We start from the raw sequence: 144,179 nt of genomic DNA on the forward strand, positions 1-144,179 counted from the left end.
TATTTAGGAAAGGAGAGTTGTAGGTATTCAGGCCCCAGGCTCCTGAAGGCCTTGTGGACAATGCAGAGGATTGTGCACTTGATCCCAGCAGCCACTGGGTGCCAGTGTAGAGATTTCAGCCCTGGAGAGATAAGATCCCTGAGGTTGAGGCCAAGGACAAGTCTTGCAGTCCTGTTCTGGATGAGTTGTAGAGGGCAGAGAGTAGAAGCAGGAAGATTTAGAAAGAAACTGTTGCAGTAGTCCAGCCTAGAGAGAACCAGAGCTCTGGGGACAGTGAGCTTCTGGGGGAAGGAGAGGAAAAGAAGAATACGTCTGAGGAGGTGTAGCTGGTAGTGTGACTTCTTAGAGACGTGAGAGATGTGAGGAGAGAAGGAGAGTATGGAGTCGAAGATGACCCCGAGGTTTTTAGCCTCACAGGTGGGAGCAAGAAGAGAGCCAAGAGAGGCTGGCCAGAGAGTGACAGGAAAGGAGGGAGTGGGTGAGCCAATGAGGAGAATCTCAGTCTTACTGACATTAAGGTTGAGATCATTGGTCGCACACCACTCCTGGATAGCAGACAGACAGTCAGAGATGAGGGAATGAGATGTGGTGTCTAAAGGGAGCCTGAAAATCAGCTGAGTGTCATCCGCATAGCACTGAAAGTTGAGGCAGAGAGCAGCAATGTGGGGGGCAAGAAGTGCCAAGCAAACGCAATGCTAGGGGGGGTTAAGGGGCTATAGCCACAGGTCTTTTGGTTGTAGCCCCGGGTAGAATATTGGGGTCTACATCCAAAAGGCTAGTTATCCCTGAGTCCCAACAGTCCCGACATTATTGTAGCCCCAGATCTTTTCCAGACCTAGCAACACCCCTGGTGCCAGGTATTGATTGAACAGCTAGGGAGAGAGGTTAGACCCATGAGGAACACCACAGGTTGAGATAGAGATAGAGGAGAGGAAGGACTCAAGTTGGACCTTGGAGGGTCGATCGAAGAGGAAAGAACTCAGCCAAGCCAGGACCTGATCGGTGATAGCCAGGTTATCACTGAGATGGTTGAGCAGGATGGCATGGTTGGCTGTGTCAGAGACAAAAGATAGATAAAGTAAGATGAGGACACAGGGGGTTTTGGAATCAAGGTTGGAGAGCAGATCTTCACGGATGTTCAGGAGAGCAGTTCCTGTGCTTCTGGCAGCTCTTAAGCCAGACCGATGGTCATGGCGACAACCAACAGATTCCATGTGCAGATTAAGCTGGGAGATGGCCAGCTTTTCCATGAGTTTGTCCAGGAAAGGAGTGATGGAGATTGGGTGATAGTTAACCGGGCAGGACGGGTTGGCAGAGGATTTCTTAAGAAGAGGGTGCACAAGAGAGTGCTTTAGGGGGGATGGGAAGACTCCAGTGGTGAAGGAGTGTTTGCAGAAGTCAGACAGAGCAGGAGCCAGGGTGTCAATGTGCTCCTTGATGGTTTTGGAGGAACAGGGGTGAACCTGTTTTGATGAGATTTTCATAGATCAGACTGGTCTAGAAACCTTGTCTGGGGAAAACAGGGGAAAGGTAGAGAAGGAGGGGGAAGTGGTGGCCAAAGAAGGGCCAGAGGAAGAGCAGGGAGTAGAGGAGGGAGGGTAGAGGAAGAGAAAGAGGACAGGATGTCCTGAGTTTTAGAGATTAAATGAGAAGCCAGAGCCATGCAGAGGACATGTGAAGGGACAGGGGAGATAGAGGCTGCAGCAGGATTTGCCAGTTCCTTGCAGATTTGAAAGAGTTCGGCCGAGTTGTTAGATGCTTGGATTTGAGCTCTCTTCTTGTTGCCGACAGAGAGCCGGTATTGCCTTTGGAGCAGGCGGCAGGCCAGTTTGTTAGAGGATGTACCAGAAGCACACCAATTCCTCTCAGCCACCCTGAACCTGTGTTTTGAGGGCCAAAGCACTTGGCTTTGGGCTTCAAGCGGATCCTAATGTCAGGGGCAAGAACCTCGAGAGTATAATATATAGCAGAGTGGAGCATGGAAAGGGCTGTGTCAGGGTGTGAGTCAGCCAAAGGGTCGGGGGGGAGAAAGTGGCGGCTAAAGCCTCAACTGACCAACACTTCATGGGTCAGATAACCGCGAAGTTGGTTGGCAGTGCTGGAGGTGGCTTGGCCTGAGGGATAGAGCGGTTGAGCTGGGAGGAAAGGAGAAAGTGATCACTCCAGGAGAGAGGAGTGGTGAGAGGGATAGATAGGGGAAGGTCTGAAGAGATCAGAACATCCAGAGTGTGCACTGCATAGTGAGTCAGGACAGAGGGCAGAAGTGAGAGTGAGAGAGAGTCGCAGAAGTCATGAAAGAGTCCAGAGGCAGGACAGGAAGCATCCAGGTGGATGTTAAAGTCTCAGAGAAGGAGGAGTTCAGTGGTAGAGACCAAGAGGGAAGAGGAGAGGGCCGCCCACTCAGAGAGGAAGTAGGAGATCTGAGCAGGTGGCCGATAGATGGTAGCCACAGTAAGGAAATGGCCAGGAGAGAGAGAGAGCCTGCAGATGAGGCATTCGAAAGAGGAGTAGGTCTGTGTAAGAATGACAGAGGCAGGGATCCACTCGGGGAAGATCAGGGTTACAACCTCTCTGGAGCAGTTTGATCTGAGCACATAGAGGATCTTGTAGCCATCAGGGAGGAGAGTGCCAAAACTCGTGACAGAGCTGGCCATGAACCATGCCTCAGTGAGACCAAGGACATCAATGTCAAGTTCTTCCAGGAGATGGCAGATGTCAGAGGAGTGTTTGACAGCAGAGCGAGAGTTGAGAGTGGCAATATGGAGAAGGTTGCTGTCCTTGAAAGACTTCCGGGGAGGGGTACATATCAGAGGTACGCCATGCAGAGGTGTAGAAGAAGCCTGATGGGGGCAGAAGAGGAAGGAGGAGAGGGCAAGGTAGCCAAGGGGAAGACAATAGGGGGAGGCAAGGAAGCTGTGGGGGAAGAGAGGCGACAGCAGGAAAAGAAAGGATGTTGATGAGGCGCGGGAAGCGTCTATCAAAGAGGAGAAGGTTGACCTGAGGGCCTTGGACCAAGACGGTACCATTCAGGTAAACATTATTGATGACCTTAGAGGAGTGGAAGGGGGCCAGGAGAGCCCCCCACTGGGTGCTACCATTACTGGGAGAAGAAGAGAAAGGAGAAAACATAGAGACCATATGAAGAGTCCATTGGTCTGACGAGGGAACGACAAAAAGGATGTCGATGAGGCTTTGCCTGGAGGAGGAGCTGGTATAGGTGTCATCAATAGGGAGGCATAGGATGGAGACCAGGATGTCCTTTTCAAATGTCTTCCTACCAGATTTAGTGAGAAGAGCAGGATAGTCGATAGAGAAGCAGTTAGAAAAGATAGGAGAAACAGAGAGCACCACAGAGTAGATAGGGAGCGGAGAGAAGAGGAAGGGGGGTGGGAGAACACTAGGGAAGGACACAGGGTGAGGCGCAAGCAGATGAGACAATAATAGACAATTGGACAAGGCGACATGAGCTCAAATAATGGTAGAAAAGTTTGCTAGATGAATGCTTAGCTAAGAAGGCAAAGCCACAGAACCGCACTACTTTCACAAAGCAATTTTAAATACGTTCACATTTAACAACCAGTTCAAACACACCTACGTTTCAGAATCCTGTATAGTGGGGAAAACGTCCTAGGTTTCACAGCACAATTTTAAATACATTCACAATGCAATGTTAAATGCTTTCTCAATGCAATTATACATTCCTGAGAAAACACAACTAAGTATGAGAGTATTCTTATGTGTAAGGGTATTCTGGTTGAACTGAGGTCTCTATTCCTAACCCGGGCCACTCCTACCTTCCTTAGTAGCTGCTGGTTGCCTGCTGACACCGGCAGACACTATCAGGAGCCGCCACAGGAGTGCTGACACTGCCCAAATGATGTACATTTGGGCAGTGTCAGCACAGGTAATCAGATCCGAAGTATCCTTTTGGGCAGTGTCAGCACAAAAACGTAGACCATGGTGTCATTTTGAACAGTGTCAACACAGGAAGGCAGGTCAATGGTGTCCTTTTTCCTTTTGGGGAGTGTCAGAGTGGCGGGTCCAGGGAGTTGCCTGGGGTGGCACGTGCTCCCCCTGGAATCTGATTAGTCACCCCGCTGCCACCCCATTATCCTAAACTGTGATCATTATGTGTGTGTGCTCGTACTTTATGCCACCCCGAGATAAGTCAGTGACTCACTTGAGCCACCCCAGTCAAAAGAGTCTGGACACACCACTGGCATCAGCGCAGGTAGGCAAATGCATGGTGTTATTTTTAACAGTGCCAGCCAGGAAGCTAGTTTCACTGTGTCCTTTTGGGCAGCACCAGCAGAAGTATTTTGGCGTGGGAGCCTCATTGCCTGCTTTCAAAAGATACCACTTCTGGTAAAGTCCTGATACACTTATTTTACTTTACTATTTAGTGGGCTCACAGGCTCAAACACACATTGCCAAAGCCAATAGCATTGTTTTTTCTATTGTTTTGGGCATAACCCCATTGGGTAGTTTAAGTATAATACCGCTATGATTGCACAGTAAATATGGGCCATTGAAGACCCCTGTTTTTCAGCATGGTAAGGACCTCCACATAGGCAGTACGAGTTTGCCCCACCACCACGCTGTTTGGTTAGCCTCCAACAGGCAGCACAGGTACGCCTGATATCTGATTGGGGTGTGGTATGACTATTTCATAGCTATGCGTTCTGGTGAGGAGACATGTAATAACTGCACTGCAGCTATGCCCACCATCAGCCAATATAGGTTGGACCCCCGTCAAGTCAAGTTTCAAGTTTATTTGGATTCCTCCATTAACAATAAATACAAGAAATCAGTTCACATTTACACAATTATATAACAGTTTCCAATCAAGTACAATTTTAAATCATTAATCAAATCCAAATAAATCAAGATCAACACATTCAATAAAATGTAATTTTAAAAATCATGGTGTAAAACTTAATTCCACACACGGATTTGTTTAAAATGTTCTCACCTTTCACGCCTGGTCTAAATATTTGATTAGGACAGAAAGAAACTGTGGGTCAGAACAATTAAAAATTAGAGCCATCGCTTCCTTACAAGTTAGGATGTTGAGCACTAAAATGTGAGGTTTTAACCACTTTACCCTCTCCATCGTATAGGTTGGACAAATCAGAATAAATCGTCCCACATCTTCATCCAAACACATATCACATTGACATTTTGGCGAAGCTTTTAACCAATTAGTTCTTTTGGCCAGCGGTAACAAATTTAGCCTGGTCATAATTAATAATCTTCTCCCATCCGGAGAGTTAAGACCGTGAAATGGGCAGAGGCAAAGAGGCTCCCCTTAAACTCTGCATAAATTGAGAGCGAAGGCTGGGATTGCAGCTTTTTTGTATCTTCGGCCAACGCTCTACCTCTAAACCAGATTTTAATTTCACAGTTCACTCGATCTGGATTGTCCTGCCCTTTTTGGCTAAAAACTGGTCCCAAAGCCTACTTCCTATTTTATACCAAACCAGCTTGTATAACGCCGGGGCCACCCTCCATCACTGCAAATCCCAGCTGAACATTTGGATTTTTTATGTCACCAATTTTTATTTAGTGAAGTAAGCCAGATGTCTAGCTTGTGCCCTGGACATGATGCTCTGTATCCCCAGTTCTATTCTCATTGCACTGCTCGGCCAACCCAGTACTATCCTCAGAATTCAGTGCCAAAAGTGCAACTGGATTACCTCCAGAGGCTTACAGGAACTGTGACCCCAGATCTCACTAGCATACAACATCTGAGTTGCCACCTTACAATTGAAGACCTCTATGGACTTATCAAGCCCACAGGCTCTGTAATAATAATAAAAAAACCTTTGTAATCATGGAAGGCTGGTCTTAGCCCTATCTGCCTGGAATTTGTGTTCCTTCCAGATACCATTCTTTGAAAATTGTTAGGCCCAGACAAATGTCTGAGTCTGAGTCCACTACTTCGATAGGGTCCCCTTTTTTTCCAATTTTCCAATTTAAAGATTGCTTATTTTTTACAAAAATCACAATCTTGGTTTTTATCTCTATTTAACTTTAATTTGTGTGCTTGTAGAAAATCCACAGCGTAGTTAAGCCCTTGTTTCATATCTGCAGGAGTAAGCGCCAGGGTGACAATATCCTCTGCACAGAGTAGGGCACTGTATTCCTTTTTAGCCAGCCTCCGAGTGCACACCCTATCATTATGTCTTGCAAGGTCAAAATCTGTCATAAAAGTATATAGAGGAGTAGCGCAAGCGGGCAACCCTCTTGTACCCCCCATTGGTCTAAGTAATATCACCTACTCCTCCATATCTCACCGCCGTCCTAGTCTCGTCGTAACATAATAAATTGGACGGGATCCCCAATGATATGATATTACACCCAACAACCAAGGAAACCAAGTAAACAACAAGAATATCTGGTGGCCCACAGAACTGGGAATGCAACCCACACCATCCAAAGTTGTCAAAAGCCTTGGAATCCTAACGGACAACAAGTTAACTCTTGAACCACAATACATACAATAATTACGAAATGCTTCTTCCATACACGATCAAAGAATTTGACTGTCTAGGATAGACTACGCCAACAGAGTATAGCTCAGAATGCCGGACTACTTACTGAGGAAACTGCAAAGAATCCAGAATGCAGCTGCCAGGGGGGACCACATCACACCAGCGCTAAGGATACTACATTGGCTCAGAGTCAAAAAACAAATCACCTTCAAAACAATGTGCATAAAACACATAGCAATCCACAGCCAAGGAGCGCAATTCATAACAAAGAACATCACCATCTACAAGCCAACTGGAACACTACGATCTTATGAGGACACCCATTTAGAACCTAAAATATACATGAGGAAAGAACTTGGTGGATCAGCATTCTCTTGCATAGTCATAAAACTATGGAACTCTCTCCCCAGAGAAATACAAACTATTGGTTGGCAACCGTGGGGAAACAGCTGATGCAGCAATGTAGTCTCGCTGAACAAGCTAAGCCCTTGCAAGCACTGCAGGCCATATGTTAACCTCCCTCTCTGCATCTATTGAATTGGGCTGGTTTTCCACATCCCTGATTCTGCTTCTTGGGGGAACTGAAAAAAAAGTAAGAGAAAAAAGAAAATCCATCTGTGCCCTGATTGTGAGGCTGCGCTGCCTTGTGTGTTCTTGTGTCCATTTTATGATCTTGCTAGCCTGGTCTACCTAACATGGTATGCCTTTCCATAATTGCTGTTGCTCAGGTCAGTCACCAGAGTGCCTCGTCTGAATTCTGTTGCCCAGCACTGATTGGCCAGCAGCTTGTGTGTGGGCCAATCACCTCACCTGCAGGGGAACGCAAGTCCCCATTCAAGGCCCACTCAAGGCCCAAAACGAGGACCCTTCTGACAGGACTCTGTCTGGGGACAGCTTGCACCCCCTCATTTGGAGCATTCAGGATGCTGCTCCCACACTCCTCAGTTAAATCTGGACTACCAAAACTTCTTTCAACTCCATAACAATGGGTTAGTTCCCTCCAAATGGACATATTCCTACCCCCTTTGACTTCTCCCCCCTTCTCTCCATCTCACCTTACCCCCCCCCACTTACAGCCCGTGTTCTTACTGTGTACCCACCCACTGTTCCAAATTGAATTTAGTTGTGTATCCACTGACTGTTCCTATTTGAATTTAGATGTGTAGCCACCCACTGTTCCAATTTGAAGTTAGCTGTGTATCTACCCACTGTTACCATTTGAATGTTGTTGTGTATCCACCCACTGTGCCAATTTGAATTATGTTCTGTATCCATCCACTGTGCCAATTTGAATTATGTTCTTATCCACCTACTGTTCCAATTTGAATTTAGCTGTGTTTGGTCCAGTGACTGCATTGTGCTACTCTGCCACGTTGGTTCTATCTCAACCCTCACCCTCTGCTTCTCCCCCCCCGTTCTCTCTACACAATCAAGGGAGCACTCTGTTTCTATCTTCTCCAACTATTTCTCCATTGACTATCCTTCTCTTCTCACTACGTCTAGCAGGAAGAAGTTTGAAATGGATATCTTGGTCTCTAACCCTGGACACCCTATCGCTGACACTTATACACTTATACTAGCGCTTCCTCCAGAAAGACCCTCACCAACATCCTCTTTGTCATTCCTTCACCAGATCTATGGACTCATCATATGGTCTCTGTGCTCTCTCCTCTTCCCCCATTAATGGTGGCACACGCTGGGAGGCCCTCCTGGCCCTGTTCGACTCCTCTAAGGTCATCATTAATGTATATCTGAATGACACCGTCTTGGTCAAGGGGCCTCAGGCCAAACTCCTTTGATCGACGCTTCCCACGCCTCAGCAATTCCCTTTCATCTCCTGGTATCCCCTCTCTCCTTTCCTCTACTCCCTTGCCCCCCCTTCTGCTTTCCCCTTGGCTACCTTTCCCTCTGCTTCTTCCTCTCCTGACCCCCCTTGGGCTCTATCTACACCTTCCTTTACACTTCCACAGGGCGCACCTCTGATCTGTATCCCTCCCCGAAAGTCCTTCAAACACAGCAGGCTTCACCATATTGCCACTCTCAACTCTCGCTCAGCCATCAAACACTCCTCTGATATATGTCGCCTCGTGGAAGATCTTGACCTCAATGTCCTCTGACTCACCGAGACATGGTTCACTGCCAGCTCTGTCACGAGTTTTGACACTCTCCTCCATGACAGCTACAAGATAATCTCTGCACCCAGATCCCTGAATGCCTTGTCTGCAGGCTTTCTCTCTCTCCTGGCCACTTTTCTCCTGTCACTACCATCTATAAGCCACCTGGTCAGATCAACTCCTTCCTATCTGAGTGGGTGGACCTCTCCTCCTCCCTCCTGGCCTCAACCACTCAACTTCTCCTTCTTGATGACTTCAATATCCATCTTGATGCTCCCTGTTCCTCCTCTGTACTCTTTCATGACCTCTGTGATTCTCTCTCTCTTTCCATTCTCCCCTCTTGCCCTCCTCACTCAGCATGGCAAATGCTTGATGCTCTGATCTCCTCTGACCCCCCCCTCTCCATCCCTCTGACCACTCCACTCTCCTGGAGTGATCACTCCCTCCTTTCCTCCCATCTCTCCCCCTCTACCCCGCAGTTCAAGCCAATTCCAACTCTGCCACCTACCTTCTCAGTCATCTGACCCATTAAAAAAGGGTGTCAGTTGAGGCTTTTGCTGCCATTTTCTCTCCTCCTCCTCCTCTGGCTGACTCGCATCCTGACACAACCCTTCCCATGCTCTACTCTTCCATCTCTGATACTCTGGATGTTCTTGCCCCTGTCATGGGGATCTGCCTGAAGCCCAAAGCCAAATGCAACTCCTGGTATGACTCTGACCTAACTACCCTTAAAGGCGAGTGTAGGGTGGCTCAGAGGAAATGGCAGGCTTCTAGTATATTCTCTGACTAGACTGGACAGCCACCTGCTCCAAAGGCATTACCGGGTCATTGCCCAAACTAAAAAGAGAGCCCACATCCAAGCCTGTGTCTCTGTGGCCTCTAACGGGGACGTCTGATGGGGAAGGGTGGTTTCAGATCTCAAGTGTACCCATCCTGATAGAGGGCCGAAAGGTGGAAATAGGGGAGGAAGATATGACCCACTTAATTGGACCACAGAGGGTGTTAAACTTGTCACACATAAATGAATGGGGCTGGGCGCAGAAACCAGGCAGCCAACTGGCTGACCATGGGGAACAGGGAACACACTTCTCGTGTAGAAACTCGTGGAGATGGTAACTGCTACACTTAGGGTCTCATTACGACCCTGGCGCTGCCGTAATGAAGGGTGCCGGTACGGTACCGGCACCCTTCATTATGGGAGCACCTATTATGAGGTTCTCTTTGCGGGACTCGGAGCAGATGTCTGGTAAAACCAGACGTCCTTTCCGGGCCCCACGAGAGGAACAGGGAGCTAATAATGGGCCGTTATTTGCCTGCCCGTTATTCGCTCTCTCCCAATTCCCATTGAGCCCTATGGGGGCTCAAATGGGAATGAGGAATCGTTCCTTCAAGGTGGAATTACCGGGTCCTCCAATGTTGGAATGACCCAGTTATTCCTCATTGAAGGAACCCAGTATTGGAGCCCGGTATGGAGGCAGCCATGGTGCTAATAGCACCATGGCTGCCTCCATACTCGCAATGAGGCCCTTAGACTCTGAGAGATTGACTGGGAAGTGATATGGATCACATTTAGTCAGAACAGCGGGGTAGGAAATGAACTGGCACTAACAAACCATACTAAAAACTCACCCTTCTGCATACATCTCTCAAACTCTGAACTAAAGACAACCCTACCTCTACAGCACCACAAACCATGCGTACTTCTCAACACCACAACATTGAAACAAACCACAAATAATTTCACCCAACACCACATTGCGGCCACCAACCAAAAAAATCCCACCTACACTCAGTGACCGGTGTATCTGAACTGAAGCTGACAACAGCATATCAGAGCTCTCTTGCGCGTTTTCCCGCTCAGCCCCACTAGCCACCTTCTAACTTCCTTGCATTACTGATGCCCCAGAGCCCTACGAGACCACGCAGGTAGCTACAGTGCACAATAAAATAACCTTTAAGATAAAATAACATAATTCCATCTCTCACACTTAAAAATAACACCCACATTTTCCAAGCACAATCCTGATCCTCTGTCACACTATATATTTCGTACACAGGGAATAACCCAAGGGAAGGAGTATAATCCATGAAACACACAATGTACAGTACACCATAATATGTAACAGAGGACCTATTCAAACAATGATAGCTGTGTTTGTGGAATCTAGTGTGCATACTGGAGCCAATATTCCGGTGAAGGCGGGGCATAGGATCAAGTTGTACAACGAGCATGGGTTGTCTACTCAAAGGCACAATGATATGACTGTAACACATTCGATTCCATGGTGGTATCAGACAGTCTAACCAATGGCACAAGATCGAATCCGCAACAAGCAAAGTGGATTCTGGTACGAGGGGCATGTCCCGGGAAACAAGTCACATTTCCACATAGTGGAAATCCTCCAGGGTATCATAAGGTCGGCCAAAGCAAAAAAGAAAAACCAGTATCCTCACAATTCCCAATCCACAGTCAGAGTCTGGTGCATAAGAGCAAATAAGAGCATATCTCTGTTATTCAACATACCCTTGTAAATGCTTTTTTTTCAACTCTTAGGGCCTCATTACACGTTGTGCGGTAAAAACCCCAAAATACTGGCATGTCACTATCAACGTGTCCGCCCTCGCAAGAGGGCGCTAATAGCTTACCATTACGAGTACGCGGACACGAGCGTAGCGCCATGCCGTTAAACCCCCTACCGCCATCACGGTAAAGACCCAAAAAAGTCACTTACCGCCCTCGAGGAAAGTGCAGATTGCACCTCCGCCCTCCTGCTGCATGCAAATAACGGTCACCGCAATTAGCGGTGATCGTTAAATTGCGGAACTGGAAATAGCGTCATCACACAGGAATGGGAAAGAGCATGGCAGCCATCTTCAAAAACACAATCCATTGCCATCCTCTGCCCCCTGGACCTGTTTGGAGTCGTTAGCTTTTGAAAATCATCCGGGACACCTTCAAGATGCCCAAGGCATTCAAAAAAAGCACTGACAGGCAGCGCAAAGAAAAATTTACAGCAGAGGAGTTGAACATGCTGACCCAGACCCTGGCTGAGAATGCTGAGGTTGTTTTTGCAAATGACATGCGGCGGCTGACACTACTTAAGAAAAAAGCCATCTGGGAAGAAGTTGCAGTGAAAGTCAGTGCAGTGGGCACCAGCACCCGCACTGTGCGTGAGTGCAGGAAAAGGTTGGACGACCTCAGACTGCGGGTGAGGGGCATCCTTGCTGAAAACCACCGAATCGCCAGTGCAGGTGGAGCTGGTTCACCCATCAGACTTAAAGAATGGGAGGAGACCTGTGGAAACCTAATCGCTGTGGAATCCATTGAGGAGTAGGCACCATGGAGCTAGGCGTGGGTACCACTTCAGATGGAGGTGAGTGTACACATGACAGGATGCTATGTGAATGTACTGTTCCCCCCATATGTGAGCACAGAATCTTCTCATGCATGGACACACATCCACACATGCATCCATCCCTCACCATGTCAGTGTCAGATCCAAACACACACACATGCACACATCACCAGAGACAAGTTCCAAACACAACCATGCATGGATGAGGCACTGAACTGGCACATCACCTGCATCCACAACTACTAAGACCCAATGGCCACAACTGCATCATTGATGTATTTTGCATTAAGTATATTGAAACGCAACCAATGCCATCCCCCTTCTTGTCCCTGACAGGCTCACATACAGATGGTGAGGATGCCGCAAATGCATCCCAGGCAGCAGCTACGAGTAAGAGGCCAAGGGCACAGGACTCAGAGAACACCCCCACAACATCAAGGGGCAAAGGGGGAAGGTCACACCTGATGAGAGTGAAACATCATAGGAGTGGCACTGCCAGGGCAGAAGTAGCTGCACCACAAACTGCAGCCCCACCACCGCAGGTGAACCCACAGCCACCAATACCAGCCACTGAGGGCCCACCATCAGCTGCGGCAAGCTCCACTGGAGAGGCAGCCACCACTGCCCCTCTATCTGATCCTGAGGAGACTATAGTTGGCCCAATGGGGATGCACACCCCAACCCCCCCTAGAGCCCCAGAGCCAGCACCATTCCAGACACGTGGGTCTGATGTTACTGTTGAGGACAACTTTCCAGCCATAATGTCCCCCATGGTGGCTTCACCTGCTGCAATGGGTGCATCTGAGGGAATGGCATCCAGCACACCATCACCCAGCACTGCCCTCCATCTACCCACCATCCTGCAGCGTCAACAGGAACTGACTGTGCTGGTTGGCCAGCATGTTGAGGAGGCTGCCCATCTCAGGGAGGATATTGTGAAGACAGCAAGGCACTCCACTGAGAGGATGGACGCCTGTACTGACAGGCTGTGTGACGAGATATCCAGGCTCAGGGAGGTCCTTACTCGCATAGCCGACACAATGGACCGCCACTTGTCACAACCAGGACAGTCTGCCCCATCGTCATCTGACGGCTCAACACAGACAATCCCCTTCCGCCGCTCAACACGCACCACCAGGCGTACGTCTGGCCATCCTCCAAATGCTGCTACAGACAATGGCCAATAGGGGGTTAATGGCGATTCCTCTGCGTGCATGGGCCAACGCAAACATGGCAGACACATGAGGAACTGTTGTGGGGGGTGGGGGGAAGGGTGTCATGGGTCTGTTGTGGGGGGTGGGGGGAAGGGTGTTATGGGTCTGTTGTGGGGGGTGGGAGAAGGGTGTTATGGGTCTGTTGTGGGGGGTGGGGGGAAGGGTGTTATGGGTCTGTTGTGGGGGGTGGGGGAAAGGGTGTTATGGGTCTGTTGTGGGGGTGGGGGAAGGGTGTTATGGGTCTGTTGTGGGGGGTGGGGGGAAGGGTGGTGGGATGTTTGGGGACATGCACTTTTTCATCTTTCCGTTACTTAAAACACTAGTGTCTAATCAAAACACAGGCTTGGACATCTTCATTGTGTTTGTATACTTTATTGGAAGTAGTGTTCATTGCGTACTTCTAAACATACACCAGTGCATCACTACCCATGTCCATGTGACAGTACCAAAACATTTCCCTCAGAATATTTGGTTGATCAGATGCTGTCTCAGAGCACGTCCCTCCTGGCCATCCCCTCTTGCATGTCCTGCATCCCCTTTGCCTCTGTCCTCATCAGCTTCATCATCCTCATCAGGTGCTTCTATTTCAACATCAGGGGGCAGTGGCACATTCAGTCTGATACACATATAGTGCAGCATGACACACGCCATGGTGATCTTGGCCACTTTCTCATGGCCATACAGGAGAGCGCCACCAGACCTGCTAATGCACCTAAACCGTGATTTCAAAAGGCCAAAAGTCTGTTCGATCACGATGCGGGTTCGGGTATGCGCACGATTGTATTCCTCTTCGTGCCTGTTCTGTGGGTTCCGTACAGGTGTGAGGAGCCAGGTCTTCAGGGGATAGCCCGCATCACCTGTATGGGAGAATGAATGGGGTCCTGTTACTGTTCACCTGCAGAGCAGCCTGTTCATATCACACAAATTGACATTGCATAGTGATTCTAGTACACAGTCAATGGCATACATGCATATGGTCCGTGTGACAGCAATGTGCAAGGGTGAGCTCGACCCTGCAAGTAGACATGCCCCATTACTGTCCACAACAGTAATTGACATGTCCTGGGTGAGGCGAGGTTTTAGGTGTCCCTGGGCCCAGGCAGATTTTATTCCTCACTGTTGTTGTACTGCCATTCCAACATACATATTGCCATGCAGTGAGGCACCACTTCAGTGGTGGTAAAGGTGCGTGGTGAAATGAAATGTGTATGGCTAGGGCTGATCCTTTTGCATGCATCATACGGCACATTGCATTATTTATGTTGTGCTGGACTGATTCCGGACGACTATCTTCATGGCACGTATGGAATCTGGCCATTTTGTGGCGTACAATGTTGTGCAATGTGTATGTGAATGGATGTTTGATGCTACTAGACCTGGAATTTCGGGTGCGTAGTGTAGCTCATACTTGCATGTCGGTTCATCTGTAGTATGTTGCGGCCTTCCCAGATGGACATTGGCGTACATCTTTATGTGCATTTCCCAGACAGATGACAAGCTTCACCCAGTTGGAGTATGTATCTCTCCCCCCCCAATCACACCCAGTTGGAGTATGTATCTCTCCCCCCACCCAATCACACCCAGTTGGAGTATGTATGTCTCCCCCCCCAATCACACCCAGTTGGAGTATGTATCTCTCCCCCCCAATCACACCCAGTTGGAGTATGTATCTCTCCCCCCAATCACACCCAGTTGGATTATGTATGCCCCTCCACCCCCCAATCACCATGTGCTTGCCCTGCTACTCACCAAGTAGCCACAAACGTTGTGCGGTTTGTCGCTCCATGTAGCGGCCGATAGTTGAGTTCCGCAGGACCATGAGGTCATGGGTTGATCCGGGAAATCGGGCACAGCAATGTGTGATTATCTTGTTGGCGTCACATACCATTTGGACATTGATGGAGTGGAATTGCTTCCTGTTTCGGTAGACCACTTCATTGCGATGTGGGACCACCAATTCCACATGTGTACAGTCGATGACCCCGACGTAACTTGGGATGCCTGCCAGTGAATAGAATCCTACTTTGGTGTTTGCAATCTCCTGAGCAGTCCGTGGCATGGATATGTGTTCAGGTGCATGCTTCAGGAGGGCATCAAGTACCTGATTCAGCGTGCGTGAGGATACTGGTTGGGAGGTGCCATGCATCTGGGCCACTCTATGGTGGTAGGTGCCTGTGGCCAGGAAGTGGAGCACAGTCATCACCTTGAGTAGAGGGGGGATGGCAGTTCTGATGTCTATGAGGCTCACAATGTTCTTGTGTATCATGTCCACGATGCTGGTGATGGTATCCCGGTCCAGACGGTACAGAGTGTGTATCTGCACAGGGGTTAGGTTAAATGGACTGGCTCTGATCCTGGGGATTGGTGGGTGCCTCTGTGGTATGATTAGGTGCTGTGGTGATGCTTGCTGTGCCTGTCTTGCCCTCCTCCTCCTCCCCCTGCGTCTTCTTTGTGCTGCCTGTTGTTGTTGCAGCTGCGCTGCAATCATGTCCTCCAGCCCATGTAATGCTGCTAGTATTGGAACCATCTTGGTGTTGGAAGGGGTGTGTGAAGGGGTGTGGTGTGCTCCTTTGGAGCTGCCACAGTCTCCATTGCCTCCACCTGTGCTGATTGTGTCCACCTGTGGCAGGTGGGAACACTACTCAGTTCTCTTAACGTGTGGTTCACGATGCCGGTATTTGCGCAATGGCGGTAAGGGGCTTGGGGGGCTTTGCCATGCCGCTATTGGCGTGTCCGCTCAACTTGTGATGCTGTACTAATAGCGGCATGGCGTAATTTACGGGATGGTGGGTCGTGCGCACGCGGACTGCCCGCTATTAGTGGCACCATACTTAGCGGTGCCGCTAATAGCGGTGTGTCGATTCGTGATTCGCATGGGGATTTAACATTACCGGTAACGTTAAATCCCTACTGCCTACCGTGTAATGAGGCCCTTAGTCTGTTCTTTTGCCCAAGTTCATGCCTTGCCCTTCTTCCAACATCACTAAGGAAAATCTGGGAAATATGGTATGTGTGTGTCCCTTTCATTTAGCTTGGGGTGAACCCTCTCATTTTGGTGTCACTCAGGTAGCGATGAGAACCAACATAAATTTCATATTGTTGTTTCTCAGGTTGGAGGGAGAACCCACAGATATCTTATGCTGGCAGCTCTCTGCAAGTAGGAAAAACCCCCAACATTCACAAGTCTGTGCCCGGACAACCCCACAAATGTTCCTGTTGGTGGCTCTTATGTAGTGGGGAGAATATGTAAGATATGAATTTTGGCGACTGTACTGTAGAAATCAGAACCAAGAAGAGTCTCCCTTTGGCAGATCTTGGCTAACTGATGTGCCAAAACAAGTTTTTATTTGGTTATCTCAGTCTCGTTCAAAGGTGACTGTGGTTTTAAAATAGGATTAACAAGATTTAAGAACATGACCTAAAACCAGAAAAATAGTAGCAGAAAAAGTTAAATACATCTTGTCATTAGACCTAACGATTTCCCAAACACATGCCCAATAATTAACCCTGCTTCACTTTTCAGTGAGCGCCTTGAAGCAAACACATTTTATACTAATAGCTGGTGTCTTGGTGTTTTGTCAACACCTTAGTCAATGCATTGCTTATTCATTTTAATGAATGTGAAATGTAAAAAAATTGATAACGCTATGCTTTTCAATCAGTCAGACACAATATCCCCAGTCGCATTAGAGAGACAATTGCACTGTACACTTGTAGAGGATGAGCTTAGGGCTTAAATGGCAACTCTCACAAGTTGTGTTAGCTTGATGGATCACTTACAGAACCAGTAATAGATCATTACTCCTGGCTGTGTGAGAAATCTGTGAAGTAGGTGTTACTGAATGAGAAGTGTATCCAATCAGCCCTCCATCTTGAGCCTATCACTATCTTCAGTAGTGTTCATTGGTGTTCACAGATGATGAGACAGATGGTGTGGCTTCCTGAACAATGCATATTCTGATGACAATGAGGGCTAAGTTACTGACATCCTTGTTGATGTGCTGTCCTTCATCGTGGCTGAATCTGTATCAACTCTCACAGGGTTTGAGAATCATCAAGTATATGCCAAACTGGACCTGTCAAAAAGGACCAAAACCTGAGTTACTAGTACACCTACTAGTGTGGTCCTGGGAAAATTACAGGCGGTTCAAGAAAAAGAATTGCAGGTAAAAAAAAATGTGGTCAGCCTGGATAGCGGTGAATTACCAATCCACTGCCACCCGAGAAGGACACGGTTTATTTTGAGCCCTTGATCATGCATGTCAGTTCATTAACCAAACTGCATGTAATTCTCTCGGGGTTTTGTTCCTGTTTGACATCACCTGTTGACATGTCAAATAAACATGTCAGCCCTGATGATGAACACTATCCAAAATGAATTGGCTACACCTGTCTGTTTTCTTCGCTTTGTATGCATATCTGTATTAAACCATTGAATCATCATTACTGTGAATGTGTTCATATCATCCAGCCTTTATAGGGAGCTTACTAAAAGAAAGACTCAGTAATATTTGATGTATACAAATGTGTACGCATCACTTTGACCTAATAGGTGAGCATTCAACACTCAGGGAGACTCCCTGAGTATTACATTGTGAGTACTTAGATGTATGGAAACACTTGTGTATAGGCGCCTTACATATGCCCAATAAATAACAAAACAGATGTACCTGGACCAGAGACGTTTTCTCTGCATACTTTCACACTAAATTGTTTTATTAATACTAATTTTGCCATAAGAACAGTGGTGGTGCCCACCCTAGTATTCTTGTGATGCTCAATTACAAATCCTCGATGCACACGCTCTCCTGCGACCAAAGTATTTTCTACAACATTAGCTTCTATAGCATCTATCAATTTATTATATGGCACATTTACTTGCAATGACGGAATGCAATCTGCTGTCTGCCTCCAACCAACTCTGTTCTTCTCCTCACTAGTCTCTGACAAGCAATTACAAGGTAGTCTCTGTTCTTCTCACTAGTCTCTGACAAGCAATTACAAGGTAGACTCTGTTCTTCTCACTAGTCTCTGACAAGCAATTACAAGGTAGCCTCTTTTCTTCTCACTAGTCTCTGACAAGCAATTACAAGGTAGTCTCTGTTCTTCTCGTCACTAGTTTCTGATAAGCAATTACAAAGTAGTCTCTGTTCTTCTCCTCACTAGTCTCTGACAAGCAATTACAAGGTACACTCTGTTCTTCTCACTAGTCTCTGACAAGCAATTACAAGGTAGCCTTTTTTCTTCTCACTAGTCTCTGACAAGCAATTACAAGGTAGTCTCTGTTCTTCTCGTCACTAGTTTCTGATAAGCAATTACAAAGTAGTCTCTGTTCTTCTCCTCACTAGTCTCTGACAAGCAATTACAAGGTAGTCTCTGTTCTTCTCACTAGTCTCTGACAAGCAATTACAAGGTAGCCTCATTTCTTCTCACTAGTCTCTGACAAGCAATTCCAAGGTAGTCTCTGTTCTTCACCTCACTAGTTTCTGATAAGCAATTACAAAGTAGTCTCTGTTCTTCTCCTCACTAGTCTCTGACAAGCAATTACAAGGTAGTCTCTGTTCTTCTCCTCACTAGTCTCTGACAAGCAATTACAAGGTAGTCTAAGTTCTTCTCCTCACTAGTCTCTGACAAGCAATTACAAGGTAGTCTGAAAGTGATGCAGTATACTACCATCTCCTTCAACTTAATTCTACTTTAATTTGCCCCCTCTTCCACGTTTCATTCCAACCTTAATTTTCGAACTCTCCATCAGCCAATTCCCATTCCCTCAATGGTTCTGCATCCTCCTGTCAAAGCCTCTTCCCACACAAGAATGATTCTTAAATCGAGCCATGTATGTCCTATGTATTCAATGCATGTGGGAACTGTCTGAAATGTCCTTTGCAAATAATGTTCAGAGTTCAGTAAAAAGAAATGCAGGGGATATAGCCAATATCTTGGTGATTTGGAATGTGCCCATATATGTTCACTCATGCTTTGAAGGTGTACCTCCAAAGTCACGTGCGTGATACAGTAAGCATTCTTGTAAATATGCTGTTCTACGGCAGTGGGCTGACAGGAGGAGACACGCCACAGCTGTGTGCTTTCATAGCATTGCCAACTATGACAGCCGCCAAAGTTTCAAATGCAGATGAGCGCTAGGGGGCACTGGTTTAGGTATTTTTAAATGAAACATGTATAAACAATTGTGAATAGGATTAAATATCTATATGAGGCCAAGACCATCCATGAAGTTGAAAAAGCAACCATAATGTCTGCGAAACAATATCTGAATTAGACAATCATTTTTTAAGTACATTATGATTTTCTTGAATTATTCTACACAGTTAGATTTGTTAACACAAATAGGAAAGACCCCCATTTTATGCTTCTTGGAAACACTAATATTTTCTGTAACCAAATGTATTAATAAACTTGACCAAAACTTGCATTTATATGGTAGAAAATGCGCTTGAAAACTCTTGCCACTTTTACAGTAAAGCAGCGCTATTGTCTTTAACGATACCTCGGCTGCACCTTTAGATTTGTCAGCTTGAGCCCGTGCTTTCATTCCCATTCTACACGAACTACAGGCGTAGCTGGCCGTGCCTGCCGGCTGCAAAAAAGACAAAATGTGTTCAAATCTCGCAGCAATCAATACTTTTACTGGAAGGGAGATCATTACAGTAGATAATCTATTTAAAGGCTTGGATCAACTACTCTGCCGTTGGATGGCGGACACATTATTTTTCTTCATTGGAGATACTCATTCTCTGTCTGGCAATAAAGATAAATCAGAAGTCAATGCTTCTTTATAATGCTTTGTCTTTAATCAAGGTTCCCCGAGTTGCATTCCTATTAGCTCTAATCTCGGAAAGTCAGGGAAGAAAATACATTGCAAAGCATACTGCTTGCCAGGGGGTTTTGGGACGTGTATTCCATGAATATGGGCATGGTGACTACATGACAATGATTGCTTTACATTAACTTAAACACAGTTCACCTGCGCGACGTTCAGTACAATCCTTTTTGTATTCTTCATCCCCAGTAAACAATGTGGAGTATTTCTGTAGCTTTGCCTAAGTATACATCTCATACAGTATGGTGAATTGAACAGCAACTATGGTGTGTGGCCTTGAATTTACCCGACTAAAATACCTATTCATTCATCAGATGGTATGTCCATAAGGCTGCTGCATCCTAAACAAGCATTGCCAAAGCCAATAGGTTGTGTCTTTCATCTGTTCAGTCTGGCTCAAATGCAATAATGTCGTCATATGCTCTGTATAGTCACCATATGCCAATGTCTTGTGGGTGCATGAGATGTCCATGCTCAGTGCCTAGTTAGTTATTTTAGATGAGGTACAGACTTGCAGGTAAAGCCATCATATGACAAGTTCAGACTAAAAGGCCCCAATGATGCCACCATTTGAAAGGTGTAACCCTGCATAGCCAGCTTTGCCAGCGTATGCCAAGTCACCCTTGTTAACTCGTAATGACATACTCTGGAAACTTCATCTGTAGTTGAAATGTTTATTGTATAACAGGTTCAAATCCCAGGGGAAACGGCCCCCAGCATGGACCACACAACTCTGCCTCTCTTCCTTCCCCAACACCCGCACCCTCGAGCTTGGAACGATTTCTGAATGATAGCAGTGGGATTCCATGGTAGCTAGCATGCATGATGCAAGGTGTATGATGACAAACACATGAAAGATGGTTGTCCAAGTATAACACTTAGCCCCTCCTAACACTTCCTTTCCTTTTCCAAAAAAATAAAAAATAATAATAAAAAAAAAAAAATATATATATATATATATATATATATATATATATATATATATATATATATAACAATGTGAGCTGAACACGAAACTATGAATGAATGAAGAATAAAAAAAATAAAAAATAATAATAAAAAAAAAAAAAAAAAAAAAAATATATATATATATATATATATATATATATATATATATATATATATATAACAATGTGAGCTGAACACGAAACTATGAATGATTGAAGACCTGTGGAACAGATCTTCTGGAATACCATTAAATCAAACCGCACGGATATCCTTTGTGCACCTTGGTGGGAAGTTTAATCTTAATCCCGTCACCTTCCTCATTTTTGAAATCTCTGCAGGCATTCTTTTGATCATAAAGCTCTTTAGACCTGACTCCAGATTCAAATATTATCCCTCTCACACTTTACAAATCCACTCCTACTAATTTAGATCTACTTATCCAACCAGGACATATGTGTGAGTTAGGCTTTCTTCCCCTCAGTAGCTCGAAAGGGGACACGCCTGTGACACTATGGGGAGCCAATCTATATTGAAATGTTCTTTCCATCACTGTTCTTATCCAGTCACCTCCAGTAGCGACAGCAATCCTAATTGCATCCATGAGAGTCCGGTTGAAGCGCTCTACACACCCATTGGTCTGGGCGTGGTATAGGGATGTGTTCACTTGTTCTATCCCATGACTACTCAGAAATTCTCTAAATTCCCTGGACACCAATTGGGAGCCATTATCAGACACACATTTTCTGGGAAATCCTTCTCTCCAAAACAATTGTTCCATAAATGTTATGATACTGCTGCTAGAAATATCTTTTAATACAAAGACTTCAGGCCACTTTGACAGTAGGTCCATACCAACTAATACATAACTGTCTCTTCCACCTCTAATATTAAACAGACCCAACAAATCCAGAGCAATCTCATCCCACGGTACTCTAGGTGAACTCCTCACAGTCATGGGCACTATCTGTACTTTGAGTCCTTTATTTCCTTCAATACAATCACTGCAATCATTTACCTGTTCTTCAGTGTCTTTGTGAACGCTAGGCCACCGAAACTCTGACCTAACCAAACCCTTGGTTCTGGCTAGCCCCAGGTGTCCAACATGAGCTAAATCTATTATTATGTTTCTCATCTTGAAAGGTACTACCATTTGATGTCCCCTATGTAAGTGCCCATTCTCAATCCATAGTTCTTCCTTAATTTTGGCAAATCCACCTAGGTCTCCATTATAACTCCTTATCTTACCATCCATCACTACAGTCAATAGTTTCTGGTACATGCCATCCTCAGAACAAGCAGTGTCCCAATCATCTTTCTTAAGCATTTCATGGACCTGAAATATCTCAACATCCTTCTCGCAACCCAAATGAAAATCTCAAATCGAGTTTTCTCTCTGCTCTGATCTGGACAAAGCATTGGCAACTACATTGGTCTCACCACTGACATGAAGCATCATATACTCTAGACCTTGCAATGAAGTCACCCATTTCATGATGCACCTGGATACTCCTTCCAAACCACCTTTGGTGAATATCCCAATCAAAGGCTTATGGTCAGTACAAATCGTGAACTCTCTGCCCCACAGAAACCTCTTAAATGTTTCCACTCCCCAGACATATGCTAACGCTTCCTTTTCTACTACTGAGTATCTGTTCTCAGGTCCCTTGAGAGACCTAGATGCAAACGCAATTGTGTGCAGATCAAATTGATCCTCCTGCATTAAGACCGCACCAATACCATAGTCACTGGCATTTACAAAAAGCAATGTGCGTTTATCTTCTTCAAAAGTTCTCAAAATGGGAGCATTGACAATGGAGTCCTTGATCTTTTCAATTTCTTTCTTACACATATCATTCCACTTAAAAACAACTCCTTTATGGGTCAGCATCCTCATGTTTCTTGACATATCTGCCAGACCTCTGATAAACTTGCCATAAAATTCAACTAGGCCAAGAAAGGACAACACATCCCTCTTCGATTTGGGTGCTTCCATCCTACTTATGGCTTCTATGGCTTCTTCTTTGGGTTTGACCCCCTCCCCTGTGATTTCATGGCCAAGATACACTACTTTGTCAGATTTGAATGTGCATTTCTCCAAGGCCACTGTGAGCCCTGCTTCTTTAAGTATGTCCAGAACTCTCTTTAGCTGCTTATCATGTTCTAGTTCATCCTTCCCACACACAAGTACATCGTCCTGGTAACACATAACACCTCTCTCACTTCCAAGCAATCTGTACATTATACTTTGAAAGACACTTGCTGCAGAAACTAACCCAAACGGCATCCGCACACATCTGAAGAGACCAATTGTGGTAATGAATGCTGTAAGATCCCTAGTGTCAGGATGCAACTCTACCTGATGGTAGACAGATTTTAAGTCAAGAATGGAAAAGACCTTGGAATCAGACACACCCACCAAAAGGTCATCTATCCTTGGTAAGGGAAACCTATCAGCTACCACCACACTATTTAAATGTCTGAGGTCGATACATAACCTCAAAGACCCATTACTTTTTTTAACTACTACTATGAGGCTAACCCACTCTGAAGAATTTTACCTTTTGTGGTACTCAGCCTCGATATTTCCTTGCTTTTACAAGACGTAACACATAATGTTGCAAGCCTGGATACAAGATGAAGATGGGAAAAGCATGATTATATATACTAACTTGCAAATTGTGTTCAAATGATCTATAACAGACATTACTCAAAGGAGAGCTCTGCAACTCTTTCTTTCTCCTTTGCTTTCATTTCTGTGGATGTGACCAATGAATATGACAGCTGTGTCAACACTCACGTACTATGTATAACTATTGTTTTAAGGGGATATTGTTTGTAAAGATTTTATGATGCTTTACTTTTATTAATTCATTGTTTCACATTGATATTTGTACGTTTGAACATGTGTTAATTCCATTTGGGAAAGGTTTAACCTAATAAAAGCACAATACAATAAAAACATTTTTTTTAAATGCACTCCATGTTATAAATATCCCATGCAAACCCAACTTGTAGTTAGGTGGTATTTTAAAGTTAGGAGGAATTTCAAATGCCACTTATCTTTACAGTTAGCACCACAACTGCCATTAGGCATATTCCCTTGAGAAGGCAGAATTCAGTCTGGGATCTGAAATCCATGCGAACATAGCATGTGTACAAATGGGCCAAAAAGCTTCCAGTGGGTAATGAACGCCATGCTAAGGATGGCTAGGGTGAAACAGACATGTATGTTGCATATAAGACTGAAAAGACCTTTTATGGGTGCATTGCATTTCTTGTAAATGCAGAATGACTTTGCCATTTCTTGTAAATGCACACGCCAGCCAGGGAACTCCTTCCCCTACACTGAATTTGGAATTTGGCACACAATAAAAAGCTTTTCATTTTTAGTATACTACGGATTCTTTTTGAGTAGGCATCCAACCCGCCTCACACCCAACCTCCACCAGCACCCCGTGTCACAATGGACTAGGAACCAGGCCAGTTTGTTTTAATAAGATATTTTATTCATTTATTATTCAATGTAAATGAGGATCATTTTTTTTTAGCATACAGTTTCCTTTTGAAACCTTTCAGCTTTTTTACTCAAAGTGTGTACAAAACGTTTTGAATAAAGAGAAAACAATGCAAAGAGAAGAGAAAAGAAGAGCAAAAACACAATAAAACAAAACAAGAAAAAGAAAATGTAACAACCCTTTGCATATAAATCATAACAGTTCCTCAACCAAACCAGACATTAGGGACTAATCCTTCAGAATTTAGGGACTATGGGCCTCATTACATGGGCGGCGATGGACCAAGGTGCTATTGGCACGTTGGTCCATGCCGGCAAAATACCGGCACCGCCTTGGTGGAAAGGGGAATTACCGCCCTATTCCAAGGTTGGTGGGGCGGTAATTCCCCCTTCCCCCATTGCCCTTCCCCATTCCCATTTTTGCCCCATAGGGCATAATGGGAATGGGGAAGGTGCTAATTACGGCACCGCAAATTGCGGTACCGTAATTAGCTCCCTGGTCCCTTTGCGGGTTGGTTTTTAATGCCTGCAAAAAGCAGGCGTTAAATTCTCCAACCCGCAAAGGGACCTCGTAGTAAGGCGATAAGGGTTAACGGTCACCGCTACCATTAACAGTGACTGTTAACCCTTACCGCCGTCCGTGTAATGAGGCCCTATGTCAATTTTGTCGATTTTGTCAAAGATTATCGCAACAAATTCCAATAAAGTGAATGTTACAGAAATCCTAATCCCTAGCATCAACTGTGTCCAAAGATTTTTTTTCTGTTAGAGTGTGGTTGTCAAAGAAACATTTTCCCAACACGTTGGATATTCCATCCCCAACTCCCCAGCAGTTCATAATTAGGTGGTACAGGGATTCCAACAAGTTATTACAGAGTCTACAATGATAGTCTCTGTGTTCTTTAGGTTTCCTGGCCTCCAGCACTTCTCTTGTCGGTAGAAGGTTCAGTCGTAGCCTGAGAAATTGAGTGTGTGCTTTATTTGATGGACACTTCATCAAGTATTGAAGGATTTGTCCTCGGCTTCTGACTTCCCTGCAGTGCTTCCCATACAGTTTGTAATCAGTGACTGCCTCCATAGTTTCAATCCAGTCTTGGTCGTAAAGAGCTTATTTTACATTTTCAGGATTGTCTTTTAATGTTTTGTCGCTCCGGCCAATACTGTTTAGAATTCCTGTGCATTTGCTACTCCATTCTTCCAGTGCGTGTTCACTTTTTGCTTGGAGAGCCTGATTTAATAGCTTGAACCCTCCTTCAGATGATGATATAAGGCACTTTATGTATAGAGACAGGAATTTCCAAAGAGTTAGAGAATATAGAGATGTTAAACCAAGTTCTTTCCTAATGATCATCACAGGCATCGAGTTTGGTAAGAATAGAACTTATCTCCAAAAGGTGCCCTCAATTAATGACCACATTTTCCAGGGCAATGATAACCAGCCTTTGACCCATATGTTAATATGGGACATACTTTCATCCTGTAAAAAGTGAGTACTGAGATGAGAGAAAGTTTACAATAGTATTTTTTTATTATCTTTGCTTGTACAGCTAAGCATTTCGTCTTCCTTTTTAGCTCCTCCTCCCGATGTGCGTCGACTAAACTGTCATTTATTGAAATGCCCAAATAGATCATTTGAGTTATCAAGGGTATTTTTGTTCCTTCAATACACCAACTATGGCCTTTTAACTTCCCCCCAGATTTCCTCCAGAGAACCAAGACACAGAACTTAAGTAGATTTATCTTCAAACCATTTGCTAAGTATGCTGTTAGTGCGGCGAGTTGGCGCTGATGTCCAATCAGAGTCTCGTCCATAATTATCACATCATCACTGTATAGCAATCTGTTGACTGCTATTCTGGCTATACTTGGAGGAAAACACCTGAAAACTTTGAATGCCTTTTCCATGTCTTCGGTATACAGGTTAAAGGCCGCTGGTGCTAAGCAGCAACCTTTTTTTAAACCAATTGTAGTGGTAATTGCTTCAGTAAGGTCTCCAGCATTGATTAATTTTATTCTCACTGAAGAGGATGTATGAAGGCTTTTTATGGCTTCCATTATGTCTTGTGGACACCCCCAGTCGCTTAATTTAGACCACTGGTTTTAGTCGTTAACAGAGTCAAACACCTGTGATAAATCCACAGAAAACAAATATATTTTCTTAATGTTCTTTAGTGAAAATTTTACTTTCAACAAATTTATCAAGAACAGATTCAACAAGGTACCAGTGCCCTTCTCAAAGCCAGATTGCCAGGGATCACAATGGTTTGTTGCCTTGCTCCAAGCAGTCAGGCGCTTCAGAATAAGGGCTGCATATATTTTCCCCATTACGTCCTAAAGGGCGATAGGTCTGTTGTTCCCAGGTAGAGACCAATCACCCTTTTTTAAGATTGGGACTATAATAGAGGTAGTTCATGAAGCTGGTATTTTCCTCCTGAGTTTTATTTGGGTAAACAAGTCAAACATAAAGGATGCCCATTCAGCCGGATTCCTCTTCAAGATTGTATTGGTTAGACCATTGGATCCTGTGGCTCTCAAATTGCTGCAGTGTTTGATCAGATCCAGAATATTTTCACTGTTTCAAAGGCCCAAGGACTCAGTGCAGGTCTTGTTTATCTGTGTGAGACTCTATCAGTTTGCAAAAGAGATTGCTGAAGTGAATTTTCCATTCTTTCCTCTCTGATTGTCCCTCCCAGGTCTAACTGGGGTCCTTCCTATCATCTGTCTTCCTCTCTACCTGTGGTGTTCCCCAGGGGTCTAACCTCTCGGCCTGGCTTTTCAACCAATTTCTGGAAACTCTCGCCCACTGCATTGCCACTTTTTGCTCAAATTTCCAGTGCAACGCTGACGACACTTAACTCATTTTCAGGCTGCCCTCGGCCACCTCATCTCCCTCTCTCATCTCTGATTGCTTAAATGCCATTCAAGATTGATGTGCCACCAATGATCTCTGTCTGAATGCTAGCAAGACAGAGATCCTCCTCATCGGCACACCTTCACCTTCCTTTCGCCTCACTCTCAGGCTGGCCTCTCTTGGCCCTCCTCCTACCCCCACCTGCGAGGCTAAGAACCTCGGGGTCATCTTTGACACCACACTTTCCTTCTCCACCCACATCTCTGAGGTCTCAAAAAAGTCAAACTTCCTACTGCATCTCCTTAGAGGTACTCTTCCTTTCCTTTCCTTCCTCCAGAAGCTCACTGTCTCCCAAGCTCTGATTCTCTCTAGGTTGGATTATTGTAACAGACTCTTTCTAAATCTACCTGCCTCTACTCTCTGCCCCCAGCAACTAATCCAGAACAGGACTGCAAGACTTGTCCTTGGCCTCAAGACCTGGGATCATATCTCTCCAGCTCTGAAATCCCTTCATTGGCTCCCTGTGGATGCAAGGATTAAATTCAAAACCCTCTGCATTGTCCACAAGGCTTTTTGGGCCTGGGTCAAAAATACCTTCAGCTATCCCTCACAAATACCCCACGCCCCCTCTCGAGCTCTTCACTCTTCCACCTCTAACTCCCTCAGGGTCCATCGTTTTTCAAAGAAACGAGCTGGTGGTAGATCTCTGTCTTCGGCTGGGGCCTCCCTCTGGAACAGCCTCCCTGCCACTCAAAAACTTGTGGAGAACCATCTCCGGTTCCAGAAGCACCTCAAGACCTTTCTCTTTGTTTCTGCCTTCGCTCCCCCTCTCCCATGCTAATCTGATCTCTCTTGGCATTTTGCACCTGGCCACCCTCTGTCACCTGGGCCCAGGTAGCTGCTCACCCTGTCACCCTCCTGCACTGTCTCCTGGCCATCAGATTTACTTAGTCTGCTGCCGTAAACACAGCACTTGCCAATTGCTGGCTGTGCTACCACTGTTTATTGGCTCTATTATCTATTTATTTGTATTTATTATTATTTATCTGTTCTCATCTGGTCTGCACTTTCCACTCTCCCCCTTCCATGCACTTTTCCTGTTTCCCTTTCCAATGCACTTGCGCATTCTCAATGTCACTGGGCCTAGTAAGATCGTTGTTGTGGTCTCCCCTGTTCCCCTCCCTTGCCTTGTCGCGCTTTGAAACACTTGTGTATGAGTGCAATGCAAATAAAATATCATATCATATCATTCTCCTGCAGGAACTGGATTTGTTAGCAGAGGTTGTTGAGAAGCCTCCATTGAATTGAAGATTCTCCACATTTCGCTATAATTTTTGGTAGCGATTAGGTGTACCATGTATTCAGCATCCTTCTGAGTCATAGTATACTTGTGAAGTCTTAACCAGTTTGTATAGTCGTGTTTAGCTTTTTTAAGGGCGCCTATGGTTTCTGAAGAAGGATTTTTTTACTATGGGCTATTTTCAGTCTATTCAGCATCCGGTTACCTTTAGATACTGCCATACGAAATTCATGTTAGTGGTGAAAGATCTTCCTCTTGCCTGTGTAACTATTCTCCGTATATAAACACAGCTGATTTGGGTATTCCAGGTCCATTTTCATTGGAGACATATCGAGATCCTTTGTCAAGGCAGTTATGTTTCCTCTCGATAGTCTCAACCTATTTCTGTCTGGGTGTACAGCGAGGTTTCCAGAGTTTGGTTGTTGGACATTATGATAAGGTCCTGTGATGCGTACTTGTAAAATGTTGTGATCACTCATTATTGTGGTTGTTACTACTAGATCCCTTATGTGCGGTCTACGGTTATCAGAGGCAAAGATGTAGTCCGAAATCTGACCTTCATTGGCCCTCTTGCAAGTCATGCTTGGTGGTGAATCAACCATCATAAGGCCGTTTAATCTCTATATTTCTTAGGCTTAGAGCCTTTCTCCACTTCAGTCCACGAAGGACTGCTTCATCTGGATTTGGGGATGGATTTTCTATCAGGGTCAAATCGGGACTGAAGCAATGAATGTTTAGATCCCCACATATGATTATCTTTAAGTCTTTTATTGCAACTCTGGCATCCTCAATCTTGTTCAGAACTTGATTGATAACGTTTTTGGTCAGCTCAGATTTAGAGTTCCAATAGAGATTGCAAATTAGCCAACCTCCTGTATTGTTATCATGTGAAATTTTCATCACGAGCAAGACAATCTGGATTAAAGGCGATGTGTTTTTCACCCAGGTTACCTCAAAGCAGCTGTGGAGGTTTATAGTCAGAGCAACCCTGCCATAGGTCAACCCTTCTGTCCTTTAATGGCCGGGTTCAAGTAGGAAGCAAAGCCTATGAGAATAGGAGTACCTCTTAACCAAGTTTCCTAAAAGCAGGCTATATCAACCATCTCATAAGGAAATTCCCCTTCGCCAAAAAGGTGTTTAAAACCTCTATTATTTCAGCAACCCAGATTGAAACCATTCAGACTATCTCCCCCCCACTCCTTTGGCATTAGGAGTTAGATGCTAGGGCTCCTGCTAACCACTCCCACCCTCCTTCTTTATTCTCTGCATATTTGTTTTGGTACCGAGACCTGTATTACTTCAGATGTGAGTTGTCCATGACTATCCTAAGGTTCCTTTGCAATGTTGGATGGTTGTTGTTTTGTTTGGGCCCACCGTAGTTAATCTCTGATGATCGTAGCTCCGAGGACTACAGGATCTTCTCCTTAATGCCTTGGGGCCTTTCGCGAAGGGTCTTCCAAGATCCTCTATTAACTCCATTTCTTCAAATGTATGTGGATGTATTACTTTTAGTGAGAACCCCATCCTATCAGTTGTAAAGTTTCTCTAACCAGTAACTGTTGTGTTCTTTTGAGCAAAGATGGATAACAGACTTATCTTTCCTTCGTGCCTCTGGAAAGGCAACCAAGTCGAGATCCTTGGAATGTATCAAACTAAACACAGGAACACTGTGGAAAAGTCTCAAAATATTTGCTCTATTGAGGATTAAATCATCCTTCATGTGCAATATTCTCTCCAATTCCACCTTTATTTTGGAGGCCTTACATATTGTTTACTTCTCATGGCCCAGGGGCATAATGGAAAGAACTCATGCCTTTTTTGATGTCGTATAATGGGCTACCTTTATTGCCCCAAGAGGTTTGTTTATTTAGGTGTCACCTTTTCGGTTCTAGTGTCTTAAAGGGGGTTTCCTGGCTTTTAGACCAAGCATCCCCCTTATTTACTAGTTTTAGGTTCCCCTGTGCACCCGTGAAGAGACCTTTGCCCTTTTCAAAATGCATGTAGGGAGCTGGTCCTGATTGGTTACTAGCGTAGTTGTTAACTTTGGACCTCCATCGATCAGGGGAGGGTACTTGTTCTCTTTTTTTTTCATTGTCCGTTACATCAAGTAACTGTGCCATCACACAATGGGCCTCATTACGAGTATGGAGGTAGCCATGTTGCTATTAGCGCCATGGCTGCCTCCATATCTGGCTCCAATACCGGGTTCCTTCAATAGGGAATAACCGGGTCATTCCAACATTGGAGGATACAGTAATTCCTCCTTGAAGGAAACATTCTACATTCCCATTCGAGCCCCCATAGGGCTCAATGGGAATGGGGAGGGAGCTAATAATGGGAACATTAATAACAGCCGTTATTAGCTCCCTGTTCCCTTCGTGGAACCTGGAAATGACGTCTGGTTTTACCAGATGTCTGTTCCGGGTCCTGCAAAGGGAACCTCATAATGGTGCTCCCGTAATGAAGGGTGCCGGTCCCATACCAGCACCCTTCATTACAGGACCGCCAGGGTCGTAATGAGGCCCATGACTTGATCACAATACAACTAGACATTCTACCAGCGTGTCCCTTATAGGAAAGTCCTCTTCCCAGTCTTGCAAGTGGATTGAATGGTTCATCAGTTCATCAAAACCTATAGATGTATACTTTGATTACGGTGCTCCTTATCCTAAAGTTGGGATCTGGTCCAAAGTATTGCTTGAGGGTCTACAGTGATCTACCTCGTCCTGTATACTAATTATAGAGTTGTTCACTGAATCCTCTGGGGAACTCTCCCTACAAGATTCCAGCTGGTCAGTTCTTCTTGTTAAGTGTATATGAACTGGCCTAGTTTTAGGTGATCTTGTAGTTTGTCCCTTAGGGTGTCCAGCTGAGGTTGATCCCTTCCTTAGGAGGGGACCTGTAACAGTAACTTTCTCCAAAAGCAGCAGATCAATTTTATTCTGGTTCTCCAGTTAAACATTTCTGGTTGTCCCTCCTGCTTCAGTTTGTTTTGAATGGTGGTCATTAATTGCCAGGTCTTCTTCCGTTACTACTTGAATAAGAATGTCATTGATGTCCTGGGCATACAGTGCGGAGGACCTGCGTTTTATTATCATTGATGCCCTCCGTTTTACTTTTTCTTTTATGATAGGCTCCAGAATGCTCTTCAAGAAATGTGTAGTATGCTCAAGGTTTTTAAACCCTTCGACAAACATCATTTTTGAGTGTAACATTGCCAGAAGAGTGCTTTGATCCTTCAATTGGTCAGCTACATTTTTGTACATTTTCATGAACAGAACAATTGTCAAGGAGAAGGCCGCAATCATGTTTGCATCTATAGGTGGAGATATCATAGTTTTTTCCTCCATTTCAGCTGCAAGTCCAATAACATGTCTTCATCGCCAACGTTTAGTTGCTATGAACAGCATTCTCAAAGGACTTAAGTTTAGCATCCTAGGCGTTGGTACTTCAGCACCCTTTATCCTTCCATGTTTTGCGGATATTTCTCCTCTATGTGGTTGTTTCTTCAGTGTTGCACTCTGTATTCCGTTTAAGGCATGAGCTTTTGGCGCGGAGTGTAGTCTACCCACTTCTATGATTTGCTTGGGGTCTATTACTTGCTCACCCTCTGTAGATTGTTCAGGTTGTCGTCCCGCCTCCCGCCATGATCCTAGATCAAGATTCCACGTAGGTTATTTGTGAGGCAATTCACCGTCTTGATTTCCATTTACTGATGTTTCATTGATGTGAGCAGAATTGTCTTTGTCCTGAAGAGATAGGTCATTTATTGGAAGAGTCAGGTGATTTTTTGCAGTACGCGATGTTCCTTGCGATGGTGTAACTGCTTTTGTTCGAGCATAGAAGAAGCATTGCTTCGCCTGCAAGTTAACTGGAGTCAGGTCCATAGGTTTCCAGGCCCAAAGACATGGTTGCTGGACTGCTTCTTAGTTCTATTTATGCAGGAAGCCCCAAACGTGTATCTTTTCAGAAACACTGTCTTAGGCCCCCTTCCTCCCTTATCAGGCAGACTTAGTCAATTGTCTGAGGGCAAAAATAGCGAGTCTGCATTTGTTTTTGTGACTAGCTCTATCATACATGTCTATGACTCGTTAAGAGGATCCAATACTTCAGGAAAGTTACTGTTTACATTTGGTAAAACCGCTATCTGCAATTCTTGGTCAGCCTACTCACCTGAGTTTCCCAAGATATTACATAAAGAACTTGTCTTGCCAGTGATTTCCACAATAACAGCCTAAGGGGCATGAAGGCCACCCGCCCTTCGTTGATGGTACAGAAGGTTCTGTGGCTGTCTCGGGGATCCCGCTAATAACAGTCTTAGTAATGTTGCTTCCAGTTGGCTATGCTAGAGGAAAGGACCTTGCACGTTTGAACGCAGAGTCAGTCAAGACACACTGTAATGCTGTAGAACAGAGAAACAGCTGCTTCTGACCAACCACCATTTGATTATATGAGGATAATCAAAATGCAACTGCCACCAAAATCGTGGCAACAAAAATGCAATGTCCTATCTAGAGTGACAAGTTGAAATTGTCTGTTACACTCGCTTTTGTTTTAATGACAAAGCAGAAAAATAACAATTCCACACAAAGTGATAGCACCTACAGTTAAGCACTCACCCCTGCAACACTAATCCCCAAACATCAATTGAACCTTGTTTCTTTGAATGTAAGGCAGTGGCAAGGAGTTGGAATATACAGGGAAAATGGGTTTTGGGGCGAAGCCCACCACCACAATATGGGATGCCAGCAAAAGGAAGAATGGGTTTTTATTATTTCTCACAACTGCGAGGGACAGAATAGAAGAAGATTTGTACTGCTTACACTTAGGAGACAGGCACAGTTTTAGAGTATACTAATCAGCACACAAGGGAAACTAGAAATAAAGTAGGGAAATCAGTTTTTAGGAGAAAGCAAATGCAACAGGAAAATACAGTGGCAAATGGAAATTTGTTTACACTGAGGCTTACAATTACAGGTAGGTTCTGGGAAAGTGGTTTAGCTCAAAGAACTAAAATCGGGTTTGGTTCAGGCTGACAGATGCAGAGAGGAAAGACACCGCCAAATTTTCTTAGCAGGGCATAATTGAAACAAAGGGACACATTTGTTTCCAGATCACAAGGGGATTGATTCTTTTTGGCAACACATTAATGACTATAACAATTAACAAACACACTGGAAAAAAGATTGTTGGTTTCAAACTCCACCAATCCCGATCCTGTGAAAGTCAATTGATTTACTTTCAAAAATACCAAGGACTTACACAGAAAAGTTAGGGTTTTTTCCAATGGGGATATGCTAGCTTACACAGGAAAGCAAGCTATTCTTCTATGGGAGATGACTGAACTACACTGGCAATTGGAGTTTTCAATGGGGAAATATTGGATGCACTGCTACAAAAATTAAGGGCTTATGCAATTTAGGGCTGGGGTGATGGCTACTTACATAACAAGCCTTTGTTTAAGGATCAGAGAAGCCAGCTGCATCTCAGGACCCCCTCTACAGATAGGGCAGCCTTCTCTTCATCCTCCTTTCTTTGTCTTGCCCGGTTGTTATGTGTTGAGTCCTAGTACAGTCCCCCTTATATATATCAGAAATGACATCCCTAATTTTACAATCTAGAGGAAGTGCTTTGCAATAATCCTGCCACTAGGATTGGACAGCTACCATCTCTCTCTCCACCCACAGTCAGGATTGATTTAGGGGTTGGGAGCACCAGCTGTCTTTTTACATTTGTCACTTTACTTTGTTCTCTTTTGAACGTTTTGGCAAAAAACTATTTATGTATCGCAGCGTCATAATTGTACTAGCAACTGCCATACAAAACATATTCGGTTTTAGCGGATCATGGGGAATTATATAAACCAACCACCAAATCCATATGATGTAACATGGCCATTTGTCACATTTATTTTGTTTTAATACAATGTACAGCAGTTATGAATATGTAAGTTATCAAGCATATTCCTAATTTCATTTTCCACCTTTTCACACCCTCACACATTTGCAACATGTTCAGATCAGCCAGAAACCTAGTCTAACTGGCAATTACAGTTTCCAGAGTCACAGGTAGAAATTACATTAAAATGGCATAAAAATGAAATTAATCCTCAGTATGATTGCTGGGCAAAATGCCTAAAATGAAATAGTCATTTAAATTAATGATGAGTGTTTCTATCAGCAAATGGGATGGCTGCTTCATCCCACACAGTCATCTGTTCCCCTGGGTCAGCCTGTGACCAGAGAGTTGTATGAGTCTCTTTGAAGTTAGGGGTTGATCTTTGGAGTGGGTACAACAAGGACTCACACCTTTTAGTCATGCTTCAGCCCAGGATGGCCTTCTCTTGAAATCCCTGCTTTCCCGCCAGCAAGTCTGTAGAATTGTGAATGTTGACACCTTCAGGAGCATCACATTTTATTGTGGGGTTATTATATAGGAGGTGTGACAACCAGCTGGAGTGGGGCTTTTCATTGTGAAGTTTTGCACCCAGACAGAACAGGTTAGTGTCTCTTCAAATGCCATTGGAGTTTTTTAGGTGAATCATAATATACATTGCTTTGGTCTACCCACACACCCTGTTCTGCTTTCCTGACATTTTTCTGTGAGCAGTGACATCTTTTTCCATTGCAGCTTTTTAAAGCTGTTTTTATTTGCCAACACATGTGCAGGCTGTTTTTGCTTCCAATGTTTAAACATCCTGTTTTCCATGTCACAGGATTCCTTGATTCCTCCTTCATTTGTAAATTAAACTGCTGCTTGTGCATTGATAATGATAAGTAGGCCACTTTACCCATGGTTCTTTAATTTTTCATGAACAACAAAAGAAAAAGCCAGTCTGTTTTTGTTACAGTGTTTAAATTCCTGACATTCACATGACAGGGAAAGCAAAAGCCAGGCCATTTTTGGTTGCAGTGTTTACATGGCTGCTATTTAAGTAAAGGGGACTTCTGTTTGGGGCCATTAAATGCACCCCACATGCCTCCCTCTTCTTCCATGACTCTTTGTTGGAGAAGAACAGGGCAGAGTGGGCTTTCCTTCACAGTAATGTTCCTTCATCAGGGAGTGGGCACTCCAGTATACCCTTGCGTCTCTGGGTAGGGGGGTATTGCCTGGCACCTCCTTTTCTCTTTGAGTTGGATGGTTTGGCACAACACTCACTTTCTTCTTTCCCTTCCAGTTCCATGGGGTCCTCATCAGGTTCTGCTCTCAACTTCAGGCTGGAATTTAAGGAGGCGAGTTCTCTAAAAGAAGATTTTAAAAAAAATGTTTCAGTACTTTGTACACACATTTTTCCTGGAAGATTTACAAGAATATTACTCCCTGTTTTATATATATATATATATATATATATATATATATATATATATATATATATATATATATATATATATATTCCAATGTTGAAAGATAGCAAAAGACGAAATTCAGCCGAGCAGCACTCCACACACAAATGTTCCAATAAATCACGTGTAAGCAACGACAAACACTACTACTCCGGTTGCACATTATAAAAACAACCTTTATTTTCGTTTGTAGCAATTAAAAGTTAAAGTTCTCCCAGTGAGAGTCCTTTGCCAGACGGCAGCCTGACGTGTTTTGCCACAACCTAGTGGCTTGTTCACAGTAACCCATCACGCACACAAAGTTTATTTTTATAAAAAAACACCATTGTGAAAGAGGTGACTTGCAAAGTTGACATAGTGGTCAGTGGCCATCTTGGCTTGGGCTATCAAGACTGATAACGAATCTCATAATGTTAAGTGCAAACAAACCTTACTGATGTGTATTGTGTAAATCAAACATAGCACTTAAATAGTTATAGTTGATAAAACGATTCTTATTATTTAAATGGTGTCATCTGTGGACTGAATAATGGAATGTCACAATGACAGTGTTATAAAAACCAAAGTACCAAAGTGCATGTTGTAATGGCGCCAGTAATGTGGACAAAATATAAAATAGCACATTTCTGTATTTTAAACTGCCATAACCGTTGGTAATGATGGCTTAGTGCATTAGAGTCTTGGAAACATATTTTGCAAACCAATAGCAATTGTAGCATAAAGGCATTACCGTTACAATCGATGTAATAATATAATTAAAATTAACTTCGCATTAGTCAGATAGTATTGTGATAATGAAAAGTGCATAGTGCTTCCTATAATAGAATTCAATTCACATTTAAAAAACAATACTGTCAGGATCTAAAGTGCATAGTGCATGATTGTTGCATTCTGTAAACAGTATTCACATGATCACAATTACATAATTCATTTCTAAAGATGCAAATGTAAACATGCAGAGCCACATACGCAAAGTCGGCCTGCAATAAGAAAGGGCGATAAGGCATTCCTATGGTTACTATATGCAACATTGAATGAAAGGAATAAATGTAAAAGAGAAATGCACTCAAAAAGTGCCATGTGCATAAATAGGGCAAAATATAAAAGATTGTCCAGGTGCTCTAAAATCAGGATGATACTGTTTTAAATATATAAATATATACAAGATGTATAATAAATACCACTACTTGAGTAACGTGCTAGTAATGAGATTTTCGTAAGTGCCATTGGCCATATGTATATATTATATTGCAAAAAAAGGTTACATAGGTCATATTGCAAGTCACCATAGAAAAGTAAGAAATAAAAGTGATGATCGAAATAGAAAAGTATAAAATAAACTTAGCACAAGTATATATGGTACAAAAACTTTGTTAAAGGGACGTTATGGTTCAGTTGTGCTACTACAAATCTGTGAAATTCAGTAAAAAACTTTGTTAAAGGGACGTTATGGTTACAAGTAAAATCAGTAGGTTTTTAATAGCGCAACTTAACAATAACCTCCCTTTATCAAAGTTTTTTTTTTACTGAATACACATATTCATAATGTGAATTTGATAGATGTTTACTAGGATTCCCTTACTTTATATACATGTAACATAGAATATACTTAACCCCCTGATAGTGATTTGATGTCCGCGGACTGTGAGTATGTCCGCAGACAGGCGCCAACAACATCAACACTACCCAAAAACTCAGTGGGTATCTTAAATTGTTCTATCAAGCAATATAAACACGGAACAAGTTCAAAAAGCAGCACATAACACATTATATGTAATAATAAATAAGAAGTGGAACCTATATATGTAACACATCAACCGTCCATTTAAATAGCATATGTACTAAAATGGAATATACCAAAACAAAAAAGATATGCCTTCAACATAATTACCTCACAGAAACTGCACAGCAACAAGCAACAGCAGACTTACACAACAATAACAACAAAACCTACCAGAAACTAGTAAGTAAATTTCATTTTTCTTATATATTTCTAAACTTTCTGTATTAGGTACAGTAAATGTCTGTTTTTACACAGAAATGTCCAGTACTTTTGAATGGCTTGAAGACAATTTAACATGTGAAGAAATGACTGAAGACCGTGAAACTAATGGTAGACACATCTCGATATAAGCAAATTAATAATCATTACTTTATGTGTACTTACATATATATCTTTTTTTTAACAGACCATACAAACATTGAAAATAATATAGCAAAAGAGACGTTAGGAAATATTCTGCAGCTCATGGAACAAAAAATGGGTATGCTTATGGAAAATTTCAATCTTTTAAAACATTTTGTGGAGGACCACATAAAAGAAAAAAATAAATATTGTCCCACATGCACCTGCTCCCCCTCTCTATGTCCCAGTCAACTATCCCCAAACCCTCAGTACCTAGACAAACGTTATGATGAGACTTCCATCCCTTCATCCCCTCCCATCCATCCCCTCCAAACCCCTAATTTGTGTCAGCATCTGCTTCCCCCTCTCTTTCATAAATTTGATTCTGTACATAATAAAAAACATATTATGTGTGTTTTAATTTAGTCCTTTGTATCTGATTTTATTTTTAAAGGCAGTTAGGGTGTATGCGGACAGTGTGGGTGTCTGTTATGTACACAATTAACCAAAATGGGGGTGTCCTAAGGACACTATCCCTGTCTGTACTGTCTGCAAGCAAATGGAATTATTCTTAGACCACACTTGGTGTCCGGAATGTCTGCAATTAACCAAAATGGGGGTGTCCTAAGGGCACTATACCTGTCCATACTGTCCGCAGCAAAACAGAACTGTTCTTAGAATACACTCGGTGCCCAGAATGTCCGCAATTAACCAAAATGGAGGTGTCCTAAGGACACTATACCTGTCCGTACTATCCGCAAGCAAACCGGAACTGTTCTTAGAACACACTTGGTGTCCAGAATGCCCCCAATTAAGCAAAATGGAGGTGTCCTAAGGACACTATACCTGTCCGGACTGTCCGTAGAACATCTACGCACATGCGCACCACACCCATAGGTCCTACTAACATTGCGCCTGTCCGTAACTGTCCGTCTCATGTGTGTCACACTTTTAATTATTTTGAGGACCTGAACACTGTCCATAGAACACCCGCGGGCATGCGCATGACCGTTCCTGCGCATTAGGTGTCCTGCGGACACCCTTCCCATTCGTGGACGTGTTCATGACGTCATCATGTGACCGCACCCATGCTGAGCGTATGTCCTGATTTGTGGCACACATTTTTGAAAATTCAAAGTATTTTACAGTACAGATTCACCATTGCACTTGTCCCAGACAATGTCCCTGCCGTTCTACATAATTTTGCAACTTTTTGAGCCTTTTTTGGGATTTCGATCTGTCTGCGGACAGCGCGGCTGTCTGTGTACTGCGCTCCTGCACCCCTCTAAAAGGCCACACTCCAGAGCTCATCTTCATTCTGTCTTTCTACTATTGAAGATTGAACTGCTTTTTCTGGCTTTGCTGCTCTTGCTGCGAAAGCTACATCAAACCTGATGGCATCCATGTTTGCTGCTGTTCCAGCTGGTGCTACTTCTGCCTCAGCACCACCCCCACCCCCTCCACCACCACCACCTCTCCAAGGGCCTGCAGAGGGGAACAGGTGTGAAGATGTAGAGGAGGAGGATGAAGAGGATGAGGTAGTGGAAGTCTATACTAGTAGCACTCGCCATGAGCCTTGGCTGTGGCGGATGTTTACCACTCTTGGTGGAGTGCCAAAAGCACATGCCAACAAGGTCACCTCGTGGGAGGACTGGTTCATACAGCTTTGGTACGACATCAATGAAGCGACACCTAAAGTCATTCCATGGTGGGGCTATTCGCAAGGTTGTACCTTGTGAGAAACGTAGTAGCTTGAGTTCCTCTACAACATCCTCTGTTTCTTCTCCTGTCACCACAAGAGACACTCCTGTGGGACAGTGCATCCCTCCAGCTGCCTCACAGGCCATTCATGATGCTGTTGACCCTTACATTTCGAGGGTCACAATATTGTGTATGTACTGTGACGCAGTACTCTGCAAGGGGGAGAATCTTCGGAGTGCTTTCAAGACTGCAGTCAAGGAGCAATGAAGGTCTGCTACCTACCTAAATAAGGCCCACCCTACATCTTTCTCTCTCCACTTGCCCTTTCTTATCCGCATGGTTGGTTACCCTTCCTTACCCTCCTTTCCCCTCCTTTCCTTGTGTGTCGTGTGTAAAAAACCCAAAAAAATATAAAACAACAAAACCCCCCCAAAAAAGGCTCTATTCAGAGCCGCCTTCCATAGTTTAAAAATAGAAGTGGCAAATAAATAGTGCAGGGCCTTGTGCATTTTCTTTAAGTCTGCGGACAGTCCGCAGACATTTAATTTTACGGGTGCTGCCCTATCATAACCATTGCACTTTTCTATGGGAGGAAGTGGTGGCTCTGAGAAGAGCCTTTTGGTGGTGTTTTTTTGTGTTTGAAAAACTTCAAATGGTCACCACCTACTGCAAAATAGATTGCTGTAATTTCAAAAAGGTCGCAATGCATTTTGTACATCTCTCAGAAAAATCTGATTGCCAGCATATCTAAGATGGACTCCATCTCATCGGAAAATGTATGTGCTACGAAACATAATATTTTCATTGTGAAAAGAGAACATGCCAACATCTTTTTAAAAGGCACAAACAGCTTAAATTGACATTGCACCGCACTTTCTTCATTTGTGGACCAAATGAAAAAGAACGCAGCCACATTAGTCTCTGTGCAATACGAGAAAAAATTACTTGGGAATTTGGAAACATGTCCGTGACCTTCCCAAGTCCTTCTTTCATTGCAAATTGCTAAGAAATTCCAGACACATGTCCTAAACTGTTCCCTCCATAATGAATTATAATTATGACTGGATGATGCTGTGTCTCCAAAGTAGCACAGAGAGGTACCAAGTCCAGCCACTTCATTCCACGCACTCCATGCCAGTGCGCTTCCACATGAGGGAACCCAAGATCTGCAGCTACTCCACAGTGTTCTGCATGCACCTCCAACCAATGTATCCATGAGTCTCCCAAAATCCAGATAATCCATTTTCTAAAACACACAGCCAAAGCTATCTGTTCTTCTCTCAGGAAGAGGACTTTCTGACAAACTCTCTCCTTACACAACACACCCAGTAAACGTTATTGACCAATCCCTTGCTCTACTATTTCTCATTTGCATACCCTTCCACCTCATAATTCTCATATGTAATATGTGGTGTCCGCGGACTACCGCCAGGTCCACGGACATATCAAAAATCTGAGCGTGATGAATTTAAATTTAAATAGTGTGCACCATTTCCCCTTTGAGGTTGGCTCTGAAAAGAGACTTTTTTTTGTTTTTTTTGCAGATGCTTGACAGACACCTGTTATTTTGTATTTTTTTTTCTTACTTTACTTCTAAAATCTACACATAACCTTCTCCAAAGCAACCCTTGTATTTGTATTTGTATTTGTTTATTTATAACGCGCAGACCATCAGGCCCGGGGGCATCAGGGCGCAGTCCAAAACAGCATGGCATGCCCCATAAAAGATAAAGAAATACCATCTTATTTAAAATAAACAGCATTACTGGTATCAATCTTCTCATTATTACAGAAGAACATACCAGCTCTAAGCATGAAAGCACACATGCCTTGGTTGATTGCACACCTAGCAATGTTTTGCTGAGGACAAAAAACATAACAATTGTCCCATATTGCCTTAGATACTAATCCAGAAAAAATAACTTTTGCATTTGGAAGGATGTTCATTACTGCTTGAACCAAGTGTTTCAAATCTGCCAACAAAGTAGGGGTAGGGGCAATGACATAGCCCAAATGCAAAGCACCACAGTGCAAAACTACCACATGGGGACTGTTCATCCTGCCCATATCTTCACAAACTTGTACAATTCCCTGTACATTGCAATCAGGCACAGTACTCCACATGTCTTCCACACCTTTAAAGATTGTTTGCCACATGCCTGCATTGAGCATACTGCTGTAAACCATGCACAAACATATCACCAAACACCAACACCCTGACTTTCTCCACCTTTTCCATCTTCACTACACACAGACTCTGTCAACACAAATGCACAACCGCAACACCTGATTGGCTAATCCCTACAGTCCCCTTTCCATGCTGGATTTGCTGGAAAACCCCAGATGTAGCACACGTGTCCGCGGACAGCTGCGGTGTCCGCGGACCACGTAACTCTTAGACAGCCCTTCTACTCTTTCCACTTCACTCTCTGTGCCATTCCTTCATTGGATACAGCTAAGCAGTCAAACAACCATCCACAAATCACATCCAAGACCTCTACATCTAACTGCATCATCAGAGTTTAGCGCTTCAAATGTACTGTTGATCACTCTGAGTACAAGCCTTATATCATTGGAATGCATCTAGTACAAAAACTACTGTACAAGTCTCCAAGAGTTCTACTTGCAGCTGCATGCATATACACATGCATAAATACAAACTACAGCTATGCATATGTTATAAATAAATGTATATAAACAGAATAACTCCCACTTAACCAGTATAACCTATAAAATGAACTTACTATAATTTGTCCCATCTGCTATAATCAACTGTCACTTCCAAACCTGTCTGCTATCTAAATTCATTTTTTAAACACACAGCTATCTAAAAAATTATAATATTAAAAGATGAGAGAAATAACATTATAATTGTAGAAAAATTCTTAGTATTGTATTATAAAATCACACACAGCCAGGATAAGTTAATGCATCTTTATACACTCATATAGATCGACACTATCATTAAAAAGCTCTGAGCTGAAGTATCACCACTGCCTGTACATCACATCCTTCTTCTTTATTACCTACACCTTTACAAATGCATACATTCTATGCTTTTCTATACGGTTTCTGCCTTTTACCCTGTAAAAATAGAAAATAAGTACATGATTATTTCTTCTATCTCCTAACCTCCAATAACACAGCCTTAAGAAATCAAATGAGTGTCACACACTTAGTATTATACTCATTTTCAAAGCATGTTGAACTAACAGATTGTTAGTAAAATATAAAGGCTGCACACAGTCAAAGGAAACTGCATGCACACACTATGTTCAGTAATCAAACAACAATACTACTACAAAAACATAAAAATCAACATCTAAATTAACAACAGTGCTATAAACACACACAATTACTAACTTCTTTCTTTTACAATTGTAGTGAAGACAACTCTCCTGAAAAGCAGCAGCATCTGAAGTACAAACAACAACTCAGAAGAAACCTGCTCATTCCAAACAAAAAAAAGTAAGTACAATACTACCATAATGTTCTAACTGTTACTCAAACACACTGTGTGGTTGAATCATGGAATTTGTGCACCAAAAAACTGGGATTTGTGCACCATTCTGCCCACAATCCACATTTGTGAAACAGTGATTCGCGGGCAGAATGGCACACAAATCCCTGTTTTTCAGCGCATAAATTCTATAAATCAGCCCCTAGAATATTAGTATTGCAAAACAAAGAACTGTTTTAATTCTATACCATTAGATTTAGTAATAGTTCTTCTCATCACCACTAGCTTACTTTGTATTGAAATCTGAACCCCAATACAGTAACACACAAATAGGAGAATAGCCTTTCCAACTAGTTGTAGATGACCATTGCACAATCACCCACCTCCACATATATCCTTACTATCATATTCAGACACTCATGAACACAGCACACATATATTGCAGAACAGCCCAACACATACTTTCTTTTTTTTCCAAAAGACCCCAAAGAATGCCTACCAAAAAGCAAGTCCATAGAAAGCAACGCAGAAGTAGAGCAAATGAAAATAAGTGTCCAAAATAAGCTTCCACCTCTAGCAGAATTCGTACAAAAGTTCAAACAAATGTTCTACCAGAGTAATTAAGCAAAACAAAACAAGCTTCCAGTACAAAAACTTTACCTCCTCTTTCAGAATGTAAAACAAAACAAAAAGTGATTAACAAGAATTCAGCTACTACTACTGCTAACACTGCTCCTATAAATCTTGATGTAGTGGCAAGTAACCATACTAAAAAAAGTATTTTACAAAAAATGTTCCACCTTCAGAATCTTATAAAAACTGGCGAGAAATCATGCACAACCCTTAAAACCTACCATAGAAAATTAATTTTAGAAGTCTCATAGACAGTGCAATCCTTCTCAAAAGGAAGTTATTTATTTTAGTGTGAAACAGAATGAAACCACTAACAAAACTAACTACTAAATTACAAAAAAGACTTCTCAATAAATGGAATGTCAACAAAAATAACTTCTTAAATATCTGTGGAGGTAAATGGAGACACACCACAAGCACAGAACCATATTTCATTGAAGAAGCATACAAACAAAAGCAAACAAACACAATTGCCATACATACCAGTGGACAAGGGTATGAAAAACTTAATAATACCATAATGGAACAAGAAATGCTGCTTACAAAAATATCCCCAGAAAACTCAGTATCACCTCTCCATCCGACTGAACCAAAACGTCCAGTGTACAAATGGCCGTGCACATCAATGTGTAACATTGCCAAAAATTCTTTCAAATCGTTACGTCAGTTCCTCAACCAATATGTAAAAGGCAAAGACAAATTCAAAATGAAACTTCTACGAAATACAGATACCTGTTCAGTGCGCAAACACACAGGACTACAAGGCTATTCATTAGCCTGCATTTCAGGAACTAATTGCAAAAGCACCTTTCATCATATCAAAATGATATCAACACATCATTCAACTATAAGAAATCTACTCCATAAACTGTACTATGCTAAACATCCAGCTTTAGCATTAGGCAATTTAAATAACAATCTTCTACATGGTACAGGCAGAGACCTACTCGAAGAAATAGAGCATATCCAGAAAAAATATTTTGGAATTGAAAGCCACTTAAAAAATGCAATAACTTTACAACAGACTAGGAACAATTCAACAAGTGGCAATCTTCTACTACACACACACAAAAAAGAAATATTAACATTTAAAAGTACATCTGCTGAAGTACCAAACCATGTGTGTGTGTGTTGCCACAGAAATGTTTGTAAAAGTAGCACAACAACTGTAGACCTAACATACAAAATAGTAGACAATGAAGATTCCAAATGGTTTTAATTAGCTCTCTACCTTATGGCAGAAAACAAATACGAAATAAATGTCCCCTTAATACTTTGCATTTACTGCACTGCAAAACTTGTCTACAACCAAACTCCTTCACGTGCTATCACAAATAACTTGGAATTATTCCCACTACCAAAACCCTTGCAACAAATCAATTTATATGAGAGCATCATAATTCAAACAGTGCATCCATTTCAAGCAATAATACGCCTTCAACCAAAAACAGCAAAATTACCTCCCTCAGAATTAGTGAAAGGCATTAGTGGCAAAGTAGTTTATTTACCATTAGATCTGAAAGAAAATGTACACACTCTAGGAGTGCAACGTTCAATAGAGCAATCTTTAATTGTCTTAGTAAATGGTGTACCTACAAAAGACAATAAAATATTACCATAATGTTCTAACTAAATTAATATTGAAGGAAACCTGAGGGAAACCACTGAAATAATTCAAGAGTCACCTGAAACTGGTCAATTTGAACTTCTAGATCCTGCTACAGTATCCAATATTTTAGACCATTATACAATTCATCCATTACACTATAAAGACACCATAGATGATGCACTAGAAACATACCAAATGCGACAAACCAAAGGATCACCAATCAGCATATGGGAAAAATTATAGAAGCACATGCTTTTCCTCTACTCTTTCCTACTGGGAAAGGAGGAAGGTACGATGATAGACCCACTCAGATAACAGCATCAGAATACCTTTGGCCATGCACCCAAGACTCTAGGCCCTGGCCACAACACTACAGCATAACACACCCATAGAATCAAACATTTTAACTGTGCTATATGGGCATTTTTTATGTCCGCGGACAGCAGCGGTGACAGCAGACATGACGAGCACATCAAGGGTGCCTGTCACCTAAACAAATACAGCATTTGACCCATCTCTTACTTCCACACCCTGCCCAAGCACTCTTACACACAACACACTCCCCAAAGTTATATTTTTCCCCCGTTCTATGCCGGGCTGTCCAAGATGGCGGACGCATTAAAACAATACGAAGCACCTTACGGTTCATACCAGCCAATCAGTGAACACGTTGTATGTCCGGCAGGCATGACACAAGCCGATAAGCCAATCAGTGTCCTGTCCACGGTGCGAACAGGGAAATGTGTCCATGGAGCGGACATAGATTTCACACATTTTTTGACACCTACTTTTTGGTTGTTTTAAAAAAATTACTGGATGGATTTCCAGCAAATTTACAAAAGCACGCTTTCAGGAACAAGCCGCTGCTCCTGCTGCAAATTAGGTGCAAATCCGTCCAGTGGTTTGAGCTTTAGGCGTGAGCAAAGCTTTTTCTCCATTCATTCTAAGGGGAAAAAGGCATTTTGGAACCCCCCTGCACCAAACCTCAATAAACTTTGCAAAAACATCCAGAGTGGACCATATACTTTTTTGGTGATGATTCGTCTATGGACAGCAAAGTTATAAGCCACCGAAAAAGTTCCATTCCTATGGGATTAGCAACTTAACCATAACTACACGGCCGTGTAATGTATATATAATATATATTTGAAAACATGAAGAAGTAGATCCACTTCTCCCAAAGGAGGATGGCACTCAAAAAATGGTTGTACGCCAGTATATGGTTATCAAAATTATTCCATCAGACAACAATGGTTTCTTTCAAATGTCCAGCTCTATTTGGCATAAATAGCAGATTAAGCATGATACAACACGTTTCGCAACGCTCCCGTTGCTTGATCACGTACAAAAGACATCCATTTCACAGTGCCATTGAATACAAACAAATGCAGTCTCTATGGTTCTCTATAGCTGTTGTCCTTTTTTTCTTTCTTTTTTGCTTTCTCGTAAAGTGAAGCCCTGTATATTCAATCAGCCATTTTAGAATGGGTTTCATTACTCGTTTGTTCGGGGGAGTTCTGCCGGGGTCGGCTTGGCCGTCCGCAGACCTCCGGGCAGGGAGGCCCCAACTCCTCCCGTATATCCCAAAAGAGATAGAGTATGAGACACACGCAAGAAGCAAGGTGACTCTGCTGTTTATTAGACAAAACGGCAGGGATGGGTCAAGGAGCGTACGCGTCCGTCCTGACACACACACAATCGTGCGGCTTGCAGGCCCCTTTTACCTTAGTATGACATGCTACTTGCGTCACTTGGAAAGTTTAGCAAAAAACCTATCTCCACTCTGGATTGGTTACTCGAGTGGTAGGGTTAGTATAGCGCAAATATAGAGAACGGTGTTAGTGGTTGAGGGTTAGTCAGGTGGTATACCTGGGCTGTTCCTTCAATTTGATACATGAAAATTGTTACATGAAGACCTCTGAGGATTGGTCAATGTTAATGGCGTCAGTGATAAGAGCCCCATGTTCTGATTGGTCCGCTTGCGAGCCTCCCAGTCTGGGACTATCGATGTTCCCAGCTCGCGGTGCACCTGTAATTTGCAACAATGTTTTAATATGGGTAGGTGTAAACAATGTGAGGATTTATTCATATGTTGGGAGGTCGACTACTCCCACTGCTGCAGATGTCCAATGAGTCTTTTAATTGTATCTGCCTGTGTCTTGAAAACGTGGGATTCAGGCGTCTCCTTCCTCCTGGGCTTGGCATCTTGTCAGGTTTGGCTTTGTCACGTGAGGTGGGACCGTGTTTGAGGCAAAATTCAACATAATTAATATTGTTTTTCCTACTGTGTGCCTGGTTTATCTTGCAGGTGCGACCTTGGCGTTGGCTTGCAGCGTGCGAGATTGCAACATTGTGCCCTTGGCGGTGTGCTTTCGCCAGGCTCATTTTGCAGGGTCAGCAACCCAGTTCTTGCTCATTCAATGTTCATGGAAGCTTTTGCTTGCGGCCTACTTGGGCCTGGTGCATAGGTGGAACCGTTTGATGCAGAGCACTTTAGGTTACGATATCATATTTCTCTATCCTCAGTATCGTGTCTCCGTTATATTCTTCATTATGGTACATGGTTCTTAGAAGAAGCGTGAGCAAGCCTTTTTAGATAAGTTCATGATGCGTCTTGCGTTTCTGCATTTTGAGAGCCTATGTGGAAAATAATAAAGATGCACGTCCGTGAGTACGTCTGTTGCCTACGTCATAGCACTGAGTATATTCTTCGTGTGGATTGGTGTGGGAGTGTCCGGTGTGTATATTTGCACAGGTGTGCTGACCGTTGGCTAAGTCGTCATGGCATCTCTAACAACGTGTAGGTTTAGTCGAGTTGATTCGTGCTGCAGGTGTCGGCATGGACAGGGCGGGCTGCTGGGCAGGTAGATGGGCACATCCGTATGTTCCTGTACCAGGGTATTTGGTCGTCTGGTAGATAGGCAAACTCCTCTCGTGGCGGGTGTCTAGGCCGTGATCCTCTAGGCCACGCGCGAGAGGGGAAGGGCGGGAGCCTGGTCTTCCATTCTCCCACTTCACCTTCAAAAACAATGTATAATGCTTTAGAATCTTTTTTTTGCGCAATTCATGTTTTGATGGTTTATAATATTTAAAGGTAGCAAACTTCAATGTCCAATGATTACACATAAAGTGCTTAGTGCATCAAAGAATAGTGATGTATATCATTATCAATCGCAAACTTATACATTAATTCTTGATAATGCAACATTACTATCTTTGCTTGTAAATGCAACTATTCCTTTTGGAATCATGTATGCAACGTTGACTATTTGGTGAATGCTGTACTTGTTTGATTTATTTATTCAATATATAATTATTCAATGTATAAAGTCCATTGTACTTGTAGTGCTTCATAGCTGCAAGAAACAGGGAGCTCAACCCTTAAAGTGCAACGATTCAAAGCTATTTCTAATATAACTGGTAGTGCAAGTAGCATTGCATTTGGACAAAACCCTTCAATTAATTATAGCCATCCTATGTCAAAATGTAGAGATACTAAAGTGCATAGTGTTGTAAACATATAAATTATAGCTGCCACAATCATTTATGCATCTCTAATCTTTTTTCAATTAAATCAGGAGAGAACCCCACATATTTGTAATTCAGGACTTATAAACTTAAGACACTGCATACAACATATTATTACACGATATCCAACACATACAATATATTCAATGTGTAAAAAGCTCATAACATAAATCTAAAACCCAACTTTCAAAGCATTTTAAGTTATTGGGTCTACAGAATCTAAATTATTTATGTTCCTAGGAAAGTGTATAACTCTTAATCTAGGTTGTGTCCTTTTGGCTTTTTGGTTTCGAGATCTAAAATAAACCTTGTCTCCATCTGCCTTAATTCTAATTCTCGATTGCCACCCCGAGGATTTTGCTTTGTATGGTATATTCCAAAAAATCTGAAACTTTCCAACTTACTCTGATGGACATCTCTAAAATGAACTGCCATGGGGTAAGAAGCATCAACATTCTTTATATCTTGCATGTGCTGCAAAATTCTTAATTTCAATTTGCCTATGGTACTTCCCATGTACCAAAGGTTGAATGAGCATTGTAAAACATACACAACAAACTCATTATTACATGTGATCTTGGATTTCACTTCCACAATATGGCCCAATATTGGGCGTACACAATTCATTTTTAAGAGCATATTGACACTCTTTGCACTTGGTACATTTGTAAAATCCTGTATTTTTACTGCTTAGCCATGTGGAAATGCCAGAGATTTCCATGTCTGGGGGCGCACAAAACTGCTAACAAGCAAGTCTTTGATGGAGACCGATTTTCCGTTCCTCGAGATATGGTTGCAAAGCTTCATCATATTTTAAGACATGACAGTCTTTGTGCAGTATTTTTCTTATTGTACCAGCATGAGTACCATATGTAAGAATTAGTCTTACTTTGTCTGATTATATTAATTCTTCAGGTATTTGATTTGTCGATAGTAAGGCTGTTCGATTTAGATTGCATGCTTTAGAGTAAGTTCTTTCTATAATTGGTTTAGGATATCTTTGTTTAGCAAAAGTATGAGCTGTGATTTTTCATTCTCTATCAAAGCATTCTAGTTCACTGCAATTATGACAAATTCTCCATATTGTATACTCCACTTTAACAGAGTTGGGTGATTACTGCTTGCAAACAATGGCTTGTCTGAACTTGTAGGTTTTTCGATGAAGCTCAGTACTGATTCCTTTTTGGTCTGTTTTGACCAATACATCTAGGAAAATTAGTGACTCATGACTATGTGTCTCTGTGAACTTTAAATTCAAGTTGTTCATGTTTAGGATTTCCACAAAGTCGAGCCACTCCTTTTCCTTACCATTCCAGAGGATGAATAGGTCATCGATAAACCATAGGCAAAGGACCACTTGATTTGTGTACTGGCTGTTGGCCTCAGTCCCACCAGCCCATTGTTAAATTTGCGTACGAATGGGCAAAACTTGTGCCCATCGGTGTTCCTAGTAGTGGGTTAAAGTAGATGTTGTCGAACAAAAAGAAGTTATTACACACGCATAAGTCTATGTTTTCCATGATCATTTGACAATAGGCAAGGTAATTTAATGATCTACTGTCAATAAAATGTTTGCATGCTCTCTTGCCAACACAATGCTCTAAGGAAGTGTAAAGCGATACTAAGTCTAGTGTTGCAAACATAAAGTTTTTCTCCCAAACAACTCCTTCAATCTTACTCAAAAAATCTTTCGTATCTCGTAAGTATGATGGTAAAGTAAAGACTAAAGGCAGTAATGTTTGGTCAACATATTTTGACATATTTTCTAAAGAGGCTCCATGTAGGGTAACAATGGGTCTGCCCTGGGTGCCGGATGGATTTTGGTGGACCTTATGTAGGAAATAAATTGTTGGAATAATGGGGAATTTGTTGTAAAGATACTTATAGTTATCATAATTCAGAATTTCTAAATCCATCATTTTTTCAGAAAGCATTCCACTTTATTTTTTATTGTCTTTGTAGGATTTTCTTTTAGTTTTTCATAGCAGCTAGTATCCAAAAGTTGGCTTTCTGCTTCATTCACATAGTCTTCCCTGTTTAAAATGACTATTTTGTTGCCCTTGTCTAATGCTTTTATAACGACATTGTTGAGTTCTTACAGATCTTTAAGGATTTTCCTTTCCTATGAGAAGTTTGATTTGATCTTATTGTTCAGAAGTCTGGCTTTCTTTAGGTCTTGGATAACTAAATCCTGAAAGGCTTCAACGGCTTCAATTTTTCTGCCTGGTTGGAACATTGGGTTGAATCTAGATTTGGCCTTCAGTTTACTTGCTATGGGCCAGTCTGTATATATATATATATATATATAATCATCTGATTTTTCATCCTTTTCCTCCTTCAGATGGTTCCTCTGCTCCACCTTCCTTAGGCTCAACAATCAGTCGCAAAGCATGTCTGGGATGACATCTTTTTAACTGATTGATGTGGACCCACTTTTCATCTGTCAGTTCTCCTTTAGGGGTGCAGATCTTATAGGCGACAGGTGAGATTTAAACTACAATTTCAAAGGGGCCGTGCCGGGAGGGAAGCAATTTCTGCTCCTTGGTAGGGTTCCTTTGAAAATTGTACACGTAGACCCTGTCTCCTACATGGTATTCGTTTTTAGTGACCTTTAAATCGTAGTGGGTTTTCATCCTCTCTGCTGATTTTTCCAGATTCCATTAAGCATACGCAATAGCATGCTGAAGGTGTTTTCTCAGATTCTCACTATATTCATGTGTCATGGTGCGTTGCTCAGGGACTGCTCTTGCATTCAGTAAAGCAGATCCTGCAGTAGCACCACTTTTTGTCCAGTCATTAGTTCGAATTGAGACATTTGTTGTCGAAGAATATGGTGTAGACCTGATGGCCATCAGGACAAGCGGTAGGCGGATGTCCCAACTAGTCCCAGAGTCTGCCACAAACTTCTTTAGGATGCCCACAATCATTTTATTGTACCTCTCAAATCCCCCACTAGAGGCTGGGTGGTAGGCAATATGGAGTTTTCTCTTTACCCCAAGTATCTCACACATCTTTGTCATCATCTCACTGGTGAAGTGACTTCCTCAGTCCGACTCAATCCTTTGGGGAAGGCCGAAACACGAGAAGATGTGGTTGATCATATGGACAGCTGATACTGATGCTTCTGCCTTGGAATTAGGGGCTGGGAGACATTCCTCCCATTTGGTAAGCAAGCACGTTACCATTAACTTGCACTTGTTCCCTCTAGAGGAGTGAATCGCGGGTCCAATGAAATCTACTTGTAAACCTTACCAAGGCAGTGTCATCCCCCTTTTCTGTAGGGGAGTTTGGAGTGTGAGGGAACTTGGCTGAAATTGTGCACACACAAGACTCCCCTTCAAGTATTGGTCGAGGTCCTGACCCATGTGTGGCCAGAATGCAACCTCTTGCAAGGTTTCCAAAGTAGTATGAGACCCCCGATGACGGGCTGTGGGTGTGACTTAACATCAGGCTTTGGAATGTTTTTATTTCATTGGCTGGCTAGTCTGGACCTTTTTCACGCAGTCTATTAGGGTTGACAACCTCAGAAGGAGGTCATTCCCTAAGATACAGGGTGTGACGACCATAACCAAGTGTTTCACCTTGTGTGGTCCAATTCTGATCTCCAGATCAGCAATCACTGTGATGGGAATGTAAATTCCCTTGAAGTTCTGGAGTTGTCCAGGAAGAGGTGAAGAGGTGTGAGGTGAATTTGGTGACTCTCCCCCTTCCTGAATTGATTCTATCCAATGCCTTTTAGGATAGCAGGGTGGCTTGGGATCCTGTGTCCACCAGCACTGAAAATGCACACTGGTCTTGTACCTTGACAGGGCATAACACCTGCCTTCTTTCTCCTCAAGGGGCAAAGGAAATGTGCATTTTGGGCGAGCAAGGCAGTTAATTTCTTTATTTTGGCATCCTGAGATTTGGGGGATTTGGGAATCCCCTTTTTCCCCTGATTCTGTGTTGTTACCCTTTTCCTGGAGACAGTCACTTGAACCGGTTTGGGGGGAGGATCCCTCATGGATTTCAGAATCATCAGTGTGACATTTTTGTGGTACAGGGATTTGTGGTTCTGGGTCAGTCCCTATACTTACACAGACTAAGGTAGGTTCTTTTGGGACCCATTTTTCTTTGGGAGGAATCCATCCGTCCTTGAAAGAGAAGACTTTCTTCTCAGAATTGTCGGGGTGATTATCCCGGGGCCGACAGAGCCATCCGCAGACCTCCAGGCTGGGAGGCCCCAACTCCTCCCGTGTTTCCCAAGAGGAGTACGAGACAAACACAAGGAGCAAGGTGGTTCTGCTGTTTATTATAACAACGGCAGGGATGGGTCTCAGATCGTACGCATCCGTCATGATTCTCACTCTTAGTGGAGCTCGCAGGCCCTTTTTACGGCAGTATGAAGCGCTATCTGCGTCACCTGGGAAAGTTAGCAAAAAACCTATTACCACTCTGGATTGGTTCCCTGAGTGGTAGGGTTAGTATAGGGTACATATGGAGAAGGATGTTAGTGGTTAAGGATGAGTCAGGTGGTATACTTGGGCTGTCCCTACTATTAGATACTTGAAAATTGCTACATGGGGACCCCTGGTGATTGGCTAATACTACTGACGTCAGTGATGAGCCCCCTGTGTTCTGATTGGTTCTCCCGTGAGCCCCCAAGCCTTTGACCATCGTTGTTCCCATCTCGCGGTTTACCTGTCATTAGCAACAATGAGCAACTATGTGTTTGTGCAGGCAATGTTCAGGTCTGCTCATAGGCTTGTGAGCAGGTCGTTCCCATCGCCGTAGGTGTCCATCTTGCTGCTTAGTTGTTGCAACCTATGTCCCAGATGTGGGAACCAGGCAACTTTCTGTCTCATGGGTCTGGCACCTTGTCAGATTGGCTTGGTCACATGTGGAGAGACCGTAGCTGGAGCAGAATCCTGCACATTAGATTTGTATTTCATTTCTGTGGGCTTGGCTTTTTTACAGGTGTAACCTTGGTGCCGGGCTGGCAGCATGCGAGTTGCAACATCGTGGCCTTGGCTGTGAGCTCTCGCTGGGACTCGTTCTGCATGATCAGAACTTGTACTCTTGCTCTGAGAGGATTTTCATGATGAGGCTCTTGCTTGCGGCCTACTTGGGCCTAGTTCATGAGTGCCGATACATAATCCATTGTATGGAGATCGTCGGTTGACATGGCGTCACAAGCAGTGTTAGGTATACATGATGGTGCCGTCACAGGGCGAGTGGTGGGAGAAGCGTCAGCAAGCGTATACACAAGCTCTTCAGGTGTCTTGCATTTCTGCATTACTATAAAAAGGCCTATGTGGAAAATAACAACGATGCACGTCAGTGGGTGTGTCAGTCACCTACGTCATAGCACTGAATATGTTCCTCGTGTAGGTTGGTGTGTGAGTGACCAGTGTGCATGGTGGCATGTGTGTTCTTGGCAGTTGGCTTGGTCGTTATGGCATCTGTAATGATGTCAATACTTGTGGCTGTTGTCTTAGTCGAGTTCATCCATGCCTCAGGTGTCGGCTTGAGTCGGACAGGCTGGTGGGCATACCCTTATGTTCCTGAACCAGGGTATTTTGTCATCTGGTAGATAGACGAACTCGTCCCGTGGGGGGTGCCTGGGCCATGATCCTCTAGGCCATGGTCTTGATGAGATTGGGGGGAGCTTGTTTTCCCATTCTCCCACTTCAGTCCCCCCTCTGATCGACTTGTCGACCACAAACATATCTTTTTCTTTATCTCCACTTACTCTCTATACTTTAGTTATTCCAGCCAAGTGTCCATAGTGGTTGACATGATCTTCGAACGACCAGTATATATAAACACAGCTGCCGCCTGGTTTGCAGTATATCCACCTTCCAACATAGCTCCTCGGGTTTCTTGGGTTCTCCACTTTCACAGATGGCGGATCCAAGTGGTTGTTAAGTATCTGTTTACGCAGTCTCTCTCTTTCCTTTATTATCACGTCGGTGTGCTGGTCATCATCAGTTGGCATCAAGGGGTGCATCCTGACCATTTCTATCATTTCGTCTGTAGTGCGTGCTTTCCTGGCCTTCCAGAACCTTATTACAATTAATGCTGCTGCAGCTAATATTATGCATCCAACTGTAATCTTCAGTCCATCTGATGGCCATGACTGGCATCCATGACCATATGATTGAAAACCAACTGGTATCCTTCTTTACCCCTTTGCTTTCTTCTATCATTTTGGAGTGCATCTGGGCCAGTTGTGATACTGCTTCAGTAAGTGTCCCATTATCGGCGGCGTTAGCAGGGGTAAATGTGCAGCATGATTGTCCAATTTTCACACAAACTCCTCCTTCCATAGCAGTGAGAAGATCCAGCACATATCTGTTTTGTAGTGCTACCATTCTTACCGCTCGTAGCTCTTCTTTTATGGCGTTGAATCCATTTACTGTCGAATTAATTGTCATCATCAGTTCCCACCGGGTGATCTGAAGCCATTTTGCGTTCCCATATGCTTTTAGTCCTAGGTGTATTATTGACGAGAAGAACATTGCATCCATGCTGAATAATCTTTGTTCTGGTGGGATAGGGGTGAGTGCTGTTTCCGATCTTCCCCACAGGTAGTTTCCTATCAGGGGTTCTCCTTGTGTTTTCATTCTTGGTAGAATGTTACTGTTGTTATTTTTCTCTCCTTCTTGTGATTGTATAGATCTTTTCCTCATCTTTTTCCCTTCGTGCATTTTGGGGAAATTGCCCATGTTAACATGTTTTTGAGGCACTACCAGTGATGGTACGTTGATGTGTACCATGGTACATATTCTACTCCATAATGGAGGCAAGGTGTGATATGCCTTATCACCGCAGGCCCAATAGTGGTTCATTATAACTGCCGTTCCTGCACCCCACTCTGGTAGTGCCACTATGCTTCAACAGTTGGTGTTGTATCCCACATCCACATCTCCTTTGTGTTGGTAGCATAGTTTGGGTGCAGTCAGTGGTAGTATGCTTATTGGGTCTTCATCCTTCTCCATCCATGTCAGCATGGGTACATATTTACCCCACGTCGTCCAACATCTGTCGTTCTGCTCCTGTATGGTGGTAATATTTTCTCTTGTTATCATGTTGCTCCCAACCACTCCTATTTCCCATTCATTGTTCATATATATTTTCCCAGTTATTGTTATCAGTGGTCTCTCCCAGCATCCTTGTACACCAGGAACTTCAGTAGCGTACCAATCACACGGCAGGTGTTCTAGCGTTACTTTCTTTGTTTCTCCTTTTTCGGGGCCATCCGTCATGTATCTGAATGCTTCAGCATGTAAGCTGCTTTTATGGTAGTTCAAATATGTCTTGAGGAAATTATTTTCGTATGGGTATGTGTCCATTGTTTTCCACTGCATTCTCACCACCGTCCCTTGGAATCGTCCCCTCGTTTGGAATAGTGGCAGATATATTATACATTGCACTGTTTTTCCCCATATTTCAGTGGCAATAAATGTTCTTGATGTGCTTATGGCGTATGGGATCAATGAGCACACATAGCAGTTGTCCTCAGTTGTCTGCTTACCAATTTGTGTCATGTGCTGGTACCACATGTTGTTTGAGACGTGTGCTGAATCTGTTATGTAATTATCGCTACCTTTATTGTCAGTATATGTGCTGCGTTTAACTCTACCTCCCTTACCTTTAGGGTTGCTAGTACCACCTGATATCATACCTGTTGCAGCCGTGGGAGGGGGTAGGTTAGTTTTGGATGCAGCAATAAAATTGGGAGAATAGTTTTTCTGCCATACAGAGGCAGCCAATAGACCAGTGATGACCAAGACTCCTATCAATTTTATTACAAGAGCTATTCTCACTGGCATTTTGCTCTTACCTCACTGCAGTCCGGCAGCTTATTCTTGCGACGTTAAAGGTGCCCGCCTGAAAATCCTGAATGTGCTTGTTATTATTGTTAGTATTTGTTAGTTAAGCTCTCCATATCTAGTAATCGTTCAGTGCCCAGGCGAAGAGCTGTTCCCACGCTAATCTTAGTGACCTATCTCTTAGAGCCGGCAAGTGCTCGTGAAGATGGGGAAATGATTGTTCTATGGCCAAAACTAATGCGGTGTAATATACGCGTACCCTCCTTCTTTTTAGGTACATTGGTCTTCTTATATGATATACAAATTGGTGTGATAGGGCTCAGGGGTGTTATCATCTGCAGGCAGCATCTACTCCTGGGCACAGCACACTGTTAGTTACTTAACTTTCTAAACAATACAATGATATGCGGTACCTGCATCTGCGAGAGAAAGTAGAAGAAAAACATACAAGTGTTTATATGTGTGTGTGTAACATCCAAGTGTGCTGTACAATGTTCTTCAATCAGTGGTGGCCTTGGCAGGGCTGGGGCTTGGGGGACTGGGGCTGGGTTGGGCAGAAGTTTGTTTACTTTGTGATCTCGTGACCATGGGGTGGGCTATGGGCAAGTGTCCAAAGTCTATGGCAGTGTTTGTGACTGAGGAGTGGTCAGGGGCAGTGACACAATTGTCCTCAGCGGAGGTTGCTGTATCCTTGTTTGTAGTCTACGTTGATGATGTTGTTGGTCTTGTAATGGCCCTGTCATCAACGCTAGGGCGGGTCTGATGTTTGTAGGGCTTCACGTTGTGTAGGTGATTCCAGGCACGCTTATCGTGTAGCTTTACTGCTCTGGGAGCCACTGCCTCCACCAAGTGGGGCCCGGTAAAGCGTGGGCTGTTCTACTTTCTGTTGAAGTTGCGGAGGAGCACGTTATCTCCCCCTGAAATAGTGCATAGTCCTTCCTTCTCTTGTTCCTCGTTGGTGTCTTCTTGTTGAGAGCTCTTTGACCCGCCCCGCGTGCGCTCGAGCTGTTGAGATACAAAGGCGACACTAGTAATCAAGGAAGACACATATTGATACATTTCATCACCAAAAACATTTGCAGTGTTATCATGGTCAGTAAAGGCTCTTGAAGTTGGCGTTAAAGGAAGGTGCATTTGATGTCCTGTCAACACCTCGTGGGTAGTGAGGTGGTGATCAGATCCTGGCCTATTCCTCAGCTCAAATAGAGCCAGCGGAAGGCAGTACAACCAGCTCTTTTTAGTTGTCTGCTGAATTTTTGCAATTTCCTCTTTTAATAGGCCATTCAGGCGTTCACATACACCATTGGCCTGCGGATGGTATGCACATGCAAATTTCTGTTTAATACCCAGCAAAGATGTGATGTGCTCAAACATTTCATTAGCAAAGTGTGGGCCGTTGTCCGACCGCAGCACTTTGCAAACACCCCACCTGGGGAAGACCTCTCTCACTAGAAACTTAGCTGCTCTAAACGCATCTGCATGTGAGCAGGGTCCGGCCTCAATCCATCTGGAAAATGGACATACCACTACAATCATGTACCTATGTCCTTGGCATACATTGATCATATCAACGTAGTCAATATGAAGGTGTAGGAAGGGTCCTTCTGGCCGGGGTATAGCAGCGTGTGATCGGCCGTAAACTGTTGGCATGTGAGGCAGTTGCTGATGAAATTAGTAACATGAGAATTTAACTTGGGGCAGAACCAAGCCTCCCTAATTCGTGCTGCAATCACTTCCTTTCCTGTATGTGCTGGATGATGAAGCTGGGCCAGGGCGGTGTTCAACAGTGCCAATGGCATGACCACCTTCCCAGTATTATTTTGATGCCACAGCGCATCTGTTGGGGACATTGTACATCCTCTCTCTACCCACAGTTCTTTTTCTGCCATTGGTGCAGGTGCCTGCAACTCCATTATCTGTGTTGCAGGGAGATGAGTGTACCCCTCCTTCATCATCATCTGTCTTACCATTGACCTCCCCCTCCCTCTCTCTGATTCTGAGGGGTCCATATTTCACCAAAATATGCAGCATGCTTGGCATGTGCGTCTGCTATTTCATTACCTTTCGAGATATAGTCATCACCATTAGTGTGTACTTGACACTTAACCAAAGCTATCTCTTGTGGGTCGTTAATTACTTCAATGAATTCTGCTAGCAAGAGGGCATGTTGTACTGGGGTGCCATCAGCTCTTCTAAACCCCCTTCTCTGCCATTTTATTAACCCGGAGTGCACCGTTGATATGACATATGTGCTGTCAGAGTATATAGTAACTCTTTTGTCAAAGCTTTCCTTTAGTGCCAAAATCAGTGCAACCAGTTTTTTACTGGGACACACATCAAATCTTACGTCATTTTAACTACTGCTGCCCCAGTTCTCCTTATCTCATCGCTCTGATAAATGGTTGATGAACCATCAATGTACATTATCTCAACCCCCTTAAGGGCATCCTCCTCCACCTTCCTTGTGCTGGAGTACATTTCAATAGTCTGTGTGCAATCGTGGGCATAATCACCTTCCTCAACAACTTCTGCTATGAATCTGGCTGGGTTTACGTTACTGCATCTGACAATTGTCAATTCGGGTCTGGATAAAATAATTTCGTAACCTGACGCCCTCTGTGTGGTCAGTGTGGACTTAGGTTTGTTCAAAATTGCAAACAGTGCATGTTCCACAAATAATGTGATGGGGCACCAAATTGTTATCGATGATGATTTTTCCACCGCAAATGCAGCTGCGGCGAGGCCCTGTTCGCAAGGGAAATGTCCTAACATGACATGGTCCAAGTGACCACTGTAGAAAGCTATTGGCTTGTGTCCCATGCTAGTTTTCTGAGTCAATACTGCTTTCATTACTGCTAAATCGCAATGTGAAAAAATGAAAAATGGATGTTTGTAATTTGGAGTTGCTAGTACGGGAGCTGTGGATATGGTGTGTTTCAACTCATCAAACGCCTCTTTCATTTCTCTTGTCCACCCCAACCTCTTGTCCACCTTTTGTGCCTCCCTTAGTGCTTCGAGCAGGGGTCCTATGTATGAGCTGTAGTCGAAAACCCATGCTCTACAGTAGTTGCATAGGCCCAGGAACTGCTGCAGCTCCCTCACAGTTTGTGGTTGTGGTGTGTTGGTTATGGCTTGTGCTCTTTGTGGTGCAATGTTTCTTCCATGCTGGGATATTAATTGGCCAATGTATAGTACCTGTTCCTGACAGTACTGTGACTTGTCCTTGGCTACCTTGTACCCCTTTTCAGCCAACACTGTCAGCATTTTTACTGAGTCTTCCCTGCACCTCTCCTCAGTTGTGCTGCATATTATTATGTCATCAACATATTGCAGCACCGTGCTCTCCATTTCAATTTTTCCCAAATCCATCTGTATTACTCTGTTGAAAATTGAGGGTGACTCGCAGTACCCTTGTGGTAACCTGGTGTGTTTCAATTTTATATTCCTGTATGTGAAGCTTGTCAAATCTTGTGAATCTGGGTGCAGAGGTATTGAGAAAAAGACATTTTTGAGGTCAATCACGGTGAACCGTGATGCCTCTGCTGGTATTCCACATAGTATCGTGGCTGGGTTTTCTGCTATGGGTATTCTGCCTCTACAATGTAATTCAAGGGCCTGACGTCCTGGATGAAATGCCAAGACCCTCCTTTAGGTTTGCGCACTGGGTACACAGCCGTGTTACATGCTGACACTGATGGTACCAATATGCCATTGTTTATCAGGGCTGTTATGGTTTCGTATATGCCCTTGTCTGCCTCTTTTGATAGTGGGTATTGCTTCACTCTAGGTAGTATTGCGCCCTTTTTCAACTTTATTTTTACTCCTCCAATGCTCTTTATGCAGCCCACGTCATAGGGTTTGGTGGTCCACAGTGATGCTGGAACTTTAGCCATGTCTTCCTCGTAAAATGGTACTTGGTAGATGCAGGTGCCTCGAGTGTCATTGCCATTTTCAGTGCTACTTGCTTGTATGTCACTCTTAACCAGATGTCAAACTCATCATAAATACCATCTCTCCTTCTCCTTTGTTCTCTGAAAAGAGCTCTTCATCAGGCACCTGCGTGAGCCTGCATCCCTCAGCCAGTGCTATTACTGCTCTCCATGCTCTCCCTTCTCTGTCTTGGGCATGTACTGCGATGTAATCTGCAGTTGCTATAATGCTCTCGATGCTCAACGAAATCACCTTCCCCTCTGGTTCACTAGCTGGTGTCTCAGGCCTGAACAAATATTCTGCTAGCCTCCTCCAATTCGTGCCTTCTATTCCTGGCATGCATGCAAATGCCATGTCTGTTCCATATTGGAACAGTTTGCCATCCACAGGTTCAGCTCGAGCTACTGTCTGGCCACAGTAAGCTTGCAGTATTTGCTGTGCAGTAAGCATGTTTATTCCTGGTGTGGAGCAAATTATGCCGTTCTCCGTGAAGGAGATCGTCATATTTAATCTGCCGATTACGTCCCTTCCAAGTATGTTCACTGGCGACTCATTTGCATACAGGAATGGGACAGTAATGTCATAATCTCCTATAGATAAGGAGATGTTATCAGTAAAGGCAACCAACCCTCCATCCCTAGAGAATCCTTGAGTGTGCATGGCCTCGCCTGTCATTTTAAATGTACCCTCCCTTATGCAAGACCTAGTTGCCCCAGTGTCAACAAGGAAGGAAAATCTTTTGTCACCTATCGCTACCTGAATGCGTGGTTCCTCCGCACTATTAGGTGTTATCGACAGGATGGGACACACCAACAACTTCTGTGGGCTGTCCTATTGTGGGTACAGTGACTGACCGCTTCCCGTGTAAGGGTTGTGTCCCAAGACAGTCACCCTCCCCAACTTTGTTTGTCGTAGTGGTGTATCAATGGGTGTCAATTTATGGTCCTGTATTTGAATGAGCTTTTGTACTGGTTGCACTTGGTGTTGTTGTGTTACTGCCACCTGTTGTTGCGGTGGTATGTATGTGTGTAACTGTTGTGGTGCAGTGTAGTGGTGCATCTGTTGCTGTGGCTGTTGTGGTGATACTTGCTGTTGTGTGTTGCTCTGTTGCGTTCCCTGCTGTTGCTGGTAAACCTGTTGCTCTCTCATAGGCCCTTGTGGTCCCTGTTCCCCCCATGCAGGTGGGGTGGGCATCATTCTACATGTGCGTGACATGTGTCCCAACATTCCACAAACCCAACATACAGGTGGTTCCCTGGCCTGCCATGGGAAATTCCCCGCATTTTCTTGGTACCCTTGTTGCCCATTGGGGTAGTAACTTCGAAATCCTCCTGCTTGCTGTTGTGCATGTTGGCCATACCCTCTCCCTCTCATCATTCCGCCCCTTCCTCGGGGGTTGTTATAATATCCATTTCCCGGTGGCATATACCCTCCTCCTATGGGACTGTTGCCCATTGGGGTAGTAACTTCGAAATCCTCCTGCTTGCTGTTGTGCATGTTGGCCATACCCTCTCCCTCTCATCATTCCGCCCCTTCCCCGGGGGTTGTTATAATATCCATTTCCCGGTGGCATATACCCTCCTCCTGTGGGAGCCGTGTATGGTGGGGGTGGTGGCATCTGTTGTATTATAAATTGTGGTGGATGTGGTAACGGTACTATTTGTTGTTGTGTGGAATCTTGTGCAGCCAGTACTTGCGTGGGGTTTGGTGCCATTATTGCCGGTTAGTTATTAGTGCTCCTTCCATGGTATACTTTGTTAGTTTTTTCTGCACTAATTTTGCCTCTTCTGCTTTCCTATCTTCTTCCTTTTGTTTTATCTTTTCTTGCCACATCCTACAGTGGTGTATTATTGTTAGTTGTATTTCCGGCCAGGCCTTAGCTTCCATTCCCACTATCTCCTTCAGTTGACTTTGTACTGTCTCCGGGAGCCCTTGTACTAGTATGTGGTAGAAAATGGCTGGTGTCTTTTCCCATTGCTCCCTAGTTTCCAAGCGCCACTTCTCCTGAATCTCCTGGATATAATCAACAGGATCTTCATTCTCACGCATCTTGCGTGACGTAATTGCTCCTATATCTGATGTGTTTGGGTACTGGACCCTCAGGGCTTGCCACAATGCGTGCCTGCAGTTGGCAAATGGCGTCCCGTCATGTGACGTGTTTGTTATTGTAACTCCGGGGAAGCCTGCCCTCTTCCAAATGTCATCTGCCACGTCCCCTAATATTGATATTAATAGTCCCTTCCCGTCTCCCACTGCTAGTTTCTGTCCCGCGGTGTGTTTTTCCATCTCGTATATCCATTTCCCAACTCCTCTGCTTAGTGATGGGAGCCTGCACTGTATATTCTCCTTATCAGCATGCTTCCAAGGGACATATTGTGGTCTTGGCCCCTCCCCTCTACAATAGTGGCATTTAATTGTACCCCATTTGTCCCCCCCGTTGTCGCGGGGTGGAATCCGTGTACTCCTCCTCTTCCTCTGTGTCAAGTAAATCTGCTGCCATATCTATATTACCGCTGCTTGTCATATCTTCTCCTTCGTTTCTCCTCCCTCCCCTATTACTCTCTTGGTTCACTGCCAGTGTGAGTGGCCGTTCTTCCTGCCTGCGTCCTGGGAGGTCTCTGAGCCTGCCGATGTATGGCGTGTGTTCAGACGCGGGTGTGGGTGGGCGTGTTGGGCATGATGATGTGGATGTTACTGCGTGTGTTGTTCCTCCTGCCACTTCTCTTACCTGTTCCTCACTTCTCTTCTCTCTTCCCTCTTCCTGCATGCCCATGGTGATTCCCCGTTAGCGCATGTGATGTACAATTTATCTAAGCTTTCCCTACCGCCGCTTCTTTCTTCTCTTCCCACGCCCTCTTCTTCTTCGCTGCAGAATTCATCCAGGAGCGACAACGCCCAATCTGTCCTTTTCCACCTTGCTGTCACCGTTTTTAAGTCTATTAAATCCGTTCCTTTCTGTTCGCCTCTACTAGTTACTCCCCCTTGCGCTGATGTTGTAGCCACTTCCGCATCCCGACGCGCATATGTTCTTACCCCAGTCTCCAGTTTCCTCTCTCTGCTCTCCTCTTCCTTCTTTTCCACTATTTCACCACCTATTTCCTCTCTCTTCTTTTTCAATTCCTCCATCACCTCACTACTTACCTTTGCTAATATCCTTTCTTCCTCTCTCCTCCTTTCCCATTTCTCTTTTTCCCTTTATAATATGCTTTCTATTACTTTACGTTCTTCATACTTCATGGTGCTTTCAGAGAGTATTTTCTTCTTCCATAGTTCCATTTCCTTTTCCTTCTCTTCCTCCCTTGCCTTCATCCTCTCCGCTTCCCTCTTCCTCTCTTCTGTACGCTCCTTCATTCTTTCTAACTCATCCCTACTTCCTCTTCTTCCTCCTTCCTCGTGCCTCTTGCTTGAGCTGCTTAATCAGTGCACTCCGCTCATCCCTCAATTCAGCCAATCGTTCCTCCAACATCTCCTCCTCTTCCTGTGACAGCTCTCCTTCCCTTGTGTTACTCTCCTCACCCCGTATTCCAGTACTACCTGTGTCGCCCTTATTCATGCTCCTCACCACATCTTTTTCTTCTCCTGGTAATGTCCCTCGCAGCTTTAAGAGCACCTGCGCTGCTATCCATTCGTCTTGTCCTATGTTCGAAATGTGCTCCTCGCTGTTCTTCCCTCACTTTGTGCGCGCCTGCATGCAACTCAAACCCACCGTGCTCATCCCCTCCTCCCCCTCTGGTAGCTACCTGTAGCAGTATATGGTGGAGGGCCGTATGCGGGGTTTGAGTACCCCTCAGCTGCCATCAGTTGTTGCCTTGCTGCGTCTCGTAACTCTGTCACAGGATATAACCCACCTTCCTCCTTCTTCACTACCTTTGCTAGGGGCATGTCTTCTGTCCCTTCCCTCTTTACTTCTACTTCATGTCCATTACCAGACCTTTCATCCCCCTTCCTGTCTCTTTTCGTGCACTGTTTTTACTGGTCGCCGTTTCCCTGTTCCCTTCTTGCTCCTTAATCTCCTTCCCTTCCTTTGTTTCTTCGCTCCCCTTCTCTTCTGCCGTCCCTTCCACGGTGAACATTCCGGTTGGTCCTTGCCGGGATCCCTGGAACATCCTCCACAACTTAAACACCTCTACGTGATGTGCCAACTTCTTCCCTTTGTACGTGTTGTGTATGTGTGTCAGCAGTGAGTGTTGGACGTACGGTTCAAAACTGCTGTTAGGCGGCCATGGTGTCATCATTTTGTTGTCTGTTCCTTGGGTTCATTCTATGCTATATTTGATAAGTTTTTCCCTGTGGGGTGACAGCGTTTTGCAAATATGTTGGAGGGGGGTAGTCAGAGTGTTCCCCCACCCTCCAGATCCCGACACGTATGACATAGTTATACTGTGCTTTTAACTCCCTCAGCACAACCGTCATTACCTGGCCCCGTAGATTTGGGACTTTCAACCATTCGCTAAAGTAAAACAATCAAGTAGAACAATCACAATTATGCAGTCCTTTTCCTCTGTTTGTTTTCTTCCTTTGATACTGTTGGTACGGCCCAATGCGGCCGCGGCACACGAAGATCCCTGCGGCTGCGTGCCCCTTGTGACGTGCTTGTACAGCCGCCCCACCTTTTCCACTCCCCTCTTTCTTCCACCTTACTCAGCGTGGCCGGCGCTCTCCGTGCACGGCCTCCCCACCTCTGTTGTGCCGCCCTTATCCTCTGCTTACTCCCCTAGTACCCCTCAAACAACGCAATGTGGTCAAGGTGTCCTATGAAGGCCCTACGGGTGACGTCACCAACCTCTTTCAACTATTACCGGTAAGATCCTTACACTTCAAGAGAGCGCGCAATACGTTTTAACATCTTGTCCCTGTTAACCCCACAGCTGTCCTATTGTTACGCCCGGAACAAGGCAACCAACAATACACTCTTATAATCGGACTGCGCATGCTACGTCGCCTCGTGTGTGACACACCCCTCGCCGGGGGGGGGGCTTAACCAGCCAATTATCTTCTGTACTTGGCAACAATCTAGCTACCTCCTACAGGAAAACGTTATCTATCTATCAAGTTTCAACTGCTCGATCAATAGGGATCCTCGTCTACTCATTGATGAAAAACGCCAATTCATAGGAAAGCCACACACACCCCCTCTACAGGTGCCCAATATCTGAACCAATCAGTGTCTACGAGCAACCGCACATGGTACCTTCTGGCTCCACCCACCCTGCTTGTGTGACGTGGTAGAGGACGGCCCTCGTGCCTGTCCTGTTACCACTCACTCGTCTATCAACACTTATTAATCAAATCTTTGCAACACACTGGGCCTCATTACAACCTGCCAGTCCGGGACCGTGCAAAATCCGTGATGGCGGTAAAAACGTTTCCGTGTCCGCAAGGGTGCAGAAAAACCGCCCGATTACACGCTGTCGGTCGCGCGCACCACACGGACTCGGAAACGTTGTTACCGCCGTCACGGAATACCCCACGGAAATGGAAATAACGAAGCCACAAGTGGCGCAAAACCCGTTTCCGCCTCCGCCGCCACGGACACGGAACCGGAAATACCATGATCGCCAAAACAGGAAACAGAGAGGCGGCCATCATATAAAAGCACAATCCATTGCCATCCAGAGCCAGCACAAGCACAATCCTGACTCTGAGAAGCCAAAAGGGACCACAAGCATGTCTGCCAGGATTCCTGCTCAGAGGCAGCGCAAACAGCGCTTCAGCGAGGCGGAGCTAACCGTCTTGGTGGAGCACATTGTGGACAATGCTGAGATGCTGTTCAGCGCCGACCAACGGCGTTCCACACAGCAGCGGAGGAAGGAGGTGTGGGCCAAAGCTGCACGCAAGTGCACCGCTGTGGGCGTGGCAGTGAGGAGCGTGAAGGACTGCCACAAGCGTTGGGACGACCTGAGGCTGAGGGTACGCAACCTCATTTCCACGCACCGCCAACGCAGCAGTGGGACAGGCGGAGGACCCCCTTCCCCACTGAGGCTGCAAGCCTGGGAGGAGCGTTGCAGCAGCGTCCTCCACCTAGAGGGAATCCATGGGATTGGGCAGGCTGAGGCAGGAGTGAGCCCACCTGCAGATGCCGGTAAGTGCCCAAACATGAATGCCACATGTAAATATGCAGTTGTGAGTACTGGGCCAAAGGACCCATTAACAATCCCCCCCCCCCAGGCAGTGCATGTGTGGGCCAAAGGACCCATTAACAACCCCCCCCCCCAGGCAGTGCATGTGTGGGCCAAAGGACCCATTAACAATCCCCCCCCCAGGCAGTGCATGTGTGGGCCAAAGGACCCATTAACAATCCCCCCCCAGGCAGTGCATGTGTGGGCCAAAGGACCCATTATGATCCGTATGGCAACCAATATCACTGAATGCAGACACCAGCAATCAGATGCATGTGACTAACACTATTCAATGTACAATCTTAATGACGCATGTGATGCACCCATCTGCCACCACAACAACACTAATTGCATGCCCTTTGTGTCCCCACCGCCGTTTCAAGTGACAGTGATACTGCACAACAGGCCAGCCAATCAGCATCGGCAAGTACACTAGCCACCGCCACCACACAGGAGGATGCTGCCGGCAGTTCTGCTCCTCTGGCCACATTACCAGCCACTACAGATGTGCAGCACACCACCACCAACATCCCCACCATCTCCACACTGGCTGAGTCCAGACAGGTGCCACAGGAACCTATCATGGCCACCCAACACAACACCGAAGGCAGCAGCACTGCAGAGGGGGCGGCCTGCAGTGATAACAGTGCCCCGCAAGAGCACTCGGAAACGGGGCCACAGGGGGAGATGCCCACATTGGAAGACCTGGGCTCCTTCCATGAGCTGGGGTTCAGCCCCACTTCACTGGGGAGTCCCATGAGGTCGCCCACCCCATCCATGGCCGAACTGAATGCCCGCATGCAGCGGATGGAGGACCAGCAGGCTACCCTCACCCAGCTGGTGGAGAGGCAGCTAGAGGAATCCAGGCTGCAGAGGGAGAGCTACAGCGCCTCAGTGCGTCGCCTGTCGAGGTCCATAGGACGCTTTGCGAGCACCATAGTGACCCTTGCACGCCATGTGCGGGAGGGCAATGACCACACCTCCAGGCTTGTGGAGGCCATGTTGGTTGGCCAACAGGCAAATCTGGCACGGATGCCCTCAATCCCTGATTCTGGCCAATCAAACACTACCACCCCATCCAGCTCCACTACTGCCAGTCCAAGGAGGCGCTCGAGTAGGCTAACGGGTCCCTTGGGCAAGGTTGCACAGAAGCGCACACGGAAGTGATGGCATGTGTGTGGGGCAGTGCAGGACACATGTGGACTACAAGGGTGTGAGAGGGGTGGACACGTTTGGGTGGTGGGGTAGGTAGTTTTGGGGGTTTGGACAATGGGCTCTGGGTGGGGGTGGGCACGTTTGGGTGGTGGGTGGCCCCGGGTGTACAGCTTCCCTAACCAATGCACCTTCTTCCCTGTTGTGATTACATCAATACATCACCATTTCAAATCAAGACATACATGTGTGGACATTGATCATTTATTTTGCAGTGCAACTATTAATTCATTGTCGTCACCATGTTTGTGCATTACTGTGAATGTGCTGTGACTCAAAAGTAAATGCGAATCAGGGCATCCCGTGCTCTCTGGCCATCATGTGCACCCCCAGGGGGAGGCGGTGCCATCCCATCCCCATCTCCATCTCCATCCCCATCTCCATCCCCATCCCCATCCCCATCCCCATCTCCATCCCCATCCCCATCCCCATCTTCCTCATCTGCGTCTGGTGGCATTGGGATGTTCCTGCGCAGGCATATATTGTGCAGCATGGCACATACCAGCGTGATTTTGCCCGTCTTCACTGGGCTGTACAGCAGTGATCCGCCAGATCTGCTCAGACAGCGGAAATGGGCCTTCAGCAGTCCAAATGTCCTCTCAATCATTCCACGTGTGCGGATATGTGCCCTATTGTATGCCTCTTCATGCCTGTTCCTTGGTCTCCGTACAGGTGTCATCAACCATGGCGTGAGTGCATATCCCGCATCACCTACATGGGATGTAGATGGGGGAACATGTCAGTGTTTGTGTCATCATGTCCTCATCTGCTGCTGTGCATTCTTGTATCATCATTCATTCATGCATATGAACCATGCAGTGTCTGGAGGTATGTTTTGGCCATCACGAGGAATGTCGCTGACTGCATATGGGCCTACACATTAACTTGCATGTTTGCTGTGCCCTGCGGGTGACATTTGATTGTGTGCATGTCATGGTGCAGTGCTGTCCACACATGGCAGAGTGACTCCACTATACGGAAGTAGTAAATACTCGTCGTATCATTTGCACGCCTCTCGTGCTTTTTGGGGCAGTGTTTCAATTGAGGGTGGGTGTCTGCAGTGGCACAGGGTTCATGGGACAGTGACGGGATTGGCTGTGGCAGCGTGTGCACGGGCACATTGTGGTGCCCTGTCATGTCTTCCTTCATGATGTTTGGCATCCGCTGTGTATTTGGTAAATGGAAGGGGGGTGATGCATGTGCGGTCACAGCGGCACACTCACAATGCTCATTGCCTGGACACACACACACCACTCCGACAGGGTTGTAGCATCGTCAGCTGTACTCACCCAATAGCCATGTGCTTTGTCCGGCATAGCGTTCCATGTACCGTGGCAACGTGGAATTCCGCAGTACCATTGAGTCATGTGATGAGCCTGGGAAACGTGCGCAGCAGTGTGTAATCAGTTGCATGGCATCACAAACCATCTGGAGATTCAAAGAGTGATACTGTTTCCTATTGCGGAAAACCGCCTCAATTTCATGTGATACTGTCAGCTCGACGTGGGTGCAGTCAACTGCGCCTATGCAATTTGGCATGCCTGCCATGGCATGGAAGGCCAACTTGGTGGCAATGACCTCGGGGAGGGTGCGGGGTAGGGCTATGTGTTCCGACACATGGCGCAACAGGGCATCCAGTACCTGTACCAGGACTTTTGAGAAACACGGTTGTGATATGCCGTGCAGCTCACCAACCGTGTGTTGATAGGTGCCAGTGCCAAGGAAATGCAGAACTGAGACAACCTTCAAGAGGGGGGGGATGGCGGTGGGGGTGTCAATTAGGCTGCTGATGTTGTCCTCAATCATGGCGGTGATGTGCATGATTGTTGCACGGTCCAGCCGGTATAGGGTGTGGATCTGTCCTGGGGTGAGGTTCCAGGGTGAGGCCCTGATGCGTGGTATTGGTGGCTGGCGGCGGGGTCGGGCTGGCTGGGCAATGGGGTTTGCCATAGCTGCAGGGTTGGCTGGTTGCCGCCTGCGCCTCCTCCGCCTACGCCTCCTCCTCTGCGCCATTGCTGCCACCATGTGCAGTACTGCCTGTTGGTTGAGTAGGCCCAGTCCCAGTGCTACTAGCCCTGCTGCCTGCATGGTTCTGTGTTGTGTTGGGCTGGGTGTGGCCCTTTTGTAGGCTCCCAGTGGCCTGCTAGGTCCAGCTGGGCTGATTTGGTGCACCTGTGCCCTGATTCAGTTCAGCCGGCAGTGTATAACGCCATGTTCGCGGTGGCGGCGGTTCCGCCACCGTGATCACGGTATTTCCGCCATTTTTTTCCCGGTATTTCCGTGTCCGCGCTAGTTGTGATGCTCACGGTGTTTCGTGTTGCCGGTAACGGAGGGGTTTCCGTGCAGGCGGAATTAAGGGGAACCCTATTTCCGCGGTGGCGGTTTAGGGTGGTGCTATTACCGGGGCCGCGGGTCATGATTGCGCGGACATGCAAACGGTGCCGGTATGGTTTTACCGGCAGTGTTAATTCCGGACCGGAGTACTTGTAATGAGGCCCATTGTAATAACACATCCCGCCGCCCTTATTACAACTCCTCCCCCCTCCCTCACAATGTCACATTGCTCGTTGGGTGTGCCATACTCAACAAGTTCTCTTGATGCGGAGCCGCTCGACTGCGTGCACCACTCCAAGCGGCTCGCCACTTCCCCTCTTCTGGACCACGTCTGGACACTCGCCAACCGCGGGCGGGATACTTCTCAACCGGCTCCCAAGGGCCAATATCCCGATTGCACTGTCCGGTCTTCTCGCAGTTCTGTGATGGTCCTGTAGTCCTCAAAAGGGGGCAGAGGGGGCCACGCTGGCGGGCCTCCTCGCAACTAGACGCCTTGGAAAAAGAAAAACAACTCAAAAGGGTAGACCTTAAAGAGATATCTCAGCAGTTCCACCAACTTGTCGGGGTGATTATCCCAGGGCCGGCAGAGCCGTCCGCGGACCTCCGGGCTGGGAGCCCCAACTCCTCCTGTGTTTCCCAAAAGGAGTACGAGAGACACACAAGGAGCAAGGTGGTTCTGCTGTTTATTATAACAGCGGCAGGGATGGGTCTCGGATCATACGCGTCTGTCCAGACTCTCACTCTTAGTGGGGCTCGCAGGCCCTTTTTACGGCAGTATGACGCGCTATCTGCGTCACCTGGGAAAGTTAGCAAAAAACCTATTACCACTCCAGATTGATTCCCCGAGTGGTAGGGCTAGTAAGGGGGACATATGGAGAAGGATGTTAGTGGTTAAGGATGAGTCAGGTGGTATACTTGGGCTGTCCCTACTATTAGATACTTGAAAATTGCTACAAGGACCATCGTCGTTCCCAGCTCGCGGTGTACCTGTCATTAGCAACAATGTGAAACTATATGTTTGTGCAGGCAACGTACAGGTCTGCTCATAGGCTTGTGAGCAGGTCGTTCCCATCGCCGTAGGTGTCCATCTTGCCACTTTGTTGTTGCAACCTGTGTCCCAGACGTCGGACCCAGGCGACTTTCTGTCTCGTCGGTCTGGCACCTTGTCAGATTGGCTTGGTCATGTGTGGAGAGACCGTAGCTGGAGCAGAATCCTGCACATTAGATTTGCATTTCGTTTCTGTGGGCTTGGCTTTTTTACAGGTGTAACCTTGGCGCCGGGCTGGTAGCATGCGAGTTGCAACATCGTGGCCTTGGCTGTGAGCTCTCGCTGGGACTCGTTCTGCATGATCAGCACTTGTACTCTTGCTCTGAGAGGATTTTCATGATGAGGCTCTTGCTTGCGGTCTACTTGGGCCTAGTTCATGGGTGGAGATATATAATCCATTGTATGGAGATCGCGGGTTGACATGGCGTCACAAGCAGTGTTAGGTATACATGATGGTGTCGTCACAGGGCGAGTGGTGGGAGAAGCGTCAGCAAGCGTATACACAAGCTCTTCAGGCGTCTTGCGTTTCTGCATTACTATAAAAAGGCCTATGTGAAAAATAACAACGATGCACGTCTGTGGGTGTGTCAGTCACCTACGTCATAGCACTGAATATGTTCTTTGTGTAGGTTGGTGTGTGAGCAACCAGTGTGCATGGTGGCACGTGTGTTCTTGGCAGTTGGCTAGGTCATTATGGCATCTCTAATGATGTGGATACTTATGGCTGTTGTCTTAGTCGAGTTCATCCATGCCGCAGGTGTCGGCTTGAGTCGGACAGGCTGGTGGGCATACCCTTATGTTCCTGAACCAGGGTATTTTGTCATCTGGTAGATAGACAAACTCGTCCCGTGGGGGGTGCCTGGGCTGTGATACTCTAGGCCATGGTCTTGCTGAGATTGGGGGGAGCTTGTTTTCCCATTCTCCCACTTCAGAATCCGCCAGGTATTCTTCCCTTTCAAACTGGAGGATGCAGACTTTCTGCACAAAATAGGTCTTCTTTGTCCCTTGGTTTCTCCTACTTACCCTCTGTTCCTTAGTTTCCAGTTTTTTGGGGGTAGGAGATTTGGGTTCAGGTTCAGAGGTTTCTAGGGGCTTTTAACGAGTGAGGGAGGAAGCTTCCTCTAGGGCTTCGCAACCCCCTTCCTCCCAAGCCCCCTCCTCCGGAACCTGTTAGTTGTCGGGGTTTTCTCCCCATCATTGTTCTGGGATGCCAGACCCTGGATTTGAGCTGTTCTCGGCAGCCATGTTCATTTGGGGGCTCTGCTGAGCCCTCAACAAGTAACTCAGGTCTTGGGTCAAGCTCTGGACCTGACACTCCAGTTGTGACATCCTCTCTTGCTGATATGGGGGTCTAGGATCAACTCTTTGTGGCTCCTGGGAAGGGTAACTGTCCCTTCTCCCAGAGTCACTGGGGTATTGAGGGTGTCCCATGTAGCCCTCCATTCTTGATCTCCCTTCTTCCTGATTTGGTGATCTAGAATCCTGAAAGCAGGAAGAGAGAGGAGGATTATTCTGGAAGTTATGATTTGGAGGGTACCTATGGAAGAAACTTAAATTGGAGGGTGGACTATTACTTCCTTTCTGAGGGAAGTTTTGTTGGAGATTTGGAGGGAAGGTGGGTGAAAAATTTCCTGGGGATGTACTTACCTGGTTGAATCCCCCCCATTGAACCAGGGGAATCCATTCGTACCTCAAGATGGGTCTGTCTCCCTTGTACCTTGGACTAATGTAGCTAGCAGAGTCAGGTGACCCATTTGTGGCATACCCTGACTGGCTACCACCCACTTGGGACTGGTCAGAGGATCTTCTCTGCCTCTCATTTGGTTTGTTAGTGGGAGGTGTGTTTTAGGTCCACCCCTTTCTAGGTCCAAAATGGGGGTTATCTTCACCTCTGCCACCTTGGCAGCAGCAGGGGTGTATCACGGATTGGGATTTTTGGGAGAATGTTTGTTTTCCAATGACTTTTCAACTTCATAGATCCAGGTAGCCTGTTCTGTTACCCAATCCAGAGTCCTTTCACCATGGACATCCCTAACTAATTGTGTCTTTATGTACTTAGGGAGGGTATGAACATAGGTATTAATGAACTCTTACTGTTTGTGTGCACCCGTCTAGAGATTTGGACAAATGCCCACTTTAATTCTTGTACAAACTCTCTCTGTGCCTGATCCTTTCTAGACTGCAGATTGTAGGCAACCTTGAGAGCCTCCTGGGGGTTTCGGTGCACAAAGAAGTATTTCAAGATGGCCACCTTGTAGGTAGACCACCCTGAATGATTTTGATCCTCCAGCTCAGCAAAGAAGCTGGAGCATTTTGGCGAGAATGTCCACTTGTCAAACTCCATGGAATTATGGTCATTTTTTGATGCCAAATGATGTCATGATCTGGCCATACAGCTCCAGATGCTCCCAGACTGAGTACCTGGCTTTTTTGTGGTAAAGGGTCATGAAGTTTTGAATGGTTTTAATTTGTCAAATGGGGTCTTTTACCAGAGTTCTCTTTTGTTTACCAGCCGTCTTTTTCTGCTGCACCTGAGTCCATTCGTCCTCAGACTCAGAGCTGCTGCTATTTGTGGTTACGTCCATCTTCTCTAGGCACTCTCTGATTCTTTGAGACTGGGAGTCTCTCCCAGAATGACGGGCCTAGTTCCATCTCCCCTGTTGTATTGTGGGCTCTTTGGGTCACTTTCCTTGGACTCCCTTTTTTGCAGAGGGGAGCACTCATCTAACTCCCCCCTTCTTCTGGAGTTGGTGGATAACTCTCCCCACCCCCCTGAAAGGGTGGAAGTTTACAGGGTGCTCTTTTGGAGCCTAAAATCTTCTTTATTTTCAGAGTTGAACAGATTGTCTCTTTGTAACCTATGTCTCTGCCAGTCCAGTTCCCTGATCTTCCCTTCATAGGAGTCCTCCTGGTTAGATGTGTTTGCCAAAAGATTTTTTAACCTAAGCAATAATGCACATCCATCCATCTTTGTTGGGGGCCGGCCTTCAGGCTCAGTCATGCTAGACCTACTTAAGTCCATCTGCCTCATATTCCCTTTTTTTCTGAACTCATAGGTAAGAAGTTAGCAGCACCTTGCGCATATCCAGTGGTAAATTGGCTTGAGGCCCAGTTACAGAAGACATCACACCATAATCAGGGGTTGCCCTTCCATTCCCTAACTGTTCAGGGTACATCAAGACCTGATTAAATCTAGCCCATTCTTTTTCTAATCTCTCTAATTTATCTTTCTCAGCCCCTATTTCTTGGTAATATGCAGAGGCCTGAGGTTTGTGCTCTGCTTTCAGGGCTGTGCTGGCTTCTATAACCTTACCTTGTGCTACCACTGGTTATTTTCTTCTTCCAACTGCTTAATCTGATTTTTTAAAATGAAATGCACATGTCATGTAAGTAGATTCTACTGTATGCCACTTCTTGATTCAATTTTAGCTGACTCTCTTTGAGGTTGTCAACCCCTTCTTGGCACTCCTCTTTCAGTACAGATAATTGGGACTCTCATTCTAAATTAATTTGATGCTGTACTGCCAACTCATCCTTTAGTTGTTGAATGATGTCACCTAATTCTAACTCAATATTTTGGCTCTGTAGCACTTTCTCCTTTACCTGCCTTAACTCACTCTATGTTTGATCTAAAAGCTCAGATTGATTTTGCACAGAGGCTACACTCTCCTAGTACCTTTCTCCCATAACTATCATGTGGAAGTACATACATGGAGCGAGTTGTACCATTTTAATTTTCCACTGTCCTGCCACACATCCACATTTATAGGGGTCACCTCTTGCATCATTCTAGATTGACAGGCTTCATGTTTTTGTTCTGCCCATTCACCAATTGAACAATTTGGATAGGAGGTGTTGTCTTGCCATGTTAATTTCCATGTTGCTCATTGTGAGAAGTGTTCGGTACCTGCCGGGTTGTCTATGCAAGGGCAACATCTCCACTCTGCTCCTGCCTAGTTTATGCTTACAATATTTAATTTTGAGACACAGCTCTGACACTTAAGGTACACGTTTTTGAATGGAGCCTTTACAATGAAACACAGCTTTCTATCCACTAAAAGTCACAATACCTTCAATGGATTAGTCTGCTGTGTTGCACTGTCATGAGTGAAAACTCCTCCACAATCCCAGCATGAGACCTCACTTTGTCATGGGTTACTATGCCAGCCAGGGAACACCTTCCCCTACACTAAATATGGCACACAATAAAACACTTTTTATTTTTAGTATACTATGGATTCTTTTTGAGTAGGCCTCCAACCCGTCGCACACCTAACCTCCACCAGCACTCCGTGTCACAATGGACTAGGAACCAAGCCAGTGTGTATCAATAAGATATTTTATTAATGTATTATTCAATGTAAATGAGGATAATAAAATACAGCAGCCACCAAATTTGTGGCAACATAAATGCAGTATCCTATCTAGAGTGAGCAAGTTGAAATAGACTATTACACTTGCTTTTGTTTTAATGAGAAAACAGGAAAATAAAAATTCCACACAAAGTGATAGCACCTACAGTTAAGCACTCTCCCATGCAGCACTCACCCGCAAACATCAATTGGACTTGATTCCTTTGAATGGAAGGCATTGGCAAGGAGAAGGATTATAGGGGGAAAGTCAGATTTGGGGTGAAGCCCACCACCAAAATATGGGAAGTCAGCAAAGAAAGGGAACATCCGTTTTTAGGGCAAAATGGAAGAATGGTGATTTTATTATTTCTCACAACTGCAAGGGGACAGAATAGAAATAGATTTGTACTGCTTACACTTAGGAGACTGGCAAAAGGTTAGATAATAGTAATCAGCACACCAGGGAAAATAGAAATAAAGTAGGAACACCGTTTTTTTTTTTTTGGGAGAAAGCAAATGAAACAGGAAAATACAGTGGCAATTGGAAATTCATTTACACTGTGGCTTACAATGAAAGGTGGGCTCTGGGAAAGGGGTTTAGTTCACAAAACTAAAATCGGTTTGGTTCAGGCTGAAAGATGCAAAGAGTAATGATACTGGCAAATGAAAATTCTTTTAGCAGGGCATAATGTAAACAGGGACACATTCTTGTTCAGCTCCCATGGGGATTGATTCTTTTGGTCAACACTTCAATGACTATAACAATTAACAAAACACGGGGACTAAAATTGTTGGTTCCAAACTCCACCAATCCTTATTCTCTGAAATTCAATGGGGTTATTCATTGGTTTACAAATGAGGGAGTTTTCAATGGGGATATGCTTTTATACACAGGCAAACAAGAGATTCTTCTATGGGGAGATGACTGAACTACACTGGCAATTGGAGTTTCCAAGAGGGCAATATTGGATGCACTGCTACAAAAATAATGGCCTTGTGCAATTTAGGGCTAGGGTGATTTCAACTTCCATAGCAAGCCTTTGTTTAAGGATCAGGAAAGCCAGCTGCATCTCAGGACACTCTGGACAGATAGGGCAGGGGGTCTGGTCACTCCACTCTCAAAGATGATAAGTTTCAGCAGCCTTCTCTCCGTCCTCCTTTTTCTGTCTTGCCCGGTTGTTGTTTGTTGAGTCCTAGTACAGTCCCCCTTATATGGCAGAAATGACATCACTAATTTTGCAATCTAGAGGCAGTACCCTGCAATAATCCCTGTCACTTCGACTGGACAGTTGCCCTCTCTCTCTCTCCCCCAGTCAGGATTGGCTTAGTGTTTGGGAGCACCAGCTGTCTTTTTCCATTTGTCACTCTCCTTTGTTCTCTTTTCAACTTTTTGGCAAAAACTAGTTATGTATCACAGCTTCATAATTGTACTAGCAACTTTTTTAGACATTGTTGTCTCTTTAATACAATGTACAACAGTTATAAATATTTAAATTATCAAGCATATTCCTAATTTCATTTTCCACCTTTTCACCCCCTCTCACATTTGTAAAATGTTTAAATCAGCCATAAACCTAGTCTAACTGGCGATTACATTTCCCAGAGTCACAGGTAGATTCATTTTATACCCACAAAACCACGCAGAAATTACACAAAAATGGCATAAAAATAAAATGAATCCTCAGTCTGGTTTCTGCTCAAAATGCCTAAAATGAGATAATCTTTTAAATTAATGATGAGTTTTTCTGTCAGCAAATGGGATGGCTGTTCATCCCCCACAGCCACCTGTTCCCCTCAGTCAGCCTGATACCAGATGTTTTTATGAGTCTCTTTGAAGTTAGTGTGTGCTCTTTGGAATGGGTGCAACAAGGATTTACACCTTTTAGTCATTCTTTAGCCCAGGATGGCGTTCTCTTAAATTCCCTGCTTTCATGCCAGCAAGTTTAGAGAATAGTGAATTTTGATGCCTTCAGCAGCATCACATTGTATTGAGAGGGTTATTAAATGGGAGGTGTGACATCAAGCTGGTGTGGAGCTTTTCATTGTGAAGTTCTGCAACCAGCCAGAACATGTTTTTCCTGAAATAAGTGTCTCTTCAAATGTCATTCGAGATTTGTGGGTGAACCATAATATACATTGCTTTGGTCAACTTACATACCCTGTACTGCTTTCCTGACATTTTTCTGTGAGCAGTGATATCTTTTTTTGAGTGTGGCTTTTTAAAGATGTTTTTATTTGCAAACACTTGTGCAGGCTGTTTTTGCTTCCATTGTTTAAAAGTCCTGTTTCCATGTCACATGATTCTTTGATTCCTCCTTCTTTTGTGAATGAAACTGCTGCTTGTCCATTGATAATCATAGGTTGGCCCTTTTCCCCATGGTTCTTTATTTTTTCATGAACAACAAAAGGAAAAGCCAGGCCGTTTTTGTTGCAGTGTTTAATCACTTAAATGCCAAGGGCGAGCTATCTCGTCCGGGACATTACCTCTGTAATGCCAAGGACGAGATAGCTCGTCCTTATAGGCATTCTGTTTTGTGCAATCCCGTGTAAGTGATTTCAATCCAGCACACACCCAAGTCAACGCCTAGCATGCAGTGCACAACTGTAATCCTTATTTATTTTTGTCTAAAAGCTCTTTATTCTGAACGATATACCACTCATATCGCACCCCTCTCCTGGAACCCCCCCGGTCACACTGAACCAGGAATCAGGTTGGTTTGCAAAGTTAAAATATTTATTTTTGTATTTACAATTTAATCACACTATACTTTAATGGGTATAAAATAATCACCAATGGGGTGATGTACAACAGAATAGTCTCTTTAATACACAAGGAGTAATAGTGAGCAAAACAATTCAGCACAGAAATAATACTTTTGTGTGTGTGTTCATATCAGATAGCACTGTGGTTAAAGGTTCTCTCTGCACTCCCCTAAACCCCCCCAATAGGCAATGTAAAGAGATAGGAGGAGAGAACAGGTTTTCAGGAATGGCAAAATGCACACAGAATATCAATCCCACTTTCCCCCAGCAAACACAAGAGAAAAACAGAATTGACTATCCAGCTGTCAGAATGGCTTTTAAAGTTATCTTAGAATGGACTGGGCAAAAACACCAAATATGGTCAAAATTGCTGAAATTACTATAAATTCGTATGGGAGCCACTTTGGATAGTTGCTCACAAACACAAGCAATGATTTAATACCAAGAAACAATTTGTAATCTTAAAAATTCAAGTCGGAAGCAATCAAGAGCTGTTCCATCTGAGGAGCAGGTGAGTGCGCCCCCATCCGCGACCCCGTTCCGCGTGTCCTTTTGTGTATTTCTCCCCCCCCCGGCCCCGCGTTGCCCCATGGTTCCCTGCCTCTCTCTTCCGGAATCCCTCGCCCGCCCGCCTCCCAGCCCGCCCCCCAGCCCTGATTGGTCACCTAGTTTAGCGTTGCTGGGTCTAGCGACCCGCGCCACTGCACCTACTCCTCTTTCCATCTGAGGAGCAGGTGAGTGCGCCCCCATCCGCGACCCCATTCCGCGTGTCCTTTGTGTATTTCTCCCCCCCCCCCGGCCCCGCGTTGCCCCGTGGTTCCCTGCCTCTCTCTTCCGGAATCCCTCGCCCGCCCGCCTCCCAGCCCGCCCCCCAGCCCTGATTGGTCACCTAGTTTAGCGTTGCTGGGTCTAGCGACCCGCGCCACTGCACCTACTCCTCTTTCCATCTGAGGAGCAGGTGAGTGCGCCCCCATCCGCGACCCCATTCCGCGTGTCCTTTTGTGTATTTCTCTCCCCCCCCCGACCCCGCGTTGCCCCGTGGTTCCCTGCCTCTCTCTTCCGGAATCCCTCGCCCGCCCGCCTCCCAGCCTGCCCCCCAGCCCTGATTGGTCACCTAGTTTAGCGTTGCTGGGTCTAGCGACCCACGCCACTGCACCTACTCCTCTTTCCATCTGAGGAGCAGGTGAGTGCGCCCCCATCCGCGACCCCATTCCGCGTGTCCTTTTGTGTATTTCTCCCCCCCCCCGGCCCCGCGTTGCCCCGTGGTTCCCTGCCTCTCTCTTCCGGAATCCCTCGCCCGCCCGCCTCCCAGCCCGCCCCCCAGCCCTGATTGGTCACCTAGTTTAGCGTTGCTGGGTCTAGCGACCCGCGCCACTGCACCTACTCCTCTTTCCATCTGAGGAGCAGGTGAGTGCGCCCCCATCCGCGACCCCATTCCGCGTGTCCTTTGTGTATTTCTCCCCCCCCCCCCGGCCCCGCGTTGCCCCGTGGTTCCCTGCCTCTCTCTTCCGGAATCCCTCGCCCGGCCGCCTCCCAGCCCGCCCCCCAGCCCTGATTGGTCACCTAGTTTAGCGTTGCTGGGTCTAGCGACCCGCGCCACTGCACCTACTCCTCTTTCCATCTGAGGAGCAGGTGAGAGCGCCCCCATCCGCGACCCCATTCCGCGTGTCCTTTTGTGTATTTCTCCCCCCCCCGGCCCCGCGTTGCCCCGTGGTTCCCTGCCTCTCTCTTCCGGAATCCCTCGCCCGCCCGCCTCCCAGCCCTGATTGGCCCTGACAAGAAGATCTGCACTCATTACCAGTCCCTCCAGGGCAGCCCTCTGCCCGGCAGCCCATCGGCTAAGGACCTGAGGCAAAGGACGGCTCCTACAGAGACGGCTCCAGGTTGTATCTGCAGGTATCAGCAGGAGAAGCAAGAAGCCAACATCAAGTAAGTGTGGAAAGGGCGGTGCCAGAAGCAATTACTTCAGGCCATACTACCCTACCACTCAACTAACAAAGCATCGCCACTGTAAATTCACTATATTTGCCTTCTGAAACTCTGCCCTCTGTATGTGAAATTTGCATCTGGAAGTTGTACCCAATAACCTATAAGTGTATTTAGAAATTGTGCCCAATAGCCTCTCTGAGGAAAACTGCATCTAGAAGTGTTCCCAATTGCATTCAGGAGTGGCGCCCAATAGCCTCTTTGAAGAAAGTTGCATCTAGAAGTGTTCCCAATTGCATTTAGGTGCTGTGCCCAATAGCCTCTCTGAAGAAAATTGCATTTAGAAGTGTTATCAAATGCATTCAGTAGTGTGCCCAACTGTATTTAATACTGCTCCCAATTGCACTCAGGAGTTGCGCCCATTAGCCTCCTTGAAGCAAGTTGCATTTAGAAGTGTTCCCAATTACATTTAAGCACTGCGCCCAATAGCCTCTCTGAGGCAAATTGCATTTAGAAGTGATCCCAATTGCATCTAATATTGTGCCCATTAGCCTCTCTAAGAAAAATTGCATCTGAACCGTTCCCAATTGCATTCAGGAGTGGCGCCCAATAGCCTCTCTGAGGAAAATTACATTTAGAAGTGTTCCCAATTGCATTTAGGTGTTGCGCCCAATAGCCTCTCTAAAGCCTCTCTGAAGAAAGTTACATCTAGAAGTGTTCCCAATTGCATTCAGGAGTGGCGCCCAATAGCCTCTCTGAGGAAAACTACATTTAGAAGTGTTCCCAATAGCATTCAGGAGTGGCGCCCAATAGCCAATCTGAAGAAAGTTGCATCTAGAAATGTTCCCAATTGCATTTAAGTGTTGCGCCCAATAGCCTCTCTGAAGAAAGTTACATCTAGAATTGTTCCCAATTGCATTTAGGTGTTGCGCCCAATAGCCTCTCTGAAGAAAGTTACATCTAGAATTGTTCTCAATTGCATTTAGGTGTTGCGCCCAATAGCCAATCTGAAGAAAGTTACATCTAGAAATGTTCCCAATTGCATTCAGGAGTGGCGCCCAATAGCCTCTCTGAGGGAAATTACATTTAGAAGTGTTCCCAATTGCATTTAGGTGTTGCGCCCAATAGCCTCTCTGAAGAAAGTTAGATCTAGAATTGTTCCCAATTGCATTTAGGTGTTGCGCCCAATAGCCTCTTTGAAGAAAGTTGCATCTAGAAGTGTTCCCAATTGCATTCAGGAGTGGCGCCCAATAGCCTCTCTGAAGAAAGTTACATCTAGAATTGTTCCCAATTGCATTTAGGTGTTGCGCCCAATAGCCAATCTGTGGAAAGTTGCATCTAGAAATGTTCCCAATTCCATTCAGGAGTGGCGCCCAATAGCCTCTCTGAGGAAAATTACATTTAGAAGTGTTCCCAATTGCATTTAGGTGTTGCGCCCAATAGCCTCTCTGAAGAAAGTTGCATCTAGAAGTGTTCCCAATTGCATTCAGGAGTGGCGCCCAATAGCCTCTTTGTAGAAAGTTGCATCTAGAAGTGTTCCCAATTGCATTCAGGAGTGGCGCCCAATAGCCTCTTTGAAGAAAGTTGCATCTAGAAGTGTTCCCAATTGCATTCAGAAGTGGCGCCCAATAGCCTCTCTGAAGAAAATTACATTTAGAAGTGTTCCCAATTGCATTTAGGTGCTGTGCCCACTAGCCTCTCTGAGTAAAATTGCATTTAGAAGTGTTATCAAGTGCATTCAGTAGTGTGCCCAACTGTATTTAATACTGCTCCCAATTGCATTCAGGAGTTGCGCCCATTAGCCTCTCTGAGGCAAATTGCATTTAGAAGTGATCCCAATTGCATCTGATATTGTGCCCATTAGCATTTGATATTGTACCCATTAGCCTCCCAAAAAAAAAAAAAAAAAAAAAATGCATTTTGAACCGTTCCCAATTGCATTCAGGAGTGGCGCCCAATAGCCTCTCTGAGGAAAACCACATTTAGAAGTGTTCCCAATTGCATTTAGGTGTTGCGCCCAATAACCTCTCTGAAGAAAGTTGCATCTAGAAGTGCTCCCAATTGCATTTAGGTGCTGTGCCCATTAGCCTCTCTGAGGAAAGTCGCATGTAGAATTACTCACAATTGCATCTAGCTGTGTTCCCACATTTAGGTATTGTGCCCATTAGCCTGAGGAAAGTTGCATGTAGAAGTTGCACCAATCATGAGTGCAACCACTCCACCAGAATCAGTCAGAAACACCACCCATGGACCACCCCCACTCTCCGATCTGTCCCCCGTCCCCTCCCGCCGCACCCAAACCCCCCCACCCTATCTCGCACCCCCTGCTCTTCCCCTCTCCAAACACCAAGCAAGGGGGGCACGATGGCGAGCCACCCACCCCAAGACCACTCATCCTCTGAACCCCACCCCTGACCCACCAGCATTACCCATACCCGCTCCCCTCACGATCATACCTGTCACACCCCACCCTGCAACCACCCAACTCCCGCCCTCCCCTTATACCCCTGCCACCATCCCCACTCGACCTCACCCGTTCCCCTCCCTAAAAACTGCACGGCTAGCCCTAGCAAGAACCGAAGCTGACTCCCACTCACCCTCCGACCCCCCCACTCTCTCCCACACACCAGCCGCAGCAAGGAAACTGAAGAGGAAACGTTCCTGGTCCCCCTCAATCTCACAGCACTCCTTGCCCCCCCTATCTCGACCAACCACATCTATCCCGCAATCCCCCCTCTCTCCCGCGGCCTCCCCCCACCTGAAACCCCTCTCCCTCGATTTCTCATCAGCTGCAACTGAAACCCCTTACCGTCAACATCCCTCTTTCAAATCCCCCTTCCAAAACCCGATCATCCTATCACACGCAGCCTCCCAACCCCTCCCGAAGCCTGCCAATCTCTCTGCTCGCCCACTATTCCCATCCATCATCACCCAACCCACCCTCCCCCCCCCCAAACTCTCCACCACTGCACCCTCACCCCCCACCACCAAGATCATCCCCGACTGCCGATGTGAACTGCATCCTATTTAACGCCCGATCAATAGCAAAAAACAGACACTCCATCTTTGACCTCCTCACCTCTGACAAACCAGACCTAGTTTTCATCACTGAAACATGGCTCTCTGACGACTTCGGCCCAATCGCCCACGAAGCCTTTCCCCCCAACTACTCCCTCATCCCACTGAACCGTCCGTCCAGGGGAGGAGGGCTAGCATTCGTCTTCAAATCTCTCTTTCGCGCCTCAATCATCAATAACCAACCCTCCATTCCATCCTGCGAATCTCTCCTTGTTAAACTATCCCTCTCACCATCGCTCTCACATAGCTTCCTAATAATCTACAGGCCCCCAGGCTACGATAGACACTTCGCAAATAACCTGTGCGACTCTATCGCCACCCTCCAAATAAACCATCCCAACCTCACCCTTCTTGGAGACTTCAACATATGGTTCGACATCCCCACCAACCCTATGACATACTCCCTGGTTGACGGATTAGATGCAATTAACCTCCAACCCCGCATAAACGGACCGACCCACTACAAAGGACACACTCTCGATGCCATCTTTAGCTCCAACAACCTGATTCAGCTAATGCCGCCCACCCCTATCATCTGGTCCGATCACTACATTCTCTCTTTCACCATCCACTCACCCGAACCCCTCCCCCTACTCGTATCCGAACCTCCGAACATAGGCAAATGCTGGAAGAAACTAATAATCACCCCAGACCTAGCCGAGGTTCTCCTCCAGTCTCCACCACCATCCTGCCCTCTCAACAACCATCTCACCCCTGAGGCCCTTGATTCATGGCTTAGCGCATCTCTGATGCGCCTCACCCCCCCCTGCAAACCATCAATCCGCCGTGGCCCTTTCCCCAGATGGTTCACTCCTGAGCTGAAGACCACTAAACGACTATACAAACACCTAGAACGCAAATGGCATAAAGAGAAAACCCATGAGAGCAGGACCACCTTAGCCCGACACCTGTATCGGTACAAAGCCGAAATCCGGAAAACAAAAAAGGCCCACTACAACTCCCGATTCCTAAACTGCAAAAACCCAAGCAAAGAACTCCACAAAATTATCTCCGAATTCACCAACCCAGCTTGTAACACAACCATCCCGACCGCATCGCAATCACTCTGTGACTCACTCTCCCTCCACTTCTACTCCACTGCTATAGAAAGGACAAATACTCTAACCTCCAAACCAGCACTCTTACAGCCACTAGACAATCCTCAGCCCTTACCACCCAACCCATCAGCTACAACCTCCACGCAACCAACGTTCGACTCCTTCAGTCCATTAACAACAGAACAGTTTCTCAAACTCCTATCTGCCCGCAAACCATCCGGATCACCATTGGACCCATGCCCTGCCACTACCCTTAAAGAAATCTTTGCCTCCACCTGTGCAGGAGAACACGCAAGATCTATCATAAATGCTTCCCTCTCCTCCGGTACCTTTCCAGACGCATTCAAATTGGCGCACGTCAAACCCCTGATCAAAAAACCCTCGCTCGACCCGCTCGAGCCCAAAAACTACCGCCCCATATCAAACACCAGGTTCCTCGCCAAACTCATTGACCGAACCGCCTACTCTCAACTTAACGCCTTTGTTGAAGCCAACAAACTCCTAGACCCCGCCCAATCAGGCTTCAGAACTTGTCACGGAACTGAAACCACCCTAACCTCTATCTGGGACGACCTTAAAATGACTGCCGACTCCACGGGTTGCGCCGCACTAATCCTTCTCGACCTATCAGCCGCCTTTGACACGATCAATCACTCAATACTCCTTGATCGCCTCCACTCCCTAGGAATACGTGGAACCGCCCTCAAATGGATAGCCTCATTCCTCAAGGACAGGCACCAAATAACGACACTCTCCAACTTTACCTCCCAAGCCCGACCAGTTGACACAGGAGTCCCACAAGGAGCGTGTCTATCTGCCCTCCTCTTCAATCTCTACCTGACCACCCTCCCACCGATAATTCGTGCACACAACATCCTATGTTACAATTACGCCGATGACACACAACTGATTCTAAAATTCTTGAACACGAATCCTAACTCACAACCTGACCTGGCATCCTGCCTCCTTAACATTGAACGCTGGATGACCCAAAACCACCTCCTGTTAAACCCCTCCAAAACAGAAATCATGGTGTGCGGCAACCAAGATCTTCTCCCGCACCCTCTGCCCTGGCCATCCGCCATGGGCAACTCACCGATACCCTCCAACACAGTGAAAAATCTTGGATGCACCCTAGACTCTGACCTAACACTCTCGCGCCAAGTCAACAATGTCTCAAAGTCCTGCCACTACCACCTCAAAAACCTTAGGCGCATCTTTCCATATCTATCATTTCCTAACAGAGTCTCTGCGGTACAATCAATCGTCATCTCACGGCTGGACTACGGCAACCCCCTATACCTCGGAATCCATGCCTACCAAATGAACAAACTTCAAAGAGCACAAAACGCGGCGGCCAAAGTGCTACTTGCGCTTGGTCCAAGAGACCACGTATCCCCAGCCCTCAAGACACTCCACTGGCTTCCAGTAGCCCGTAGGGTAGCTTTCAAAACCCTATGCCTCACCCATCGAGCAGTACATAAAACTGGCCCACAATATCTTCAAGAAAAACTAATAGCTTATCACCCCACTCGCACCCTCAGATCAAGCACAGCCGGCCTCCTAGTAATTCCTAAGACAAACTCAGTCAGGTTAGGCGGAGCATCATTCTCAGCCCTAGCCCCAACCCTGTGGAACTCTCTCCCACCCCACATCAGGCTAACCGAGGAGCTAACAGCTTTCCGCAAACTTCTGAAAACCTGGCTCTTTCCCTAAAACCAACCGGTTCCGTTCTAGCATCATCAAAATAACACCGACCCAGCGAAGCACCCAAAGCAAAACCAAAGGCAAAAAAAAAAAAAAAAATGTATTGTATCAAATATTCAGAAATGAAATTAAAGCGAGTAATGAAGATGTAAACAGTGAAGTCAATAACACGAATTGACCACTGATAAAAGAAAAATAGAGCATGGACGAGCTTGGAAAGACGATGAGTGTGATGAACGGATGATTGAGAAGGGCGAATGAATAAAGATGATTCTAGACAAGTATAAATGAATGTGGAGGATGAAAGCGGTTGACCGGTGCGTCTGGCAGACGGTTGGGTCTGGAGACCCGATAAATAATACGAGCAAAATCGATGGGGATGAGGGATGAGTATGTAAACCAATTGACTGTAGAAAGCGGTCCAAGTATGAAGAGCGGCTATGTGTAGAAAGTGGAGGAAGGTGGAGAATTGGAAGAGCATACAGAGCGAAGGAGCTTGTTGATCGAAGAGAGCACACAGAGCAGAAGAACGTCTAGAGCAGATGCGCATAATAAATAGACAAAAGTATCAGCGACTGAATGGGGGAGCGACAGGGTGTGGAAGAGCGGAAGAATGTCGAAAGCAGAGGAATGTGTAGGGTGAGAGGCCGGAAGTGGGAGACCGACTGAGCACCGACGAGTGGAATGCGCGTGGAAGATGAGCGCTGCTGACAGATGACTACGGAGGGCGGATGACTGTGGAATGGCGGATGACTGTGGAAGGCGGATGACTGTGGAAGGCGGATGACTGTGGAAGGCGGATGACTGTGGAAGGCGGCTAACGGTAGAGGGCGGATGACTGTGGAGGGCGGATGACTGTGGAGGGCGGATGACTGTGGAGGGCGGATGATTGCGGAGGGCGGATGACTACGGAGTGCGGATGATTACGGAGTGCGGGTGACTGTGAAGGGCGGATGACTGTAGAGACTGTGGGGGGCGGATGACTGTGGAGGGCAGATGACTGTGGAGGGCGGATGACTGTGGAGGGCGGATGACTGCGGAGGGCGGATGATTACGGAATGTGTGGAGGACGGATGACTGTGGAGGGCGGATGACTGTGGAGGGCGGATGACTGTGGAGGGCGGATGACTGTGGAGGGCGGATGACTGTGGAGGGCGGGTGACTGTGGAGGGCGGATGACTGTGGAGGGCGCATGACTGTGGAGGGCGGATGACTGTGGAGGGCGGATGACTGCGGAGGACGGATGACTGTGGAGGGCGGATGACTGTGGAGGGCGGATGACTGTGGAGGGCGGATGACTGTGGAGGGCGGACGACTGTAGAGAGCGGGTGACTGGGTAGGGCGGACGACTGGCCAGGGCGGATGACTGCGGAGGGTGTATGCCTGTGGAGGGTGTATGCCTGTGGAAGATGACTGTGGAGAGCGGATGACGGTGGAAAACGGATGACGGTGGAGGGCGGATGACGGTGGAGGGCGAATGACTGTGGAGGGCGGATGACTGTGGAGGGCGGATGACTGTGGAGGGCAGTTGACTGTGGAGGGCAGATGACTGTGGAGGGCAGTTGACTGTGGAGGGCAGATGACTGTGGAGGGCAGATGACTGTGGAGGGCAGATGACTGTGGAGGGCGGATGACTGTGGAGGGCGAATGCCTTTGGAAAAGGGGTATGGATGGAGGAAAACTGTGGAGAGCGGTTGCCTGGGGAAGATGTGTGTGGAGGGCGGATGCCTGTGGAAGATAAGTGTGGAAGGCGGATGACCATAGAGGGCGGATGACCGTAGAGGGTGGATGACTGTGCAAGGCGGATGTCTGTGGAGGGCGGTTGTCTGTGGAGGGCGGTTGTCTGTGGAGGGCGGATGACTGTGGAGGGCGGATGACTGTGGAGGGCGGATGACTGTGGAGGGCGGATGACTGTGGAGGGCGGATAACTGTGGAGGGCGGACGACTGTGGAGGGCGGATACCTTTGGAAGATGAGCGTGGATGGCGGCTGACCGTGGAAGGCGGATGACTATGGAGGGCAGATGACTGTAGAGGGCAGATGACTGCAGAGGGCGGATGACTGCGGAGGGCGGATGACTGCGGAGGGCGGACGACTGCGGAGGGCGGACGACTGCGGAGGGCGGACGGCTGCGGAGGGCGGACGGCTGCGGAGGGCGGATGGCTGCGGAGGGCGGATGACTGCGGAGGGCGGATGACTGCGGATACGAGTCCAATACCTTCTCTGATGAAATGAATTTAGAAGTGTTCCCAATAGACTCTGTATGGAAAATTGTACTTAGAAGTTCGCCCAGTTCCCTCTCTGGGAAAATTGCATTTAGAAGTTGCACACTGAAAGAGCATATAACCCATCACACCACACCCCACGCTTACTCTCTCCTTACATCACCACTCAACTAGAACACAGAGATACTATGACACCATTCGGTATAACTGTTCTCATACGAACATCCACCGCTTACTACACATCATTCAATGTAAACACTGCTGGTCCCACACCCCCAGCCAGGCGTTTTCCTCAGGCCTAACGCAGCCACATCCGTTCCGGATAAATCCTACCAGAACGAACACATTCTCCTGTTCTCTCAACCACCACACCTACCGATAAGAAGCAGCTATTACACGTGTACCGCACAAGCTGCACACATATCCGGTGCTCACACGCACCTTTTGACTCTCCCTACTCTCTCTACTGATCTGAACTTCGGTTCCCAAGGGCGTTCAACCTACCAGCGCCTTCAGACCATACCAATGGTATATAAGGCGCTATATAAGTGCAAAATAACAATAACAATAACAATTACACGTGTGAGGATTTCCCTAAACAAACATTTGCGGCAAACTTTCACCGTGCGATAATCGTGATACCTGGAGAACCGTATGGAATGCTGTTAAATGCAATTAAAAGCTATGGATGTTAGCTACAAGCAGAAGTTGAAATTTTGTTTCTAGCACAAAAACTGAGGAAGTTATGGACGTTTTAGTTGAGGTCGTTTTTTTGAGTTAGGCGGAAGAATGGGAAACAGGAATGTACTTTTAAAATGACAAAAGGATTTCTTACACTAGAGGATGACTATGAACAAAATGAATGCCCCACAGGAACACAGCCACTTCATCAGAATGACTGCCTGCTAAGGACTCGCCTCATTCAGATGGGAAATGATCAGCGCAAAGATAGTTTTAGCAATACTATTACAGGAGGAAGATAGAATGGTTTGGAGAGAGTTCAGATAATTCAAAAGTGCTCCTAACAATACAGGTTCTGAATACAAGAAAGAATGGGTTTAAGATAGGGATTAACTAAGCAAGGTACATATGCTAGTGACACAGTTCTATCTATAGATACTCACTAGATATGTTTTTAAACAGAACCGTCAGGATTCTGGTCCGTCAAGATTCTGGTCAGGGAACTGGATCTGGTTCTAGGACGGACAGCTGGGCACATTGGATTGGATCTGCAATCAGCAAGGCGCTCTGGTCACAGCACGGCACAGAACTGGACTGGATCTGCAATGCACTCTGGTCACAGCACGGCACAGAACTGGAATGGATCTGCCCGTCTTGGTTCTGATAATAAATCTTTTAGCAGGCAAGCAGTACAGCACTGCCAAGCTGTATTTTGATGTTTCCCTTTAGGTTTGTGGGGTTCTGGTTCTGGAATTTGAGGCCTATGGGTTTCTGTTTTGCCAAGTTTCTGGAGTCCGGAGCAAGGAAGATGTAGAGTTCAGCAGCAGGGTGTACCACCAGTATCAGGATAGGTAGTGAATCTGCTTATCTTTCTGAGTGGTGAGCTGTCTCTATTTATGCTATGATAATGGGGGTGTGTGGGCTAGTTTATCCTAAACTCGCCCCTTTGCCAGGTGATTGGGTCAGCGTCTCCTCTCTGCCTTGATAGGAGGAGAGCAACAGTGTGTCACCTTTATGGTGTGATTTTATGAGGCAGGGAATCCACCCTTAGCCCCTTGAACACAAAATCTACTTTTGCCACCATACCTATTTACACATGAGCAACCTCTATAACAATCACATATACAGATTATATATTTTATATAGCAGCTATTCCTCAAAACCCCATATCTGTGGGATCTTGTCTCGGCTTTTCACCTAATTTTGCCCTTTTCATCAGGAACACAATGTCCAATTTATAAGCAAATTTCTACAAGTGTGTCCGTTTAACATGGGCATAAGTGTATAACATTTCATACTTCTAGCAGACATACATTTTGTGTAACACCACATTTTCTGCCATTTCTTTCCAGGACATGTCACACAATGTTGCCGGCTCTTGAAACGTGCAGCCACAATTTAGATTCACAAATCTGTTATTTTTATATTTTGTACAAGTTTCACTGGCAAATTATAAGTCTTTTAAAAAAGTGTTCTTTGTGAAGGTTTAGCCACAGATGGTTGTTTGAGTCCACCTCTTTCTGTCTCCCTGCAGTCCAGAAGCAGTCTCCTCCCTGTTTGCTCTTGGCAGAGGCCATTAACGACTGTCCTCACACCTTGTATTTCCTTAGCAGCAGCTGTTCATTGTTCTCTTTTGCCTCTGTATGCCAAGTTCTTTCCAAACCCTATAATTACTGCTTGGGTGTGATTTCCTGTTGGGACGAAAGGCCATGCTTCTGTGGAGAAACCTGATATTGCATTTTGGTAGCTTTTAGCCAGGTTTGATTTAATTGTTAATTCTGTTGCATTTTCCCTTAGCTAAAACAAACTTGTGATTTCAAAATAACAGCTATAATTCTGATTCAAGATTTTAAACCATGGAATCGAAACAATTACAAGATGGTTACTCTCAGTAACAGGCCTATTAGAATGCAAACATTTGATTTCATTCTATACATGTTTAAAGTTCAATCAGGCAGGCTTTTGACAGCTGTCATCTCAGCAGTCCACTGCTGCACAGATTTTTTTAAAATCCACAGACAGGCCACTTTTGCTGTGGAAATCCCTTTATGCTTTCAGCTTTTCAGGACCTTGCAAGTTTACAATGATTTCTTAAACTAAGTGAATTGTAGCACCCAGCAAGAATGTTGGATGTTTGAGGGTGTTTTGTACTGGCATTCTGCAGTCTTAGCAACAAAGAAAAAAGGATTTAAGGCAAGATTTTGGGGTTTCATTTAGAAACACTTCTTTTTCCTTCTGTACTCCTTTTTTACTTGTTGTGGAGCCCAGAAGACATATTCCAGGAGGGAGATCTCTGTTCCACCACTGACAACATGCATGGCAGATTGGGAAACCATCTTTTTGTGCATTGCAAGGCGCTATTTTCAGGGGTTTTGGCGCGCACAAGGGTTTTGCAGCCATTTGGTATTTCTGGCACTTTCATACAAGTGCTGCAGCATAGCAGAGCAGAAGTGGGTTAAAACACCCCATGCCCTGTAAAAGGGGGATCACACAAAACTGTAATCCAAACCCCGGGCTATGTAAGGAGGAGATCCCTCCTCACAGACCGGGGTTTTGATTACCTTCAGTTTCACGTTGGCGTACACAATACATGCCGACATGAAACTGAAAGTAATTTTCACCTCGGCAGCCCAAATGGTTGCCGTGGTGAAAAGAAAAGGTTCATTTGCACCTTTCTAACCCTCAATCTGAATGGCACTTGAACGGGAGGTGTCCTTGGAAATGGGAGACTCTCCCCTTTCCAAGGACACCTTTTCTGAAGCATTGCTTGGGGGCGGATTGCTCGATCCACACACAGCAATGCCCACTAGACACCAGGGATTCATTTTTGAAATGGGGGGGCTGCTTACTGTGTAAGCAGCCAACTTCACTCTGCCCTCAAAGCATGGGGGCAATACCCTGGAGGCTGATGGGTGCTCATCTGCCTCCAGGGAAGGGGGCAAAATAAAATAAAAAATAAATATAAAATAAAACAAAGATTTGCGTCGGGCCACTAGTCACCAGGGAATTTTGAAAGGGGGGTGGCCCTCTCCCCCGTACCCTAAGTGGATGGGGGCAACTCATGTAGCCATCCCTTGGGGCAGATTTCTGCCCCTAGGAGGGGTACATGAGATGCCCCCCATCCATTTGAGGTGGGGTGCAGAGGCCACCTGAATACATTTTACTCCCCTGCCCCTAGGGAAGGGGCAAAACAAAAAATAAACATTTTTTTTAGCCTTTTTCCTTTGCGCCCAGGTAGGTGCACCCACACATGTGAGGTACTGTTTTTGTCAAGACACCTGTAGAAATGCGAGAAGGTAGGACATGCCAGGGATTGTGGGTAATACATTCTGGGCGGAGTCACGCAAGTCAGATCTCTGTGGATTCCCACAGGTGTCTTCTTTTCAGAAATGCATGGGGTTCCCTGTTTTCCTTGGTGGCTTCCACACCCTAGGCCCAAATCTGCACATTGTCCAAATGAGCAAAATCTTCTCTGCCGAAAGACTTGGCGTTAACAGTGGTTTATCCTTTTCCCTTTGCGACCAGGTAGGTGCACCCACACATGACAAGTACCGTTTTTGTTGGGACACCTGTGGCAATGCGGGATGGTAGGACATGTGTTGTTAGCAGTGTGTTTCGGTGGATTTCCAAAGTGAAATGTCTGAAAATTGTGTTTTTTTCACCACATTTCAGATTTTGCTGGGGATTGTGGGTAATACATTCTGGGCCGATTTGCGCAAGTCAGACCTCTGTGGATTTCCACAGGTGTCTTCTTTTTGGAAATGCATGGGTTCCCTATTTTCCTTGGTGGCTTCCACACCCTAGGCCCAAATATGTATGTTGTCCACATGAGCAAAATCTTTTCTGCCGAAAGACTTGGCATTACCAGTGGTTTAGCATTTTCACTTTCCACCCAGGTAGGTGCACCCACACATGTGAGGTACCGTTTTCGTTGGGACACCTGTGGGAACGTGGGATGGTAGGACATGTATTGTTAGCAGCGTGTTTCAATGGGTGGCCAAATGGAAATGTCTGAAAGTTGTGGGATTTTTTTGCCAAATTTCAGAGTTTGCTGGGGATTGTGGGTAATACATTCTGGGCCAATTTGTGCAAGTCAGACCTCTGTGGATTCCCACAAGTGTCTTCTTTATGGAAATACATGGGGTTCCCTCTTTTCCTTGGTGGCTTTGACACCGTAGCCCCAAATCTGTGGGTTGTCTCCCCAAACTCTTTGGGGGTTACCAGTGTTTTAGGCTTTTCCCTTTGCGCCCAGATAGGTGCACCCACACAAATGAGGTACCATTTTCATTGGGATACCTGTGGGAACCCCGAGAAGGTAGGCCATCTGTTGTTGGCAGCATTTTTCAGTGGGTGACCAGAGTGAAATATGCGGAAATTGCGGGTTCTTTGGACAAATTTCAGAATTTGCCAGGGATTGTGGGTAATATATTCTGGGGCGACTAGCGTGAATTAGACCTCTGTGGATTCCCACAGGTGTCCTCTTTTCAGAAATGCATGGGGTTCCCTGTTTTCCTTGGTGGCTTCGACACCCTAGGACCAAATCTGTAGGTTGTCCACATGAGCAAAATTCCTGAAAATGTGCTCTGCGAATAGACTTGGGGTTACCAGTGTTCTAGGCATTTTCCTTTGCGGCCAGGTTGGTGCACCCACACATGTGGGGTATTGTTTTCATCAGGACACTTGTGGGAACTTGTGAAAGTAGGCCATGTATTGTTGGCAGCGTGTTTCGGTGGGTGACCAGAGTGAAATATGGAGAGATTGTGGGGTTTTTCACCAAATTTCAGACTTCGCCAGGATTGTGGGTAATAAGTTCTGGGACGATTCACACAAGTCAGATCTCTGTGGATTCCCAACGGTGTCCTCTTTTCACAAATGCATGAGGTTCCCTGTTTTTCTTGGTGGCTTGGAAACCCTAGGACCAAATCTGTAGGCTGTCCAAATGAGCACAATTCCTGAAAATATGCTCTGCGAAAAAATGTGGGGTTACCAGTGTTTTAGGCTTTTCCCTTTGCACCCAGGCAGGTGCACCTCACATGTGAGATACCGTTTTTCTCGGGACACCAGTGGGAATGCGGGAAGGTAGGCCATGTTTTGTTGGTGGCGTGTTTCGGTGGGTGACCAGAGTGAAATGTGCGGAAATTGTTGGGTTTTTTGGTCATTTTTCCGATTTTCCCCAAAACTATGGGATTTTTCCCTATATATTTATTTTCTGACCTAGGCAAATCACCCCTTGCTAAACTTGGAATTGTGTCTTCATTTTAGATATGTATGCCTTTCTGGATTCCTATTTAGCTTTTTTACCCTTTTCTTCCATTCCGTCCACACATGTCCTATTGGACAAAAAAGGCCAAAATCGCTTTCCTCTCACAAAACGGTTTATTAACATATCAAAATATGTTTCAGTTTCCACTGAATCTGTTCTTGAAAGCCTGGAAAATGGCGAATTCAGCACAGCAATTCATTTGTTCCTAGCTCTTACAAGGAAAAAACACAGGCTTCTTTGTACATTAAAACAAAGGGGGGTCTGGGAATCTCTCTACCAGCACGAACACAGCCCTTTCTTTGTACATTATATTGGCATTTTCTGAAAAAACCCAAAATGTTCTCCTTTTTTGGTTTTTCTCTCTCACCCCCCCCCCCCCAAAGCAAACTAGGATTCCAGGGTGGTGTTACGACTGCCTACATGTGGGAAAAAAGGAGCCACATTTGGCCAAGATATCTCATGTAACAAAAAAGTTACAAGGGATTGAATGGCAACATACCGAAATCACCAAAAAAGGCCTTGGCACTGGGGTGAAATACCCATGGCAGTTAAGTGGCTAAATACCTGACATTCACATGACAGGGAAAGTAAAAGCCAGTCCGTTTTTGGTTGCAGTGTTTACATGGCTGCTATTTACGTAAAAGGGACTTCTATTTGGGCCTTTAAATGCACCCCACATAGTGAACCGTGATGGTATGCTATCATTTTTGAATACATGCTTGTTTCAGATTATTTGTACACATCTCATACATAGTTCTGTGCAAAATGGCATTCGCCATGAAGTGCACTCACTAATAATCTACTATTTTCTCAGGTTGGAAAATATAGGTGAGTTATACATTTGTTTAAAAGCTGAACATATCTCACCATTCCTTACATGTTTTAATTAGGAAAAGTCATCAAGTGCAGTGACATGAGGTTATTAATAGGAACATTATGCTTCATTTCCCCAGAGCAGTTGACATCCAAGTACAAATTAAATGGTGGGCGCTGGCACCACCAATAGCAAGCAATCAATAGATGTGAGCGCATTTGCCCCACTTGACAGGTCTATGGGAGTAATTAACTCACTCCCATCAACCTTTGACACTGTCAAGCGCAACATTGTCACAAACAGTTGTGTTGGTATCGAGGACAGGCGCACACGTGGAGACACAGAACAACACAGCCTGTTGTCTCTCTTCAAGTCCAGCACTCTTTGGGAGTGTAAATTAAAACAAGCATGCTGATTGAAAAGCTGTCGTAGATCGCTGGTCGGGTACTGTGATGAAAAGTCCTTGGTTCAGCTCACAAAGTCCAATGTTACAGCAGGCAAACATGCATTCATTGATGGGCTTCATATGCACAGTGTTGCCGTTAAGCAGTGCTAGCGACAAGCAGCACTATGCCTCATGTGGCCATGTCTTTCAAAGGCAATATCGGGCCTCATTACGAGGTTGGAGGTAGCGGGCATGGCAACCCCCAAGCTCGGGTCCGGATTCGGGTCCCGCGAAAGGGGAATTACCGGGCCATTCTGACCTTGGAGGGCCCGGTAATTTCCCTTTCGTGGGACCCGGAGCCGCTATGTCCCCATTCAAATTTGAGCCCCCATAGTTTATAACAGTACCGTTGCTAGCATCCTGGTCTGTTCGCGGGTGCCGCTCTGCAGGCTTGGTCTGATCCGCGTCCAGAGCGGCACCCGCAAGCAAACTCGTAATGTTGTGGCATTGCAACAACAGCGCTGGTAGCACTACCGGCGCTGTTGTTGCCTTACTGCAACAGTCGTAATGAGGCCCAATGTCTTTGAAGGTAAAATGTGTGTTCAGCCCCGGCCTCCCACAGCCCTCAATCAGTCACGTTGTGACATGACAACTTGAATGACGAGCTGTAGCAGCAGCACTTCTGGGTAAATTAGAATTTTGTTCTACGATACAGACTCAGAGAACACACTGGCCTTTCTCAGTTTTAAACAATTCCTTTTCAGAGGTATACACAAATGTATCAGTCATATACGTATGTACAATTCAGCTCCAGGTGGCATGTAATGCTTTTACTTTCATAAACACGTGTGCAGCCAGCATCCAATGTGCATTTAGACCCTGTGAAACAAGAAACGCCACATTAATCACCTCTTGCTGAAGTATGCGGGCTGTTTATGGAAGGAGGAGTTTTCTGAAATGGCCTTGTCTGCAGCCGGAACAACCATCAAAAGAAACTCCTGCGATGGGTGTGGTTTTTGTTTGGGGTAGAAAGGAAGTGGGAATCCATTACTTTGCTCCAACATTAGTTCCCCGGACATCACTTAATATCATGTTGTTGTTCAATTACTAATGGTTTTCTCCAATATGCAAGTCTTGAAGGCAGAGGCCCGATGTTGAGGGCGTGTCTGTGTCCTGCGTTTCTGTGCGAGGAAGCATCATGACATCAACATGATGCTCCTCTAATAAAAGGGGATCTGCTGGCATGCTCTAGTCAGTGCAGCATAGCCCCAGGAAGCAGCAACTCGTGTCTGTGTTTGTTTACTGGGATTGGGAGTTGCCACGTGATCGTGGCCTGTGGGTGTTGGTCCGTCCTGGGTGCCCTCAAAGCCAAGAACACTGAGTGCTGGGTGCCCCCAGCTGATGTAACCCGTCCGGTGATCCGGACCAAGCAAGGTGACCCCTTCCTCCTGCCCACTGCGTGCCCGCAGTCAGAGGATCTGTGTCGTGTGATCCCGACTCCATCTGAGGCCCGCCCTGGTGACCGGAGGTGCGCCCCCAACATTGGCGATGAGGAGGTCTCGCCCCCCCGCGCACATCCGTGTGCGGGTTCCCTGAGGTGGTTCTCTTTGTTTGTTTGTTCCCTTCTTGGGGAGTGGGTGGGACAAAAAAACAATGTGCATGGTTGCGGCCCGCGACTGTGTGAAGTGCAGAGGCGGTATTGGCCATGTGGCGGGTGGGCCAGGGACCTGGTGCTACACAACTGCACAGGTCACCTGGCGCCGTGACGGCGGAGGAGCCGTGGCCGCCGAACAAAGGGCAGTGGGCATGGCCCACTTTTAACTGGTGGTGAGAGAGCATCAGCTGTGGTGTGAGCTGCATGGAGGGCCAGTAGCGTCGGCTGAGCCGCCGCATGGAGTGACACTGCCCAGCCCCAGGACAAAGGAAGGGGGCAGGGCCAACTCTCCGTTCTTCCCTCTGTTGGGCTCCTGTGCAAAAGTGCAGCAGGGGTCGGCCCTGAAAAGGGGCCAATGGCCTGGGCTACCAGGTGATTTTGATCTAAATCAGAACGTTTTGTTCCGGGTGGTGACACACCTAGAAAAGAAGAAGGCAGTGTGTCCTCCAAGCAAGCCCGGCAGACAACGAAGAAAACAGCTGATCCCACATGGGTCGCGTGGGTATGGCCCAGCAACATTGGGCTCCAGCCTTTGTGTACAGGAACTAAGAGGACACAAGTGATGACCGGGGGTGTATACCGACCCAGAACAGGTTAAGCAGCACATCACTTATATGACAAGCCCAGGAGTGTTCTGTAGCCCTGTAGTGAAGAGCACATGAGGGGCAAGGACTGTGAGGTTTGCTGGGGCGTGGGATGGCACCTTAACCCATAGTACTGGGTGCATTTCCAACACAGGTAGCAGCTCCCTAAGGAGTGCTTGTGCGCCGGTGGGAAAGTAGGTGGCTAGCACCCCTGGGGCAGCCAAATTAGCAACATGGCCGCTGAGGGTAGCGGCTCCTCAGGAAGTGCCCATGCACCTCTCAAGAGTATTCACCCAGAGAATCAAGGAACAGCCGTTGTACCACTTTCACTGGCAGAGGGTAGTGTCTCCTCAAGAAGTGCTTGTGCGCCCTCAAGAACTTCCATTTGGTCCAGACGGCCCAGGGGCCCATCAGCAGTGAGTGCAACCTGTGCCACGCCCTGTACCCATCATGGGGGATGAAGAGAATGAGCTGGTGTGTCGGCAGGGTGGTCAGCTCGCACCTCTCTGTCCATTCAATGTCATGGGTGCTCCTGCCAGTTTAGGGCCTCGGTGGACAGCATGGGTGCAGAACATGGAGCTGTATTTCGAGGCAGTGGAAGTCAAGAATAGATCAAAATGCCCAACTCTCCTGTACTCCGCTGGACCCGCCATTCTGAAGCTGTTTACGACCCTACGGCCCAGAGACTAGTCCTATGCCACAGCCATTGAGGTTCTGAATGAGTACTTTAGGCCCATGGTCAACAGGGACTATGAACGGTTCAGAATGAGTAGCGCGAGGCAAGAGAAAGTGGAGAGCCTTGATGCATTTCATGGGAAGCTGCATGGCTTTTGTCCTGGGCAATTTTGAGGAGGACGAAATCAGGGCGCAAATCATCTACGGCTGCAGCTCATCGAAGCTGCACAAGCAAGTCCTGAGGGACCCAGCGCTAACCCTCCCATGCATATTAGAACTTGGCCGTACCCAGGAGTTGGCAGAGGTGCGGGCCTCGGCCATGGACTCATCCAGACAACACTTCAAGCTGGAGGCCCCTATGCAATGGATCAAGTTGGAGGAGGTGGCAGCCGTCGGCAAGGGGCAAGGAAGTAGGCACATGAGGAGAAGGGACTGGCCGCGGAGAGACCCCAGTGCCACCACATGCCATCAGTGTGGGTGGGATCTTCCACATCCGCAAGACTGCCCAGCCAAGGGACACATCTGTGGGAGGTGCGGGAAGGCAGATCACTTTGCACGGATGATTTTCAGGGGAGAGCAGTTTAGGAGTGCTTTCGAGGATGCGGTCAAGGAGAATGGGAAACACTGCCAACTACCTGATTAAGTCCCGCCCAACATCTTCCTCTCTCCACCTACCCCTTCATCCCTGTGGTTGGTGCTCCTTCCATCAATTCCCTTCTCTGCCTTGCCGCCCCTGAGAAAAAAAGTACACAAAAATGCAAAATTGAAAAAATACAAAAAAACGTTCCTTTTTGGAGCCACCTTCACAATCAAAAAAAAAAGAAATGAGAAAAAAGAATCATAGGCCCCTGCCAAGCCTGTATAGTACGGGGACAATGCAATAGTCCACGAACATCTAAATGATTCCAGGCACTAAAATGTTTGCTCTTAAAAGAACTGTTTTTGGCATTTTGGGTTTTTATATTTTTTTTTTATTTTTGGTTTTACAAACTGAACTAAGAAAACATTCAAATGATTCACAGAAACTGTTTCAAAGCATTTTGAATGTTTTCCACAAAAATCGGATTACCCACATCAGTTATAAAATGTTGGCCCTATCAAATTTAACGTTCTCATTATGGAACAATGTCATGCCAACATCGCAAACAAAAGCACCCTCCGCTTAATTGACATTGCGCCTCGCTTTTTCCATTTGTGGACAAAATGACTGGAACGCATCCACATCTGTCTCTGGGCAATTCTTGAAAAAAATATTTTGGAATTAGGGACCATTTCCTTCAACTTTCCCAATGTCGTCAATTGAACCATATTTGCACGAAATGGGAGCAAGTCCACACACCTCATGCCACGCACTCTGTGCCAGAATACTTCCAAATCAGGAATCCACCATTTTTGGCTATTCCACAATGCTCACCGTACACCTTCACACAGTGGACCCAAGAGTCCCCCAAAACCCAAACAATGTGCCTGCTGAAGGACATTGCCATGGCCATTTTCAATCCTCTCACAACTCCTACCAACAGAACTGCTGCTACCCTCTCTTCCTGTACACCACACCCAGGAAACCTGATTGGCTGATTCCTCTCATGTTCATGGACACTACGACCAAATTTAGGAGCATCTTTAATCCATAAAAGCTTGTGGATATGTGGTGCTCCTCTGGCTTGGTATTCTTTTCTCCAAAAGAAGTGTTGCACTTCTCCGAGGGAGGAACAGTTTTATTACAAATAAAGTGTAGCATAGCAATGAAACGATGGTGGAAACATCTTGAAACATTAACAGGATCTAGAGAGCAAAGTTCTCCAGGTATTAGTATATCTATGTTTGTTTTGTTTTTGTTTGATATGCGTAGGAAATCATGTAAATCTTCCCATGCATATTCTGCACAACTTAATGTAACAAACCAAGTGGGTGGTCCAAGGTTTCTGATCATACAACGTACATCTCTGTGACATCGGAACCAGTATTCTTTCATACCACGCATGTTTGCAAACAGATTTGTTATGCTTGATTGTAAAACCTTTTCTTGCACTTTTTGTATTAATTGCATAGCTGACATATTTTGAAAGTGGATTCCCGATTTCATTATGTGATCTTCAGAATACATTTGTAATGAGCAGTGTTCTGATGCTGTTATCTGAGTGGTTCTATCATCGTACCTTCCTCCTTTGCCAGTAGGAAATAGTACAGGAAAAGCATGTGCTTCTATACTTTTTTCCAAAATGCTCATTGGTGAACCTTTGGTTTTTCGGATTTGGTACGTTTCTAATGCATCATATATGCTGTCATTAGAGTGCAATGGATGAATTATATAATGGTCTAAAATATTGGATACTGCAACAGGATCCAGAAGTTCAAATTGACCAGTTTCAGGCGACTCTTGAATTATTTCAGTTGTTTCCCTTAAGTTTTCTTCAATATTTATTTCATTGTAGTATTCCTTATTGTCTTTCAGATATTGCAAGGCGTGTCTAAGTTGATGTAAGTCCACGAGTTGTTGCCACATTTGTTTGTCTTTTGTTGATACACCATTTACTAAGACAATTAAAGATTGCACTATTGGACATTGTTTTCCTAGAGTGTGCATATTTTCTGTCAGATCTAATGGTAAATAAACTACTTTGCCACGAATGCGTTTCACCAATTCAGAGGGAGGTAATTTTGCTGTTTTTGGTTGAAGGCTTTTTATTGCTTGAAATGGGTGTACTGTTTGAATTATGATGCTCTCATACCAGTTGTTGCAGGGGTTTTGGTAGTGGGAATAATTCCAAGTTATTTGTGATAGCACGTGAAGGAGTTTTGTTGTCAAGTTTTGTAGTGCAGTAACTACAAACTATTAAGGGGTCACGTATTTCATATTTGTTCTCTGCTAAAAGGTAGAGAGCTAATTCAAACCATTTGGTATCTTCATTGTCTTCTATTTTGTATGTTATGTCTATAGTTTTTGTGTTACTTTTGTAAAAAGTTCTGTGGCAACACACACACACATTGTTTGGTATTTCAGCGGATGTACTTTTAAATTTTAGTATTTCTTTTTTGTATGTGTGTAGTAAAAGGTTGTCATGTGCAGAATTGTTGCTACTCTGTTCTAAAGCTATTGTATTTTGTAAGTGGCTTTCACTTCTAAAATATTTTCTCTGAATATGGTCGATTTCTTCTTGAAGGTATTTGGGTGTACCATGTAGAAGAGTGTTATTTAAATTGGCTAGTTCTAAAGCAGGACTTTTAGGATAGTACAGTTTATACACTAGATTTCTTACATTTGAATGATGTGTGATATCATTTTGATATCATGGAAGGTGCTTTTGCAAATAGGTCCTGAAATGCAGGCTAATGAATGTCCTTGTAGTCCTTTGTATTTGCACACTGGACAGGTATCCATATTTTGCAGCACTTTCATTTTGATTTTGTCTTTACCTTTCACATGATTTAGGAACTGGCGTAAAGATTTGAAAGATTTGTTGGGAATGTTACACATTGACGTGCACAGCCATTTGTATACTGGACGTTCTGGTTCAGTCGAATGGAGAGGTCATTCTGAATATTCTGGGGATATTTTTGTAAGCAGTGTTTCTTGTTCCATGATGGTATTATTAATTTTTTCATAACCTCCTCCACTTCTATGGATGGCAATTGTGTTTGTTTGGTTTTGTTAGTTTGCTTCTTCATTAAAATATGGTTCTGTGGTCGTGGTGTGATGCCATTCACCTCCACAGATTTTTAAGAAGTTATTTTTGTTGACATTTCGTTTATTGAGATCTTCTTTTTTTTTAGTTTAGTACTTAGTTTTGTTAGTGGTTTCATCCTGTTTAAAACTAAAATGAATAACTTCCTTTTGAGAAGGATTGCACTGTCTACGAGAGCTTCTAGGATTAATTTTCTACGGTAGGTTTTAAGAGTTGAACATGATTTCACTCCTGTTTATATAAGATTCTGAAGGACTCTCTGGCAGAACATTTTTGCTAAAATACTTTTTTAGTATGGTTACTTGCTAGTATATGAAGATTTATAGGAGCAGTTTTAGCAGTAGTGGTAGCCGAATTCTTGTTAAGCATTTTCGGTTTCGTTTTACATTTTGATAGAGGAGACATGGATGCTTATTTTGACACTTTTATTTTCATTTGCTCTATTTCTGCGTTGTTTTCTACAGACTTGCTTTTTGGTAGCATTCTTTGGGGTCTGTTGAAAAAAAAAGAAGGTATGGGTTGGTCTGTTTTGCAATGTATGTGTGTTGTGTGCATGTGTGCATGAGTTTGATGTGGAAGATGTATGTGGTGGTGTGTGAATGTGCATTCGGTAGTTACAATGAGTTGGGAAGGCTAATCTTCTGTTTGTATGTTACTACACTGCGATTCAGATGAGAGTAGAATGTGAGCTAGTGGTGAGGAGAAGCATCAATAATAAACATAATGGTATAAAATTGAAACAGTTCTTTATTTTGTAGTACTAACATTCTAAGGGTTGAGTATGGTATTTGTGTTCCAAAAAAATGGGGATTTGTGTGCCATTCTGCCTGCCAATTTCTGTTTAATAAATGGGGAGTTGTGGACAGAATGGTTCAGAAATCGATGTTTTTTTTGGTGCGCAAATTACATGAAGGAAACACACAGAGGCTGATTCATGGAATTAATGTGCGCTGAGAATTCCCACGCAAGCGTGCGAAAGCGTGCAAATCGCAGCACAAGTGCGAAAATCACTGCGAAACCCGCGCACAGTGATTCATGGAAGACCATGCACGTGTCAATCCCTGGATGTGTGCTAAAATCCTGCGTTGCGCACTCTGGCGCACACGTCTCCAAACATCGTGCGCTACGCGCACATCAAAAGCACACATAGCGCACACAACTAAAGTAGGCGGAACAGGGGGCGTAACAGGCGGAATGGGGAACAATGCATGAAAATGTGGCCATCACAGGGGACGTACAGGAGCCAAATGCGCGGAATGCTCACACGTGCGTCTACAACAAATATTCATGGATTCGAACGGGGCCAATGCGTGCACCAAAAAAGATGCGCTAATCCGGAAACACATACGCCAGCAGGAAGCAGGCATACGTGGACCCGTGCAGCATAAAAGTGCGCGCAAACAACAAACAAGCTCAGACGCCAAGATGAATATCCCGTTCCTCACAGCAGTGGTCATGGGATACCGCAGGAGGAGGAGGATAGTCAGGCACAGAATTTTTACACCCAGAAGCAGCCTTTTTGGGATGCCTGATAACCAGGTGTATGGGAGGTACAGGTTTCCACCTCACATAATACTCGACCTGGTGAGTGAGTGGGAGGATGACCTCACATCAGACACTCTGTGCTCCCAAGCACTGAGCCCCTTGGAAAAGGTGCTCAATGTACTGCACTTCTTGGCCACTGGTTCATTTCAGCAGACAACTGCCATAGTGGGGGTGGTCTCACAGACCAAGCAGTCACGCTGCCTGCACCAGGTGTTGGCCATCATGACTGCACACCCATCAGTCCGCAGGCACATATACCTGCCCAGAACACCTGCAGAAAGGCAGGCCGTCGTCCAGGATTTTTACAGGGTGGCACACTTCCCCAAAGTGCTAGGTGCCATTGACTGCACCCATCTGGCTCTACGTCCTCCCAGGGCAACTGAGCACATCTACAGAAACCGCAAGCACTGGCATTCCATCAATGTGCAGGTAGTATGTGATGCCAAGGGAATCATCACCTCAGTATACGCCAACTATCCAGGGTCCACCCATGACAGTTTAATTTACAGAATGTCAACCCTAAACCGGGACCTAGACGCGGGGCGGCATAGTGATACATGGCTGCTTGGTGAGTATAAATGCCCCTGCACATGCATGCATGCCAGATACTGAGTAATGTCACAACCCCACTAATGATACCCATCATCACCTCCCCAGGGGACAGTGCCTACCCACTGAGCACCCACATGATGATGCCAATTCAGAACCTCACCACACCACCCGAGGTAAGATACAACACAGCCCATATTGCAACCCAGGGCATAGTGGAGCGCACATTCGGAGTGCTCAAGTCACATTTTCGCTCCCTTGACCGCTCTGGTGGGCAGCTGCTATACGTGCCCCCAGTAGTGTGCAGGATCATAGTGGCAGCATGTGTCCTGCACAACGTTGCAACACGCCGGGGCCTGCCCGTGGACATGGTGGTGCCCCCACATCCCCAATCTCAAGCACGGCCCCTGCGCATGGGAGGGGAAAGGGCACATGGTGAGGCAGCCCGTACGTAGCTGGTGGCTAATTACTTCACCTAAAATCACACCCCTGTGGATTGCACACAGCCCTGGCACATACCAGCTGACAATCAATGATGATGACATAAGGGACAGTCAACTGTCACAACCATACCAGCCTGAGATTGGTCACCTGGAATTGTTACATTGTGTGCATCCCTACCTGCCGAAAGACAGCCAATGCTGTGTCACCAAAAAAACACACATTTATGCTGCATGAATGACTACCCCTTGCAAAATACAACATGAAAATAGCGCCATGTCACCCAGCCCCTCCCCAGCTCCGCCACCCAACACACCATGGCATGTCATGCAATGTGAAAGCAAACAAAGCAATGCACAAGACCTGACACAAGTGTCACAAAGTGCACTGTCCAAAATGAAAACTGCCCACAGACGATATGCTCCCAGTAATCAATAACAAACAGCACACATGAACAAATACTTACCACCAACACAATACAGCAAGACACCATGAAACATTGCAAAAACATGACAGTATTAAGTCAAAGTAGTGGTAGTCTTACAACCTGAATAAGCCAGCACATCGACCCCTTCCAACTGTAGAGTGTTGCTGCTACGCAAATGTGTCAGTGTACTGCATACAACATAAACTCCATCTGCAAAGGAGACAGCCTTGTGAAGACATGAGGAAGGAACCTGCAAATTAGGAGGAAGACATGGATGCACAAGCACATATCAATACACCATGAAGTGTACAATACAACAACAATACCCACTAGGGATTTACACACAGTACTGACTACAGACTGCCCACACAGCTCATGGGAGCCCAATGTCACTTTGTAAGTCACTGTCACTTGGTCACACCCTTTGCAAGCCCATGGAAACGGGAAGCAGGACGGGTGTGTTTGTCACGAACCCAAGCATCTAACCCAAACTCAGGACAAGCCTGCATGTGCCCAGCCGGAATACAGTGGATGCCCACGGGAGCCACCGAAGGCAACACACTGTTAAAAAAAAATAATCAAAAATGGCCATGTGGGGGCCAGAGGGGGGAGGCCACCCAGGAGGTCGAGGACAGGGTGCACACCAACACCCACCTGCATGGATGTTGCGAAAAGAAAATACCTTCATGGGCTCATGGCCTGCACGGCTATGCCATTGTGGGAGAACTGCTGTCGGTCTCTTCACCCTCTGCTGCTGCATCAGGATTTGGTGGCACTATGGGAGGCAGCCCACGCAGAGCCCTTGTATGGTCCTCCATGGCAGCAAGCATGCAGGTCTGGAAAGTCTAATTCTGGAGGATTAAAGTGTGGAGATCCCCATGCAGCAAGTCATGGGTTGCTTGCACTTCTGCCCGCATGGCCTCGCGGGATGCCTGGATCTCCTCACGTGTTGCCTGCAGCTCAGCTGAGAGCAAACGTGTGAGCTGCTCCAGCTGCTGTTCTGCCCTAACTTTTCGGAAAGCGTCAAGTTCAAGCAGACTCTGCCTGAGGTTATGGAGTTACACCCTCAGGGCTTCCCTGTGGCCCTGTGACTCTATTGATATGGATTTGTGCAGAGTCTCCAGTGCCGCTCGTCAGTCCCTGTTGGACGCCAACATGTCTTCCCTGTGTGATTGGCAAATGGAGTGTGTTGCCTGCTGTTGTTGCTCCATCTGCCTTTCAGGTGCGATAATGGAAGTGGCCACCCTCTCCATTGCCTGAGCCATCATTTCTACTGATGCTGCCTGTTGGGTTGCCATACCGTAAATGAAGTTTTCCCATACAGTAGTGCCCGGTGATGCACGGCCACTGTGTCGGCGGGCACCACACCTTTTTGGGGCAAGGCGATCTGCACCTTGCTGTACTGGCACTGCCTGAGGCTGCAGGACTGCATTCCCCTTCTGATCTGCTGGCCCAGGAACAGGATCAGATGCTGTGGAGTGTGACCCTGCATCCGTAACCGCCAAAGGCGGACCTACCAACACTGACATCCCCATAGATGGTTCTACCCCTGGTCCAGGTGGGTTGGACAGAACAGAATCCCTGCCAGAAGCACTGACCTTTGACAGCACATAAGTCTCATCATCCGACTCAGCATCTGAATAGAGGTCTGGGGAGCTGCAGCCAGAGGCACCCCTCGACAGTATGGTCTGCAGTACCAAAGTGTTTTCACCCAGCACCACACCACGTCACCCACTGGTGCCTGGTCATGGCTGAGAATCCTCATGGGTCTGCACCATCTCCTGAACCTCACGAGCATCAAGTGCATCTTCACCTGCAAAAACATGAAACACATGAAATGGAAACAGGCATGAGCACCATAGCACACACATAGGCCTGACAAGATAGAGATCCTGTACATGGTTAACACATGTCCCACATGACTATAACCCTGGCATGCATGCACTGTCAATGATTCTGAAGGGGAGTCAAAAAGGCAGACAATGAGGACACCAAGATGGAAAAGCAACACATTCGCAGCATGTCGTGTAGCACTGGCATCACACATCAGCCTGTGAGTGGCATGTCCAATACACATACATGACACATGCCAGCAAACAGATGTCATGTAGCATAGCCATGGTAAATTAGACAACTACAGAGATATGTCAGTGAATGAGTACTGTCACACATCCATGTCACATGGACATGATGAGAAGATTAATGCAGAATAGTGTTGCAAAATATGCATGTGCTGCACACTGCAACACATCCAGTGTACAATTAGATAGTGATTGTAGGCAGATGTACACATCAATGGTTGGTCACTTCAACATGACAGGAAACAACTATCATGTTCCACATGTAAACAGGCCCTTAAAATAAATGTCAGCAGGCCAATACTCCCTAGCCCTGAATGGTTTAAACATTCACATAACCAGGTAACTAAAGTTGCAAAATGTGGGGTGTAAACAATGACAGAAGCATGTCACATATGTGGCATTAGGGATGAAAAAAGCATATGAAAAATTGGATAATCTAAACAATCATCCTGAATGAGCACAGAAAAAATCAGAATAATGTTGTTGCATGATGATAGTTCAAGTGCAACAGCAGTAATGGGGGTCTAATTGGCTACTGTGGGCAGAAGGGATACTGTCATACCCAAAACAAAGGCACATGAATGGATTGGAGGAAGCACATGAGTGACCCATTACACTCAGGAGTCCACACCCTCACCTGGCACTCAATCAGAACCCGTCACCCAAACAACATACACATGGATTACACACACATGCATTGGCACTCACCGGACAATGCCTCATAATCAGGTAGCTCTCCCACACCTTGGATCTGTTCCTCTGTGACGAAGTTCCCAGCAACAGACTCATGTTCAGTGAGTTTGTTGTCCTCTGGTGGAGACCCACGCCAGTCACCAGATTAGCGGCATGATTTGAGGCCAGCTTGTTCTTTGCTCTGCATTTCAGGTCATTCCACTGCTTGTAGAAATCATCAGCTGTGCGCCGAACAAATCCAAGGGCACTTATGCGGTCCGAGATGGTCTGCCAGTGTGCCCTACGTTGACCAGGTGTGGTCTTGCACCCTGCAGTCACCACCATTTTGCAGCTATGTGCCGACACATAGGTCACAAGTGCATCAAGTTCGGGGTCATTAAAGCTAGGCTTCCTTGATGTGCTGGACTGTGTAGCCGTGTCTAGGGTCTCAGCCTGTAGTGCCAGAGCACCCTTTTTCATCTTTTTCAAAGGTGGAGCAGAGCCTGAGTGGCTTGCACCGCTCTGGTCAGTAGGAGCAGAAGCGCAGGTGGACTGGGTACTGGGGGTGTGCGAAAGCACAATGACCATAGGTCTTGGTGCAGGCATTGGCTGAAGTGTGAGGTTGGCAGGGGCAACGTCAGTTTGATGGACCAGGACCGACACCGTCCCGGCTGGGAGACTCAGAACTGGGGTGGATAGAGCTGCAGCTGCCCCTGCAGCCTCCCCACCCTGCCTACTTGGGGCAGCAGATGACATCGCTGCCCCAGATCCATGTGGCCTGGTGACACCAACTTGCACCGGCACACGTGGCTTATACTTGCTGACCTGGAAGTCAGCCTGGTAGTCATCCTGTGCCGGGTCAGGTGCCACAATGGGCTGGTCCAACAAGGTCTGAGCTGGGATGGTGTCAGCCACGTTTCCCTCAACCATGGGGGTAGCATGGTTGTCACTGATTGTTCCTCCACACATGGGGGTCTAGGGGCACCCTGCAAATCTTGGCCACGTCCCCTACCGCGCCCACCACGCCCACCTTTTGGAGGTCGACCAGCTTTGCCTCCCTTACCGCTTGGTCGCCTCCCAACCATGGCACTGATGTTGTTGTGCTTATGGGAGTTGCAGTAAACAATTGTCCTGGGCAATTGGGGGTGAAAGGGTTGGGTACTAATGGAATTCGTACCCTAGTGCTCTAGCAAGGCTGTCTTTGACCCCTGGGGGAAGATGATGAGTCACGCAACGCACAGGCACCCCGAAAACAAAAAGTAATGTGCACGCAACCCCTCGTAGACCACGTGCGTGGAAAAATGAACCCGCACTACGCTGTGGCACCCAGAAACACAAAAATAAGCGTATGCATGTTACACGCAGCCTACAATGACCTCTCAAGGGTACGCAACACAAGGGGCAAGCACAGTTGGTAAATGTGTGCGCGTCTCAACGTCTGCCTGGAAAAAGAACGTGAAAAAAACATGCGTGTGCGCGTTGGCAACACCCCCGCCAAAAGAAGAATTGTACGCTGTCTGAGGAGACAGGACAAACGAAGAAGTGAACGCTGTGGTAACAGGGAGTACGAACTTAAAACGCTGTGAAGTAATCGCGTGTGAACTGACAAGCAGTACAGAATTCAGCCACTCACTCTCCATGAAAAGCACATGATCAAAGAAATGGGGTCCAACACGTACCTTTTAAATCGGCCCACAGGTACAGCGTCACTTACGCGTGTATGCGCTAAGGCCCTTTCCTCCAATTACACGAGCTGACACTCAGACGTGCAGTTTTTGGATGTGTACGATGAACATGCACCCGTGTTAATGGAAAGCGCATCACGTCACTTACGTGCATAGGCCCTTTCCTCAGATTACACGCATTCACACGTGGACGTGCAGTTTTTCACGTTCATTAAACCATTATGCCCACATCACGAGGGAAACGCCAGCGCGAGTCACGTCACAGAAGCGCTTACGCGCTAAGGGCCTTTGGTCCAATGAAACCGCATACGTGTGCTGACGCGCTTAGGCGCAAAAGGCCTTTCCTCGAATTACACGCTGACGTGCAAGATTTACACGTGCCAAATCACTCCGTATCAAGCTGGCCACGCAACAACACATGGAAGACCACGCTCCTGCCCAGAAGGCCGAATTACTGCCCCCCAGAGCCCTGAGCACGCTCCCCCTGCCATCTGATGCTGCCTGCCTGCTGCCCACGTGCCCTGGTATTTGGTGCCTGCACATCAGCCAGGGTTCCAGTTGCTGTGTCCACCCCTGCAGGAACAGAAGACTCCCGACTGGGATACCATCGCTCCACAGCCCAGCCCCAGGACCCAGTTGCCCACCCACGCCTGCCTCGGGGTTCTCCATGTTGGGGCAAACACCATCTGAGACCACTGTTGACCCCCAGCCAGAGAGGCAGAGGGCCACCAGCTTCAGTGTGAAGGAAGTTGTTGTCCTGGTGGAGCATGTCCTTGGGCAGTATGATGCCCTCTTTGGAACCTCACGCGCCAACAAGGAAGGATGGGAGAGGATGTGGGACGAAGTAGTGGTTGCCATCAACGCGGAGAGGGTGGCAACCCGTGGCATCAAGCACGTCAAGAAGCGCTGGGAGGACTTCAGGTCCAGGACCCTCCACAAGGCCCGGCGCCTCGTGGAGGGGGGACGGGTCAGCATGAGTGACATCCAGATGAGGGTCCTGGAACACGTATGCCCAGCACTCCACGCCCAGATCCTTCGAAGGAAGACCCTTCTGGAGTTGAGCGGTAAGTGGCCAAGCATTGTTGTGTGAGACAGGGCATGTTGCAGTGTGCTGGTAGTCTGATACTTGCCTGTAGGTATGACATGGGCCATGTATGGATGTATGTGTGTGCAGGGACATCATGTTCATGCATGTGAGACCACTAATGTGTGAACCACACGGTTGGTGCATGAGTTCCAATGCAACATGAGGAGCTGTATGGCAAATGCACACATGCAAGCATGCCAGTGTCTGTTCTTGCACATGTTGGGGGTGTGAGGGATGGGTGCTGCTGTCATGTACATGTATGGTGCACATGTTTATGTGTCTGAGAAGTGTGTTTGTGACTTTGATACGCAATGGATTCATGACACATGTCCGTGATGATGTGGACATTCACTCATGCAGTGCGCTCACCGTTGTATGCACTGTGCCTATCAAATGTGTCTGTGGTGTACAAGGCATGATGCAAGACCCTCCGGTGATGTGTGGGATCAGTGTGAGCCATGATGCATGTGAGTTTGAAGGCAACATTTGGAGGAATAGAGGCCCTTGTACATGGATGCTGATGTTGATTGCAGGCGCCGTGCCTGTTTATGCATGTGTGTTGCGTGCATTCACCCATGTGTTGTGGAGGGACAGGATGGAAGTGACGTTAGACACTGCCACTCATGTGTTATTGCTTCCTGTCTAGGCAAATATTGTACTGTACCCTGATGCTTGTGTTCTATGTCTCCCTCTATGCAGCGTCAAGTGAAGAAGAGGGCAGAGAAGGCGCTGGGAGCCAAGAGGCAGGGATGCCCCCACTGGGCGGCGACGCAAGGCCCAGCCACCCTCCCTGGACTTGCCATCATCTAGGAGCGAGTGGGCTGGAGCTGCGTCTGCCACTACGGCTGTGGCAGAAGGGCAGGGTGAGCCCCCACAGGGGCTTGAAATGGCGGAAGATGGTACAGAGACATCCAGGTTGGTGGTCTCTGCAGAGGAGGAGGAGCTCGCTACTGATGCAAGTAGTGCAGTCCAGGACCAGGGTCAGGAGGCAGCACAGGTCACTGTGGAGGGGCCTGTGCATGTCCCTGTCCTTGACCCTGTGACTGCACCACCATGCACCAGCAGGGATGCCCCGTCCCAGGCCCGTCCGCAGGTAGGGGAGAGTGCCATGTCATCTGCCTCTCCACTACCTGCGGATGAGGGGTCCAATGAACATATGGGCTCCATCCTGATTGGTGTCGTGTGCGCACGCGTGACATTCGTGATGACGTGCGTTCTTCCTGGGCGGAGAAAGCACACCATCATGAACAGCAGCGTCGCGACATGGCACTGTTGGGAGGGGCCCTGGTTGGTGGGTTCCTACATGTGACGCGCACTCTGGCGGACCTCTCCTCCTATGTGGAGACTATGCACCAGTCGTTCTACCTGCCGTGTTCTGGCACAGATTCCACCAGGGCCCCCTGTAGACCTGGCCTGACCAAGACAGCCAGCTTAGTGGAGATCCCATCCCTGCCACAGTCGGGAGTCAGCGGGAGTCAGCGGTCCAGCAGGGGTGGACACCACAACTGGAGACCAGCTGATGGAGGATGTGCAGGCATCATCGGATAGGGCACATGGACAGCAGCAGCAGGAGCAGGCTCTAGGTGGGAGCAATGATGGATCGGGGTCATCAACATCAGGGGGGCAGGCATCGGCCAGCGGGCAGGAGAACTCTGGAATGGATGTGTCTTCCGTGTGGCTGTGGTTGGGCCAGCGTATAGGTGCGGAGCAGCGGCGGGCGGAAGAGGCGCGGCTCACCTTGGTCAGGGCGGAGTTCTCCAGGCGTCGGGCGTTGAGGCGGGCAGAGTGCCTCGAAGCGACTCGCAGGGAGTTGGAACAGGCCATGAGTGCCTCCCTGCGAGACCTCGGGGCCAGGACAGAGGCCCGCCTCCAGCAAATAGACATGGAGTTCGATGATGCCCTGGCCAAAAAGATCACTGAGTGAGCCGCAGGACTTGCCCGTCGCCATTGTAAATAGTTTATAGTGTTAGATTTATTTTTTTTTATTTTGGGGCTTTTGGACTATGCCCCACACTTTTGTATATAGTTTTTTTGTTAGGTAGGTTATTACATAGGTTTCATTTGTTTCGTTGGGCTCGTGGACCTTTGGAAATTTGATTGTACATAGTTGGACAATGGATTATTTTGAACTTTTCGTTTTGATTTCACCATGGATCAATGGATTTTTAATTTACGTTTCCTTTGGATTTGCGTTGGTGGAGGGAGAGTTTGGACTATTTTCCTTTTGGATTTCTTTGTATTGGCTATACTTTTCATTTAATCTTCTTTTGCACATGCTTTTCATTTCATGTTTGCTATTTTGTTATGCTTTCATTTTATCGATTTATTTTTGTACATAATACATTTTCATATTTTAGTTCCATGTGTGGGATTTGCTCATTGTTTTAATGCATGTGAAAATGTGGATTTACAAAATCAATGCCAATGAGTGTGTGTGTGTGACGGACATTTGTTGATGTACATAGTTGACTATTGGTGTGTGTCTTGAGATGGGCATGTCAGTGTGGGTTTCATTGTGAAATCATTGCATCTCAGTAATGGGGTGGCGTGCTGTGGTGTTTTGGTGTAGAAGTGGGCCATGATTGTGCATCTTTATTTCATGTGGGGGGGACATGAGTGGGACATGAGTGGGGGCCTGCTGGCAAGTGCCCCTCACTGCTGGGGGGTGGGGGTAATGGGGGACATCAGTGGGACATGAGTGGGGGCCTGCTGGCATGTGCCCCTCACTGCTGGGGGGTGGGGGTGCTGGGAGACATGAGTGGGACATGAGTGGGGCCAGCTGGCAGGTGCCCCTCACTGCTGGGGGGTGGGGGTGCTGGGGGACATGAGTGGGGGCTGCTGGCAGGTGCCCCTCACTGCTGGAAGGTGGGGATGCTGGGGGACATGAGTGGGATATGAGTGGGGGCCTGCTGGCAAGTGACCCTCACTGCTGGGGGGTGGCAGCTGGGGAACATGAGTGGGACATGAGCGGGGGCCTGCTGGCATGTGCCCCTCACTTCTGGGGGGTTGGGGTGCTGGGGGACATGAGCGGGACATGAGTGGGGCCTGCTGGCAGGTGACCCTCACTGCTAGGGGGTAAGGGTGCTGGGGGACATGAGTGGGAAATGAGTGGGGGCCTGCTGGCAGGTGACCCTCACTGCTGGGGGATGGCGGTGCTGGGGGACATGAGTGGGGGCCTGCTAGCAGGTACCCCTCACTGCTGGAGGGTGGGGGTGCTGGGGGACATGAGTGGGGGCTTGCTGGCCGGTGACCCTCACTGCTGGGGGTGGGGTTGCTGGGGTCATGAGTGGGACATGAGTGGGGGCCTGCTGGCAGGTGCCTCTCACTGCTGGGGGGTGGGGGTGCTGGGGAAATGAGTGGGAGATGAGTGGGGGCCTGCTGGCAGGTGCCCCTCACTGCTGGGGCGTGGGGGTACTGGGGACATGAGTAGGGGCCTGCTGGCAGCTCACTCTCACTGCTGGGGGGTGGGGGTGCTGGGGGACATGAGTGGGGGCCTTCTGGCAGGTGCCCCTCTCTGCTGGGGGGCATGGCCATGGTGGACGGGCTGCCTACGGGACATATCCAGGGGTGCAGGGTAGTCCTGTGTGGTGTAGGTTGCCTGCAGTTGCCAAGGATGGGGTAGAGGGGACACCTGGGAGGACCCACACTGCCAATTCACGTGTAGGACTCCCCACGCATCAAACTGGATACACATAACCCGCTCTGACAGCAAATTCATGTGTGAAAGTTCCCGGGCACCCCAGTAACACACGTACCCCGCTTGCAGAGGGCCAATTGCATGTGATAGTTCCCGCGCACCCCAGTAACACACCTACCCTGCTCGCACAGGGCCAATCGTGTGTGAAAATACCCACGCACCCCAGTAACACACATACCCCGCTCGCACAGGGCCAATCGCATGTGAAAGTACCCACGCACCCCAGAAACACACGTACCCCACTCGCACAATGCCAATCACGTGTGAAAGCTCCTACTCACCCCAGTAATACATGTACCCCACTTGCACAGGGCCAATTGCGTGTGAAAGTTCCCGCGCACCCCAGTAACACATTTACCCCGCTCGCACAGGGCCAACCGCGTGTGAAAGTACCCGCGCACCCGAGTAACACACGTACCCCGCTCGCACAGGGCCAATCGCTTGTGAAAGTGCCCACGCACCCCAGTAACACATGTACCCCGCTCGCACAGGGCCAATCGCGTGTGAAAGTTCCCACGCACCCCAGTAACACACGTACCCCACTCACACAGGGCCAATCACGTGTGAAAGTTCCCGCGCACCCCAGTAACACACCTACCCCGCTCGCACAGGGCCAATCACGTGTGAAAGTACCCGCGCACCCCAGTAATACACGTACCCCGCTCGCACAGGGCTGATCACGTGTGAAATTTCCGGTGCACCCCAGTAACACACATACCCCACTCGCAGAGGGCCAATCGCGTGTGAACGTTCCTGCACACCCCAGTAACACACGTACCCTGCTTGCAGAGGGCCAATTGTGTGTGAAAGTTCCCACGCACCCCAGTAACACATGTACCCCGCTCGCACAGGGCCAATCAAGTGTGAAAGTACCCGTGCTCCCCAGTAACACACGTACCCCGCTCGCGCAGGGCCAATCACATGTGAAAGTTCCCGCGCACCCCAGTAACACATGTACCCCGCTCGCACACGGCTGATCGCATGTGAAATTTCCCACGCACCCCAGTAACACACGTACCCCGCTCGCACAGGGCCAATCGCGTGTGAAAGTTCCCACGCACCCCAGTAACACATGTACCCCGCTCGCACAGGGCCAATCGCATGTGAAAGTTCCCGCGCACCCAGTAACACACGTACCCCGCTCGCACAGGGCCAATCACGTGTGAAAATACCCACGCACCCCAGTAACACACGTACCCCGCTCGCACTGGGCCAATCGCATGTGAATGTTCCCGCGCACCCCTTTAACACACGTAATCCGCTCGCACAGGACCAATCACGTGTGAACGTTCCCGCGCACCCCAGTAACACACGTACCCCGCTCGCACAGGACCAATCACATGTGAAAGTACCTGCGCACCCCAATAACACACGTACCCCGCTCACACAGGGCTGATCGCGTGTGAAATTTCCCGCGCACCCCAGTAACACACGTACCCCACTCGCACAGGGCCAATCGCGTGTGAAAGTTCCCACGCTCCCCAGTAACACACATACCCCGCTTGCACAGGGCCAATTGTGTGTGAAAGTTCCCGCGCACCCCAGTAACACACGTACCCCGCTCGCACAGGGCCAATCACGTGTGAAAGTAACCGCGCACCCCAGTAACAAACGTACCCCGCTCGTACAGGACTAATCGCGTGTGAAGTACCCACGCACCCTAGTAACACATGTACCCCGCTCGCACAGGGCCAATCGTGTGTGAACATTCCCACGCACCCCAGTAACACACATACCCCGCTCGCACAGGGCCAATCGCGTGTGAAAGTAACCGCGCACCCCAGTAACACACGTACCCCACTCGCACAGGGCCAATTGCATGTGAAAGTTCCCGCGCACCCCAGTAACACACATACCCCGCTTGCACAGGTCCAATCACATGTGAAAGTACCCGTGCACCCAAGTAACACACATACCCCGCTCACACAGAGCCAATCGTGTGTGAATGTATCCGCACACCCGAGTAACACACGTACCCCACTTGCACAGGGCCAATCGCGTGTGAAAGTACCCGTGCACCCGAGTAACACACGTACCCCGCTCGCACAGGGCCAATCGCATGTGAAAGTGCCCACGCACCCCAGTAACATATGTACCCTGCTCGCACAGGGCCAATCGCGTGTGAAAGTTCCCACGCACCCCAGTAACACATGTACCCCGCTCGCACAGGGCCAATCGCATGTGAAAGTTCCCGCGCACCCAGTAACACACGTACCCCGCTCGCACAGGGCCAATCACGTGTGAAAATACCCACGCACCCCAGTAACACACATACCCCGCTCGCACTGGGCCAATCGCATGTGAATGTTCCCGCGCACCCCTTTAACACACGTAATCCGCTCGCACAGGACCAATCACGTGTGAACGTTCCCGCGCAACCCAGTAACACACGTACCCCGCTCGCACAGGACCAATCACATGTGAAAGTACCTGCGCACCCCAATAACACACGTACCCCGCTCACACAGGGCTGATCGCGTGTGAAATTTCCCGCGCACCCCAGTAACACACGTACCCCACTCGCACAGGGCCAATCGCGTGTGAAAGTTCCCACGCACCCCAGTAACACACATACCCCGCTTGCACAGGGCCAATTGTGTGTGAAAGTTCCCGCGCACCCCAGTAACACACGTACCCCGCTCGCACAGGGCCAATCACGTGTGAAAGTAACCGCGCACCCCAGTAACAAACGTACCCCGCTCGTACAGGACTAATCGCGTGTGAAGTACCCACGCACCCTAGTAACACATGTACCCCGCTCGCACAGGGCCAATCGTGTGTGAACATTCCCACGCACCCCAGTAACACACATACCCCGCTCGCACAGGGCCAATCGCGTGTGAAAGTAACCGCGCACCCCAGTAACACACGTACCCCACTCGCACAGGGCCAATTGCATGTGAAAGTTCCCGCGCACCCCAGTAACACACATACCCCGCTTGCACATGTCCAATCACATGTGAAAGTACCCGTGCACCCAAGTAACACACATACCCCGCTCACACAGAGCCAATCGTGTGTGAATGTATCCGCACACCCGAGTAACACACGTACCCCACTTGCACAGGGCCAATCGCGTGTGAAAGTACCCGTGCACCCGAGTAACACACGTACCCCGCTCGCACAGGGCCAATCGCATGTGAAAGTGCCCACGCACCCCAGTAACATATGTACCCCGCTCGCACAGGGCCAATCGCGTGTGAAAGTTCCCACGCACACCAGTAACACACATACCCCACTCGCCCAGGGCCAATCACGTGTGAAAGTTCCCGCGCACCCCAGTAACACACGTACCCCGCTCGCACAGGGCCCATCACGTGTGAAAGTACCCGTGCACCCCAGTAACACATGTACCCCGCTCGCACAGGGCCAATCGTGTGTGAACATTCCCATGCACCCCAGTAACACACATACCCCGCTCGCACAGGGCCAATCGCGTGTGAAAGTAACCGCGCACCCCAGTAACACACGTACCCCACTCGCACAGGGCCAATTGCATGTGAAAGTTCCCGTGCACCCCAGTAACACACATACCCCGCTTGCACAGGTCCAATCACATGTGAAAGTACCTGTGCACCCCAGTAACACACATATCCCGCTCACACAGGGCCAATCGTGTGTGAATGTATCCGCGCACCCCAGTAACACACGTACCCCGCTCGCACAGGGCCAATCGTTTGTGAAAGTGCCCACGCACCCCAGTAGCGCATGTACCCTCTCGCACAGGGCCAATCGCGTGTGAAAGTTCCCACGCACCCCAGTAACACATGTACCCCACTTGCACAGGGCCAATCGCGTGTGAAAGTTCCCCTGCACCCCAGTAACACACGTACCAAGCTTGCAAAGGGCCAATCACGTGTGAAAGTACCCGCGCACCCCAGTAATACACATACCCCACTAACACAGGGCTGATCCCGTGTGAAATTTCCTGCGCACCCCAGTAACACACGTACCCCGCTCGCACTGGGCCAATCGCGTGTGAAAGTTCCCGCGCACCCCAGTAACACACGTACCCCACTTGCACAGGGCCAATTGTGTATGAAAGTTCCTGCGCACCCCATTAACACACGTACCCCACTCGCACAGGGCCAATCGCATGTGAAAGTACCCGCGCTCCCCAGTAACACACGTACGCTGCTCGCACGGGGCCAATCACATGTGAAAGTTCCCACGCACCCCAGTAACACATGTACCCCGCTCGCACAGGGCCAATCGCATGTGAAATTTCCGGTGCACCCCAGTAACACACATACCCCGCTCGCACAGGGCCAATCGCGTGTGAACGTTCCTGCAAACCCCAGTAACACACGTACCCTGCTTGCACAGGGCCAATTGTGTGTGAAAGTTCCCACGCACCCCAGTAACACATGTACCCCGCTCGCACAGGATCAAGTGTGAAAGTACCCGTGCTCCCCAGTAACACACGTACCCCGCTCGCGCAGGGCCAATCTCGTGTGAAAGTTCCCGCACACCCCAGTAACACATGTACCCCGCTCACACACGGCTGATCGCATGTGAAATTTCCCGCGCACCCCAGTAACACATATACCCCGCTCGCACAGGGCCAATCGTGTGTGAAAGTTCCCACGTACCCCACTAACACATGTACCCCGCTCGCACAGGGCCACTCGCGTGTGAAAGTTCCTGCGCACCCCAGTAACACACATACCCCGCTCACACAGGGCCAATCACGTGTGAAAATACCCACGCACCCCAGTAACACACGTACCCCGCTCGCACTGGGCTGATCCAGTGTGAAATTTCCCACGCACCCCAATAACACACCTACCCCGCTCACACAGGGCTGATCGCGTGTGAAATTTCCCGCGCACCCCAGTAACACACGTACCCCACTCGCACAGGGCCAATCGCGTGTGAAAGTTCCCACGCATCCAAGTAACACACGTACCCCGCTTGCACAGGGCCAATTGTGTGTGAAAGTTCCCGCGCACCCCAGTAACACACGTACCCCGCTCGCACAGGGCCAATCACGTGTGAAAGTAACTGCGCACCCCAGTAACACACGTACCCCGCTCGCACAGGACTAATCGCGTGTGAAGTACCAGCGCACCCTAGTAACACATGTACCCCGCTCGCACAGGGCCAATCGTGTGAAAAAGTTCCCACGCACCCCAGTAACACACGTACCCCGCTCGCACAGGACTAATCGCGTGTGAATTACCCGCGCACCCTATTAACACATGTACCCCGCTCGCACAGGGCCAATCGTGTGTGAACATTCCCACGCACCCCAGTAACACACATACCCCGCTCGCACAGGGCCAATCGCGTGTGAAAGTAACCGCGCACCCCAGTAACACACGTACCCCACTCGCACAGGGCCAATTGCATGTGAAAGTTCCCGCGCACCCCAGTAACACACATACCCCGCTTGCACAGGTCCAATCACATGTGAAAGTACCCGTGCACCCAAGTAACACACATACCCCGCTCACACAGAGCCAATCGTGTGTGAATGTATCCGCACACCCGAGTAACACACGTACCCCACTTGCACAGGGCCAATCGCGTGTGAAAGTACCTGTGCACCCGAGTAACACACGTACCCCGCTCGCACAGGGCCAATCGCATGTGAAAGTGCCCACGCACCCCAGTAACATATGTACCCCGCTCGCACAGGGCCAATCGCGTGTGAAAGTTCCCACGCACACCAGTAACACACATACCCCACTCGCCCAGGGCCAATCACGTGTGAAAGTTCCCGCGCACCCCAGTAACACACGTACCCCGCTCGCACAGGGCCCATCACGTGTGAAAGTACCCGTGCACCCCAGTAATACACGTACCCCGCTCGCACAGGGCTGATCACGTGTGAAATTTCTGGTGCACCCCAGTAACACATATACCCCGCTCACACAGGGCCAATCGCGTGTGAACGTTCCTGCACAACCCAGTAACACACGTACCCTGCTTGCACAGGGCCAATTCTGTGTGAAAGTTCCCACGCACACCAGTAACACATGTACCCCGCTTGCACAGGGCCAATCAAGTGTGAAAGTACCCGTGCTCCCCAGTAACACACGTACCCCGCGCGCGCAGGGCCAATCTCATGTGATAGTTCCCGCGCACCCCAGTAACACATGTACCCCGCTCGCACACGGCTGATTGCATGTGAAATTTCCCGCGCATCCCAGTAACACACATACCGCGCTCGCACAGGGCCAATCGCGTGTGAAAGTTCCCGCGCACCCCAGTAACTCACGTACCCCGCTCGCACAGGGCCAATCGCATGTAAAAGTTCCCGCGCACCCCAGTAACACACGTACCCCGCTCGCACAGGGCCAATCATGTGTGAAAATACCCACGCACCCCAGTAACACACGTACCCCGCTCGCACTGGGCTGATCCCGTGTGGAATTTCCCACGCACCCCAGTAACACATGTAATCCGCTCGCACAGGGCCAATCGCATGTGAATGTTCCCACGCACCCCAGTAACACACGTACCCCGCTCGCACAGGACCAATCATGTGTGAAAGTACCTGCGCACCCAACAACACACGTACCCCGCTCACACAGGGCTGATCGCGTGTGAAATTTCCCGCGCACCCCAGTAACACACGTACCCCACTCGCACAGGGCCAATCGCGTGTGAAAGTTCCCACGCACCCCAGTAACACACCTACCCCGCTTGCACAGGGCCAATTGTGTGTGAAAGTTCCCCCGCACCCCAGTAAAACACGTACCCCGCTCGCACAGGGCCAATCACGTGTGAAAGTAACCGCGCACCCCAGTAACACACGTACCCCGCTCGCACAGGACTAATCGCATGTGAAGTACCCGCGCACCCTAGTAACACATGTACCCCGCTCACACAGGGCCAATCGCGTGTGAAAGTTCCCACGCACCCCAGTAACACATGTACCCCGCTCGCACAGGGCCAATCGTGTGTGAACATTCCCATGCACCCCAGTAACACACATACCCCGCTCGCACAGGGCCAATCGCGTGTGAAAGTAACCGCGCACCCCAGTAACACACGTACCCCACTCGCACAGGGCCAATTGCATGTGAAAGTTCCCGTGCACCCCAGTAACACACATACCCCGCTTGCACAGGTCCAATCACATGTGAAAGTACCTGTGCACCCCAGTAACACACATATCCCGCTCACACAGGGCCAATCGTGTGTGAATGTATCCGCGCACCCCAGTAACACACGTACCCCGCTCGCACAGGGCCAATCGTTTGTGAAAGTGCCCACGCACCCCAGTAGCGCATGTACCCTCTCGCACAGGGCCAATCGCGTGTGAAAGTTCCCACGCACCCCAGTAACACATGTACCCCACTTGCACAGGGCCAATCGCGTGTGAAAGTTCCCCTGCACCCCAGTAACACACGTACCAAGCTTGCAAAGGGCCAATCACGTGTGAAAGTACCCGCGCACCCCAGTAATACACATACCCCACTAACACAGGGCTGATCCCGTGTGAAATTTCCTGCGCACCCCAGTAACACACGTACCCCGCTCGCACAGGGCCAATCGCGTGTGAAAGTTCCCGCGCACCCCAGTAACACACGTACCCCACTTGCACAGGGCCAATTGTGTATGAAAGTTCCTGCGCACCCCATTAACACACGTACCCCACTCGCACAGGGCCAATCGCATGTGAAAGTACCCGCGCTCCCCAGTAACACACGTACGCTGCTCGCACGGGGCCAATCACACGTGAAAGTTCCCACGCACCCCAGTAACACATGTACCCCGCTCGCACAGGGCCAATCGCGTGTGAAATTTCCGGTGCACCCCAGTAACACACATACCCCGCTCGCATAGGGCCAATCGCGTGTGAACGTTCCTGCAAACCCCAGTAACACACGTACCCTGCTTGCACAGGGCCAATTGTGTGTGAAAGTTCCCACGCACCCCAGTAACACATGTACCCCGCTCGCACAGGATCAAGTGTGAAAGTACCCGTGCTCCCCAGTAACACACGTACCCCGCTCGCGCAGGGCCAATCTCGTGTGAAAGTTCCCGCACACCCCAGTAACACATGTACCCCGCTCACACACGGCTGATCGCATGTGAAATTTCCCGCGCACCCCAGTAACACATATACCCCGCTCGCACAGGGCCAATCGTGTGTGAAAGTTCCCACGTACCCCACTAACACATGTACCCCGCTCGCACAGGGCCACTCGCGTGTGAAAGTTCCTGCGCACCCCAGTAACACACATACCCCGCTCACACAGGGCCAATCACGTGTGAAAATACCCACGCACCCCAGTAACACACGTACCCCGCTCGCACTGGGCTGATCCAGTGTGAAATTTCCCACGCACCCCAATAACACACCTACCCCGCTCACACAGGGCTGATCGCGTGTGAAATTTCCCGCGCACCCCAGTAACACACGTACCCCACTCGCACAGGGCCAATCGCGTGTGAAAGTTCCCACGCATCCAAGTAACACACGTACCCCGCTTGCACAGGGCCAATTGTGTGTGAAAGTTCCCGCGCACCCCAGTAACACACGTACCCCGCTCGCACAGGGCCAATCACGTGTGAAAGTAACTGCGCACCCCAGTAACACACGTACCCCGCTCGCACAGGACTAATCGCGTGTGAAGTACCGGCGCACCCTAGTAACACATGTACCCCGCTCGCACAGGGCCAATCGTGTGAAAAAGTTCCCACGCACCCCAGTAACACACGTACCCCGCTCGCACAGGACTAATCGCGTGTGAATTACCCGCGCACCCTATTAACACATGTACCCCGCTCGCACAGGGCCAATCGTGTGTGAACATTCCCACGCACCCCAGTAACACACATACCCCGCTCGCACAGGGCCAATCACGTGTGAAAGTAACCGCGCACCCCAGTAACACACGTACCCCACTCGCACAGGGCCAATTGCATGTGAAAGTTCCCGCGCACCCCAGTAACACACATACCCCGCTTGCACAGGTCCAATCACATGTGAAAGTACCCGTGCACCCCAGTAACACACATACCCCGCTCACACAGGGCCAATCGTGTGTGAAAGTACCTGCGCACCCGAGTAACACACGTACCCCACTCGCACAGGGCCAATCGCATGTGAAAGTGCCCACGCACCCCAGTAACACATGTACCCCGCTCGCACAGGGCCAATCGCGTGTGAAAGTTCCCATGCACCCCAGTAACACACGTACCCCACTCGCACAGGGCCAATCACGTGTGAAAGTTCCCGCGCACCCCAGTAACACACGTACCCCGCTTGCACAGGGCCAATCACGTGTGAAAGTACACGCGCACCCCAGTAATACACGTTCCCGGCTCGCACAGGGCTGATCATGTGTGAAATTTCCGGTGCACCCCAGTAACACACATACCCCGTTCGCACAGGGCCAATCGCGTGTGAACATTCCTGCACACCCCAGTAACACACGTACCCTGCTTGCACAGGGCCAATTCTGTGTGAAAGTTCCCGCACACCCCAGTAACACATGTACCCCGCTCACACACGGCTGATCGCATGTGAAATTTCCCGCGCACCCCAGTAACACATATACCCCGCTCGCACAGGGCCAATCGTGTGTGAACATTCCTGCACACCCCAGTAACACACGTACCCTGCTTGCACAGGGCCAATTCTGTGTGAAAGTTCCCGCGCACACCAGTAACACATGTAAACCGCTCGCGCAGGGCCAATCTCGTGTGAAAGTTCCCGCACACCCCAGTAACACATGTACCCCGCTCACACACGGCTGATCGCATGTGAAATTTCCCGCGCACCCCAGTAACACATATACCCCGCTCGCACAGGGCCAATCCTGTGTGAAAGTTCCCACGTACCCCACTAACACATGTACCCCGCTCGCACAGGGCCACTCGCGTGTGAAAGTTCCTGCGCACCCCAGTAACACACATACCCCGCTCACACAGGGCCAATCACGTGTGAAAATACCCACGCACCCCAGTAACACACGTACCCCGCTCGCACTGGGCTGATCCAGTGTGAAATTTCCCACGCACCCCAATAACACACCTACCCCGCTCACACAGGGCTGATCGCGTGTGAAATTTCCCGCGCACCCCAGTAACACACGTACCCCACTCGCACAGGGCCAATCGCGTGTGAAAGTTCCCACGCATCCAAGTAACACACGTACCCCGCTTGCACAGGGCCAATTGTGTGTGAAAGTTCCCGCGCACCCCAGTAACACACGTACCCCGCTCGCACAGGGCCAATCACGTGTGAAAGTAACTGCGCACCCCAGTAACACACGTACCCCGCTCGCACAGGACTAATCGCGTGTGAAGTACCGGCGCACCCTAGTAACACATGTACCCCGCTCGCACAGGGCCAATCGTGTGAAAAAGTTCCCACGCACCCCAGTAACACACGTACCCCGCTCGCACAGGACTAATCGCGTGTGAATTACCCGCGCACCCTATTAACACATGTACCCCGCTCGCACAGGGCCAATCGTGTGTGAACATTCCCACGCACCCCAGTAACACACATACCCCGCTCGCACAGGGCCAATCACGTGTGAAAGTAACCGCGCACCCCAGTAACACACGTACCCCACTCGCACAGGGCCAATTGCATGTGAAAGTTCCCGCGCACCCCAGTAACACACATACCCCGCTTGCACAGGTCCAATCACATGTGAAAGTACCCGTGCACCCCAGTAACACACATACCCCGCTCACACAGGGCCAATCGTGTGTGAAAGTACCTGCGCACCCGAGTAACACACGTACCCCACTCGCACAGGGCCAATCGCATGTGAAAGTGCCCACGCACCCCAGTAACACATGTACCCCGCTCGCACAGGGCCAATCGCGTGTGAAAGTTCCCATGCACCCCAGTAACACACGTACCCCACTCGCACAGGGCCAATCACGTGTGAAAGTTCCCGCGCACCCCAGTAACACACGTACCCCGCTTGCACAGGGCCAATCACGTGTGAAAGTACACGCGCACCCCAGTAATACACGTTCCCGGCTCGCACAGGGCTGATCATGTGTGAAATTTCCGGTGCACCCCAGTAACACACATACCCCGTTCGCACAGGGCCAATCGCGTGTGAACATTCCTGCACACCCCAGTAACACACGTACCCTGCTTGCACAGGGCCAATTCTGTGTGAAAGTTCCCGCACACCCCAGTAACACATGTACCCCGCTCACACACGGCTGATCGCATGTGAAATTTCCCGCGCACCCCAGTAACACATATACCCCGCTCGCACAGGGCCAATCGTGTGTGAACATTCCTGCACACCCCAGTAACACACGTACCCTGCTTGCACAGGGCCAATTCTGTGTGAAAGTTCCCGCGCACACCAGTAACACATGTAAACCGCTCGCGCAGGGCCAATCTCGTGTGAAAGTTCCCGCACACCCCAGTAACACATGTACCCCGCTCACACACGGCTGATCGCATGTGAAATTTCCCGCGCACCCCAGTAACACATATACCCCGCTCGCACAGGGCCAATCCTGTGTGAAAGTTCCCACGTACCCCACTAACACATGTACCCCGCTCGCACAGGGCCACTCGCGTGTGAAAGTTCCTGCGCACCCCAGTAACACACATACCCCGCTCACACAGGGCCAATCACGTGTGAAAATACCCACGCACCCCAGTAACACACGTACCCCGCTCGCACTGGGCTGATCCAGTGTGAAATTTCCCACGCACCCCAATAACACACCTACCCCGCTCACACAGGGCTGATCGCGTGTGAAATTTCCCGCGCACCCCAGTAACACACGTACCCCACTCGCACAGGGCCAATCGCGTGTGAAAGTTCCCACGCATCCAAGTAACACACGTACCCCGCTTGCACAGGGCCAATTGTGTGTGAAAGTTCCTGCGCACCCCAGTAACACACGTACCCCGCTCGCACAGGGCCAATCACGTGTGAAAGTAACTGCGCACCCCAGTAACACACGTACCCCGCTCGCACAGGACTAATCGCGTGTGAAGTACCGGCGCACCCTAGTAACACATGTACCCCGCTCGCACAGGGCCAATCGTGTGAAAAAGTTCCCACGCACCCCAGTAACACACGTACCCCGCTCGCACAGGACTAATCGCGTGTGAATTACCCGCGCACCCTATTAACACATGTACCCCGCTCGCACAGGGCCAATCGTGTGTGAACATTCCCACGCACCCCAGTAACACACATACCCCGCTCGCACAGGGCCAATCACGTGTGAAAGTAACCGCGCACCCCAGTAACACACGTACCCCACTCGCACAGGGCCAATTGCATGTGAAAGTTCCCGCGCACCCCAGTAACACACATACCCCGCTTGCACAGGTCCAATCACATGTGAAAGTACCCGTGCACCCCAGTAACACACATACCCCGCTCACACAGGGCCAATCGTGTGTGAAAGTACCTGCGCACCCGAGTAACACACGTACCCTGCTCGCACAGGGCCAATCGCATGTGAAAGTGCCCACGCACCCCAGTAACACATGTACCCCGCTCGCACAGGGCCAATCGCGTGTGAAAGTTCCCACGCACCCCAGTAACACACGTACCCCACTCGCACAGGGCCAATCACGTGTGAAAGTTCCCGCGCACCCCAGTAACACACGTACCCCGCTTGCACAGGGCCAATCACGTGTGAAAGTACACACGCACCCCAGTAATACACGTTCCCCGCTCGCACAGGGCTGATCATGTGTGAAATTTCCGGTGCACCCCAGTAACACACATACCCCGTTCGCACAGGGCCAATCGCGTGTGAACATTCCTGCACACCCCAGTAACACACGTACCCTGCTTGCACAGGGCCAATTCTGTGTGAAAGTTCCCGCGCACACCAGTAACACATGTACCCCGCTTGCACAGGGCCAATCAAGTGTGAAAGTACCCGTGCTCCCCAGTAACACACGTACCCCGCTCGCGCAGGTCCAATCTCATGTGAAAGTTCCCGCGCACCCCAGTAACACATGTACCCCGCTCGCACATGGCTGATTGCATGTGAAATTTCCCGCGCACCCCAGTAACACACGTACCCCGCTCGCACAGGGCCAATCGCATGTGAAAGTTCCCGCGCACCCCAGTAACACACGTACCCCGCTCGCACAGGGCCAATCACGTGTGAAATTTCCCACGCACCCCAGTAACACATGTAATCCGCTCGCACAGGGCCAATCGCATGTGAATGTTTCCACGCACCCCAGTAACACACGTACCCCGCTCGCACAGGACCAATCATGTGTGAAAGTACCTGCGCACCCCAACAACACACGTACCCCGCTCACACAGGGCTGATCGCGTGTGAAATTTCCCGCGCACCCCAGTAACAAACGTACCCCACTCGCACAGGGCCAATCGCATGTGAAAGTTCCCACGCACCCCAGTAACACACGTACCCCGCTTGCACAGGGCCAATTGTGTGTGAAAGTTCCCGCGCAACCCAGTAACACACGTACCCCGCTCGCACAGGGCCAATCACGTGTGAAAGTAACCGCGCACCCCAGTAACACACGTACCCCGCTCGCACAGGGCAAATCGCGTGTGAAAGTAACTGCGCACCCCAGTAACACACATACCCAGCTTGCACAGGGCCAATTGTGTGTGAAAGTTTCCGCGCACCCTAGTAACACACGTACCCCGCTCGCACAGGCCAATCGCGTGTGAAAGTACCCGCGCATCCCAATAACACACGTACCCTGCACGCACAGGGCCAATCACGTGTGAAAGTTCCTGCACACTCCAGTAACACATGTACCCTGCTCGCACAGGGCCAATCGTGTGTGAAAGTTCCAGCGCACCACAGTAACACACGTACCCCGCTCACACAGGGCCAATCGCGTGTGAAAGTACCCGCGCACCCCATTAACACACGTACCCTGCTCGCACAGGGCCAATCATGTGTGAAAGTACCCGCGCACCCCAGTAATACAGTACCCCGCTCGCACAGGGCTGATCACATGTGAAATTTCCGGTGCACCCAAGTAACACATGTACCCCGCTCGCACAGGGCCAATCGTGTGTGAATGTTCCCGCGCACCCCAGTAACACAAGAACCCCGCTTGCACAGGGCCAATTGTGTGTGAAAGTTCCTGCGCACCCCAGTAACACACGTACTCCGCTCGCACAGGGCCAATCAAGTGTGAAAATACCCGCGCTTCCCAGTAACACACGTACCCCGCTCACACAGGGCCAATCGCGTGTGAAAATTCCCACGCACCCCAGTAACACATGTACTCCGCTCGCACAGGGCCAATCGCGTGTGTAAGTTCCAGCGCACCCCAGTAACACACGTACCGCGCTCGCACAGGGCCAATCAAGTGTGAAAGTACCCGTGCTCCCCAGTAACACACGTACCCCGCTCGCGCAGGGCCAATCTCATGTGAAAGTTCCCGCGCACCCAGTAACACACGTACCCCGCTCGCACAGGGCTGTCTGCGTGTGAAATTTCACACACACCCCAGTAACACATGTACCCCACTCGCACAGGGCCAATTGCATGTAAAAGTTCCGCGCACCCCAGTAACACACGTACCCCGCTCGCACAGGGCCAATCACGTGTGAAAGTACCCATGCACCCCAGTAACACACATACCCCGCTCGCACAGGGCCAATCGTGTGTGAATGTACCTGCGCACCCCAGTAACACACGTACCCCACTTACACAGGGCCAATCGCGTGTGAAAGTTCCCGCGCACCCCAGTAACACACGTACCCCGCTCGCACAGGGCCAATCACGTGTGAAAGTAACTGCGCACCCCAGTAACACACGTACCCCGCTCGCACAGGACTAATCGCGTGTGAAGTACCGGCGCACCCTAGTAACACATGTACCCCGCTCGCACAGGGCCAATCGTGTGAAAAAGTTCCCACGCACCCCAGTAACACACGTACCCCGCTCGCACAGGACTAATCGCGTGTGAATTACCCGCGCACCCTATTAACACATGTACCCCGCTCGCACAGGGCCAATCGTGTGTGAACATTCCCACGCACCCCAGTAACACACATACCCCGCTCGCACAGGGCCAATCACGTGTGAAAGTAACCGCGCACCCCAGTAACACACGTACCCCACTCGCACAGGGCCAATTGCATGTGAAAGTTCCCGCGCACCCCAGTAACACACATACCCCGCTTGCACAGGTCCAATCACATGTGAAAGTACCCGTGCACCCCAGTAACACACATACCCCGCTCACACAGGGCCAATCGTGTGTGAAAGTACCTGCGCACCCGAGTAACACACGTACCCCACTCGCACAGGGCCAATCGCATGTGAAAGTGCCCACGCACCCCAGTAACACATGTACCCCGCTCGCACAGGGCCAATCGCGTGTGAAAGTTCCCATGCACCCCAGTAACACACGTACCCCACTCGCACAGGGCCAATCACGTGTGAAAGTTCCCGCGCACCCCAGTAACACACGTACCCCGCTTGCACAGGGCCAATCACGTGTGAAAGTACACGCGCACCCCAGTAATACACGTTCCCGGCTCGCACAGGGCTGATCATGTGTGAAATTTCCGGTGCACCCCAGTAACACACATACCCCGTTCGCACAGGGCCAATCGCGTGTGAACATTCCTGCACACCCCAGTAACACACGTACCCTGCTTGCACAGGGCCAATTCTGTGTGAAAGTTCCCGCACACCCCAGTAACACATGTACCCCGCTCACACACGGCTGATCGCATGTGAAATTTCCCGCGCACCCCAGTAACACATATACCCCGCTCGCACAGGGCCAATCGTGTGTGAACATTCCTGCACACCCCAGTAACACACGTACCCTGCTTGCACAGGGCCAATTCTGTGTGAAAGTTCCCGCGCACACCAGTAACACATGTAAACCGCTCGCGCAGGGCCAATCTCGTGTGAAAGTTCCCGCACACCCCAGTAACACATGTACCCCGCTCACACACGGCTGATCGCATGTGAAATTTCCCGCGCACCCCAGTAACACATATACCCCGCTCGCACAGGGCCAATCCTGTGTGAAAGTTCCCACGTACCCCACTAACACATGTACCCCGCTCGCACAGGGCCACTCGCGTGTGAAAGTTCCTGCGCACCCCAGTAACACACATACCCCGCTCACACAGGGCCAATCACGTGTGAAAATACCCACGCACCCCAGTAACACACGTACCCCGCTCGCACTGGGCTGATCCAGTGTGAAATTTCCCACGCACCCCAATAACACACCTACCCCGCTCACACAGGGCTGATCGCGTGTGAAATTTCCCGCGCACCCCAGTAACACACGTACCCCACTCGCACAGGGCCAATCGCGTGTGAAAGTTCCCACGCATCCAAGTAACACACGTACCCCGCTTGCACAGGGCCAATTGTGTGTGAAAGTTCCTGCGCACCCCAGTAACACACGTACCCCGCTCGCACAGGGCCAATCACGTGTGAAAGTAACTGCGCACCCCAGTAACACACGTACCCCGCTCGCACAGGACTAATCGCGTGTGAAGTACCGGCGCACCCTAGTAACACATGTACCCCGCTCGCACAGGGCCAATCGTGTGAAAAAGTTCCCACGCACCCCAGTAACACACGTACCCCGCTCGCACAGGACTAATCGCGTGTGAATTACCCGCGCACCCTATTAACACATGTACCCCGCTCGCACAGGGCCAATCGTGTGTGAACATTCCCACGCACCCCAGTAACACACATACCCCGCTCGCACAGGGCCAATCACGTGTGAAAGTAACCGCGCACCCCAGTAACACACGTACCCCACTCGCACAGGGCCAATTGCATGTGAAAGTTCCCGCGCACCCCAGTAACACACATACCCCGCTTGCACAGGTCCAATCACATGTGAAAGTACCCGTGCACCCCAGTAACACACATACCCCGCTCACACAGGGCCAATCGTGTGTGAAAGTACCTGCGCACCCGAGTAACACACGTACCCTGCTCGCACAGGGCCAATCGCATGTGAAAGTGCCCACGCACCCCAGTAACACATGTACCCCGCTCGCACAGGGCCAATCGCGTGTGAAAGTTCCCACGCACCCCAGTAACACACGTACCCCACTCGCACAGGGCCAATCACGTGTGAAAGTTCCCGCGCACCCCAGTAACACACGTACCCCGCTTGCACAGGGCCAATCACGTGTGAAAGTACACACGCACCCCAGTAATACACGTTCCCCGCTCGCACAGGGCTGATCATGTGTGAAATTTCCGGTGCACCCCAGTAACACACATACCCCGTTCGCACAGGGCCAATCGCGTGTGAACATTCCTGCACACCCCAGTAACACACGTACCCTGCTTGCACAGGGCCAATTCTGTGTGAAAGTTCCCGCGCACACCAGTAACACATGTACCCCGCTTGCACAGGGCCAATCAAGTGTGAAAGTACCCGTGCTCCCCAGTAACACACGTACCCCGCTCGCGCAGGTCCAATCTCATGTGAAAGTTCCCGCGCACCCCAGTAACACATGTACCCCGCTCGCACATGGCTGATTGCATGTGAAATTTCCCGCGCACCCCAGTAACACACGTACCCCGCTCGCACAGGGCCAATCGCATGTGAAAGTTCCCGCGCACCCCAGTAACACACGTACCCCGCTCGCACAGGGCCAATCACGTGTGAAATTTCCCACGCACCCCAGTAACACATGTAATCCGCTCGCACAGGGCCAATCGCATGTGAATGTTTCCACGCACCCCAGTAACACACGTACCCCGCTCGCACAGGACCAATCATGTGTGAAAGTACCTGCGCACCCCAACAACACACGTACCCCGCTCACACAGGGCTGATCGCGTGTGAAATTTCCCGCGCACCCCAGTAACAAACGTACCCCACTCGCACAGGGCCAATCGCATGTGAAAGTTCCCACGCACCCCAGTAACACACGTACCCCGCTTGCACAGGGCCAATTGTGTGTGAAAGTTCCCGCGCAACCCAGTAACACACGTACCCCGCTCGCACAGGGCCAATCACGTGTGAAAGTAACCGCGCACCCCAGTAACACACGTACCCCGCTCGCACAGGGCAAATCGCGTGTGAAAGTAACTGCGCACCCCAGTAACACACATACCCAGCTTGCACAGGGCCAATTGTGTGTGAAAGTTTCCGCGCACCCTAGTAACACACGTACCCCGCTCGCACAGGCCAATCGCGTGTGAAAGTACCCGCGCATCCCAATAACACACGTACCCTGCACGCACAGGGCCAATCACGTGTGAAAGTTCCTGCACACTCCAGTAACACATGTACCCTGCTCGCACAGGGCCAATCGTGTGTGAAAGTTCCAGCGCACCACAGTAACACACGTACCCCGCTCACACAGGGCCAATCGCGTGTGAAAGTACCCGCGCACCCCATTAACACACGTACCCTGCTCGCACAGGGCCAATCATGTGTGAAAGTACCCGCGCACCCCAGTAATACAGTACCCCGCTCGCACAGGGCTGATCACATGTGAAATTTCCGGTGCACCCAAGTAACACATGTACCCCGCTCGCACAGGGCCAATCGTGTGTGAATGTTCCCGCGCACCCCAGTAACACAAGAACCCCGCTTGCACAGGGCCAATTGTGTGTGAAAGTTCCTGCGCACCCCAGTAACACACGTACTCCGCTCGCACAGGGCCAATCAAGTGTGAAAATACCCGCGCTTCCCAGTAACACACGTACCCCGCTCACACAGGGCCAATCGCGTGTGAAAATTCCCACGCACCCCAGTAACACATGTACTCCGCTCGCACAGGGCCAATCGCGTGTGTAAGTTCCAGCGCACCCCAGTAACACACGTACCGCGCTCGCACAGGGCCAATCAAGTGTGAAAGTACCCGTGCTCCCCAGTAACACACGTACCCCGCTCGCGCAGGGCCAATCTCATGTGAAAGTTCCCGCGCACCCAGTAACACACGTACCCCGCTCGCACAGGGCTGTCTGCGTGTGAAATTTCACACACACCCCAGTAACACATGTACCCCACTCGCACAGGGCCAATTGCATGTAAAAGTTCCGCGCACCCCAGTAACACACGTACCCCGCTCGCACAGGGCCAATCACGTGTGAAAGTACCCATGCACCCCAGTAACACACATACCCCGCTCGCACAGGGCCAATCGTGTGTGAATGTACCTGCGCACCCCAGTAACACACGTACCCCACTTACACAGGGCCAATCGCGTGTGAAAGTACCTGCGCACCCGAGTAACACACGTACCCCACTCGCACAGGGCCAATCGCAAGTGAAAGTGCCCACGCACCCCAGTAACACATGTAGCCCGCTCGCACAGGGCCAACCGCGTGTGAAAGTTCCCACGCACCCCAGTAACACACGTACCCCACTCACACAGGGCCAATCACGTGTGAAAGTTCCCGCGCACCCCAGTAATACACGTACCCCGCTCGCACAGGGCTGATCACGTGTGAAATTTCCGGTGCACCCCAGTAACACACATACCCCGCTCGCACAGGGCCAATCGCGTGTGAACGTTCCTGCACACCCCAGTAACACACGTACCCCGCTCGCACTGGGCTGATCCAGTGTGAAATTTCCCACGCACCCCAATAACACACCTACCCCGCTCACACAGGGCTGATCGCGTGTGAAATTTCCCGCGCACCCCAGTAACACACGTACCCCACTCGCACAGGGCCAATCGCGTGTGAAAGTTCCCACGCATCCAAGTAACACACGTACCCCGCTTGCACAGGGCCAATTGTGTGTGAAAGTTCCCGCGCACCCCAGTAACACACGTACCCCGCTCGCACAGGGCCAATCACGTGTGAAAGTAACTGCGTACCCCAGTAACACACGTACCCCGCTCGCACAGGACTAATCGCGTGTGAAGTACCGGCGCACCCTAGTAACACATGTACCCCGCTCGCACAGGGCCAATCGTGTGAAAAAGTTCCCACGCACCCCAGTAACACACGTACCCCGCTCGCACAGGACTAATCGCGTGTGAATTACCCGCGCACCCTATTAACACATGTACCCCGCTCGCACAGGGCCAATCGTGTGTGAACATTCCCACGCACCCCAGTAACACACATACCCCGCTCGCACAGGGCCAATCACGTGTGAAAGTAACCGCGCACCCCAGTAACACACGTACCCCACTCGCACAGGGCCAATTGCATGTGAAAGTTCCCGCGCACCCCAGTAACACACATACCCCGCTTGCACAGGTCCAATCACATGTGAAAGTACCCGTGCACCCCAGTAACACACATACCCCGCTCACACAGGGCCAATCGTGTGTGAAAGTACCTGCGCACCCGAGTAACACACGTACCCTGCTCGCACAGGGCCAATCGCATGTGAAAGTGCCCACGCACCCCAGTAACACATGTACCCCGCTCGCACAGGGCCAATCGCGTGTGAAAGTTCCCACGCACCCCAGTAACACACGTACCCCACTCGCACAGGGCCAATCACGTGTGAAAGTTCCCGCGCACCCCAGTAACACACGTACCCCGCTTGCACAGGGCCAATCACGTGTGAAAGTACACGCGCACCCCAGTAATACACGTTCCCCGCTCGCACAGGGCTGATCATGTGTGAAATTTCCGGTGCACCCCAGTAACACACATACCCCGTTCGCACAGGGCCAATCGCGTGTGAACATTCCTGCACACCCCAGTAACACACGTACCCTGCTTGCACAGGGCCAATTCTGTGTGAAAGTTCCCGCGCACACCAGTAACACATGTACCCCGCTTGCACAGGGCCAATCAAGTGTGAAAGTACCCGTGCTCCCCAGTAACACACGTACCCCGCTCGCGCAGGTCCAATCTCATGTGAAAGTTCCCGCGCACCCCAGTAACACATGTACCCCGCTCGCACATGGCTGATTGCATGTGAAATTTCCCGCGCACCCCAGTAACACACGTACCCCGCTCGCACAGGGCCAATCGCATGTGAAAGTTCCCGCGCACCCCAGTAACACACGTACCCCGCTCGCACAGGGCCAATCACGTGTGAAATTTCCCACGCACCCCAGTAACACATGTAATCCGCTCGCACAGGGCCAATCGCATGTGAATGTTTCCACGCACCCCAGTAACACACGTACCCCGCTCGCACAGGACCAATCATGTGTGAAAGTACCTGCGCACCCCAACAACACACGTACCCCGCTCACACAGGGCTGATCGCGTGTGAAATTTCCCGCGCACCCCAGTAACAAACGTACCCCACTCACACAGGGCCAATCGCATGTGAAAGTTCCCACGCACCCCAGTAACACACGTACCCCGCTTGCACAGGGCCAATTGTGTGTGAAAGTTCCCGCGCAACCCAGTAACACACGTACCCCGCTTGCACAGGGCCAATTGCATGTGAAAGTTCCCGCGCACCCCAGTAACACACATACCCCGCTTGCACAGGTCCAATCACATGTGAAAGTACCCGTGCACCCCAGTAACACACATACCCCGCTCACACAGGGCCAATCGTGTGTGAAAGTACCTGCGCACCCGAGTAACACACGTACCCTGCTCGCACAGGGCCAATCGCATGTGAAAGTGCCCACGCACCCCAGTAACACATGTACCCCGCTCGCACAGGGCCAATCGCGTGTGAAAGTTCCCACGCACCCCAGTAACACACGTACCCCACTCGCACAGGGCCAATCACGTGTGAAAGTTCCCGCGCACCCCAGTAACACACGTACCCCGCTTGCACAGGGCCAATCACGTGTGAAAGTACACGCGCACCCCAGTAATACACGTTCCCCGCTCGCACAGGGCTGATCATGTGTGAAATTTCCGGTGCACCCCAGTAACACACATACCCCGTTCGCACAGGGCCAATCGCGTGTGAACATTCCTGCACACCCCAGTAACACACGTACCCTGCTTGCACAGGGCCAATTCTGTGTGAAAGTTCCCGCGCACACCAGTAACACATGTACCCCGCTTGCACAGGGCCAATCAAGTGTGAAAGTACCCGTGCTCCCCAGTAACACACGTACCCCGCTCGCGCAGGTCCAATCTCATGTGAAAGTTCCGGCGCACCCCAGTAACACATGTACCCCGCTCGCACATGGCTGATTGCATGTGAAATTTCCCACGCACCCCAGTAACACACGTACCCCGCTCGCACAGGGCCAATCGCATGTGAAAGTTCCCGCGCACCCCAGTAACACACGTACCCCGCTCGCACAGGGCCAATCACGTGTGAAATTTCCCACGCACCCCAGTAACACATGTAATCCGCTCGCACAGGGCCAATCGCATGTGAATGTTTCCACGCACCCCAGTAACACACGTACCCCGCTCGCACAGGACCAATCATGTGTGAAAGTACCTGCGCACCCCAACAACACACGTACCCCGCTCACACAGGGCTGATCGCGTGTGAAATTTCCCGCGCACCCCAGTAACAAACGTACCCCACTCGCACAGGGCCAATCGCATGTGAAAGTTCCCACGCACCCCAGTAACACACGTACCCCGCTTGCACAGGGCCAATTGTGTGTGAAAGTTCCCGCGCAACCCAGTAACACACGTACCCCGCTCGCACAGGGCCAATCACGTGTGAAAGTAACCGCGCACCCCAGTAACACACGTACCCCGCTCGCACATGGCCAATCGCATGTGAAAGTACCCGCGCTCCCCAGTAACACACGTACGCTGCTCGCACAGGGCCAATCACATGTGAAAGTTCCCACGCACCCCAGTAACACATGTACCCCGCTCGCACAGGGCCAATCGCGTGTGAAATTTCCGGTGCACCCCAGTAACACACATACCCCGCTCGCACAGGGCCAATCGCGTGTGAACGTTCCTGCAAACCCCATTAACACACGTACCCTGCTTGCACAGGGCCAATTGCATGTGAAATTTCCCGCACACCCCAGTAACACATGTACCCCGCTCGCACAGGGCCAATCGCGTGTGAAAGTTCCCACGCACACCAGTAACACACGTACCCCACTCGCACAGGGCCAATCACGTGTGAAAGTTCCCGCGCACCCCAGTAACACACGTACCCCGCTCGCACAGGGCCCATCACGTGTGAAAGTACCCACGCACCCCAGTAACACACGTACCCCGCTCGTACAGGACTAATCGCGTGTGAAGTACCCACGCACCCTAGTAACACATGTACCCCACTCACACAGGGCCAATCGCGTGTGAAAGTTCCCACCCACCCCAGTAACACATGTACCCTGCTCATACAGGGCCAATCATGTGTGAAGTACCCGCGCACCCTAGTAACACATGTACCCCGCTCGCACAGGGCCAATCTCGTGTTAAAGTTCCCACGCACCCCAGTAACACACGTACCCCGCTCGCACAGGACTAATCGCGTGTGAAGTACCCGCGACCCTAATAACACATGTACCCCGCTCGCACAGGGCCAATCGTGTGTGAACATTCCCACGCACCCCAGTAACACACATACCCCGCTCGCACAGGGCCAATCGCGTGTGAAAGTAACCGCGCACCCCAGTAACACACGTACCCCACTCGCACAGGGCCAATTGCATGTGAAAGTTCCCGCGCACCCCAGTAACACACATACCCCGCTTGCACAGGTCCAATCACATGTGAAAGTACCCGTGCACCCCAGTAACACACATACCCCGCTCACACAGGGCCAATCGTGTGTGAATGTATCCGCACACCCCAGTAACACACGTACCCCACTTGCACAGGGCCAATCGCGTGTGAAAGTACCTGCGCACCCGAGTAACACACGTACCCCGCTCGCACAGGGCCAATCGCATGTGAAAGTGCCCACGCACCCCAGTAATACATGTACCCCGCTCGCACAGGGCCAATCGTGTGTGAAAGTTCCCACGCACCCCAGTAACACACGTACCCCACTCGCACAGGGCCAATCACGTGTGAAAGTTCCCGCGCACCCCAGTAACACACGTACCCCGCTCGCACAGGGCTGATCACGTGTGAAATTTCCAGTGCACCCCAGTAACACACATACCCCGCTCGCACAGGGCCAATCGCGTGTGAACGTTCCTGCACACCCCAGTAACACACGTACCCTGCTTGCACAGGGCCAATTCTGTGTGAAAGTTCCCGCGCACACCAGTAACACATGTACCCCGCTTGCACAGGGCCAATCAAGTGTGAAAGTACCCGTGCTCCCCAGTAACACACGTACCCCACTCGCGCAGGGCCAATCTCATGTGAAAGTTCCCGCGCACCCCAGTAACACATGTACCCCGCTCGCACATGGCTGATTGCATGTGAAATTTCTCGCGCACCCCAGTAACACACATACCCCGCTCGCACAGGGCTAATCGTATGTGAAAGTTCCCGCGCACCCCAGTAACACACGTACCCCGCTCGCACAGGGCCAATCACGTGTGAAAATACCCACGCACCCCAGTAACACACGTACCCCGCTCGCACTGGGCTGATCCCGTGTGAAATTTCCCACGCACCCCAGTAACACATGTAATCCGCTCGCACAGGGCCAATCGCATGTGAATGATCCCACGCACCCCAGTAACACACGTACCCCGCTCGCACAGGACCAATCATGTGTGAAAGTACCTGCGCACCCCAACAACACACGTACCCCGCTCACACAGGGCTGATCGCGTGTGAAATTTCCCGCGCACCCCAGTAACACACGTACCCCACTCGCACAGGGCCAATCGCATGTGAAAGTTCCCACGCACCCCAGTAACACACGTACCCCGCTTGCACAGGGCCAATTGTGTGTGAAAGTTCCCGCGCAGCCCAGTAACACACGTACCTCGCTCGCACAGGGCCAATCATGTGTGAAAGTAACCGCGCACCCCAGTAACACACGTACCCCGCTCGCACAGGACTAATTGCGTGTGAAGTACCCGCGCACCCTTGTAACACATGTACCCCGCTCGCACAGGGCCAATCGCGTGTGAAAGTTCCCACGCACCCCAGTAACACATGTACCCCTCTCGCACAGGGCCAATCGTGTTTGAACATTCCCATGCACCCCAGTAACACACATACCCCGCTCGCACAGGGCCAATCGCGTTTGAAAGTAACCTCACACTCCAGTAACACATGTACCCCGCTCGCACAGGGCCAATTGCATGTGAAAGTTCCCGCGCACCCCAGTAACACACATACCCCGCTTGCACAGGTCCAATCACATGTGAAAGTACCCGTGCACCCCAGTAACACACATATCCCGCTCACACAGGGCCAATTGTGTGTGAATGTATCCGCACACCCCAGTAACACACGTACCCCACTTGCACAGGGCCAATCGCGTGTGAAAGTTCCCGTGCACCCCAGTAACACACGTATCCCGCTCGCACAGGGCCGATCGTGTGTGAAAGTACCCACGCACCCCAGTAGCACATGTACCCTCTCGCACAGGGCCAATCGCGTGTGAAAGTTCCCACGCACCCCAGTAACACATGTACCCCACTTGCACAGGGCCAATCGCGTGTGAAAGTTCCTGTGCACCCCAGTAACACACGTACCAAGCTTGCAAAGGGCCAATCACGTGTGAAAGTACCCGCGCACCCCAGTAATACACATACCCCACTCGCACAGGGCTGATCCTGTGTGAAATTTCCTGCGCACCCCAGTAACACACGTACCCTGCTCGCACAGGGCCAATCGCGTGTGAAAGTTCCCGCGCACCCCAGTAACACACGTACCCCGCTTGCACAGGGCCAATTGTGTATGAAAGTTCCGGCGCACCCCATTAACACGTACCCCACTCGCACAGGGCCAATCGCATGTGAAAGTACCCGCGCTCCCCAGTAACACACGTACGCTGCTCGCACAGGGCCAATCACATGTGAAAGTTCCCACGCACCCCAGTAACACATGTACCCCGCTCGCACAGGGCCAATCGCGTGTGAAATTTCCGGTGCACCCCAGTAACACACATACCCCGCTCGCACAGGGCCAATCGCGTGTGAACGTTCCTGCAAACCCCAGTAACACACGTACCCTGCTTGCACAGGGCCAATTGCGTGTGAAAGTTCCCACGCACACCAGTAACACATGTACCCCACTCGCACAGGGCCAATCACGTGTGAAAGTTCCCGCGCACCCCAGTAACACACGTACCCCGCTCGCACAGGGCCAATCACGTGTGAAAGTTCCCACGCACCCCAGTAACACACGTACCCCGCTTGCACAGGGCCCATCACGTGTGAAAGTACCCACGCACCCCAGTAACACACGTACCCCGCTCGTACAGGACTAATCGCGTGTGAAGTACCCACGCACCCTAGTAACACATGTACCCCACTCACACAGGGCCAATCGCGTGTGAAAGTTCCCACGCACCCCAGTAACACATGTACCCCTCTCGCACAGGGCCAATCGTGTGTGAACATTCCCACGCACCCCAGTAACACACATACCCTGCTCGCACAGGGCCAATCGCGTGTGAAAGTAACCGTGCACCCCAGTAAAACACGTACCCCACTCGCACAGGGCCAATTGCATGTGAAAGTTCCCGCGCACCCCAGTAACACACATACCCCGCTTGCACAGGTCCAATCACATGTCAAAGTACCCGTGCACCCCAGTAACACACATACCCCGCTCACACAGGGCCAATTGTGTGTGAATGTATCCGCACACCCCAGTAACACACGTACCCCACTTGCACAGGGCCAATCGCGTGTGAAAGTACCCGCGCACCCGAGTAACACACGTACCCCGCTCGCACAGGGCCAATCGCATGTGAAAGTGCCCACGTACCCCAGTAACACATGTACCCCGCTCGCACAGGGCCAATCGCGTGTGAAAGTTCCCACGCACACCAGTAACACACGTACCCCACTCGCCCAGGGCCAATCACGTGTGAAAGTTCCCGCGCACCCCAGTAACACACGTACCCCGCTCGTACAGGACTAATCGCGTGTGAAGTACCCACGCACCCTAGTAACACATGTACCCCACTCACACAGGGCCAATCGCGTGTGAAAGTTCCCACGCACCCCAGTAACACATGTACCCCGCTCGCACAGGGCCAATCGTGTGTGAACATTCCCACGCACCCCAGTAACACATGTACCCCGCTCGCACAGGGCCAATCGCGTGTGAAATTTCCGGTGCACCCCAGTAACACAGATACCCCGCTCGCACAGGGCCAATCGCGTGTGAACGTTCCTGCAAACCCCAGTAACACACGTACCCTGCTTGCACAGGGCCAATTGCGTGTGAATGTATCCGCACACCCCAGTAACACACGTACCCCACTTGCACAGGGCCAATCGCGTGTGAAAGTACCCGCGCACCCGAGTAACACACGTACCCCGCTCGCACAGGGCCAATCGCATGTGAAAGTGCCCACGTACCCCAGTAACACATGTACCCCGCTCGCACAGGGCCAATCGCGTGTGAAAGTTCCCACGCACACCAGTAACACACGTACCCCACTCGCCCAGGGCCAATCACGTGTGAAAGTTCCCGCGCACCCCAGTAACACACGTACCCCGCTCGTACAGGACTAATCGCGTGTGAAGTACCCACGCACCCTAGTAACACATGTACCCCACTCACACAGGGCCAATCGCGTGTGAAAGTTCCCACGCACCCCAGTAACACATGTACCCCGCTCGCACAGGGCCAATCGTGTGTGAACATTCCCACGCACCCCAGTAACACATGTACCCCGCTCGCACAGGGCCAATCGCGTGTGAAATTTCCGGTGCACCCCAGTAACACAGATACCCCGCTCGCACAGGGCCAATCGCGTGTGAACGTTCCTGCAAACCCCAGTGACACACGTACCCTGCTTGCACAGGGCCAATTGCGTGTGAAAGTTCCCACGCACACCAGTAACACACGTACCCCACTCGCACAGGGCCAATCACGTGTGAAAGTTCCCGCGCACCCCAGTAACACACGTACCCCGCTCGCACAGGGCCAATCACGTGTGAAAGTTCCCACGCACACCAGTAACACACGTACCCCACTCGCACAGGGCCAATCACGTGTGAAAGTTCCCGCGCACCCCAGTAACACACGTACCCCACTCGCACAGGGCCAATCACGTGTGAAAGTACCCGCGCACCCCAGTAACACACGTACCCCGCTCGTACAGGACTAATCGTGTGTGAAGTACCCACGCACCCTAGTAACACATGTACCCCACTCACACAGGGCCAATCGCGTGTGAAAGTTCCCACGCACCCCAGTAACACATGTACCCCGCTCGCACAGGGCCAACCGTGTGTGAACATTCCCACGCACCCCAGTAACACACATACCCTGCTCGCACAGGGCCAATCGCGTGTGAAAGTAACCGTGCACCCCAGTAACACACGTACCCCACTCGCACAGGGCCAATTGCATGTGAAAGTTCCCGCGCACCCCAGTAACACACATACCCCGCTTGCACAGGTCCAATCACATGTCAAAGTACCCATGCACCCCAGTAACACACATACCCCGCTCACACAGGGCCAATCGTGTGTGAATGTATCCGCACACCCCAGTAACACACGTACCCCACTTGCACAGGGCCAATCGCGTGTAAAAGTACCCGCGCACCCGAGTAACACACGTACCCCGCTCGCACAGGGCCAATCGCATGTGAAAGTGCCCACGCACCCCAGTAACACATGTACCCCGCTCGCACAGGGTCAATCGCGTGTGAAAGTTCCCACGCACACCAGTAACACACGTACCCCACTCGCCCAGGGCCAATCACGTGTGAAAATTCCCGCGCACCCCAGTAACACACGTACCCCGATCGCACAGGGCCCATCACGTGTGAAAGTACCCGCGCACCCCAGTAATACACGTACCCCGCTCGCACAGGGCTGATCACGTGTGAAATTTCCGGTGCACCCCAGTAACACACATACCCCGCTCGCACAGGGCCAATCGCGTGTGAACGTTCCTGCACACCCCAGTAACACACGTACCCTGCTTGCACAGGGCCAATTCTGTGTGAAAGTTCCCGCGCACACCAGTAACACATGTACCCCGCTTGCACAGGGCCAATCAAGTGTGAAAGTACCCGTGCTCCCCAGTAACACGCGTACCCCGCTCGCGCAGGGCCAATCTCATGTGAAAGTTCCCGCGCACCCCAGTAACACATGTAGCCCGCTCGCACACGGCTGATTGCATGTGAAATTTCCCGCGCATCCCAGTAACACACATACCCCGCTCGCACAGGGCTGATCACGTGTGAAATTTCCGGTGCACCCCAGTAACACACATACCCCGCTCGCACAGGGCCAATCGCGTGTGAACGTTCCTGCACACCCCAGTAACACACGTACCCTGCTTGCACAGGGCCAATTCTGTGTGAAAGTTCCCGCGCACACCAGTAACACATGTACCCCGCTTGCACAGGGCCAATCAAGTGTGAAAGTACCCGTGCTCCCCAGTAACACGCGTACCCCGCTCGCGCAGGGCCAATCTCATGTGAAAGTTCCCGCGCACCCCAGTAACACATGTAGCCCGCTCGCACACGGCTGATTGCATGTGAAATTTCCCGCGCATCCCAGTAACACACATACCTCGCTCGCACAGGGCCAATCGCGTGTGAAAGTTCCCGCGCACCCCAGTAACACACGTACCCCGCTCGCACAGGGCCAATCGCATGTGAAAGTTCCCGCGCACCCCAGTAACACACGTACCCCGCTCGCACAGGGCCAATCACGTGTGAAAATACCCACGCACCCCAGTAACACACGTACCCCGCTCGCACTGGGCTGATCCCGTGTGAAATTTCCCACGCACCCCAGTAACACATGTAATCCGCTCGC

The sequence above is a fragment of the Ambystoma mexicanum genome, chromosome 1q, assembly GCF_040938575.1.
Source record: "Ambystoma mexicanum isolate Mex_15411 chromosome 1q, UKY_AmexF1_1, whole genome shotgun sequence".
Lineage (NCBI taxonomy): Eukaryota > Metazoa > Chordata > Amphibia > Caudata > Ambystomatidae > Ambystoma > Ambystoma mexicanum.